Raw genomic sequence first — 107,611 nt, 5'->3', positions numbered from 1 at the left:
CTTGAGCTCTTGGTGGATCTAACTGTCCGACACAAACGCTGGCTTGAGAATACTATCTGGAAATTCCCTCTATTACCTATCACTCTATCGTAACTGCTGTTACCATTCTTTAAGCATTCTAAATGTATGATCCAAGACTTTTGTGCTTTGAATATTTCCATGCACTTTGATAATTTCCAGTAAAGGATCAAAGCGAGTCGCTTCTTCTAGTTGTTGTTCTTCTCCCAATAAAGCTCTACATGACAGTTCCTAGTTCCCAATCATGTTTTGAAGTGCAAAATCCCAGTTTGAGGTTCTTAAACACAGACCGAAGCTAGCCTTCATTCTCATACTTCTATTCTTTCCCCGTTCCTTAATCCTTCTGGATTCTAATCCACGAGCTCCTTTTGGTGGTCCAGCACAGAAGAAGTTCAGGTCTTCCCATCGCAGATCAAAGATCTTTGTTTTCTAATAATGGTTCTGTCGCTATCCATACATAAAGAAATAATGATTTAGTTTTTATTTTACCAAACAAATTAGTGATAGTAAAGAGATTAAAACAACATTATAGTTAAAAAGGAAACGTGGTTGAATTTATTGCCTCATAAAAATAATATTATCTGGTGGAACTTCATGACATACAAAGCTGCTTATGTGCTCAGTTACATTAAAGAACATTGCCATCAGCCATGGAGACTGGTAGTTTTAATGCCATCCCAGAAGAACAGAGACTGGGTTTGACATGCGAACTTGATAAAATTGAGAAGACTTGATGGTCAAGTAAATCCATGTAAATGCTGGCAGACATCAACTAAGAGCAAGAGGAATGCAAAAGTAAATTGAAATATGATGCCGAGACCAAAGAGCACAATTCTATTAAATTCTATTCTTATTGAGCGCAACAACACTTAGGCTAAAACTTACAGGGCCTTAATTCTTTACTTCTACTTCTTCTTTAAGATACAACAATAAACTCCATTGGATTAAACAGAATGTGTGTTTTTATATTTATATACATATTATTGCTTATAATAAATGTACATGAATGAATGTAGGTTGTTGATAATCAGCTCTCTGACATTATCTTATACAATGTTAGTAGATTCTGACTTTGTTGGCGGTCATAGCCAACATATTGCTGCTTTAAATGTTATGTCACGATGTATATTGTTTAATATTAAAGAAATATTGGGCCTGACCTTTTACTTTTATGGTGTAGTTATTGAGGTCAGTTAAGTTTTACTGACTATTCCTTTATATGTCTTATTAGCAACAGATTTCTGATTAATCAAGAAAATAATTGATTCATGAACCTAATAATAATAATATATTTTTTTTAATTGCTAGCCCTATTATTAATTTGTTTTCTATGTTGCCTGTTGTGTTATCTTGGATTATTTCAGGACACATCAGTATTTCAGTGTAATCAAACTCATCATCTACACCTGTGCAGTTCCCGGTTGCTGTAGCCACCATAATGTTTTTACATGTTTGGATCATGCTGTAGACAACAACAACAACAACAACAACAAATGGGCCAATGAATAAAACAGAACAACAAGTGATATGTATTTACATCTGCTATATGAACAGGTTATTTGTCTTCAACACTTATATAAGGTTTTACAAACTGTTAACATAAATAGGCAGAATGTAAACAGTTGATGAAAAGTTGTTTGGTGAACAGTTCAGTAAATCATACAACATATGAACAGTCCAGTATATGTTTATGAATAAACTAATGAACATTTCATATTTTAGCGTATCTGAAATTTGTTACAATTAATTTATCAAAAATCAAAAGCTTAAATTATAATTTTAAACAGGCATACTGCACCGACAGCTCGGGGGCATCGGCGGCGCTTTGATGCCGCAAGGACCCCTCTTCCAGATGACGTATTTCCCTCAGCGACAGGAACACATTCAAAACATCGACGTGTTAAACGGTTTATTTTTATCATATTCCATTGTGAAAGCTAAATAAAATGGCGTTGGAGACTGTCCCTAAAGACCTGCGCCACCTGCGAGCCTGTCTCCTCTGCTCGCTGGTGAAGGTAAATTGTGGGGACGAAAATGTGGGGAAAGAAACGATGGAGCTAGCTGCTATGCTAACGCTTAGCCCGCTTTGGACGCATTGTTTTATGCATAGTATATACATCTATTGTGTCTTACGCATCAAGTGAAGATTTAATAAGTTTGATTTGGGTTTGACTGAAAGACTCGTTGAATCAGCAGATGTTTAGACTTGTGCTTTTCGTGTAATGTCGTTTGTTACTCACCCATCTCTCCTCATGTGCTCTTCAGACCATTGACCAGTTTGAATATGACGGCTGCGACAACTGCGAGTCCTACCTTCAGATGAAAGGGAACCGGGAGATGGTTTATGAATGCACAAGTTCCTCGTTTGATGGGTAAACACACCGTGCACATGTGATTATCACAGACATTTTGACACTTGAAATAGCTTTTCTATAATGCCAACTGCTACTGTCTTTGTGTTCACAGCGTCATAGCAATGATGAGTCCAGAGGACAGCTGGGTGGCCAAATGGCAGAGGATAGGTAAGGATGTATGTCTGTATTTGACCACTTGGGAAGCAGAGAAACAGGATTCTTTAGGTTTAAAATTACAGAAAAAGGCTATCACTATTTTTATCGCTATTTTGTGGGGGGCTGAGCTGCCTTGGCGGAGGTCTGCGCTCTCAGAGTGCTTCTAGTTTGAGATATAATTATTGTGAATGTTCCATCTTACAGGCAACTTCAAGCCCGGCGTATATGCAGTGTCTGTGACCGGCAGATTACCTCCAGGTAAAGTAGCTAAGATTTAGCTGCCATCATTTGTACATTTAGAAAGTAACTGTTTTGTTCTAATAGACTTTTATGCTTTTCCTTTTTTGCAGGTGTGGTCAGAGAGCTAAAAAGCAGAGGAGTGATTTACAAATCCAGAGACACAGCAGTGAAGACATAAACCCGAATGCTTTCAGTTTACGTTGTGTGATTGGCTACAGTGGAGCAGTGTGTGAGCTACAGCTCAAGTGTGTCCAATTCTTGTTTTTGTTGTTTTTAGAAATATTAGCAGGGGAGTAAAGGGTATGTTTATTATTTTGTTGAATAATGGAGGGAAAATAAAGGTCTGTTTTTTATAAGAAATACAAGTCATTGTCACTGTTTAAAAAAAAAAAAAAAAAAATTGTTTCTGTTTTTTGTGAATGGAAGATTTGTTAAGTACACAACAACTCATGAACGTTAAAATACATTTGGAATGGCATCATATTATACAAACTCATAAAAAGTATGGACAAAATATAGACATTAAAAGAAAGGCAGTGGGAAAAAATGGATACATACACCAAATTATAAAATTGTTTGAGGGAGATATAACATAATATTATGCTATAGATATAGCATCATAAAACATGTGCGGTAAATTACAACTTTAAATATTTTTTCCAAGTATCTGAGAGGTTACACACTGTATTCATTCAAATATATCAACAGATTTTTGAATTACAACTTAGAAATACAAGACCATATCTTTTATATGCATTAATTTGCTTTTAGTAGTCTTGGTGACCTGCTTTATGTTATAGTTTAGCCATTCACACGCTGAAGAATGGGGCAAAGTGTCTTGCTCAAGGGCACAAATAGACTAGCAGGGCCAGGAATTGAAGCCACAACCTTCCAGTTGAAAAACAAATCACCCCACCACTGGGTTACCGTGGCTCAATCCTAATCCCTCACATTTTTAATACTTTTACTTCTAAAACTTAAGTACATTTTATATCAGAAAATGACTTTTTGATACTTTTAATTAAGTAATATTATAAACAGTGACTTTAACTTTTAAGTTTTTTTTGGTAAGATACTAGTACTTCTACTCAAATATCCCTTTAAGGTACTGAAAATGACTGTAAAACCATTCATACCCAGTAGTGGGAGCTATATACCAAATTATATGGAGTATGAGGAGCATGTACAGGAGATATTGTCTCCAGTTAAATGTTAAAGCTCTTCAGTTTCAGTAATTACTGTAGCGTGTGAGCTTATATGTTACTTTTATTCTGCTATCTATCAAATGCCACTGTGGTTAATTTACGTATATATGAATAGGAAAAATAAATATTTGTATTCCCAAAGGTTCCACTTCTTTGTCTCATTCCATTGACGCATCACGCAATAGTCGAGTCATGTATACACCCAGGATTCTTCAGGTCACTGTACGTGAGGACAGTATGCGAACTTTGCTTTTGTCTTTGTTCATGTTTTGAGTTACTATTTCACTTCACAGACACCTGGTGCTGATATTTTGTTACAAAGGCGTGGTGGAGAGTGAAACCACTCTTTGATTTAGAAAAAAAAAAAAGCTGAGGTTATGGTTTAGTGAAGTGAAGCAGACGTTTTTGTATCAGGATCCTCTATCATAGTACCAGCTCACAGCAAAGCAGAATTGTTCCGCAGAATTTGACTCAAGACAAATGTGTATATAATTCAAACTATACATGCTTAAAATCAATACTTTATCAATTACCTTAAAATCTATGAGAAGGAGCTCAATGATGAACATTTGTTCTTACTTTACAATTTCCCTATTCATTTATAATTTCCTTCTCTTTATTTAAATGTATTTTGAAGACAGACTTCAGATACACAATATCTGGAACTTTTATACCATATAAAGCACCATATATGTAGGCTCTTTTCTGAAGTTTAATTCTATAGTCTATATTTGTTTTGTAGTCGTCAACACAAGTGAACAGACCAGTTTATAAAAAAATCACTTGTTTTTGCACATAAGTGCAATATATTTGGATGTCTTAAAAGTTAATACTACCTTTTAAAAATAAAATGACACCTACATGTTTTGGCCTCAAACCTCCTTAAGGAGTCAACAGAATCAACACATTGGTTGCAAGCAACAATGAGGTGGGTATGTATTTTAAAAGGTGGAACATGAACCATGGCGTTACATTTCAAACATTTAAAAGAGGGTGCCCTGGAGTTAAAATGTCGTAATCAGTGATTATGTAAAGGTAAAGCTTAATTTCATGAGGTATATGGGGGGGTGTGTGCATATTTTCAGGTTTTTTTTATGTTAAAATATTAATAATAAATATATATATACACACACACATATATATATACACACACTTATACATATACACACATATATATATATATATATACATACATATGCATACATATATATATACATACATACACACATATTATATAAAATACAATTTGTATGTATATATATACACATAAAATACAATTTAGGGGAGTGTATATTTTTACTTAAACTGAAAATTTTTACTTTTTTTAGACTTTAGTTCTGCATTTAAAAATGACGAAAAACTACAACTAAAAACCTCAGCTAATACTCATTATACAACAGAATGGCTTCTGCCAGTGTTAACACGATCACATTTGTTTATGTCCCCAATGCAGCCGTGAATTTCCAGAAACTAAATCATTTGTATAAAAAAATGAGGTAAAACATATATGACCTAGTAGCATTCACATATTTAAAACACTGCATATCATTATATATAGCCATATAACAATAATAAGACAAAATTAAATACAGAAATAATGAATATACAACCGAATAGAAAGAATACTACAGCAGGAATACAGATCGAAGCTGAACCTATGTATGTGATAATAATATTTACTGTCATTCATTGCATTTCACGATGAGATATTATGTTTTGATATGAAAATATAGCCCAGACTTTCCTCAAAATTGAAATAAATAATAGTCATGAAAATAACGTCTTTTTCTTGTGCTGCCATAATGAGGTCGAAGACGAGATACTGTTTTTTTTTTTTTTAAATAACAGTGAGCTTCCGAGACCTTCTACTACAGTGTCAGTGGCTTTGTTTCTAATTGTCTTGTCTTCGTTTCACTTGACCGACACTGAACTCCATCTCCATTGTTACGACGGGTTTTTGATCTCTTGTGGGAATCTTACAAACGTCTTTGTGGCGACTCAGAGTGTTTTTTGTCCTGAAAGGACAAGATGGCCGCGATGGAAATGAATCTGTTTTCAGTGACGTTTTTTAGGCCGACATTGTGTCTGCCCCTTTTTTTTTGGACAAACCTTCTGAAAGTTAATGTGGCAGAGGAAATAGAATTTTTCTATTACTATGTTAAACCATATATACAGAGGCAATAAGAATGTGCTATAGGTATTGTTTAATTTCATTTGCACCAACTATTTAAACACACCTGAGCAAAATGTACTCAAATTTCTTTTAAAATATCAAGACAAACGTTCTATTTTGTGATTTCTGCTCATTTGTCGCTACTGACTATTTAAAATGAACAGTAATTTTTACTCAACAACACAGAAGAAGATGAAAAGTTGCATTTTGCAAAGCCTGAATATGTGACCTATAAACACACACACACCTCCAGGATGTCCATATAAGGAGTTGTGTACGGTGGAGTGAGCGCTAAGGGTTAAGCTACAAAAAAAGAGGCTATTTACGTCACTGTCGTGGACTAAACAGTCAAAAGACAAAGACACATGGGATGACAGGATGATATTGAAATTAAAGGTGTATTATGTAATAAATCTAAAGCAACTGATCATAAAATCCTCCTAATATGTCACAGAGACTCAGGAATAATGTTCACATAACAAACTGAACTCATTAACAACAACAGTACAGCCAAAATATTCACATTAAAAAAATATTTTGCAGACTGCAAATCATGTTCATGTTTTGAAATCATGTTTTGGCATGTGGCGCCACCTACCGCCGTCTACCAATCATTGCAGTTAGTAGAGTCTCAGCTGCCGAGCAACCACGGGTTGCCAGTTACAGTACGTCTGAGCTACAATGGCGGAGAAAACGAAACCTAAAAGACCTTGGTATTTTGAATTTGAATGTAGTAACCGTTTTTTGGCCACATTCCTACATATGGCATCTTTAAACAACAAAAATTATATATATTTATTGTCCAGAAAGTGTCAAAATTACGAATGAAAAATGTGTAGAAAATCTGAGCCCCAATAAAAGGTCAACTGAATAAAACTCTGAGACTGAGGAGGATGCAGGCGCCCCCTTGTGGCACTTCAAATTAAACGTTTCTTCTTCATCACAGGTATCAAGATGATGGAAATCCGGTTATTGTGAGGGCTTTTTTTATGGTGATGTGTGATGGAATATGTATAGTATAGTATTATATAGTAGTTCATGCAGTTTGAGCTTATACAGCAGGGGTGTCAAACTGGCGGCCCGCGGGCCAAATACAGCCCACCGCTTGGAATAATTTTATAATGAAAACATGGCCCACAACCTCCACTTCTTCAGCGAGGTGATAGAATATAATAGTAAAAATGTTTGATCGTGTTTTTATAATGGTAACAACAAGGCATGTTACACCTGTAATTATCGCAATATATAAATAGATTACATTTGAAACATATATTTAGGCCGTTTAAATACAGTTATCCACATCATTATCGACTTCATTTCTGATTTATTGCGAAGTACACACCATTCCATATACAAACAAGCCCTTTTACTTTGAAATTCTGTCAAATATCACCATGAATATCTTATCTTATTGCCCGATTAGACCTGTTAAGGTACTACTCAACCATTTGGTCGACCACACTTTAAGTCACTATATCTGCATCAAAAAAAATGCATCAAGCTGAACTCACTAACACTTAATGTGACTTGTGAATGTTGTACTTTATGAATTATGCAAACCAGGTTTATTATGAATAGACGTCTCAACTGTTTGGTAGAGGCCTGTATCTGAAATACTGTAGGGTCTAATTTAAAAAAAAAAAAAAAAATATTGATTGCCATTATGGTTATAAGGAAATAATATAAATAAATAAAATAATAAAAAATGCAAATAAATAATTTTTCCATAAGTGTTAGGGTTAGCGTAATTAGTAGTTAAGTAGTTAAGCGTACCTTAAAGGGTTGACCTAATTTTGGCGACATTCTGAATGATTAAAATCTAACAGGCCAATTAGCCACAGTTTAAGCTGACATCTGTCAGGTTCCTGCAACAGGACACAAGATTAAAATCTCTCTTTGATAAGTACTCTTTAGTTTACATGACAGTTAGAATGGCTCTTATTTATGTAGCTCAAAAACTAACATATATTTTATAACGAATATAATATCTTTATATTTAATATCAGAGACTCAAGAGAATCAAATCAGAAATAAACCACAAGTGACTCCACGAGGCCTCTTCGGCTCGAGGGCGCCGCCCTCTTCTTTACACCCTTTTTAATTTTTTTTTTTCCACTTCACAAGCGACACGAAACGCCGCCGCACCAAAGCGCACTTTCTATCGCTCCTCCTCGTCTTTCGCTGCCGATTTCTCGTTCCACAAAACGCTCGCAAACTAAAAACGAAACCGAGAGCTGCTGCTGCTGCGAGACCTGTGCGACCACAGGCGTTGGCAGGAAGGCTGTCAGCTCCGCCCATGTGCTCTCTCTCACACACACTACACAGCGAGCAACATTTTCACACACACAGAGTTGTCTGTCTCACAATGATTTTTGCCCTTATTTGGGTATGTCAGTGCTTTCAGCTAAAAGGAGGGGGAAAGTATTAGATGAGAAACTGAGGTGTTGAAGTGTAACTAACTGCTGCGTGACCTCTGACCTCTGACACAGATAAAGTCAAGAAGAAGGAAGTGAGGAGGATGTATTTTACATGAGACGTGGACATACGTGTGGACACACACACAAAGTGCTGATGTGTGTGTGAGAGAGTGTTTCATAAGGCTGCTGAAACTTCCTCTCTGCACGTTGTGAAGAGCAGTGACAGATCTGAGAGCAGCTTGTCATACTTAAGTATTTCAATTCCTTTAAAAAAAAGAAAGAAGAGGAGGGCATCTCCTACTGTGTTTGTATCTATGTGATCCTTTTTGACCTCATTTCTGAAGAACTGGTTATGCTAATTAATGTTAAAATAAGATGAATTGTGTGGTTAAGCTACAGTTAGAGTCAGACATTAACTAGTTATGGTTCAGGTTAAGGATACGGTGTTCTTTAAACTGTCCAAATGAATGGAAGTCAATGTAGTGTCTTCTCTGTGTGTGTGTGTGTGTGTTTGTGCACAAACCTGTCTTTGCGAGTTATTTTTCAGGGTTAAGACCTGGTTTAGGGTTAGAGGTGGGTTTAGGTCAGGGTTAGGCTCTTGTAATAGTTGGGAGTTGTAATGGGTTAGGGTAAAGATAAGGTTTAGAATGCATAATGTGATGATAATATGATGCGTCCTCACTAAGATATTAAAACAAGCGCCTGTGTGTTTGTACCTAATTTCTGAAGATGTGGTTATGTTAATTATGTTAAAATATGTTTAACATAACTGGTTATGGTTAAGGTTAGGAACTGTCCACATGAATGGGAGTCAATGTAGTGTCTTCACAAGAGCTGCAGAATAGTGTGTATACTTGTATTTGTATGTTTGTGAGGTCCAAAGAAATGGACAAACCTATCTTTGTGGGGACATTTTTTTTCTGGGCCCAACACTTTTAAAGGGATTTTATTAGGGTTAAGACCTGGTTTAGGGTTAGAATTGGGTTTAGGCTCAACTAGACATTGCACAAAGGAATTAAAAGTGCAGTTTTTTTACGTATCGCACGTGTCCTGAACTATAAAATCATAAACCGGACATGGACTAGATCAAAAGATTGAGTCCAGCAGCATTTAAACAGGTGAAAGAAACGGTTTCTGAGGTTAGGGTTAGAATTGGGTTTAGGTTATGATTAGGTTAAGGGTTAGACATTTAGTTGTGATGGTTAAGGGTTAGGGTAAGGGGCTAGGGAATGCATTATGTCAATGAATGTCCTCACTATGAATGCTACGCAAATGCGTGTATGTGTGTGTGTGTACTGCTCTGCACACGTTCTCAGATCCTTTTACTTATGTAACAGCACACTGTAAAAACAATACTGCATTACAAGTAAAAGCAAAGCAGAGTCACAAGGTTAGATTTTTTTTTTTAATAGTGATGCATCACTAAACACTGTCGCTGCATTTTAGGGTTGAGAATTATTGATTCAGTTAAATGTTTAACATGTTTTTTTGTATTTAAGAGGCTAAAGTAACACAAAAAGAGTAACTTTAGCATTGTTTAAAGTGCTTCTTAATGGAACTGACTTTAAACTAACTAACTTTTTGGATCAACTCAGTCGTCTGTGGAGCCTCCAGGTCTGTGAGGTGTCTGTGTGGAGGTTGTGAAGGGAGGGAGGGGGAAATGGCTGCCTGCCTAGATAAGGTCTATCACCAGAGGCAGAGTGGGCCCAGGACGGCCCCAGCTTTAGTTCGGATCCTCACTTCCTCAATGGCACATGCACAGATGACTGAGCATGGCTTCTTAACCCTTTAAGGTACTACTCAACCATTTGGTCGACCACACTTTAAGTCACTATATCTCATTGAAAAATGGATCAAGCTGAACTCACTAACACAATGCGACTTGTGAATGTTGAACTTTATGAATTACACAAACCAGGTTTATTATGAACAGACGTCTCAACCGTTTGGTAGAGGCCTATATCTGAAATAATGTAGGGTCTAATAAAAAAATAAAAAATAAAATAAAATATATATACATATATTGATGCATACCTTAAAAGGTTAAGCTAGAAAGATAGAATATGGTGCTGCAGTCTTCATTCTAATGTAAACGTGTTTATTTGCAGAGGTGCAAAATAATGAATTACATGTACTTGTGTTACTGTAATTTTTAAAGTCATTTGTAAAATGTGTTTGTTTTGAGGACAGGTGATGAACGATGAGGACAGGAGCAGTTGTTAACTAAGTAACTTTTACTCTGAGTACATTTTAAGCAATCTACTTTTTTAAATTTAACTTGAGTACATATTTAGAACAGTACTTTTACTTGCTTGTTCTTGTAAAAAAAATGTATTTCTACTTGAGTAGTATATTTCAGTTCTATTTCAACCTTTGCTTATTTGTCACTCCCACTTAAAGATACAGTAAGTAACACTGCATTGAAACGTCTAAAAATGAAGGGACACTTTGTTGCATATTTTGTCGAGTCGTGAACTTACTGTACATTAGCCAAAATGTTTCCAAAACTCTTTATATATGTACACATTTTATATCTCTATTCATGTTGACATAATAATACATTAATTTTAATCAACTTTTAAAGATGTCACCCACTTTACCTGCATGTCCAATGTCATCAATTCGATCCCCAGTTCCTCTAGTGAACATACAGTACATAGAGTACATTTCTTTGGGCAGGACACTCATCCAGACCCTGGGGGAGCATAAGCATCCTATGTGCTGTGGTGACCTATAACCAGAAGATGAAACTTCATACAGTTGTCTTACACATACACTCTATAGGTTTATTACTCTTAGTGGTATTGATGGCACAGTGATTTTTCATCCTTTTCTTCCTGACAGGAGCTGACATCATGGGAATGAAGCTACTGTATATTCCACCTATACGTGTTATATTGGTGTGTGTGTGTGTGTGTGTACCATGGTGCTTACTGCTCCTTAGTGGGAAAGTTAACTCAGCTCTGACGTACAAAAATTGTACTTCACAGGAGTATTTTTCTACTTTACTTATTTTAAACATCCAGCCACTCTTCTTTGTAGCCTGCTACACGTGTGTGGCAGCTACATTTACTTCTGAGAGTAACATTAAACCACAGCAAATGTATGAAATGTGCTCTGTCGTTTTATTTCGAGTAGATTATTCATCGATTACTAAATTAATTGGCTAGTTTGATAAGATTATCCTTTGGGTTAGGGTACGTTTTTTTCCAACAAACTTTCTGATTTTTCAGCTTCATAAATGTGAATATTTTCTGGCTTCTTTGCTCCATTTGACAAAGAAATCATTACAACTGAAAAACATTTACTTGACCAGGACTCCCTGGAAGAAGAGATATTGTATCTCGGTGGGACCTTTATGGCTAAATAAAGAGAAAATAAAATAATAATTCATTAAATGTTAGTGCTATATTTTCAATAAAGCAATAAAAAAACATTTAAACTTTAACATTTCATGGAGCAACTGATTATGTCATCACTAGAAATGGGTATCAATGGATTTAAAGAGCGTTGGGGAAACATTTTGGCTCATGTTTTCACTGATGCGTTTTCAATGCAGAAATGTTACGTATTGCATCTTTAACTGTGGCAGAGTTGAGCACAGGAGTCCAACCTGGAACTTGACTCAGGCTTAGCCTTAATGAATTAGAATGTGAACCCTTAGGACTCAAGTCTAATTCTCAATATGCATTAAAGCACACTTTAAGAATAAAACCTGATCAAATATTTAAATATTAGGTCGTTTATGATACCAACTACATTGCATCTTGTAGGTTTATCATGTGTGTAGGTAAAGAGCTACAGTTGAACACAAAATTCAAGAGGAAATGAAAGCCTTTCACAGCCAGCAGAAAGGTGATGGTTGTCATAGTGACAACAATGTTACCTCTACTGTAGAGCGGATGAGTGAATGTACACATTAAAGGATTACTTCATTTACAATAATTCTTAAATTAACGGTAAATTAATTAATACTTCTTTTAATCTAAGAGTGAGAGAGAGGGGGATTCAGTGTCTCGTTCTGTTTCACTTACAGCGAAACTGCGTTAGGAGGAGTTTCTTTAGAGGAATCGCTGCACTTTCAGTGCTCGTGTCAGAAAAACCGTGAACCTCTCCTCTCCACTGACGCATTTCTTACGACTGCTTTCAGTTCAGACAAGTTTCAGTCTGAGCAAACGGCTCCATCTGCGCTTTCAACTAACATTAGAGCGTTCGCTGCCGTTTCTGGTAAAAGAAAAAGAGAGTTTTAGGACGATCAGAGAAGCCACGTCTGCACAGGAAATGCTGCTCCGACATACTGTAGTTACAACAATAACAAATAATGTGATAATAAAGATGTCACGCTTCATACATGAAATTACCAATGTATATGATGCAAACAGTTGACATTTCCTGATATTAAAGCTTTCTGGACTCATGACTTCACTTCATATTTCACTGTGTTGTGGAGAAAACTGCATGACGCTACACGCGCATGAATGATACCACGACGTGCACAGCATCAACGTGGTGAAACACTTCAAATGAAGACTTTCCTCTTAAGGCTCAACATTAAGTGTAGATTTTCAAATTTTTAAATGTCGTGCTTTGTGTGACTGTCATACCTCTTTTGGAGGAAGATCTCCTCGGTTCGATTTGAAAAAGCGCCTGCAGAGAACGGCGGGGGGTTGCGAGGGGGGGGTGGTTTGGTAGAGACGGAAGACACGAATGAGAGCGCCTGTGTGACTGTTAGACCTCTTCCTGTGGTTGCGTCACGTGGTTGTGAAGGGTTCAAAAGGAGACGGCTTCTTCTTCTCCTCCTTCATCCGCTCCCCGGACGCAGAGAAGTCACCTGTGAGGCTGCCGGGGACAATCTTCACTTAAAACAAGAGGGAAAAACAGGTTGAGGTAATGTATGACTGAGGCCTAGTCGATATTAGTTATTTTTTGATTTATAGTAAAAGTTGTTTTTTTTGTGCATCGGATAATGAAAGACTTTATCTTGATTAACTGCCGGTTTTAGCTTCTGTGAATGATCGAATTGCTTTTATTTCTGTATCTTGGTAAGTTCTATTCAGATTCCCGGTATGAATTTGAATGAAAAATGTTGTACTTGCTGTAATAGTATTAGTTTTAAATGTATCTATGTATTTTTTTGTGCATTTTTTCCAAATTAATTCTTAAATGTAGATGGTTACTTTTTACTGGTTTCGCTGTTCAGACAGAAAGGCTTACTCACGGCTGCCAAAATGGCCGCCGCGAGACAGCTCTTCCCCTTCTGATGGGTTTTTAGCTCCGACATCCGCCTCAGAAACTGCACCGAGGCCCCAGCTCGAGACGGGCGTCTGAGTCTCGCACGATATTCCGTTAACGACAAACGCTCGCTTAGAAACCGAAATCAGGAAGTGGGCATTTTTTGGAGCGTTGACTAAAAGCGAAGGCTGTTGTGAGCGTTGGGGCCTCACACGCAGGTTTCAGTTTGGTGTGGTTTTGAGTCTGGGTGTGTGAGGGTGGGGGGCGGGGGGGTTGGTGTTCATGTGTGCAGCTGCAGATGCAAATGCAGGTGCAGAAGACGACAAAGTGGGGGAGGAGAGACGGAAGACGGAAGATGAAGAGCGGTGGATGTACAGTGCAGTCATCCATAAAGTAGAAAGCACTACTAAACTCCCTGCCACAGTGTAGTGTTTCCTACTTTATGGATGAGTGTACTGTTGGCTTCAGGGAGAGGAGGAGGAGAGCTTCGTCATGGCGCCCCATGCAGGAAATCAGAAAAGAGGAAGCTGCTTTGTCTCACAAGCCCCACACATTACCCAGAGTGTTGCCCCAGTCATTTCACATGGGCGGTGTGTGGCGCAGAGCAACGCCTTCCACCATTTTATACTTTGTCTGTACATTTTTAAAAAAGAAAGAAAGAATCTATGTAAATTATGATGTGTGACATACAATAAAAAAGAAAAGAAAAAGTACCTTGTTTAAGCTTTTTTTTTTTTCTGTGAAAATAAACATATTTTTATTCCTGTAAAAAAATCCATATGGAAAGAAACCATCACAATTTCAAGTTATCAAGTCCTCCGTGTGTGTGTGTGTGTGTGCATCTTCACTTTTGTTCCTCCATCAACAACACTGCCTACACATGCAAAAAAAAAAACTATATTAACAAAAATATGTACAGATGAGCTTTTAAAAACAGTAATTGTATAAAAAAAAAGGTTCACCTTCCACTGGTTTCAACAATGAATGCAGGTCAGGAAAAAAAAAAAGAATATTTGCGCTGTTATGAAACTCGTCCCATCATTGTTATTATACCATATTATATACAGAAAGCTCCTAAAACTCAAATATTGTAGACAAATATGACGACAACATAAATAAGGCCAAACATGGGTATAACATTGTTCTGCATGCAGCCAATAAACAACCTGTAAACAACATATTAAGACTAAACAAGGTCTTCTCGTAAGGCTAAATATGATCAGCTGAGCTAAAACTCTACGCACGGGGGATCAAGGTCCTGTTCAGTCCACAGTGGAGCCGCCTACTCACTACACAGCAGGGAGAGGAATACTTGTGCATTTAAAGGCCGTCAAAGACGAGATCGGTACAAAGAGTGTATCGCTGTACATTTCGGCAAACTTTGACGCAACTTCTCCCTCTTTGAAACAACAAAAAATTAACAATGAAACGGCTTTGAAGTCTCTTTTGTCAATTCAGCATCATCATCGCTGCCTCTGTGTAAGCCTATCAAACATTCCTGACATTAAATTACACAACATGAATGAAATCAGGTCTCAGAAACAACCAAGCCCCCCCCCCACACTTGACGAGGCTACGCTAACAGGCAAAGCACCTCAGAGTTTGGCATATTCTGCAGTTTTCTGACAGCCAAAGTCGACACGCGGCTCGGGGTGAATGAGAAACTGCAAGTAAAAAACCTGAGAAGTTACCAAACAGCCCTGTGTCACTCGCACAAACACACACACACACACACCACGGACCCAGTCAGACTGAGAGAACAATCACTACATGTGTTGTAACTGAACTCATCTACTACATCATCATTACACACACACACACCATGGTTCTATTGTTGCGCTAGTATTGCAACAAACAATATTCTATACTTGCTTCAGTTGTATTATTTCACTTTAAGGTGATATATGCGAGATATGTAAGAGATTGAGGAAACATGTTAAACTGAAACACTAGTTTCCCCTAATAATGAGCATATTCTCCAAACAAATTTTCATTTTTTTGTGGGCCGCAAAAACTGGGTTTATGTTTCGGTCTACGGCCAGAGTGAGCACAGAGCGATACTTAACATAAAAAGCCTTGGTACTCCTCTTAAAAATGTCTTGACCAGAGGAGAATAAAGACAATGCTCTGCAGTGGAGAAATGTAACAGACCATGACAGTTTTCTCCCTCAAACACTTTGTCGGCAGATATTTAAAGGGCGGTTTCACCCATTTTTTCACCCACTTGGTCAAATGGTCAAACACAATAAAGAGCAGTGTAGGGATTTTATTTTCTTTGAAGGAAGTGACTTTGACGTTGACTTTTTTGTCAATTTACCAATTGGGAATGAGACATTTATCTCAGATCCACTGTCTGATGATCAAATAACACATTTATCTCTGGAAATTTGTAACAAAAAACAACTATTTTTTTGGGTGAAGTGGTCCTTTCATGCAGTTTACCGTTTTGTGGTCCTTACCAATACTTTGACCACGCATCGAATCAGCGAATCAAAATATAATTTTTTTTTTTATCATTTGTCTTCATGAAAAGAAATGCTGTAACATTTTATGCTGTCTCCTTCATCTGAAAGCTCTGTCTACCAATACTATCAGACCTGACCAAGGGAGCGTTTGAGTGTGTACAGCAGCAGTGCAGGGAAGAAGCATTTAACTGCCGTTTTTGAACAGTTAAATTTACTTCTGAAACGATCTGTGGACACGTTTTTGTGTTTTCAGTATTCACACTGAACTAATGCAATGTTGTCCGTCTGCCTTCACAGGAAACAAATCACTTCCTGTGTGCAGCACGGGAATGTCAGAATGTCACAGACAATTATTGTGAATATTTAGAATTTACGCAATGTTGGCCATTTCTCACTGTGACATTTTTATGTTGAACAACCTGCTGAAAATATTTTGTGATTACTTGAGAAAATAAGTAATAGCTATTATATACTGTATAATAACAATAATAATAGTAATGAGAAGAAAAACTTTCAGCTTAACTATCACCTGATACTACATCATTTAAGATCGCTCTCCATCTCACACACACACCCACGTTTGCAACATTGAGGCCAGTCATGACAGTCAACATCAGAGTTTCCGTGGTAACAATCTGAGAAAGGCATCTGTTTTCAGTCACACCAGTGGACTGGGCCGCTTCGCCCACAACCACACTCACCCAAAAGCACTCACACGTATAACACTGTACACCAGAGAAGGTGCAAACCTGGACCTTCTTCACATAAAACAGCTTCTTAATTCCGCTTCCTCAAACAGTCAAGCCCACTTCATAAATAAGATCTAAACCTACACATATCAAAGTGGATCGTCGCCGTCTCCGACAGCTTCACGACACCGACCTCCCGCCCTGATGTCACTTCATGCAACATGGTGATAACTAGGGCAAGAGTCCGATATGAATAAATAACATATCCATATAAAGTACTGTATAAATAACCTTTAAAGACAGGAAACACACAAGGGACTAGCAGACATAGTGAAAATACATCCATTCAGGATGTTAGTGCATTGTTTTTTTTTTTTTCAGTCACAGAGAATATATAAGACTGCAGCCTCTATTTGTTTGCTTCAAATAAATAAAGTGGCACCAGTACATGAGCATTAAAGCTAATATACATCATTAGCTTGTTTGTGAGTCTGGAGCTGCTGTTCAGCATCATTTTCTACGCAAAAAATCTTTCATCTCTCGTCATGCATTGAAGGTACAGTGTGTAAAATGTAGGTAAGATTAGGATTATTTCTAGACTAGATTGAGCATTTTATATGTATATCACCAGCCAGTTTGGAACACTCCATGTTTACTCTTTACCAACAGAAGGCTACGTAAGTTTGGGTGAGAAGAGTGAAGGATATTCTGCTGTCAACATGAAACTTCACCAGTAAATGTTGCTACATTTTACACAATTTACCTTTACAGAGACTATGGGAAGCTGTTAGCATCAGTGTTTGTCAAAATGGGAGTCTAATACGCCTGTATTTTTACTTTTGTACAAAGGCTTCAGGAGGCAATTAATAGTAAAGGAGGGGGAAGCATCTGCCGTTTGTTGAGAAGTAAAACGATACTTGCTTTTACCTCAAAGTCTCCAATGACTCCATAGAAAAGTCACGAGATTTGTCCCTAATCGCTAACTTGGCAACACTGCCTCCAAGTTGCCATTTGTGTGAATCGAATTCACTTAAAAATTAGAACTTCCCCAACTTTCTCGCTTGCCTACATAACACTGATAATCATTTTCTTTCTGGGAAAATCAAAAGTATGTATTATTCATGTTTGTTTCATACTACTTTGCCTCAAAAAGCTCTCTCTTTCTCTACTCTTACACAGGCTCACATTAGCTTGGAAATGTCCAATACTGTTATCATGGTAGTAGCTAGCATCACAACACAGACTCCAACTTATTTCCTGTGGAAATCAGACTTTAGTGTTTAATTTTAAGTGTGACTTAAGTTAACTAATCTAGAAACATCATGGTGGTTTTTCTGTCACCATTTTAGCCGAAGCCCCAGGAGAAACGCTCCTGACTATGACAACGAAGTGTGAGCACACGCTCTCAAGCAACAGGATGCAGCCTGCAGTTCACTTTACAGCCAGCAGGGTTCTCTAAATGTTACGCACAGAACCTTTAAAGCCTCTGACGAGTGAAAAATCTGCAAATGCTTTAGATAATTAGGAAGTATCTGGAGAATACATTTTGTGAGTCGTGCGCCTCTACATGCTCGTGTTGCTGTAAGCTGTACGTTGATATTCAAAACTATATTTTAAATAGCTGGTCTTGCGGTGCTCTAAGGCAAATGTATAGTTAGAGCATCAGTTATTAGTTCTGATATCAACTAACTGCGGCAACTACTGACTGAGACAAACAGTGAAGATAGAAAAAAAAGTGCATTCAATGTGGTGCGAGTACTGAGTCAGACGTCATGACTCTCACTCTTTCTTACTGGATCCCAGCTTTTTGAACAGCTTCTTGCCTTTGGAGAAAAAGCCTTTCTTCTTCTTGCCTTGTGGGGAGCAGTCTGTGGTTGTCGGGCTCTCGGGTGGAGGAGAGCAGCAGGCCACCACTGCAGCTGCAGTCGCAGTCACAGTTGGACCTGCAGCAGCGTCTGGTTCTGAAGTGGAGCTTGCAGAAGGTGCCGGGTTAGGTGTTAGGTCTGTGTGCACTACTGGGTCCGGGGGAGGAAGTTCTGTATGAGCGTGCAAACATTCCTCCGTTGCTGAATGTCCAGGATGTTGTGGCTCTGTAGAAGACGTCACTGAACCCTTCAGGAGGAAAATAAAAGGTTTCAGAATTAACCTGCAGAACATACTGTATCCTTGATTTTTTTTTTAACTATCTAAAGAGGAGTTATATTTACAAGTACACAAAAAGGATTTACTAAAACATGACACACAAACCACAGGGAATTTTTTTTAAATCTGTGTATCAATAAACTATACAGAGGAGCAGTGCAGGAGCTATAGCTACAGGAAGGAGACATGAACAAGGTAAGACCAGGGAGAGACACGAGTGTTGATCAGTGAGCGGCTACAGTTCTCTCTGCAAACACTTACAATCACGTCTCAAAGTGCACACTTCGTTTGTGCTTCTGTACAAGGCCATGCAGGAAACAGTGGGGCAGAAGAAACAGTTAAAGAGGCAGCACAGGAAACAACAGTGTGCGAACACTGCACATATTTACAAATGATGCAAAATAAAGTTAAGGAAAAAAAAACACTTTCAGATGTTAAACATTTGTAAATGTGACACATAATATATGCATGTAAACTGCAGGACGTCATCCATAGTCCCATTATACCGGAGTATGTGCTAACAGACCTACCTGTGAGTCTTTCCTGGGTGCTGGTACTGGTGCAGACTGCGCACAGACTGGCTGTGGTGGAGATTCCTCTGGTAAAGCCTGCAGGAAGTTCGACGGAACCAAACCTCTCTGTCCGTTCAAGTCTCCCTGGAAGACAAACCAAGATGTGGACATATTTGATTGGTGTTCCTGTGACATTATTGATGCCTCTCTTAATTTATTTAATTATAGATGAATCCAGCGAAGTGACCGAAATAAGAAAAGCACCATTACATCAGTGGGCTGTGGCAGTTTAGCTTTAATGCTGCCATTTCAGCAGTGGTGATACAAACTACTGACAGTTTGTTATATTGTCTATTGTTATTATGCGTCTGTCCTGTAATATCAGTTAACAGTCTTGATAGATTATGTTTGCAAGTTACAGCCAAGTCAGTGTTTTAGATGGTACTTTACTGATAGAAAGCGGCAGAGTTGAAGTTTTTTTTTTGCTACTGTCGAGATTTTATTTGGGTCACTGCAACCTGCAATCGCAAAACTGGCGACTGTGCAAAATAGTGGAACAAATATATCAGTCGCCAGATTTACACTTGTGCTATTTATACTGTGACCTGTCATGAAAAAGGTACATTACTTATTTTCACATATGCAGCTACATATCAACAGGCTATTACTACTTTATTTCTATAGCCCTTTACAGCCCTCTCCAATTCGCAAAATTCCGAGGCACATTAAGACTTACGTAGAAGAAGCCATCTTCATCCATGTCACCAAACACATGGATGATGTCACCTGCACTGAAGGTCAGCTCAGCCTGAACACAATCACAAAAAACAAAAAATTTACACTACGGCACACGCAGTATGTTCTCTACTGTAAATCATAATGGCTGTGTTAGTCTGACCTCGATGTCAGTGTTGGGGGAGCTCTCTCGTGGGTCATAATCAAAGATGGCGACCATCCTGCGAGCTCCCGGGGCTGCTTTCCCTTGGACTGCTTTCACTGGGTCTGCTTTTCCCGAGGAAGCTTTCACCGGAGCTGCTTTCCCCACAGCTGCCACAGCAGCAGACTTGCTCGGATCTGTGAAGTTGAACAGACAAGGACAAACATTTCAGTGTGAACTTCTGATAATTAGAGGAGCGAGATGTGTCCGCAGTCCTGGTCAGTTCAGCGTGCCTGCATGCCTGACTCACTCAGCGTCATGCTAAGCTGAGGAGAAGTCACATCACTTCATTTAAATGCAGAAATAAATTCACATAGGTGTTTTAGGTTGTAGAAGCTGGAGTTGCTTCACATCAATCAAACATTGGTCATGGAATGAAGAGTGCAACTATTACAGTTTCAACAGTTTTCAAAAAACAAAAAAGACATGAAATTATTGATGAGAGATGAAAAGAGGAGTACAGAGAACTGCTTGACATTTATAAGTGGGGTAAACAAAGAGCTCAAAGTGATAGTTCAGTTTTTTCAAGTGTGAATTCATGAGTTACTGACACACAGTCAGCACCGACTTTGCCATTCATGCTCCCTGCACAGAAGGCTCACATAATTCTCAAATCTCAAATCTATGAAACAGAGACCAAAAGTCTGAGACATTTTGAAAACACACACAGTGCTTTAACTTCCTGTTAGACAGCCTTTTCTGACGGGAAACTGAAGCTTGTGTCACTTTGGGAACTGCTCATTCACCACATCAAGGTCCATAGAGAAACTGAGCATGATCTTACATCATGGCAACATGCCTCCACCAGTAAGCTATTTTTGTGAATTTACCTTAAAAACACAAATATACAAAAAGAGGCAGGAGTAGACCAGCAGTTCCTGTGTCCTAAAGCTAAAAATGCTAATTTTCTCCATGGACTTTAGTGCAGAGGGAGCAGCTCACAAACATCAATTAATATTTATTTGTTTTATAAGTGCACAAAAAGCCATAAAAAAAATATGATTTCTGACTTTATGAGGTGCGAAAATGTGTTTCTAACCACCTTGTCAAATATGAGTCATTAACCAGTATCGTAGCCCTAAACTTAAACAGTTCCGCAGGAATGAGGTTCTGCCTCATTAGGAGCAGGTTTTGGTCTCCACGAGGACTATTGGTCCTGACAAAGTCCATGTTTCTATCTGAAAGAGGTAAGAAATACACACACAAGCTTGAAAAGGGACCAAAGCAGGTCACTGTTTGTCACAGATTGTTCAGAATATTCTAATCGTTGCAGTTCAATGACATAATGTACACGGATGAAGAGCTGGTTTAGCGACAGTCCTCCCATCTCCCGATCAGTCTATTACTGTTCTTTCTGTTTATCTTCTGTTGTCCATTATCTGTATATTTGCATCCAGGGAAGGACAAGGACACATCAGATAGCTCGCAAGCCAAAGGTAGTAGTGTAAGAACATGTGCAGTGAACAAAGAGTGAATGGTAAACTACTCATTATCAAGCCATATTTTCATACATGGCAAAAACAAAACATGGCATGGCAAAACAGAGTGGAGAGTCTGTGTCTCAGTACCTCACAACAATACATGAACTATCAGTTCAAGGTTACAAAACATTAGCAGTGAATTCATGATAAATCCCCTTATTTTAACATTTTTTTGTCGAAATGAAAGTGCATTTTTAGCACTTTTGCTTTATTGAGGTGGGTTAATTAGTAAAAACCCCAAAACAGTCAAACAGTTCCTCATGAGGGTGTATGAAGGTGAGTCCTTATGTTATCCACTGCTACAACACAGTTCTCTTTTTTATAACAGTCAAAAAAAAACCCAGTAAAAATGGTCAAAACCATGGGAGTTAAATCATCAAGTAGACACATGCTGGCCTCCAAAGGAAGCTGGTTCGGTCATTCATGCAGAGGCAAACGGAGAGGCAGAGGGTCAAAAAGCTAACTACGAACCTTGAACGGAGGAGTCTACGCTCTCCTCCCAGAGTGCTGCAGACTCCACTGGAAGAGACCAAGCCGAGGGAGAGGAGCACGAGCACACATTGCAGGATGACAGGAGGGAAAAATCAGACTTTATAAACCAGAATCTTGAAGTTAATCTCAGACTCAGGGCATCAAACTTGGAGCACACAAAGTCACAGATGGAGATCGGAGGAGATGGATGCTTCAACAAGGGATGTTTAGGTTCATGTGATCACGTAAAGCATTTAAGACAGAGGAGCAGAACAATGACATTGTGTTCAATGAGTGTATCATTGAACAAGTGACAAAATGTCACAGTCTGCTGCTGTGTCTGCAGTGTATTACATGAACAGCCAATGGAAGCTGACCACAGTAACTCAGTGCTCATGCATGTGCATTTCAATTGTTGTGAAGCAGTTGTAAAGATTTCAAAATCAAATGTTTAAAACGTAAACAAAAAGCTGAGGTTATCCTGATTAACACTAAGACATTAAAAGGAAAGTGTAACACAAAGCTTTAACCGAGATGAAACGACTATAGAGGAGGATTATTCATAATGGTAAAATTTGACCATAACAGATTTTGTCACTGCAGCAGTCCCCCCCCTACTGAGTGTCAATCAACTGAAAGAGCAACAGCTAAAGTAAAAGAGAGAGGAAAAACTATCAAACCAGAAAACCAGGTGTGAGAAGAAAGGACGGAGGTGGGAAGCTGCAATCAGCAGCAAGACACACCTTTCTTGGATCGCCTTGGTTTCGGTGGTGGAACAGGGCGACGTGGTAGCTGTGCGTGTGAGCGAGTGCCTTTATGAACTTTTAGAAAGGAAAACCAATCAAAATCGGAAACCAAAAAGAAACACAGAGGTGGATTGTTGGAGAGAAGCAGACCACATACAATTGACAATGAAAAGCCAGGTGGAGAGCAATTTAAAAAAAATGACAACCAGCAAGCAGCAGACACAGCAATGAGAACCAGTGGAAGTGAAAAGGCTACAACCATCTTGCAAATATCGCTCTGGATAAAGAGCAGGAAACAGAAGCCAGGTGTCTGCTTGATTTTACTGAGTGGTTCACTTCCACTTTGAATTCACCGTATTCTTTAGACACCTGCGTGATAACACAGTCAGTCGGTTACTTTTTTTTTTTTTCTTAATAGCACCACCGTGAACAAGAATCCGTAAAAGTAGAAAAACTGGTGGTTTGAGTCGTAAAAGACTTTGTCTTTGATAATTGTTCAAAAGCTAGATAATGAGAAAAGTTATGACTCTACAATAATCTGAATTATAGCACAGAATGGATTGTGCCACACTGGTGCTATTTTCACTTACCACTTCAACAAGAACAGTACATAATGTTATGAGTAAAACATTCAGACTGGACATAGAGCATGGTAACAAACATCCATATTTATATATAACAAGCATCATAATTTTTCCTATACAACTCACGAGTAGCTGCTGAGTCTTTGACTGCCAGTGTCACATACCTATCTTGTCAATGGAGGCCGCTGTGGATAAGAAACCCTGCTGCAGCAGCTGCTGCCGGGTCTCCTCGTCTTCCACTTGGATCTCAGACACCATGTTACACGGCACAAAGCCCAAATGACCACCTGACTCCCCTTGGTAAAAGCCGTCTGCGTCTTTATCTCCATGAACCTGAGAGGGAAGGAGTGGAAAACTGCATCAGTCAAACTAGAATAAGGTCACAAAAAGGCACAAGTATGTTTTTATTTTAAAAAGCATACATTGATTGGGTTTATTGTTCCGACTGTCTTTTTGACCCATGTATATTTGCATGCCAATGCTGTAATAACAACTTTTTAATGTGCAGCTACTTAGTAGAACAGGAGCAGCCCATGGATGAGCGGAAGGGAATTGGACTTGTTGCATTGGAGGGTTGTTGGGCAGATGTAACCCTGAGCAAGGTACCCGATCCCCGTAACTCATTGTCAACCGAGACCTGCGTTTTCAGGTGGACCAGAGTTAGCTGATTGGTCCACACCAGAGTTCGGATGAGCTTTCACACTTGCCCAAACGAAGTGGACTATCCAAGGAAACAAATTTCCATGTCAAGGACACCAAACAGCTCTGGTGTGGAAAGCGCCCTGAGGTTTCATATGGAAATGAAGTCAGAAGCATTTTTGAAAAACTTCTGTTTTCAGGGCCTGGAAATGCTGGATTAGTGTGGATGGCAGTTGTATGCATATGTCACATGTTGACAATTCATGTCACTGCGTGCTACTACTCTCTCAAAGCACTGGCCAAATAGTTGCTAACTAGCTAGTTAGCTAGTCAGCTTTCATAAATCGTCAGTTATTTTCTGACATTAGTGTTCAAAGCTCAACGGTCGTTTGGAAGTATATCAAACCAACATATTCCAACACATTTCGACATTGTAACATGCTTATTTGCGAAAATATACTTACAACTAAATTGTTCCACTGCAGATGTGGCCGCCATCTTTGTTCAAAAAAATCAGCCGACTCGCTCAATTCGCAAAGTATCATAGGTAATTTCATCATCCACTTCTTTTTAAGCCCGCATCAGAGCTCACTACATTTTGAGGGTTGATAATAAGGGCAAAATTGCACTCCCCTTGCTCCCCCCTACACATAAACGCGCAAAATGTAGGGTTAGGGCAAAAATTGAGGGTTAGGGGAGGTATTGGGACGGGCCCAAAGTCTCCTTGTCACAGCTAGATTTCCCCAAAGTTCGTAACACAGCTTAGAGAAGGTGCAGAAGTTCAATTCCCCCTTCTGATCACTTGACTTATCTATTGTGAAATGACTGCCTACCCCAGCTTTAACATTAGCTCTTTTCTGCGAAAGAAAAAGGGACTTTGGACAGAGAGGGACGTACTTTGATGATCTGTCCTTCGCTGAAGGGCAGCTCCTCCTCAGCAGCATCAGGATTAGGTGACATGGTGGCAGGATCATACGAGAAGAGGGCCACAAAGATGCGTATGTCACCATCTCCTTTGACCTTCGGTGAATCAATCCCACCTATGCACACACACACACACACACACACAAACAGGTTTAAGATAATTAAGAAATGCCTGCAGCGTTCAGGACACCCAGATCTGAGGGATCACATGTCTTTCCAAGTAATTAGAGAAGTGACAGAGAGTAAAGTCACTCCATTTAAACCTGTAGCTGTGGGTAGATTTGTTTTATAGTTATGAGTCATGTTACAGACGTGACAAAACATGAAATAAAAACAGAATAAAAAGACATAAAAATAATGATATAAAAGAGCTCCAGGCTCCAGAAGTCAAAACTTGACAAACAAACAAACTGAGCATTGATTATGATAAACATACTAAATCTGTTACTTTATAAATCTATTTTGGTTAAACAATAAAAGTGATGGTGAAAAAAATGATGCACTTCACTGTAGGAAATGAAGACTGATTTATCAGAAAAGTATACTAGCAAAACTAACTAATTGAGTCTTTTACAACAGCTTGTGGTCATGAAATTCATCTTCTTTACAGTATAGTTGTTTGTACGCTGCCATGTGCTCTGCAAACGTTTGGATTTGAATTCTCTATCACAAATGTTTGTGCCTTGCAAATAGTTCTGCAAAAAAGCAAGAGGCAGCTTGCTCCAACCTCACCGCCCACCAACAGTTGTTGATGACGCGATGAAGAGCATTCACCCGGGCACAAGCGTGTCCTCAAAACAGGTAATCAAGCTAAACCACTGATCCTAAGCTGCGCGAGCTGTTTGACAAACGTGCACTCGTTCATGATCCGCAGCTACCCGGCAATAAAGGAAGCGCTGCTTGACCCACTCTCTGATCTAAATCTGTAAATGTTCGCGCACATCACACGTACAAGTGACATAGAAACAAGAAAAGCCAATATTATAAAATGTCTGTTTGTATATTCCATGTCACATTGACATATTAAAATGACACATATTATCGTCAACATCAGATCAGACATGAGTGATTAAAGGCGTTCTAAACTGTTTCCACAGGGGGACAAATTTGAAGAGCTGTGGTGAGACTTAAGCTGCGCTGAAGAGACATGTTCTATTATCTCATTATGGAGAATCAGCCCATCTGTGTCAACAGTCACAGGCAGACAACGCGCACACTTTCACATCCTCAATGATCTTCTAGTAGATAGGGCAGAACTTGTGCCTGCTCCCTTCCTCTATCTGTGTGCACGTGTACACTTACATACTTGTCTGTGCAGTCAACTGTGGACAAACACACAGCAGAGAGGTTTATTATGAGGAGTGTGCACACTGTGTAATCCAGAGAAATGGCAAAAAAGAGAAACACACAGGGGCTTGTATGTTCACACCACAGTCTAATTCTTTGCTTGCTAATCATGGTTACTATTTTAATGTCTGTCACTTCCTCCTGCCATGACAAGCCACTTTGGGTTAAGCCTGTTCTCAGCTTAGCAGGCTCTCTCCCACTTCTCCACTGGAGCTCACAGCACCTCCTCCTCTCTGACACCCCCTCCCCCCTTCCTTCACAACACAAGGTGCTAATCTGACAACCATCATGCAAGAGAGTCATCGGGGGAAAGCCTTAAAACAGAAAACAAGAGAGCACAGGTGTGTCGGCATCGGCTCACCACATTTCCACTGCATATTTGACATAAGAGAAGAGAGGGGGCAACAAAAGCACAGACAGAAGAACACAGGAAGACAAAAGGGAAAAGAGTCTGACCTTTAAGATGCCTGGCCTGCAAGCTCATTGGTTTAGGAGTGTGCTCAGCCTGGCCCCCCCACGATGGACCTGCCTCAGCTGGAGGAATCTGACTGGGCGCCTGCTAAACATGCAGGAAAAAATAAATGAAACAATAAGAAAATAATAACAGCAACTGTAGCACAAATTTTCATTATCCATGCTTCATTAAATGACAGTCAATTGATGTATTACTTATTAACTCAGTCTGTCATTTGTCTATTTGTTTAACTGATTGTGATGAAACTATACAGGGAAAGTTTTTTTGGGAAACATTTTAGAATGATTCAATTTTGGTAGTGATCTGGATAGGGAAACTGGGGAAACACTCGGAGTGCTTTCTCTAATTTCAAAAGAGAGTGAAACAGCAAATGCACAGGAAAAAACCCCAGGGCTTCCAACATCACATTGTTTCAACATAAAACTTGTTCCTTTTTTGTATTGTAGAAGGGTTAGCAGACGCTAACACACATCAAAACTCATCCACTATAAGCTAACACAAGACAAGGAAACACTGACCAGTTTAGGAACAGAACAGAACAGAGCAGAGATGTAGGAACATGTGACAGGAACTGGAATTAGTGCAGTTGGACAGAGGGAGGACAGATTGAGATACACATCAACTATAGCTGAATTATGATTAGTATTATAAACTATGTTTGGAATGTGCTACCATACTGTTACTGAATAAAAATACTGTGTATGTGACCTCCGTCTGTCCCGTGTGATGATGATGAAGATGGAAAAGTAAGCTGTTGTCTACTGAGCAGAGAAGGGAAGTGGTTTCCACTACTGGGGGTTAGATCCACACTGCTATGGGGGAGTGGGACGAGCTGAGACAACACACCCTTTGTGGCTGGCCGGCAGGGATGTTTGCCAGAGGATCAGCCTTCCGCGCTCGGCGTGGATGAGGCCTGCAGTGCTCCACCTGAGCCCCCTCCACCCACCACTCGGAGCTCATCTGCTCCATCACCACCTCCCCAGGACTGTACTCTGTGGACTCGTCGTTATCATCTGTCCCGTACTCTACGTCAATCTCTCCCGCACGGCCAACCGGTGACCTCAGAGTCCGTACTGTTTTGCTGACTGGGTTGGGTGTTGGCAGGGTGGGGGCGTGGCTGAGGTTGGCCGATGCGGCAACAGCCCTCTGACTCCTCAGAATGGCCTCCCTCCTAAGGCGGTCCCCTAGCCCTTTGAGCAGCCCTCGCTCTCTGCTGTTGGGGGTCGGCTGTGGTGGACAGCGGGCTGTCACCCGCTTGCTGGTGGGACCTTCATAAAAACTTTCCTCCTCTTCAGAATAAGTGATGGTGTCCACTGTGTCCGCATAGTGCACCCTGTGCTGCGTCTTAGGCTTTACCTGTGTGGGTTTGTGTCTAAGTAAAGGCTCTTTGGTTAGAGATCTGAGATCCCTATTATAGTGGTGATGGTGAGGGGGAATGTGTGGGTGTGGGTTTGAGTGATGTTGTCGAGGCGGGGCAGGGTGGAGGTGGCCGGACTTGGCCCGAGAACGAGTGCGGTGCCTTAAAGGCTCTTCTTGACCACTGTCCTCCTCTTCTGTCAACTCAGGAATACTGAACAGCTGCTTACTGTGGTAAACCTGAGGAGGCAACTTAAGGATCTTCTCAAGAACCTCCTCATCGCTGTCAGGAGGCTCCAATTTGTACGACTACAAGGGTCACAGCATGCAAGTAGGTTCGGTGACAGTGTGATGAAATATCATATTGTTCAGTAAAAATAGTGCGGGTAAAAGAGATGACAACCCAGCCATGCAAAGGAAAGAGAAAAGAAAGAAGAAGAAAAAAGAGAAATAATCATAATCAAACACTACCAAGAGAACACAAAATGAGAACTTAAAAAACAAAGATGAAGTGAAAGAAGCTGAAAGAGTACAACATACAAATACATTTATTACCTTGTTCGCTCTAACTGCATATCCTTTGGCCTGTGCTTCTCCAAGGTGGTCAGAGTAGAGGTCCTCCTCCTCCTCCTCCAGGATGTCAGACAGGTCTGACCGACTGTTGTCTGCGAGGTAGTCACTGGTAGGTTCCACAAGCCCTCTGCCGTAATTCTGAAAGAACACATTGAAAAGAACCGCTTAACAGTATATACTGTACATAAATGTCTGCTTGATTATAAGTTCTTCCATAGTGGAGCTCCATCTCCTCTGTCTGGTTGCATTAACTTTAAATCTGCCTTGCTTTCCTTTAGAGCAACAATTACAACAACGGAATTTAGTCAGACAATCCATAGGACAGTCTGCTCACTCTCTCATTCTCATCTTCTACCGCTTTATCCACATTGGGGTAGCAGGGGGTGTTTCTACATTTAAATTTATTAATATACACTATCTCTTTTCAAATAAGTACATTAAAACAGACATTGCCCCCTTCAGATTTTAAAGGTCCAGTGTGTAAAATGTAGGTGAAATAAGTTTCATTTGATGAAATATAAGATAAAACATTTCTATTTATTTTCTGATTTTATGAATCAATGAAGGATTCATCAAGCCATTATGGAACATGGTGTCTTTACACTAACACCCAACAGACACATCTTTTGATGCTAAGTGAAAGCTACGCAGGGTAATGTCCAAAGAATAGGTCTGGGTTTGCTGATATCATGACAACAAACAAGGGTTAGACTGTCTTAGCAATGGGAGGTATGCAGGAGGCAGGACACTCGCTCGGTGTGGATTATCTATCGTTTCTCCAGCTGACATTATCTGTTGATTTGACAGGGGACCTGGCAGGGGAATCTCATTTCATGAAAATGTGCGTTCACAAACACAGTCCCTTTAGTCAACTTCTGGAGAATGTCCAGACTAGGGTGCATGTCTGAAAGCAGCTTAAGACACAGCTTTATCAGTGAAATCAGCTTTACCGATGGAAATGTGATGCAAATGTAGAAAGAAACAGAAACTGTCTATCTGATATACTGTATTGTATTTGTTATTATCCATATGTACATTATGAAATTTTTTAATGACTTGCATTGATGTTTACAGATTAAGTAGATCACACCTATGAAGACAATCTATCAATCTCCCCTCCCCTTCAGATCAGCTCTCAGCTGTGATCCGATTCAGTTGTACCAACACACTACTTTAATTTTAGTACTGACCTGCTGCCTCCTGTTGTATGCTGGCTCTTTCTCCTGTCTCAAAAAGTCATCAATGGACACCAGACGGGTATTCTCTTGCTCATCGTCTCCCTCAGACTCCAGCGGTGAGATGCTGGGGGGTCGGAGGAGGTTTTTATACTGAGGGTTTAGAAGGTCCGTGATCTGGACTTTGGGTGGGGATGGGATGGGCTCAGGAGTCTCGAGTTTGGCACAAGGGTCATCGATGAAGTCTCTGATGGACGGGAAAGGACGAATAGGTTCAGGGCTGTCGGCATCTCTGCGCTTCTCCAACACTGGTGACGCCGCTGCCGCGATGGGTACTTGTTCAGGTGCAGGTGATGCTAATGGACATGGTAGAGGTGCTGAGGTGATGGGGGAGGTCAAATTAACCTGAAGATGCGAAGGAGTCAAATAAATATTATTTATACAAGTAAATACCAGAACATTAAAAACACAACAAAAAACAGCAATAGACATAATCACATTTTTACTTAAAACTGCAGTGCACAATTTTTGTTGTAAATGTCATTATTCTGACTGGCGAACTGTCCAGATAAAGTGGTAGAAGATAAAGCGGTAGATGATGGATGGATGGATGGATGTCATTATTCTGTTTAGTTTTTATGAACAGAAACAATGACTCGATTATTTGCATTCATTGAGAACAAGCTCCGTCGAGCCATACTAGCAACCCTGACTGAGGGAGCATTTGTGTGTATACAGCAACAGCGCATTTGTTTATACTTGTATACTTTGTTTATACTAGGGACTAATTCAGTTTAAATGACAAAGAGAGGATTACCACTGGTGTGATGGTGTGGGCTACTGGTGACGCAGTCTCACACACAGCTAAGGCAGCAGCAGATGAAGGGTTGGCCCAGGCCTTCACATATGAGGCAGATGAGAGAGGGTCTTGAGCTTGAAGAGCATTAGGAGAGTTGGCAGCGGCCTCCATCAAGAGGCTAAAGTTGTGTGCGTCTGATGGCAAAGTGCTGAGCAGCATAGAGACTTTGGCAGCAGAGTTCATGTAGGATGGCGGTGAGGGCAGATTACTAGGGCCTATTGGGGCACAGGGTGATGGCAGTGGCACGGCTGGGGGGGTGATCGCTGGGCCTGCCATGATGGCAGACAGCTTAGAGGGCACATTGACTGGCAAAGAGTCACAGGACTCCCCGTGAGCAGACATGGTGCGGACAGTGAGCTCCAGAGCTGCCTGCAGGGACTGGATCTGAGAGGGTCCCAGCAGGGCACTGCCAGCTGTTGGGGAAGACACCTCCAGCACCTTGGGAAGAAAAATAACCAACATCTCTGAGAGATCTTTTAAGTTCAATAACCACTGTGGTTTAAATTTAAAAAGTGAGGGGGCATACAATCATACTGCTACTACTATATGTTTTAATGCAAAAATTAGATCTTAAAGACAGAACTTAGTGAAATAAAAGTACAACAATTAAATTTTTAATTAAATTAAACTTTGCGACTTGCATATTACAAATTTAAATCAATTCATTGTTCAGCCCTAAAATCCTTTCTACAAAATTTTACATTTTCAGATAAAAACAATTAGAAGAATCATCAGAAACATTGTTCGAATGTTTTTGTGTCTCACCATTCAAACTAAAATACATACAGGCACCACAGTGTTCTAACTAAAATGGAAACAGCAGCTTTTAATAACATCTCTGTTATTGGGGCTCTAAAATGCTTGAGTCATGTGGATGGTAATGATGTCACCTACCTTTTTCTTATCAGCATATATCGTGTATCCAGTGACACGGACTCCATTCGAGGTCCCGGCAGCATCTATGGTGACAGGCAGCCAGCTGATGAGGGCAATTCCCGGAGAGGGGCCGTGCTCCAGCTGCACATCCAGAGGAGCATCAGGTGGACCTGCAGGCATTAGAGACGTCACACCAGACCGATGAAGAGAGAAAATACTTAGTAACAAGATTTTACATAAATATAGCTTCAAATGAATTACTATTATTGAAAACAGTGCATGGGATAGCAATTGAATATCACAAGGAGCACATGATTTCACCAAGACAGTCGCTGTCTAACACTGCTGTCTAACACTCTACAGGGCCAGTAAGACATTTAGAAATCATATACCTGAGTTCCCAGAGTGTGGGCATGAAACTAGAGCACATTCGGATGATGATTAAGAGAAATTCACTTGACATCTCATATAAAATTCATCATAAATATGTTCTATACAGGCCTAAGGTTCCTTAAAATATAATGTGTGTTTGTATTGCCTAGGAGTGCAATTAGGGTATATGGCACCAAAGGCAACAAATGATGTTGAGTTGAGTTTTTTTTAAAACTAAATATGGATTTCTTCCTGTTAAAATTTGTTTTTAATTTCTTCAATAAATGCTCATTGTGTGATAGCAAAGTGTCTTAAGATTGAGTGTATGTTGTGTTTTGAGACGATCCAAAAATGATATGATTTGATGCAAGCCAACCAAGTTCTTATGCCCAGTGCATTGTGGGAAGGAGTACTTAATCAGTATGTGTGGCAGAAGATGCCATTGATTGTTTCATAAAAGAAAATATGCTTCAAAGCATATGTATCACATATAAGACATCTTAGTTGGCACTGAAAAATTCATCACATGGGGTAAATGTACTGAAGCACTGATAATGCTAATTCAATAAGTGCTACACTAAAGATCATTGTTATGTGAAGAACTAGACAGAGGCAGCAGAGGAATCGTCAAAAAGGAAGTGCTTTAGACTACGTGTAAGACGTGAACATTCATTGGTTGAGAAACTGCTTCATCCTGACCTGCCATCAGTGTGGTGAAGGTGATTGTAGTGCTTCTGTGTTCACGTCGCTCCACGGGTAATTCCCAAGGTGTGCGATGTGGTCGTGCCTCCACTTTGACTGTGTACTGCAAGCTGGGCAAGAGGTCATTGAGGCACAGTGAATAGCAGCCAGCCTTCACCAGCTCACACTCCTCCTCGTTCAAGGACACAATGTGTACATAGTTACTGTTGCTGGGCAGCCAGGTCAGGTTGGCAGAGGTGGCGGCGATTCTCTCGACGCGCAGCTGTGTGGGCGCCACACAAACATCCCGACCGACTAGCATGCTGCAGCGTAGCTGGTCTGACAGGCCCTTCTCGGTCAGGCTCTGCACTGACACACGGTAGGCCTTGAGGTTTATGTCAAGCCGCTCCAGCACTGCTTTGGTCTGGGCACCGAAGGGCACATTCAACCGCAGTTCCTGGTCCACGTACACATTATAGCTCCACACGTTGCCCCACCCAGCTGGCACCAGCGGAGGGTCCCAGCCAATGATGATGCTCTTGGCAAGCTGCTTGATGAGGGTTAGCTTACGTGGGTAAGGCACAACATCCACGCCCACCTCCTCCAAATCCAAGTCCAGGCCGTTGGTGAGGGGGGCTGGGACAGCCAAGGCCGATGCTGGATCTGAGGGGGCTGAGACAGGGGCTGAGGCAGCAGTGGCCTGTGTCCTTTCTGAGGCACCGATACTCATGTGGAGGTGATGCTGGTGGCTGGCACTGTGCAGGCTGCTGTCTAGCAGGGAGGTATGGGACATGTCCCCCATCTCTGGTGGGTGAGTGCTCATGACATCGTCATCCGATACACGTTCCACGAAGTTAGAGGGTACCAGCCCTCTCCGTCCGTCCATCAGCTCACCTGAGAGGAAAGACAATCAAGAAAACATGAATATTAAGTAGTAGAGGTAAAATACGGTATGTAATTGCAATGCTCCTGGTATTGAGCACATTGCAATTCTGATTTGATTTGCAATCTAATGTTTTAGTCAAGCTACTATACTCTAATACAAAGAAAAAAGCCTTCTGAATTTCACTTCTTTAAGATAAAACGATAGAAAATTTAGATTTTTGATTTGAAACCAAGCGATAGTTCAGCCCTGAAGTAGATACAACAAAAATACACTGAGCACTGACCTTCATAGAAGCCATCATCATCCATGTCTCCATACACATAGATGTATTCCCCAGCAGTAAGTGGCAGCTCCACTTCAGGGTTGTCATTGGGGCCGTCATACGGATTATAGCTGTTTCAAGTAAATGTTCCATGTTGCTTATTTCCATCATATTATAGGAAAATGTTGGTGTAATGTGTTGACTCCCTTACTGTATTGCTTACCTATATCTCGCAATGAAAACCTGAAGCTTTGCTGCTCCTCTGCTGGCTGCATACGGCGCCGGGGCCACGTCAATGTCTAGCTCCTCTACTTCACTGGCAGTGTCCACCTGACAACATGGAACACAGGATGAAGCACAGGGGAATGTGGTGTTAAAACTGCATGCACAAATGCAATGAAGACAATTAAATAAAAATGTTTTGCACAACACGTAAAGAAATGTGTGTTTGGTCCATTATTTATTTGTTGTAACTTATTGGCAATCTCATGCTGTTGGAAAGCCTGTTTATTTCTCCTTTTAAATGGTGGAGTTTGATTTCCATCCATACCAACTACAAAACAACATAATACAACAATAAAGTCTATATTTATAGCTCCCTGGGAAAAAAAAAACCCTTTTAAGGATAATCACTTACAACTACTTCTGTATAACCTCCATAATCCACAATGGCCAGAGGATTATTTCACACACACACACACACACACACAAAGAAATCAGCTTTACATGAGTGTGGTCAGACAAGTGATGAGACGGAAAAAACACCTCCCTGCCTGTCACTCAAGACCAGAGGCTGACAGTTTATAAACAATAACTCATGGCACCAAATTCAAATTTCTCTTATGTATGAGCAATATGGTCTCAAGAGTATTTAGCTTTCGCCTGTGCTCGCGTGAGAAGACAAAGAGGAGGGTTTTTAATCCATTAAATCCACACAATCTATGTGTTCATGTGGAGCTGTCTCAGTAATCTTGATAAGTTATCTGTCTGTCTATGTAGAGGGAAAAAGAAAACAGTAATGTTGAAAGCACAAAGGACCATTTTACACAAACCAACAGCCAAGGTTCGACACTAACCAAAACATGAAATGTAGCACAAACGGAAACCATTTGAGTTTAATGTAAGTCAACCTAGCCAGAAGTAACAGCACTAACAATATCTTTCAACCACAGTGAGTGTGGCAAAACATTACTGATGTTGTTCAATGAGGTATAATAAATATTACATACATGTATGCTACAACAAAGTAAAAAATAGTCTGAAAAAGGTTGAATTAGCAGGCCGCTGTGACTCCTATCTGCTCTCTCTGCTACACACTGTTAGAAGCTTGATAAGGCATGATACTGACTGCATCATGCCCAAATCACCTGTAAGAAAACACTACACAACAAACACTACTAACATTACCATTGTGAACCGTGCAGGTAGGCAGGTCAGTGAGTGACAGGTACGCCAGCAAATCAACCCGTTTGGCCCAAACTAAATGGCTGGTCATGTTACGGTATAAAAACATACAATTTGTAGAAATGGAAATAGTCTTTCAGTCGTAAAACTAGCTGTCCACTCACTGGTGTACTCATATGTGCCATGACTTATTGTCTATTACAAAACTGACATCATGTTCGACTGAAGAAGACCTGAAACTAGTGATTAATTGCCATGAACACTAAGGAAAAGATTAACTGACTTCGGGCTTCACTTTTCAAAAGAAGGCTATGTCCATTTCTTATTCAGTACATGGAGGGCTAGAGAACACAATAAATTCCAGAAAATATCTAGAACAAAAACAAAGACAAAACATCTGAATTATGACATGAGCAAAGATGATTTTCATAGAATTGTACCTCATGTGTTGGACTGGATTTGTGTGGACTCAGGTGCGTGTCAGACTTGGGGGTGAGGTGCGTGGTCTCCGACTTGCTGGAGGAAGAGGCCGACTTGCTGACGCTGATGGTGGGCAACTCGCGATGCCTGGTTACGGGCGAGCGCTCCAATCTGGACAGTCCCGCGGCATGGGGGGTGGCCCCCATCCGCATTGCAGCTGCCACATCTAATAGGAGAGAGGGAGTGAGAAGATAATACATAATCCACGACTCTAACAGACACCTCCAGCCCTCTCGCTGGTTAACCTGCTTCAATCCGTGAGCAGCTAGGTGGGTGAGGGTCATTGGTTGACATGCAGGAGGCTCAAGGTTGACTGATTAAACAGTTGAGGGAAAAATCCTGCCTCCATCTGTCTGAGGTCAGAGGGCACTCTAAGTTGTGGCAACGTGTGTCACACCAGCGGTGTTAAAGGGCTTAACTGGTTTCCACGGGCCACAGACATTCTCTCTCTGACCCTCATGTGATGGTGAGAATTACAGACAGGCTCTGCCCACATTTGTTGGACTTTGACAGTGTGGGTGAGATGACAGGTTAGAACATGCCGTGCTTTTATGGCGGTGAGTCCGACACATGTTATGAATAACGGTTAGACGGAGAGCGTACCGAGCGGATCATTACCCTCGGGGCAGGAGAGAGTGTCACCTCCCTCGAGACTCCAGAAGGCTATTTCACCCAGAGACACCATATCCCATGAGCCATCAGTGCAGTCTAAAACACATGAACAGCGTAGGAGAAAGAGGTTGGATACACACTGTACACACTCTTGTTATGTTCAAGGCAGCTTTGAGTGGAACTGCGTTCTTGTTTTTGCCTGGACGCATTTCCTCTTTCAGTGACCAGATTATCCTTGGAACTGAAAAGATCCGATTATCACAGACTATAGAGGTTGAATTACCCGTTTGACAATGATTGAACTATAAAGTCATCCTGAAACAAGATGGATTATGGCAAATATTGTTCTCAGAGTCATCTATCATCTATTCCTGCAATCAAGTTGGTTAATATTGTTTTATTTAATCATACAAGTACATGTCTGTGATGGTGAGGCTCACCTCGCTCTGTGGTCAGGCCCACCCCATTGGTCAGAACAGAGAGGCTGGGATTGTTGAGGAGGGTCGAGCTGGCCAGGTCCACCTTCGAAGCCTGTAGTCGAAACTTCTCCAGCTCTTGGGACAGCAAGCCAAACTGCTCGCTCTGGCTGCGACATTTATCCTCCAGTTCTCGTACCTTTGACTATGCACGAGGTGCAACAAACAACCAAACACAAAATAAACCCATTTAAAAAGGAAACATTCACTAGTTTTACACATGATGTCATAAATTCAGGATTACTACTATAATAATGTACAATAATGCATTTATACTATAATAAAATCCTATAATACTGTACATGAATCATCTAACCGTGTAAGCATAAGACAGATTGATCGTATCTATCAATTATAATGCATTATGAAAACATAAAACATATTTTATTAGAGTGTTTTTACGGAACATCATAATATAAAGTAAATGCATTTTTGCATACATATTGAATTAAATAATAAAGTAATAATAAATTAAGTATTCCATTCTGAGGTTAGAATTGGGAAAGACGCTAAGGTTACAGCTGCAAACACAAAAAACACACAATTACACACTCAACAGGAAGAAGACGGGAGGGAAGTAAAGGCAGGTAGTTTTCTGGTGTGACAGCACAGCGGTAAAAGCCAGAGGTGCAAAGAAAAACAGGTTACACAAAGTTATTTGTTGTGCCACTGTTTTACACTGCAACACAGTCAATTCACAGTGTTATTTGCCAGAAAAGCTACAGAGTTTGGCGTCGGTGGCCCCTTTCTATATGTGGCTGACTTCACATCCGGTTGTGGTCGGAGTTTCCTGGCAGGCTGATCTGACATAAGCCTCTGCATGAAACTGTCTGTGAACAACATTTCCTGTTAGCTCTCACCTACGCAAAACCAGAGCCTGCAGTCAACTGTTATCTGGCTACAACTGAGCTGAACTGTTCATATGCACAGAGGCACTCGGAGAAAGGACTCAGAAAAGTTATCTGACTTATTGATATGGCGGGTTTATGTAAGATCTAATTAACTCAGGTGAAATAAGATTAAATAACAACACAGCATGACTAGTATGGTGCGAGTGCTCAGTGCGAATGACACAATATACATGTAGTAACCGAAAAACAACTGTCTTAAATTAGCGTATGTGGCCACAGGAAGCATTTATGAAAGTCTGACTGATTGCTAAAATTACAATAAATAAATGGTGTAAAAATTTGTACATTTTAAAGATTTTAATACAATTACTGAAACTGGGGTTTTCTGTTTCTACATAATTAATTATCACACTGCTCGTGGCAGTAAGATAGTTAATTTGGTAGGTCAAGCAGGTTAAAGGTTAACATTACCTGCATGCAGTCCAGTGTACTCTGGTTAGCGAGACGGTAACAGAAAGGGGAAAACATAAAAACATGCTTGAATCTGGGATAGAAAGTATATTAATACAGTAGAAACACAGAAGTCTGAGTCCAGGTCAATGGGAGAGTCGCTGTTGGGAGCCAGTCTTTCGGCCGCCAACACGTGTCTTTTGCTCTTGCATGACCACATGCGTTCCTTATAATCATTCAAGGAATGTTTTTTAACAGATTGAGTGAAAGTTTTCTGGTGACTTGGCAACAAACGCTCAGACTCTTGAAGAGCAAAGAAAAGAGACTTTCTCCTGTGATGCTCTGGGGTTTCAACTGACAGGAGGAAGGAAAAGTGAGTGAAACAAATGCAAGAGAGGAAGGAAGCGAGCAGTTTTTCAAACATGAGCAACTATACTCTACCAGCTCCCTCCGCAACACAAGCTGAGTCAACTCCTAAAATAAAATACACACTACTTTTAGCAACAAAATGCACATACAACAGATAGACACACTCATCAACAGACTTCAAAATTCAGAGTTTTCTTTGTGGTCTTTCTCCCCCCCCCCCCCCCATCATTCAAAATCAGCTGCTCGTGAGAAAGACGGGCACTTCAACTGTCACAGATTCACTTTGCTGATTTCAAATTCGAAGTATGTTACGCTCACAAAAAGTCCCAGAAGAGCAGAGAAGCCATCTGTTCAAAAGTTATTTTTAGGCCCATCAGTGCAACAAAAGTAAAAGTGTTGCCTCTAACAGTTTCTCCACCAGGTGCACAGTACTGGATGTACTCCAGCTGCAATAAGATGCCTTTTGTCTCTTGTCTACTTTACACTTTACATTCAATTTTTTTACAGGCAGATGTGGTTGTGCAGTCTGAAATGATTTTGTGTGGTTTTATAAAACACTATATTGTTTTTTTTTTATTTGGGACATCATCCTACAGTACTAGAAGCATCTCAGGGCTTAATTATGTGGTAATAAAAGTATTGTACAGTATGAAAACATTCAAATGTATTTTCTTTTTGATGAGCAGTCACTGTGGTGTCATACAAACTCACCTCCAGCATCTGAACCACTCCTTCATGCTCCCTCTTGGCAAATAACTGAGCCTGATGATTAAAAAGACATTAAAGTCAGTGTAATGTTGGGTCATAAAAATCGAATGCAGAGCACAGCGACCTCTGTTGATCTCTCGTGAAATCTCTTTGTTTTCTTTATAGGAGCCCAGAGGTTGCCTCCTGCTGGATGAGCCCACCCATTTTCCCATAATTAGGCTAAGAGAAAATATGGGCTTCTAAGTGTTTCATTCAGAGTACACAGGAGGCTGCGGCTCTTACCCGCTGTAACCGTTTGATTTCATCCTGCTTGAACTTAAGGATAGCCAGTGCCTGCTCATGTTCCAGTTCCAGCTGCTGCCTTCGCTCGGCGACCTCTCGCATATGCTGTTCAGAAAAACACGACATAACAAAAATATTTCATTTAAATTACCGTATTTTTTTTAGTAGCCAATAAGAAGTGAAACTGAGTGTCCGTTACCTTAAGGACCTGATCTAGGTTCTCCAGTTTGGCACGGAGTCTCTGGTTCTCCTCGAGAACTGTATTGTGTTGAGCGGTCACTTCAGAGAGATCTTCCCTCAGCTCCTCATTCTCAGCCCGAGTCTGGAGAATCAACAGTGGGTTAGAGAATAGGACCAGTTTCAATTAAGTGTTTGTCATTGTTCCTATCAGTCTTTTACATCTGAATTATACTGAGTAGTTCATTTGATTTTAGGAAGATTTGTAGTGAAGGGCCACATGGCAGAGTAGTAGTTAGCACTGCTGCAACAAAAAGACAAGGGCCTTTCTTCATGGAGTTTCCGTGTGTGTGGGGTTTTCTTTTCTTTCAGTCCAATAACATGCAGAGGTCAATTGGACACCGTAGGTGTGAATGTGGGAGTATGGTTGTTTGTCTGGTGTTGGCCCTGCAATGGACTGATGACCTGTCCCAAAATGCCCTATGTCAGCTTGGGATTAGCACCAGCACCCCTGCGACCCTCATGTGGAGGATAAAATGGGAGACAATGGATGGAAGTTTTGTTGTGCTCAGACTACATCACTAAAGTCTTCTCAGCTTTCAGCTTTGTTGGTTAAAATGAGATGGAGCTTGACAGAGTTTGGGAGACACTGACCTGGTCGAGCAGCTGTGCCTTCCTCCTGAGGAGATCTGCCTCCTCCTTTAGTTGCTCATTTTTGCCTCGCTCATCCTCAAGCTGGCTCTCCTTTGACAAAACCACAAGTTCAGATTCAACTGGAAAAAACCTATATCCCCCAAAATCATCACTATTCAAACAGCTTGAGAAGAAAATGCTGGAGCGAGAAGACTACTTACCAAATCCAGACATATCCTCTGTCGCTTCTTTACTTCATGCTCAAGGTTTTCACATTCTTTTCTCTTCTTGCTCAGCTCACTTTCCTGAACAAACGACACACCCAGCTCTTAACATGGCTTAAACAGAACAGAACAGCAGGATACACTATACGTATGTAATGTAATGGCACATGGTTTGCTTTTACATACAGTAATGCTCGATACATTGGCTTTGACCTCCGACATGACAGCAATGAGGTATTAGAAAGCTTAGCATCCTTTAATTATTCTAAATGCAGCTTACATGTAGGACAAGCATAGGAGAAATCAGCTTATTTCAGCAAGGCCACTGGACCTGAGTCGAGTATTACCACTGTGACTGTGAGGGGGGGACGCCACTGAACAGACAGGCTAATTGCAGTAAAGACCACCATGAGCTGATTGGAAAATATCATGTACTGGACACAGAGTGATCACACAGCAAGACAAAAACAATTGTCTGATAGTGTCTCTGTCAAGAGCTTTAAATGAATAATGTTGCAGAACTGCCATGTCTGGTTGTGAACTATTTATTTATGGTGGATCCAATTTAGCTATTTTTGAACAGATTTTAGTTTTTTTATCATCTTTTTTCTCAATCTCTTAATTGTCTTTTCTCTGTCACCCATTTTTTTCCCTTTCACCCCAACCGATCGAGGCAGATGCATGCTCATTGTGTAATTCACACAATGAGCATGCATCTGCTTGGTTTCTGATGATGTCTATGCAAAGTACCTACATATAGCGTATGTTGTGATTCTGTGCTAAACAAATTGAATTGAGTGACTCAGAATTTGGGCTGGACGATTTAAATAAATGCAATTCTCAAATTGCACACACGACAATAAACAGTTCCATTTTTATCAATCTGTGGAAACATTTGGTAGAACGAGTTCGCCAGAATGTTGATATTTTTTTTCCCTTTTGTTGTATGTATTTGTCACAAATGGATGATGACAACTAATTGACGTATGCCATTGCTACAGCTCACCCCCTAAAGCACAAAAGTATAGGGAAACCAAACTAAACAGCAGTTCCCATGAACCCACACTCCCGACATAATCAATCTAGGTCTTTTGTTATTGTTTTGCGTCAAAGACCCTCTAGTAGAAGAAAATGCATACAAAGTGTGAACAATTTATATCTTGACTTAAAACTAATATCATAACCATACGTCAGAAAATGGCATTATGTTTCTCATTCTTGCTAGCTTACTGATAGCATGGTAGTCATTGGCTATGTAATTATTTATTGGAGATTTGGTGGTGGTAGACCAAAACACTTTCACTTGGCACAATGATGGAAATCCATCCATAGTTGCAGATCTCATAGATAGAAAGCCAGCCTTCATTCTGTGAGAAATAAGTGTACATTATTCAGAGTTCAGTGTTTACTCAGCTGCTTGGCTTTGTCCAACACTGTAACTCATTAAACGCATCTCAGAAATCCCATTGTCTGAGATCTCACTTTCCTAAATGTCTCAGTCATGCTTGAGGACAGATTGCTCGTTAATCTATGATGTAAGTTTCAGAACCTCTTAACAAACTAAAAATAAAAACAATCAGGCTACATAGCAGCTATTTTCAGCATTCTCTGTTAATGTTTAAGTCAATTAAGACAGCGCTAGTCCAGCTCAGTTGTGTTTTAGATACTGAAAACAAAAGGCTTATTTTCTGCAGCTCGACTTGGCAGAGAAATCTGATACAGATACTGATACATCAACTTGCAACACTCTTCACACTGCTGGAAAACAACACTACCAGCTTTTCTGAATGTAATTGACTTGTGAGATTAGTGAAGTCAGTGCAATGTTGGTACAATCATGAAATGATGAGTGATCCTCAAATTCTGGTGATTTAAGCTTTTTGTGTTTGTTTTGAATCACATACCTCCGATATTGATGACACAGACAATGACACTGATACTGACACCATTTCTTCATAAATCAGTTCTGCCTTTACTACGAGGTGTTTTCAGCTGTATAGGTATGAATTTCAGTTGTAATATCATAAAATCTATACAACAAGACTGAGAGGGGACTGTGGTCTGTCTAATGTCGGGATCAAACTACACGATATCGTGTCTTTCACGATAGTCACCATGTCACCAGACAGTGGCATGAATTTTTGTCGTGTCTTGTTTGGGGACTGACAACACTATGAGTATGACCCACCGAACAGTCATCATTCACGACACTGCGCAAGCTCATCATCAAAGCTAATACATCACTGGGGAGGTGGGGCATGGAGTTGTCACTAGGCAGAGTAATATAAAAAAAAAATGTAACTAGCTAGCTAACATCATTCATCGTTCCCAACGTTCATAATGGACCAAAATGCTTGAAAATTGTCCTGAATTTGTGTCCTCTGATCCCGACATAAGACACAAGGCTCACTTGTATAATTAGTGATTATAAAATTAATCTCCACATTATATAACAACTGTGACCCGGGTATTTCCTTCAGTAGCAGTCAGCTTAGTCACAGCCTGGAAATTCATGTATAGACATGACTCTTAGTAATATTTAATAAACCTGTGGCCTGTGATGGACTGGTGACCTGTTCAGGGTGTATCCCGCCTTTCATGAATGAATGAATTTTGAAGTATTAGCATAATAGAAGACGCTCTCACCAGAAACTCAAGGCGCTGCTCTTCGATGTGCTCCTCCTGATGGGAGGGGGTTGGGCTGAGGCCCGGCGGGGGCGTTACTCGCAGCCCCGACTCCTCCTCCTCACTGGGAGTCTTCTCACGTCTGGACGGAGCTTCATCTAATGCCACACATGGGGTCTCTCCTACAGCCTGACAGGGACAGGAATATTCATTCACTTTACAGAGCTTAACTTAACACAAAAAAAGAAAACAATATTCAATGTGATGTTATTATAAACAACTTGTGTTCGGATCCAAAATAAAACATGACCAGCTGGTGAGAGGGAAGCAAATGTGTGATTGTGATACTGAACTGCGACACTAAAGCCCAATTTATACTTCTGCGTAAAGTGCTCTGCGTAGCTACGCAGAGTCCTCTGCGTCGACGCAGAACCTGTCGAAGAGCCTCTGCGTCGTCTCCGGGTGCACGGAATATTTTTTAAGTGTCCGTCACTCCGTCAAGGGACTACGGAGACGGCAAGAGCTGCGATTGGTCCTCAGGACAGGCTGAGCTAAGCTGCTCTGTGCCGGCTCTCAGTGCGCTCCGGGCGTCCTGACAGAGGCGGAGCTGATCCCCGCCGATAACACCGCTGCCGAACTATAAATACGTCATATCTTAACACACACAGCACATGTTTAGACTCTAAATGGCCAATTTCTCGCCTCAAATTATCTTAAAACTGCGTTCCGTGACACAGAAAAGTGAGAAACGGCCACTTTTTCAACAACAACAGTCTTTCTCTCTCTTTCTTTCTCGGACGCCATTGCTCACTGTAGCCAGAAGCACAACAACCTTGCGCAGCGACCCCTACTGATCGGGCGGGAAATTGCAGCGAGTGTCCGTCACCACGACGCAGAAGTATAAATGCTCGAGGCGTCTCCGTGGTGACGCAGACGGATAACGCATACGCAGTCGGAGAAGTATAATGTGGCCTTAAACATTACGCCCCCCTGCTGTGAGTGAGGGATTAGCGGCAAGCCTCCTTCCCAGTGGTCCAAGTACAATCAGCGAATAATCCAGGGGGAATCCCTGCAGCCTGCAACACGACTGGAGCTCATTAGCAAGAAGTCTGTCATTAACATTTGTAATTAGGCTATGTATGAATGTCTTTTATGTGTTTTATTTTACTAGCAGCTATACATTAATCTTGATAGCATGCGTGGCTTGGAAAACTGGGATCTGGGTGGGGGACAGGCTGACACTGGTGAGGGGTTAAGAATCAGGAATCAGTAGCTAATTTTAGAGCAAACCTACTTAGGGCTCAGAGTAAAACTGTGCTAGTGCAGCCAAGGCCGTGACCCATTAACAGGATCAAAGGCACTCAGCCACGTGCACTCTACTTCCTTAAAATTGTTCATTTAGGCATATCTCTCGAGATTTCAGTTTTGTTCTGGCTTGTTAAATAATTGATATAACACGAAACAGCGCAAATTCATAGACTGTAGTGACAGGAGGTCATATAAATCAGACAAATCCCATAACCAAGGTTTCTCAATCCTGGTCCTGCATGTTTTAGATGTTTCCCTGCTCTGACACACCCGATTCAAAAGAATGAGTCAGTATCAGGATTGAGGAACCCTGGCAAAACCAATTTAGAGAATTTGTTTCAGATTACATCAGGAAAAAAAAACTGAAAGAAAAGGAAATTAAACAACACAAATTGTCTTTGAAAAAATAATAAAAATAATATTGTATATATAGGATAGTAAATTGTGGTTTTTTTTTGGCTTATATTTCTCAAATCATACGAGCTGGATGGTTCACAGAAGAGATACACATACTCATTCATCCATGAAGTTGCAGTGGAACAGTTAAACTGCCACATCTGTCATTTGTTTAGCATTTAGCAGTATGCCCAAGCAGAGGACAGAAAACCCTCAACATGAGGTTGATTACATAGAGTACTTGTGTCAAACTCATTTGGCCCATCATACAATAACAGTATTTGGTCTGTGATGTCTTTCCTGCTCCTCCACTGGGTCTGAGCTCAGCCTCGTTTGAGTTTCTCTCCCTCTCTTCGATTTCAATGGAAAAGCATGTTCTCCTGTGAGTACTCCAACTGATCTTGATATTTCGCCCTTCTGAGGCTATTCCATGGGTAAATCAATGAATTGTATTTATGAAAAAAAGTGTCCAATGTGTTCAGTAATATATCTTAACATGACACATCTTTGAGTTGTTGTGTTACTTAGGTATCAGCACATATTTAGAGGCGTGTCTGTAAAAGTTCCTAGTTTATCTTCTGGATAGTGTTAGTAACGGCCAGCAGGAGGCACCAACACTTCTATTGGCCCCTGCACAAAAAACAGTGCACAGGTTTGAGGGCCTTTAACAAGTGATGTAGTTTTGTCCATCTTTATTTGACTCGACATGGTTAACAGTGACGTTTTCTTGGAATTCTTAATTTGCTTGCAGCTAATGATCATACTAATCCACTGGTGTGTGTATGTGTGTGTTCAATGTAGCAGTGATTGAAACATTAGCCAGGAAAGCAAAGTTGAACAAACCACAACAATTTCATCCATTATTCCACTATAACTGCAAGTCTTTTCCTTTTCTTAATACTCTCTGATTCATTATAGCCTACATTTAAAAAAATCCCGACATCACACCAGTCAAAAAAGAGCAATAATTTGTGTTAGAGGAGCTATGATAAGTTCAAAGCAAATATAATCAGGGTTTAGGCGATGTGTGATATAATTCTGACATGCTTTTGACGAATGAGCACGGGGGGATATTACGTAATGCCTCGTTTATAAAATGCTATGAGGACTAAAGGGACCGTTGTAGAGAGAGCATTAGACCAAAGCTTAAGCTATTAACAATCATTCCAAAGGTTTTTGTGCCAACACACTAACCTGGAGTCTGTGTTTGAGACGATATTCTCAAATGGATGAAATGTAACCGAGTGGAATGTTAAAACCACATTTCTTATACTTTTAAAACAGAAAGAGTGAGGGTTTTCTCCTCTTTGATGCACAAAACATAGGCAACAATTTATTGCAATGGTTACTTGGCACATTATCTTATTGCTCTACATATTTTTGCTAAATGCTATTACAAAGAGTAAAATACAGGAGCTAAAAAGCTAATCTGACATTATTAACTTCAAATATAACTAATGTCAGGGTAGTTTCATTGCACATATTAACATTTCTATGGCTTTCATATGAACATTGAGTTGTCAAATGTTTCCCCACATTTGAATTTCATTTTCCATAATTTGGGAAAAGAAAACTCCCATATATTGTATGTGTGTTTCTATCCACTGTTAAGTGAATATTGGCAGTTAGTGTGTAAACGGTTGTTTTTTGTGTCTTTACGTTTAAGTTTGTATGTCCAAATCAAAATATGTATAAAAACAGGCTGATAGAAACCCACCAATGACTTATCTCTTCAGCAGGTTTGAGCAGATTAAAGTATAAATAAACAATTATCCTGCAAAAAGGAGAAAACAATATTCTTCAGAGCATGAGCCTCTGAGGGGAGGAGGAAACATCAATGACCTTTGACCACTTTCATCAAGGCAAGACAATAACATATTATAATAATGAATGAAGGATTAGACTAGGACATGAACTCGGACCACACAGACTCAGGAGTTACCAATTTTTGTTGGTTTAGTGTATAACTATAGTAATAACAATAATAAAAAAAACTATAAAATAACTATAATTTGAAAACATAAATCATAGTGGCATTCATGTGCAGGATAAAGTTGCTTTGATTGCTGTAATAAAGTCTCATTTTAATGACTTTGTAGGGAATTTGTAGCGTGTAGGGCTTACAAATCATTAGTATCATGAGGCTGATTTCCTAACGATAACATGACACTTATTACACAGTGAAAAAGATTTATCGTCAGTCATATTGGGTTCTCTAATGCTACGGTTAGCTTAGTTTAATATCTCGATAACAGCTTTAAAAGGCTAATAATTGAAGAGTAATAAAAAAACAAACACACACTAGCATATTTAGTACTATAAAAGTGTGTTTTTACACTAATATTTAATGACTGGTGCTATTTAAATACATTTACACTGCAAACAAATATATTGGGTCCTGCAGCCAATGGAGTGGTTTAAATGAGTGAGAATGAGTTGATAAGACTGGTTGTCGTAACTTTTAGATTTAGGACATTGATCTTATAACATTTTATATTATCATATAACATGTTAGAAATGCATACCTATATGCATACCTCTATTATGCAGTGATGCATTTAATGACCTGCAATTTTGTGAAATGTTTACTTCCTTTTTAGATTTTTTAGATTCCACATGTGATTGTTAGCCTCTGAGTCCCAGTACCACAAACTTTATCACTTGAGAGTGAGCTGCTGTGCTACTGGTTTAAAAATAACATTTACAATGCATCTATAAAAATGCTATATATGCTGCAAATACTGAGTAAACATGTGAATCCTGCAGGATGCAAAAAACTCATTATAAATAAATGGCTTCATGAAGACATCGGGAGTCTGAGGCCGCAGCAGGTGCTACTGCATGTGTTTTTGAAATCAGTTGACTCCCTGTCACTGCCTCACACACTAAGGTGCCACGGTGGACACTTCACTCCTATGTGGTCCATGTATAGTGAAGGATCAAGTACACCCTGGGCCCATGCGTACTAAAGCAGAGCCAGATCCCATTCAGCAGGCCCTGAATGCCATAAGCACATTGGTATAATCCCTGCAGACTACTGAAACGGGTAACTGGATCACTTCCTTTAAAAGCACCTTAATGGATTGGCCTGGCTGTTAATTTTCTTTTTAATACAGAGCATATCGATGTCCACTGATCAAACACACTGTTACCAAGTCAGTCTGGCCAAATTCTACATCTGGAGGCTCCAAAACATTTGAGTGTTACAAAACTAAAAGGGTGTCCTTGACCACAACGTCCCATGTCCCATCGTTCTAATGGAGGAGAAAAATTGGCAGCCTCATTATAAACACATTTGATTAAATTAATCCGACAAAAACACCCGCCTTTGCTGCAGGTCATATTGTTGCACCAACATGCCTGCAACATACTGATAATCTTTCATGATGAGCTGGTGGTTTAACAAGTATCACAAATGCATCGCTTGCAGCCTTGTGTCAATTCCCTCACACCCAGCTTTCATCGTGACACTGATTAGTTTTCAGTGTTAAGTCTCAACTTTGACTCCTGCACCACTTTAGCCTCAAATCCAAGCAAACGCACAGAAAGTTAGCCGAGGATAACTCGCACACTGAGCCGCAGAGACCGACACACACGGAGACAACGAGACTCGTAAAGACAACCTACCCCCTTTTGTGTGATCTGTGGCAACGTCAAGGCTTCCCTTTACCTGCTAGTTATCCAGAGCAGGGCGAGATAGAAAAAGACTTTAGTGCGGCTGGAGTCTTACCTACCGTCCAAAACCCTCTCACCGCTGCCGTAGCAACAGAGAGAGGATTACTGGACTGTACCATTCTGTTGTTAGAGGGGATTAGAGTTCACACAACATGGCCCATTTCTGGGTGTGCGCCACTGGAAGTGCATGTGTGTGTGTGTGTGTCCCACAAACGAGAGATTACCACAATCGGTATTCTCATTTGTGCTCCATGGGCAGATAGTTTTACTCTACTTCACAAGCAGTGGGAAATGTTCCCAAAAAAACAGCAAGTTATTGTGTAAACTGACAATAATTCACCACAAATTGAAGCAATGAAATGTACCTCTCTAAAAGACACTGGTGAAATTACACTTTTCAATTCACAGGAGATCGATATGCAGAGAGAGAGTGTGTGTGTGTGACTGTGGCAACTTTGATCAGGCCCAAGTTCAAGAATTGGAATCATATCATTATGGCTTGTGGCAGATTAGTTCCGAGTCCAACAGGAAGCCATTATATAACACTGTCTGCAATGCAGCATCAGTGCCAACATAAACATTACACTAGGTTCCAGGAAAAAGTATAATCCCAAACTAAACTGCAGTCCAAAACATCATCAGTGATCCAATGTATGAGTGCAATATGTGTGCACGATCTAGTGTGTGTAATGTAGTGTTTGTAAATGCCAGCCCATCAGTTGTTTTTAATGCCTTACATCGACTTAGGTCAACTTGTCAACACAGTGTGGGACTCAGACTGAGCTGTAAAAAAAATCATTTCTGATTTTGTTGCATTCACATTTTGGTTACAGCTACAATTTGGTACATTTAAATGTGAATATCCATTCATTTGTGCCGTTTCTAGTCGAATATTAATAAAACAACACAACATGGGGCTTGTCATTTATGGCTAAAATGGTACTGCCAGTTATTTTTACCAATAATGTTTATGTTGGATATGTTTGGATATGATTCCCTTATTTAAGTGCATAATGACCACCAGGGTTCAGTGTAAAGCTGTGCTGTGCAGCCTGTGCTTTGATATTAGGGGGTGACTGACTGTACCTTCTCCTCCACCTCCTCACTCGCAGTTTCCCCACACTTCTCTGAGCCGCTGGGCTCTGGCCTCTGGTTCTGGTGCTGCTGCGTGGACGATGTGACAGACAGTTGCCTCTGGAGCCGCAGCACCTCCTTCTGAGACTCCCGCAGAAGCTTCTCAAATTCCACTCCTGCAGATGGAGCGGGGGAGCCCTGTGCAGACATATGCACATGTAGTAAAGACACATATGATAGTGATGTCATCAATTATGTATTAATAGTTCTAATGTAATTTCAATTGTAGTTACAGAAATGAATAATAATCTCAATGCATCTGTAGGCATGTGAATTATAATCTATTTCTTTTGATTTTTCCTTTGTGTTTAGATGTGTTTACTGATCATCTAGTGTGAAGTACTTGACTCTTCCTCCTTATCACCGCCATCCCATCCATGCATATCTAAACCCTTCACTGTGTAAAACAACAGATGTTCATATTCAGGAGTACGAGCTGTCGAGTCACTGCACCAGTAATTAAGAACAGGCACTAAGAAAGGCAGCCTGTTCCTGCACAGTCATATGTGCATCAGCAGTGACGCAGCCTTTGTAATATGGGCTTAGTAGGGAGTTAGGATGAGTGCTACCAATGTTGTCCAGCAGAGAGCGAGCTTGTGGCGTTATGAGCCAGTGGTGGGGATGAATAATGAGAGGGGTGGTGATGTGGTGACTGTGAAAGAGTGAAGCATCAAGTTAAAAAATTGAGGATTGTCATTAATTTTAATGAATAACAGTGGTCTGCACTGATCCATTCCTCAGGCAAGAACGAGTTTAGGTTTAGCTTCTGGACCAGCATTAATGCTAAGGGAACAAGTTAGTGCTAGTGCTAGTTGCATGGCCAAGAATTTATGGGGTCCTTGGAATAAAACTTAGAATAGAAAGTGTTTATTTTCATTGTTCAGGAACAGTAAATGCTTCAGATACAACGAAATAGCAGAAGCCGCATCTAAGTTGTAGCTACTGGTGTGTGTCAACTGGTGCATGAGCAAACTTCAACTATAAAATAAAAGCAAATAATGTAAGCTAAACAGTATCTAGATGTCTAAATATATCTAAAGATATCTAGATTTCATTAAGATGTTGTTGTTTTTCTCCACACATCACTGGCTATGACACACTACTACAAGCAGCCACTTAGTTTGCTCATGCCCGGTTGTGATTACCTTCGTGGTGCCCAGTCGTGCCTCTAGCTCTCTACACTCCTGCTGTAGGGCAGCAATCTCTTTGTCCTTAGACAGAAGTGCATCAGTGTGCTGCGCAAGGTCGCGAGCTCGTTGGCGCGCAAACGCCCTCTTGTACTGTTCCACCGAGCCGGGTCTCATCAATGATGGGGAATTGACCTGCAGGAGAGAAAAGAGAGGATAGTGAACCACTTTGTACCACATTATTTGCTTATTATCAGCACATTTAAATCTCCAATAAACAAATGTTCATATATACTGTACATACACATAAATATTACAAGGTAAACAGAGGAAAAGAAAGTTAAAGACCTTCACAGTTTGTAAATGTCAAAAAAAGGCTTTATATTCAATATTTAATCCATTTCCTCCAACCTTTCTTCAAATATTGGCATTCATTTGCTTAATTAATACGACTGGACTCAAACATTTATCAACCCAGACTACTTTGAGTTGTCCTTGAGAGAGCAACAGGAGGTGAGCAGGGAACAGGTGCACACAGAATAAACAGGAGCCAAGACAGACAGACAGACAGTAGGTAGGTGGTCCTTCAACTGACAGCTATATAGTGGTACACTGTGATGATGAATATGTCTGTTTCCTCACTTTAGCTTTCATTACAACTCAAAAAAGTAGATTCCATTACTGTTAATCTGGGAAAAATGTAAAAATGTTTTTGTAGACAAAAAAAGGTGCAGACAAAAACACTGCATAACTATTTCTACCAGCTATACTGAAAATCAGTCATGGATCTGACGATACAGCATATGCTTTGCTAATATTACTGTGAGTGTTTTTTTTTTTTTTTACCATCAGCACCATCTGTATTAAACTGCCTGTTTTCTCAGATGTCCTCCATTTCTAACAAAATAAATGCATTCATAGAGAGGGACTTCAATATATTACTAAAAGTTATCACCATCTTATCTTTTATGTTAAAAACATAGGTTGATATTTAGGTCTCTGTCGAGGTTCAGCTCATATGAAGAGTTCTTGTAGCTATTCTCGTGATGCATTTAATTATTCAAAAGGGTGCTTGTAGTTGAAAACAGGGCTCCCATTCATCATATGCTCAACTATTCAATTGAACTAATTACTGGAGATTATTATGATGACTTTGATGGTGGTGCATTTGGGTCAGGGGTGCAGGCACACACATCAGTGGCCCACTGTGGAGATGTTATGTTTTTATTTGTGTGGCATACCACTTTGAGGTTGGCCTCCTGCAGTTTTCGAGCTCTTTCTTCCAGCCTCTTCGCAAGAACAGCCAGCTCTGTGTTCTTTCTCCTCAGCCGCCTGACCTTCTCCTCGGTCTCCGGGGCGCTGCTCTTCCGCTAAACACAGGGGAAGAAAAATTATCATCAGACAACGCCTGCAGCAAATACCAACACAACCACGCCAGACAAGAAGGTCACACCAATATTGTTATGAAAAACATGTTTTAGCGATTTAATAGTAATCTGAATCATGTTATTAGATTACTTGATGGAGATCCCCTCACACTGAGCAAGGAAAGCAAGTCCATGAGAAAAGAAAGAGGGAAAGAGAGACTAAACCCATTGCTTTTACCAAATTACTAAATTAAGACATCATTCTGAATAGTGTGCAAACAACTGTGGGATGAACAATTAAAGCCTCAAAAAGAAAGCGCGATCTGCGACTGCTGGAGCAGAACTAGTGTCATTTAAATGTAATTAGACTCTGTAATTAACTGGGTTAAGACAGAGCCTAAAAATAAAATTCTGATTGCACCAGATGGCAACTAGAACTGACACAGTGCAGATCGAGTCAGTAATTGATACAAATATACACTCACTTGTTATTAGGTACATGATACAAAGCAAAGTCCCTATTTTTCCCTGCAATAAACCCAACTTTAACATACATATACAACGGTTACAAAAGGTTAATGTTTTTCAGGAATTGTTGATTAAACCATTTAATCGTTCAGCAGGATGTGCAGTACTTGGTGGCGCTGTTGAGCAGCATCGCTTTATAAAGAAAAAGGAAAAACAAACAGTTGAGGCAAGTTGAGTAGTGCTAGAACTGTATAATGGAAAAGTCACACAATAGTCACCTATTTATATGCTGAATAAATAAATGGGCAAGTTACAGAATCTAACAGAAGAATTTGCACACAGATGCTTTAGTCACCCTGTGTGTGTGCACCTGGCCTACTTTGTCAGAAGTTAAGATGAAATGCTATATTTAGTCTTACCAGCAGGGCATTTTCCTCCTTCAGTGTGGCGCATGTCTTCTCCAGCTCATCAAGGGCTCGCAACAGTTCCGAGTTTTGGCGGACCAACAACCCACAGTCAGTGCCGTTCTGGAAAATGAGAACAAGAAAAACAGATGCACAGTTTTACTGTCTGCTATTTTTGAAATGATTATTCATTTTAAAGAATCATGTCCCAGTGTCAGTTACATGAAAGTTTCTTGCTCTGCTGTGTTTACGTTGCAGGGCCGACCCAAACCTTCATGAGGCTTCATTTTGGGGCCCTTTATCAATGCCAGCCTGGCATGTTCTTATCCTTATATTGACTTACATTTTAAATGGAAGCAATCTCAGAAAAATTATCTATATATAATATATTATTATGGTATACAAAATGGCACAATACTAAGAGGCGAATATGGTGTCAGCCTAATAAAAATGAACAAACTTAACTAGTTTTGATTTTTTTTGAAGTGCAACAATAATTAGACACCAACAAAAAAATAAACTTTAATAAATGATAAATTATCATTAAATATTTGTACGGCCAATACCAAATGAAAAGAAATACTGAAATAATAAAGAGATGGAACTTTAACAAGATAATAAAGTGGTTTAAGTACAAAATGTATAAAGAACTTTTGTCTGAAAACTACAGTATGTAAAATGTGCAAAAGACTCACTGACTCACATCACCGTGCACAAACAATAAAATAAAAATAATGAAATCCTCAAGGTGCTTAGTCCACTTAGGCCTTGGGCCAGCTCCGTTACATAGCAATAACTAATAGATGCTGACAGAGAAGCTTTTCATTAGAACAACTCAATCAGTGTAACCACTGGCTCTGAACACCTATTACACCATTCTGACTCAGCATGAGAACGCTGCTCTGCTCTCACATCTCATTATGAAGGGAGGAGCAAAGACGAACACAGCAGGAAAAATCTGAAATCTCATTGAATTAAAAAGTAAGATTTCACCCTCCGTAGCATTGGTTTTTGTCTCATTTCATGTAACAAGTGTAGGTGTGTTTTAAACTTGGGTTTTGTGGGCTGTGATGAAAGCTGCTGTATTTAACTTATGTCATTATGTCTTGTACTGAAAACAGCAAACGTGTTGAGGGTTTCATGTGCTAATAAGCTTGTTATGTGAGGGCAAGACAGCACACGGCAGTCGTCAACGTGGCAGATAGTCAATGTGGGAATCTAGACTGTCATGGGTGTTTATCGTCCATGTGGAGGAAATGTGGAAGTGGAGACGCCAGAGTGCATCAGTGCCTGTGTGTGTTAGAGCTGATCTAGAAGACCTGGCACGCATTGACAGAATGGTTGCAGTGAAAGCAGATGGACAGACATGACAAACAGATCTGCTGGAAGTGAGAGGATGGGGAAAAGAGGAAAGCAATTATTGCTGAGAAAGGGAATCCTGCTCGGAGACAGCTGTGGTCACTTTGAACGGTGACAAAGGCCCCGTTCAGACCTGGCATTAACATCTGTCTTCAGTGATGCCAGTGCATGTGGACAGCACTAAGTACAACTGTTCACATGGAGCATTACAATGCACCCCGAATGCATCTCCTATGACCACACGAGACCCTTAATTAGGGTCCACAAGGTGTGTAGGGAAGCTGAATGAAACTATTTAGGCTACTGGAACATGAAATAATATTTGAACTTGTAGAAAAAAGGAAGCACATGATAGAAGTGTTATTATTGTGGATGTGGCTACAAATACATCAGTGTATACTATACGCACTGAGAAATGAAAATAACTGAGGATATCAGGTAAGGTGGCGGACTCTAATGCATCCTGATGACAAACTGCGTTCATGACGCTCAGGAATGTGGACATGTGTGTCTTCAAAACTCCTAATGGGGATTTTAAGAGTGGAAGTTAGGCCATATACAGGAACTGTACTTGGTGCACACTCTGGACATGACTGGATCACTCGGGACAAATGTTAATACCAGGTCTGTACAAGGTCAAACAGAATGTTAATAATGCTGCAGACAAAGACAGCAAAGCCGAGATAGTGAGTCCCTCACTATGAAAAACACTCACTGTTGGCTCAGGTGTTCACATGTGAAACATCAGTGGACGTGTTCAGGAATAAGCCTCTGACACATTACTGCATTTGTAATAGCACTATGACATGGTGCACAAAGCATCTTGAAACTAAGTTGCCATGGTAACTGCAGATGATGGGCTAATCCAGTGTCTCCCCAGTGGGTCTTTAATGCTACTGTACCTGTTATTTGAGTCAACACTAATGACCAGCTGTTTAGTTGAAGCAGCAGCTGAGGCGTCTGTGTGATGGTGACATGGAACATCCTGTCCGAGTCGCTAGTTGGTGGGTTACAAACTAGTGCCAGAGCGGCCATATGGTCACAGAGGCACAATATTTTGTGTTAGATTATAAACATGTTCTGGTGAAGGAAAATATGAATTAAAAAAAAATAGTAGAGCCATGAAATTAGTTAGTGTTATATTATGTGTTAGTTAAGCTCAGGCTTTTTTTGAAATGTGATTGTATGAGGCACTGACCACATACTGGAGTCATTGCTGACCTCACCCAGCCCGACACTGCAATCATGCAATCGTGGCTGCCAGTTGCTTCAAAGTGAGAATGTACATCCCTATCTCAAGCCAGGTCCTGATATCAGCGAATTCATCGCTGACTATTGCACTACATGGCCCAGGCTTTGGTTAGTTTGTATTTTTTCTGCAACAGCCATTCAGTTTATTTATAGTGTAATTGTTTGATATTGGCTGTGGCATCTGGTTTCAGACTACATTCTAAAGCACAATGGATTCTAAGTAAAACAATATAGACATATAATCCAGTATCATTTTATTTCGTAGACATTAGACACACCCTTGAAAAGAGCATATTCAATTCCTGTTCATGTGAATCGATCATTCCACTACTGCTGCAACTACTACTACTGCTGTTTCAAGTACAAACAAACCTTGAAACAAGGGCTGTGTAGTTGGAACAAAATCCTGTTCACATTCACAGGTGGGACTGAACATAAAGGTGAGAAATGACCAACTGACTAAGTGAACAAATGCCCGACACACACAAAAACACACACTGACCCGATCTTCTCATGATGTATAGCACACAGAAAAACTGCAAACAAAAGCGAATCCTTGTCATAAAAAGAACAGTGAACAGCATAAAACCAGACTCTTTACTTTGTTGATGGTAAGAGGATTTTCCAGGGGCATAGAAAGTGCTTATTCAAGCGTCTTGGGTTGATTTATTTCTTGTACTGAGATGTTGGGAGGAATGAGAGAGGGCTCTCATTTCCCATTTTGCAATTATGACACCCAGATGCACAGTGCGCACAGGTGAAAATAGCAGCAGCCATGTTGTAGCAGCTCATAAAATAGAGCATTGTGTCTAAAAATGACATTGTAATGTTCCGCTCCAAAGAGGGACAATAACAAAGAAGTTATGGTGGCAAGCCAGAGAAAGAGATTACACTGTAAAAGAAGAGCTGCAACTCTTGAAACCCAAGAGTCCTTCAGATTTCGCTCCCATTTTCATTACATAGGCTTTGACTATGTCCATCCATTACATATAATCACATCATCTCTTAAAACATATATTATTTTGATAGTATTAGACATATAGTTTTTTCTGAACATAATAGAAAAGGGATTCATGTTTTTTATTTCATTTAAAATTGAAAGACTAAACACTGTAGGCTCAGCTCCCACTCACATGAACCTTTGTGTCTTTGAGAGATATATTTTCCATCAGTCAGAGGAGTCGGTACAGCGCTTCCTCTTACGACAACAGTCCAATCAATCACCTCAGAGGAAGGCCAGCCTTCTTCCTTTCTGATTCAAATGATTTTGGAGTCCATCCATGTCCTGTAATTGTTCCGTAGGAATCATAGAAGACACCAGAGCATGAGGTAATGCTGGCAACCGGCCTGCTGCCACAGAACAGAGCTGCAGGTGGTGAGGTCTACTCAAGGCTAGTTTATTAGCATTCAGCCATACCTCCCCTCTCACAGTGGTGTGGTTTTCACACTGGTCTGGCTCAGTGTAGCGAGGCAGATGTAACTCAGTAGTAAGAAGGCAGGGGTCTTCATTCAAACGTCTGTAAGATGAGCATGAGCCATGGGCAGGGGCAGATGGAACTGATGGAGCCATCTCCTGATGCCCTGTTTGAAAGTGTCTGTGATAATTGTGGTTACATGCAGATTATAAAACACACACAGACTGATTCACGTGACCATTTACCCCTGCTGTACTCTAACATGAGGTCCCTCATACGTTTTATGCGAGTTGAATTAAAGCAGAACTGTGTGGGATTTTTACCCTAATTTAACAGCTTTGGAGTCATTGTTATGGTAGAATGTCTTGTTGCCACGTGTTAGCAGAAAACCAGCCTTCCAAGATCAGGGCCTGGACCTGGAGTCCAGAATCAGGGGGACTTGCAAAGTCGTGAAATAAATAAATTGCTTTACAGCACTTTCCACACCCCCAGTTACTGGCTAACTGATCAAGGCAGTGAGGGCATGATTTTAGACGTTAGTCATGGCAGAGTTGGTGAAAAAGAAGCAGATAAAACCATTTACATAGGAAGTGAGGAAGAGGAAATGACTGTCTGACAGAGCGAGGGGCCACACATGAGTAAACATCTGACCGGCTTTTTCAAATGGAGAGAATTTAAAAACACAAAGGCATGCAAAAACGGATTCTGACCTGGCATTCTTTCGGTTTCACTTGTAAGTATCTCAGGGATACACTCTATTCTCTATGCATGTATGTGCATTCGCACTCTCTCGATGTTTGCGCTTGTTGTAAAGGCATTTACTCGCTAGCATGTTTTTACAACAGAGAGGATAAAACGGTAGACAATGGATGAATGTTTACGGTAGTGTCGTAAAAACATGTCCTCCAAAACTGCAGGGGGAGCTCCAAAGAGAAAAAGGTAACAATCTTAAATATTGTTACTACTATATTCCTATATAGCCTGTTTTAGTCTTATGGCTGATGAAGTGCTGTATGAATGTGTGTCAATGAATGCATGTGACCTAAAATTTGAAGCGCTATGATAAATATGTAGATTGTATAACAAGTTGAACTGGTAATGTTCACCAGTTCAATTTGTCAAAAGGGACCAAACTTAACAACTCCAAGTACATCAAGTGAAGGGCATGGTCTACCAACACATGGCTGTTTGACAACACAGCAGATGGATCCAGGACCAGCATGTTACTGACCTTGAAGTGCAGAGTCACTTTATTCTAGGTTATCATAAAACAGAATGTTCATTGACGAGCAAAACAACAAGAGCCAAGGGCTACGTTAAAAAGCAAAAAGAGCCTTGTTGACACATGATTTAATGCTTTGACTTTTATTTAGACAGGCAGGCAGATGCAAACAAGCCTCAGCTTTGTAAAGAGAACAGGCCAACATGACCGTTGATTATCTAGGCCAATTGCTATTTTATACGCCTCTTAGGGCCGACATCAGAATATTGTGTCCGACGTTCATCTAATTTGAGGGGAATCTTATTGGCAGACCAATAGAACTTCTGTGTTTTGTCTGATGGTTTTAAGTCAGTGAATTAAACTTTTATTGTTTGATTCTTTTATCAATCCATCCATATAATTTAGAGCTCATAAAACAGCATACATGTGATGTTAAAAGATTAGAAAAGCTGAGACAGACAGACAGGTGTCTGGTAAAATGTGTCAGTGATGGTGATCTTAAAGCGGACCTAGACCGTAAGTTCCAATTAACGCTGTTTTTTAGTGTGTATTTGCGTCATTACCTTGTTTACGAAGCCCTGAAGTTTCGAAACAAACAGTTCAGCCACTGCTGAGAACACGGTGTTTTATTGTAATCTTGGGCTCAGCGAGTTCTCCTGAACAGCAAATCCTCCTGCTCTGGGCACATCTGGTTGCGTACATTGAACCCCAGAAGAAGAATAACGTCCATTGTGGAGGTGTTTCACGAGCGACAATGTCTTCTGACTCTGGGTCAGACTCCGGGTCAAAGTCATAAAAGGGACTGCGGCGGGGAGTCGTGACAAAGCTATTTTTAAACATTGTTAAAACAATGTTTTGATAATGAGTAGCAGTGCATCCACCGTACCGAGGGGGGAGCTGCGCTTCTGGGAGCGGGTGTGCTGATTATGTCCCTTTGGGACAGTTGGGAAGGCTCTACACAGTCTGTCTTCTTGGGGCGAGATTTCTGTCTGAAACACCGCGGCTGACGAGAGCTTCAATAAGGACAGATTTCTATCAGCTCGTTTACAGCAACTAGGAGGTTTTTGACCATAAAAACAAGTTAATGTATGCAAGTAGACCTCCATAACTATGTGCAACAGGACCACTCTATGTGAGCTTTAAAGCATGCACTTGGAAAGCCGCAATACATCTTCTATTCCATCTATCGATTTCTCTGGAATTTCTACTGCATTCACAACTACAATTTTCAGAAAATGAAAGAACCAGACAAAACATAGGTCCAGGGAAACGTTTCACTACAAATTGATGCAGAGAAAGGATCATCCATATTATACATAATTTATAATATCACACAGCGAGATTATTCATATGTCTGGGATGAAAGGCAAGCGTTTCACAGAAACACTAATGTCGACAGTTTCAGCTGACAGTTAGAGATCCCTTACTCGAGTATGAGCTTCTAAGGAAACACGGAGACAAAGGCACACACAATCACACGGAGGCAAACTATCTACAGCTAAAGCTACATATCACTTCACTACAAAGTGGAACTGAAATGTATGAATCTGTTCAATATACATTTGATTCATTACAAAATGGTGTGAAATGCCAGTGTTTCCTAAACCACAAAATATAATATAATAGTGATGCCTCAAAACCAAAGATATTTGATTTATGGATATATATAAGCAAAGAAACAAGAAAATATTCACATTTGTGAAGCTGAAACCACAAAACCCTGTTTACTTTTATAATAAACCCACCCATATACATTTATTGACTATTAAAATGGCAATTAATTCAGTAACTGATTAATAATTGATTAATTGCTGTAGCCCTGAACCATTACCTATCCTGATTTAGTTGTTTACAAGTGAAACTCAATTCCGCAATTTGTAAAAAAAATAAAGAAATAAAGAATAGCACTGATACATGTGTGCCTGCATAGAGACAGCAAAGCTCAGCAGTATTAAAACATTTTTGCGTGAGGATAATTAGTGCTTTTATTGCAATCTCAATGCTTGAATATACAGCTCCCATTGCTCCAGTACTTGCTACCCAGAGAACTGAATGAAGGAGCCAGTCAGCTGAATCTGGAGATAAACTTAAATGAGTCCAGGCCACGTCAGCTCTCAGCAACAATAAAAGGAGGTGTCTCCTCCCATTGACCCAGTCCTAAAATACAGCATGGTCTGGGAAATGGCTCCTGGACACAGTTTTAATTACCACAATAGCAAGAAAAGCAACATTAGACAAACATTGGGGATGGCTGCCCTTTTTAATGAAGTGAATAGTGATGGACTTGACAATATCTGTGACAACATTGAGAGCCTGATCAATAACACTCTCCTGCATCAGTGGTTTTTTAATGACACTGTCTTCCACCATTCCAAAAAGACGTGACAGCTTTCAAAGGAGAATCTTGATCTTGTACATAAAGTAGACACACACTGCTCTTTTATTCAACAATGTATTATTCTAAGCATTGTATTGTTCTAATTACTGTGATCATGGTAGCAACATCCGCATTATTTATTGAACTAAAAAAAGAAGCGATAGAAAGATTCGGAAGGCTGATATTTGTAATCGTCTTACACAAAATAGAAAAACATCTGTCCAAAGCTGTGGCCAGAGTTATTTTATTAAGTGTATCGCTCTCCCTATACTCATATATAAGTAATGTCGAAGGTCTCAAGTGTCTTCTCCAATCCCCCATGCATTTATCAGGACTCATCTCCCTGGGGTACTTGACGGTGACAGATTAGAGGGTCTCCTCTCATGCAGCGGTAGAGAACAAAGAGCCACAACAAGACACCCTTTTACTCCCCCACATGCATCCAGCAATCTACCTGCACTTGCACAGTAGGTTTGTACACAGACGTGCATGCAGTTCTGCTCAAAACCTCTAAGTGATCTGAACAACGAAAGATGATGAGACGTAAATGAGGTAGTTCATACTGACAATCCATAGGGGGTCAAATAAACTTGGTAATTCTTAGGTTTTAATTAAGATCCAGTGTGTAAAAATTGGAGAAAACTAATGGTGAGACTGCAGATTGTGAAAAACTGACTCCACTGCCAAGCACATCCTGGATCTTTGATGGCTTTCACATGCAAGAGAGGATGTTGTTCGTCTTCATTTCTTTTGTAAGCTGCTGCTTCAAAACAAAAAACATACTGACTAGTTTGACTAGTCTGTTCTGGCTTGCTGTAGAAACATGGCGGTGCAAGATGGCGGCCTTCATAGAGCAAGGCCCATGGCTTAAATACATATAAGAGGCTTATTCTAATGCTACAAAAACTCTTTGAAATGGGGTTTTCTATGGCTGATGAAAATGGCTTTTGTGACACATTCATCAGGTTTCTGAGAACAAAAATAAATGTGTCAACAGGCATACATCGGTAATAATTGTCCCATTCAATAACACAGCCAATACCAGTTATTTAAATAACTAGGTCTGATTAATTGGTAATCCCATTTAGGATTAAGGTTTTAGGATAGTAAATGTTACACATACTATATCTCATGGACATTGCAGTTTTAGTGATTCAAAACAAATAAATTGCACATTTCTTGTCATAATTTATATATTGGGTCATGATAATTTGTCATCTTTGAAAAGAGGGTCCCCATATAAAAAGTTTGGGAAACATTGGTCTAAATAATCTGTTTTACAGTAGTGATTTTATGCTTACGCCAAGATAAAAGTAAAGTCACAGTCACTGTGTTTTACTGTCTAAAAGGAACAAACCATCCTTTAGGCTTTCAGGTCTTATATCTGTCACCGCTTGCCTCAGGCCTCTCTTTTACAAATCCAATATAAGCCTGTCCTACAAACACAGTAGTTAGTATCCATACTAGCACGGCTGCCTTATCACCTCACAGTCAATAAATAATAATGTCACAGTGAGCCTCTGAGGGCTAAATAAGGTGTCAGACATGCAGGGAACATCTGGCTTTTAAGAGTCACAAAATGAACAGAAGGAGGGGTCATCAAATTACTCCTTTTTGTGCAGAGTCAGCGGAAACGATTGTTTCTCCTCTCCCCCGACCCTCCCAAAGGCTAAACACTCAAAGAAGATAACCCTTAATCTTGTCAGAGAAAATTGCATGTGTATATAAACCCTGCAACTTTGCAACCCCCCGCCCTCATCATACATTGCAGCAGAAACAACTTAATTTTCCTGGACATTGTGCTTGCACGTCCCCTTGCACACGACTCTAATTTGCTGAAAGTTCCCGTTTATAGAATTTAGGTCAAATTATTTTCTTGTTTATATGGTGTGTAGTGGTGTAAATAGGTCGAGCAAAGTCAGCTGCAGACTTTTCACAGGAGGCAGATTTACTCCCAATAAGATAGTTTGCTCTCCAGAGGAAACATGCATGTCACTGGTGCAACACGCACCACAGTTTGAGAATCATAGATCTAGGATAATGTTGTGATTGTTGTTTGAGTATTTAAAAGACTTTGCAAAAAACAAAACATTGAAAATGTTTGCACTGAAACTGCACACATTAGCTGAATAAGTGCAAAAGAAGCCCTCCTTGCTGCAGCAGCGATAAAGAATCAGTGTCACTTGACCACTAGAAGGTCTATGTGATCACAATCAACAATCAAAGTGAACACATGATAAACATAGGCAATTCTATCGAGTCATTTTCATTCTGCAGATTGGCCTGGTCTGACCTCCCCAAGAAACTACGCACTCAAAAAGAGATGGAAGAGCTTCAAATCAATCACCATGGTCCCACCAAGACCTTGTCATCACTCTTGTTATTGCCAAAAAAAAAGCCTTCACCTCCTCCGTCATCACTGAAGCCATCATCTCATCTCCCCAGAGCTCATGTGATAAAAGGCTGAAACATTCCCCTGGATGTTTTCACCGTGGAGCTGAACATAGGGAATTCCCCTGAATCAAAATAATAAACCATTGTGCTTTCTCCGTGTTTTTGCATCCAGGGAAGACACATTTTTGGGACTGACATCGTCGCTAGCTTGTAAACCAGAAGCAGCATGGTAAGAGCAGGTGCAGTTACTAAACGGTGAGGAAAGCGCTTGAGGAGGCTCGTGTCTCCTGTGTGTCATCGAGCCATATTTTAGACACCCTGAAGAGAAGCCTGAAGAGTTTTCCGTCTTTACTCCATAGCACTTGAGTAATAAACGGCCAGGATGACCTTCGCTGACATTCAGTTGAACAGAATGAGTTTCCCTTTTTCACCTCCAGGCAGAAAGCATTCCATTTATTAAGGGAACATAAGTAATCATGGGTTTATCTCACCAGCAGCAGCAACACTAAATGATGCAGACACCTCACGGACAGTGGGCAGCTTAAGGAAAGATCTGCATAGGTCCACCAAGTAAATGTAAATATAGCCACAGAAATATCAGTGCTAGAAACAGCTGTCAGAATGTTCCCATTATTCTGTATGTCACAGATACAATATTTGGTGTGGGAATTATAGCACATAGGGTTCATGACCTCACACATCAAGTGAACGTGACAATGAACACAATGTCTGACCCCTGTCTGCACCTCACTGCAGCCAGACAGACAGTGATGTCGGGGGGGCCTGGATATGGTGAAAGACCAATACTCCAGAGATTGCCCTCGCACTGCCCTATTAATTATTCACAAATCATAACATGGCTGGCCAATAAGACACACATACACACACAAAACCTTGAGGCTAAAAAAGAGACGGAATCAGCAGGAATGCCTCGCATACATCCATAAATTTGTCCAAATAAATCTAATACGGTAACTTTGAAGTCGAAATGCATCAATTGTGAAAATAACAACAACAAAAAAAAACTTACTTGAGTTTCATAAAAAGCACTACTTCAAGTGTTATTGCTTTTTTTTTTTAATGGCAAAAACAACATACAATCGCAATATCCGTCTGAAAAAATCACAATCCGGTATTTCCCCCTTGAGAAATCTGGAAGTGTTGTTCGAGAGGTTCTCCGAGTCCTGAGAAATAATGCTTCAGATTTTTTTTTCTGCTGACCATCAGTCATGCTACAAAATCCACAGCAGAGGAAATGACATGCCATCAAGGTAACACAAGCTTAGAGAAGTAATAGAATCACAGCTGTGACCACTTTGACATATGAGGGCTGTTATTTGACAAGGCAGGGACTGCTGTTGCGACCTGGATCAGGCGAGATAAAATGATTTCTTTGTATGACCAGCAGAAGCCCATTTACACGAAAAAAGAAAGAGTAGCTTCAACGTGTTGTCACGGCTTAAATATATTTGCACAAACTTGCCATAGGCTCCATAGTAAAACAGCCTGATTATATATTCCATGGAAAATAATATTCTTAATGGCTGATTTGGCAGTGGCTGGAATTAAATTGTGTAAAGTAAATGTACCGTGATTATTGGCCACCGCAGGCACAGTAAAGAAATCTGTGGCACCATTTCTATAATATCAACATTATAAGAATTGTATTCATCCAAACTGAGAGTGAAACTAATCCTGATTGGCATTTTTTTTTTTTAGCCAAGACTCAACTATTTGTTGTCAACGAAGAGCTCTGTTAACTCTTTGTTTCAGTATCACATCACCATTGGTCCAATAAAAGAAATGCTTATTCTTGCATTTCTTCTCCTGTTGTTTCTTGTTGGTACTTAGGGTTGCAAAATTGGAAGCTCCATGGGAATTTATGGGTAAATAACAGGAATAAACTGGAAATAGTCAAAATTGAAGGTTTGGGAATGATATTGTTGCATAATCTTGGCTAAAACGATCAGATTTGATGCAAATACAGTTGAATATTAATGCTAAAAAACTATTTGTTGCAGGGCTATTGAGGCCACACCCCTTACATGCATTGCGTATTACTCCATCACATGTTACAGTATGGATGTATTCCAGGAACTGGATGGAGTACTTCCCCTTCTGGTTTGCAGCTAATTTCTTTCCACTGGCCACTCATTGTACTGCAACAATAAATACTCACGTGACCCTAAAAGCAATTTTCGTATTCACAACAGTAAAAGAGACGCCTGTAAAACTGTTCACAGGACACTTTGAGACATGGACATAGGTATTTATAGATTTTTTTGTATTCTATATTTTAATTCACAGAGTTTATTTTTGTAAAATCTTCATTAAGGCCACAAAAAAAACGATATAGATTACTTACTGATACTAACCAAACAATTGCAGAGGAGAAAATCAACTTATAGTTTTATGTGCCTGCCTTAATTAATAATTTTTTTTGTTTTTTTACAGCAGCTGATTTTGGAGCTCGTGCTGTTCACACGCAACATCCATTAGACAAGCAGCCATATGGTATCCAGACAGGTGTTAAAGTGTGTGGATCACTGGGGACCACCCAGTCAACAGGCTCATAACCATTAGCAAGACTGATGGGGAGTCAGAGTGAAGAATTTGTCAACATCAAAGACTCAACTATTGACTCTTTTTAGCATTCAACTTTACTGATACAATGAGACTGAGGATAAGAGAAAATATTGTTGATAAAAATGTATTAATCTTTTGTCATTACAAACCTGCTCCATCTTAGTTACCAAATATTCCTACCAGTGAAACAAAATGTGTCAAGGCAGAAATTAGCCTTCTTGTGCCCCCGTGTATTTGGATCAGTAATTGAAGGTGCATCAATTATTATGCTGCATCTCTGCTGACACCGTTTGAATAAGGCCAAACCTGATCTGAGCCAGAACCTATATTCACAGAGCAATGCAGCAAATAATCATAATAAAAAAGGGTTTAAAATACCACAAGACAAACCTCTTTAACTGTTCTTTAAGGGACATTTATGGGTTTTTTTCTCTCACTGCGGTGAACTCAGTGGTGATCGGACAAATGCGTCAAAAACGTCATGACAGCTTCCACAATAAAATATGGAATGTTCCATATATACAACATATATAGAATAAGTTCCTCATGTGTGGACTACGCCACACTGGTTTATGGTGATCTGATGATTAACAACACCAGCACAGCACTGCTTTCATTCTATGCATTCTATATACAACTCAGCCTGTTCATGTGAGGATTAGGTGAATATGAACGCAATTTTCCAGATATAGTTTCACCCACTTTTCCTCTGCAGCTTTACAACACCTGCTCTGCCTCTATAGATAGAGATTCAATGCACGTCTCTGGCGAGGGTTCACTTCTTAAACGCACACACACACACATACATACACATGCAAGTATGCAATTGTAATTAGAAGGGCTGTGGTAACCCCCACAGCAAGTAATGTGTAATTAGAAACAACAATCAAAGATCGACAGCCCCCACTGGTCGAAAATATCCAAATAATAATTTTTAATGCCCTCATTTAATGCTCCCCCCTCAGCTGCTGTGGCCATAGATAACGTCTCAGGGTGTGCGTTTGGAGTTCATTAGGGGTTTTCACTACACTATGACTGTAGTGACTGGGCAATAAAGTGGCAGGGTTGTTGCACACAGATTACTGGCCTGCTTTGATGGTAAAATCCTGCATCATCTAAGGCCCTATCCACACAGAAATGGCACAAGTATCTTTTTCTTTGCCGTAGATTTATTTACTGCAGGCGGAGAGTCGGTCTGACTGTCAACACAGCGAGGGAGCGAGAGAAACAGTGTCACCACAGAAACGACTCAGAATCACAGACAAGTACGAGCAGTGTATGTGCAGTGCAGCTGACTGTGTGCGGAACAATCACTTATGTGTTCATTCAAGTAAAAATAGTCTCTGTGAAAATAGGTTTCATTTAGGTTGTACCGCCCCTATTTTACGATTCAACACCAAATTTTTCCTTCACCCCTGTGTCTGAAGTCTCTTTGGGACAGGAAGTGTTCTTGTGATATCCAGCGTCTTTTTCAGGCCGACTTTCCATTGACAGTCGTTGGCTACAACAACAACAACAACAACAACAACAACAACAACAACAAAAGACAGGGACAGTGAATGCCAGAGCAAGAGAGAGGAGGGACTAATTACATAATTGTTTTCCTAAATTAGCATATTTGCCGTCTATTTGAAAACGCAAGGGTGGCTTTTTGAGATTTTGCCACTCTGGGACCCTGTGGACGGACTCTAAGGATCCATTCAAATCCCAAAGCAAAGAAATTGGGACAGAGTTGGTGGTTACACATGCTATAGTGCCTTTTCTGTGGAAAGTGTGACCCATAGTGCTTGTAACTGTTGGTATTATTAACGAATTATGATCTAAACAGCTAATCCCAACTTCATCTGAGGCCTCATCCATACTACTACAATTACATTTGAAAACGGCAACAATCTGCTTCCAGATGCTCTCCATCAAAAGTAATCTGCCTTCAAACTAACAAACCTCACAAATGCATTTCACATGACTGTTCAGGTACACTGTGAACGCATGTACTGGCACACACAAGAATCTTAATATCTCCTCTGCAGCTGTGTTTGATTAGTTTCAGAAAGTACAAAAGTAAGAACGAGGATTTCTGTTATGAGAGCAACTATGAGGTGAAACTAAAACTGAAATGAATTGTCAACAGAGCTTATTTTCCACAGATAATAGTCAAGTTGTGTTTGATAAGAATCGGCCAGGAAACATATGTGGGTAACTACGTATTTGTTTTTTCCCTCAAACTTTGCAGTTTCTTTCTAATATTGGGGTAATGCGGACAACAGGCATATCTGGAATTTGTGGGGGTTGCGTAAATGTACCCTGCAAGTGAGTCTTCCCTTCTCCTGAAATGGAATGAGGATAAACCCAAAACTTTACTGCTGAGGGACACTTCACACAGCTTAGCTTAGATCAAATCATCTGCTTTTGTGTGAAGAAGCCATATCTGTTATATTTACAGCACCAACAACAAAGGCACTGCTGTGCTTACAAGACTTAAATCCACTACCAATCAATTATTTCAGATGTTTTAACATAAAATTACATGAGACTTATCCTGTTAGTTTGATGGGGGTAATTTAATCGATTTCCTTCCACTGATGTATCTTGCGACATATGCTGAATGAGTATGAACTTCTCATGGGGTTCTCTATTGATTTTCAACCATTAAATGGAAACTCCATGCCAACAGACATCAGGGTTTTACAGGTCACCGTCATAACTGCTATCCCTCTGATTTACAGCAGCGACGTTCCAGATAATGTGTGCAGAAAACATGCTTCGTACACAAAGCACTGTATGTAGCACCACGCATTGTGTAATCCAACCCAAGTGAAATAATCAAGAAAATCATAATACTGTATGTTGTAGTTTGTGCTGTAAATAGGACTCTCTGAATCATATGCTATGCAACTCTAATAGTACACAATGGGACTACAATACATGATCTTATGTCTCCCAATTTAAACATCGATATGTCAACCATTTCAAAATATTTCTGTGGGAAAACAAATGTTCCACACTCACCTTATGTATCCCTTCAACTTCAAAACCATTCAGGTTTGCATACAGCGAGTGGTGCCTCTTTCCTAGCAATGATTTTGTTGCGACAGCCTTGGTTGGCACTGCCTTGTCCGAGAGGCCGTGTTGCATAATTCCCTGCTCCTCTGAACTCCTACAATCCAGCTGCTGTTGTCCAGGAGTGTCCGCCTCCTCGCGGCTCTCCATCTCTGCACGTGCCGGTGCAGGCTCGGGCTGCTCAGGCCGAGTGCACAGGTCATACATCACTTTCTGTCAAAGTCAGACAGCGCCGGTGGGATCAATGTGACCAAATGAGGTGTCCAGCCGAGAACAGACCATCATGGGCTTTTCATTTGCTTGAGGAGAGTGACACGGATCCTCTTTGGCAGGTTGACTTGAAAATGATGAAAGATGTAATGTTCCTTCCTTTCTTTAACAGTTCGTACGCAGGAGCCGATTTTGTCACAGCTAAGTTGAAGCGTCTGAAAACAAGTAAAGGACTGTTTTTGCCATGGTCGTCATTAAGGAGCAAAAAGTTGGAGTATACGCAGAGGAAAATAGCACTGCAGAACGTCTGTATCTTGGTTATAATTTGTTTCTGTGAAAAGTAACAGAAATCCAGTTAAAAATGAAGCAGGGGTTGTTCACAGAGGCATTTCTTTTTTTAAATTGAGGACACTGAGCTCTACAGGGACCTTACATGTTTTCAGCCTTGGTGTTTCACTATAATTTTAAGAATGTCATCATCCTGATTGCATTCTTCGGCATATTGATGTTCATTCAGATCCGCGACGCTGACATCGTCTGCTTCAATATGCCTTAGAGCTCAGTCATAGGAGAGGGTTTTCACAGATGATTGTCCAAAAATTGGAAAACATGCACAGCTCAAATTCTACCTGACATCAATGCTGAAACAGCGCGTGGAGGCCAAACAAGAGGAGATGTGCCATGTAGAAAGAAATGACAGAAAAACGATTTCACTAACAGGTCTCTATTCCAGGTCCCAGGCTTGTGATGTGGGTGGCATGTTGACTCTCTGCGAGCCGCGAGTCCTCCACCCTCAGTGTTGCTGCGGTGTCAAAACGCATTTCATCCACATGCTAAAAGACTCGACAGAGCTGCTTAATCCCATCTCAGTTACAGTGCCGTAAAGGTGAAGAAAGAGGACGAAGGGAAAAATGTGTGTGTGTGTGTGCAAGACGGCGAGTGTCGCTGTGAGGAGGGGGTAGGGAGGGCTGCTTCACTCGTCCTATCACATAAAAGCAGGCTTTGAGACGGGGCCCAATCATTACAACGACGAGACCTCGTTTCCATGGAGATGACGCTGGAATGATGTTGGCTGCCTATTGATTGTTCAAGAGGCAGTACAGACTGCAACACAGGGAGGCTGCAGGAGGCAGGCAGAGGAACAAGTGTGTAAAAGCCACACTACTCATCATGTTTTACTGCGCTTGTCCACTTTAAAAACAAATTACGCCTTACAAGGCAATTAATGCTAGATTAATAGACATGAAACTACCGTGTAAAAAGAGGTCAAACCCCACAAAAAGAAACTGTCTCACACCTTCATACTAGTTTATTTAGACTTGCTGCCCATCTATCGTCTCAAACAAGTAATATTAGGATCTACAGCTAATTTTATTTTTTGAATAAGAATGAGGCTAATGAGTCCCATCAACAAGCAGCAGCCTGAATACAAGCCAAAAGCATTTGTCAACTTATTTAGGCAGGAATCTGGTAAACTCTCACTCAGCCATGACAAACTATACCTCATTTAAAAGTAATTATATTGGTGTTTAAATATTCTGTCACATTTGCTTCATTAATGGTAAATTATACGACAATAAGGCAGCGGATTAAAAATAATAAAATATACACTGATCTGTCGGCTTGTGACTAGAAACGCAGCTTGATCAGCCAAGGCAAATGACAAGGCTGATCAGACACAGATATGCCGATACATTTGCAATTGGATGCTGCAGGATATCTTTTTAGCACATGACAAGATAGACACAGAGGTTTTTCACTGAAAGTGAAGACATACTTGCACTTTGAAAAAACCTGGACAAGGCCAAGAAGGAATAATCAAAAAACATTTGAAACCACAAAGTTAAAGAGACTCTCAAAACTCAAAAAATTTAAAATTTCACAGCTTTCATTCAACAGCACCAAAAAGATCACAAGTTGCACAATACCAAGTAGTTAAATGTCATGCTTTGCTTGCTACAACCTGCTACAAGCTAATTCCAAAACAGCAATCAGTTTTACAACTCACTTATTTAAGCCTGGTGTTAATGTTGATCCTGACTGCTCAGTGGGTGGTCAAAGATCTCAGAGTATAGGGCTGTCACTGGCTGTTTTTCTAAAAATCACTCTCAAACAAAGTGTTTAGTGTTGCGCTATACATTCAATGATATTTGCATATTTCTCTCTGCCAAGTACCCACACACAGCTACATGAGGTCGACTGGAACCAACAGCTATAAGCCAACAGCTGAGAATGCAGAGTTGTTGGTTACTTTGCCCTCTATAGTAGAGCCAGAAATACCTCCACGTGCTGCTTTCATATGCTTTAGTGTTCACTGTGACCGCAAAAACACCATGACATCACTGCTGTCTTCTTTTGATTAGCAAAAGCGGCATGGATGCAGTACAAGCTGCACTTACACAGCCCTCTGCTGGACAACTTGGTAACTACTACACACAGTCTGAAGCGCTTGTAGGCAGTGTTCATATCATTGACAAAAACCGGTAAAAAAGAATCAACAAAAATTAGACATTAAGTAAATGAAAAGTCGATATGAAAAATACTATGATGGTATCGACTGAAACTGGACAAAAAAATTAGGGTGGGAAGAACTCAGGGTAACCTTACCCTAACCCTAGGGGGAAGGGGGAGGGCTAAGGGGTGGTATTGGGATTCAGCCCTAATCTCTTAGCGAGTTCTGAAGGTTAGGTTAATCTGTGCAAGGCTCACAGAAAACTGCTGCCCCCTGCTCCTGCACCCGGCTTGTGTGCGTTCATTGATGGTGTGTAAAAAGGACGGGTTAAATGCAGAGGTCAAATTCACTATCACTAATTGGTGTGTGTGTGTAAAAATAACTCATTCTAAATATAAAGGCATACTGTATAACATAGAAGAATCAAAATGTACACGGTTTCAAACTGCACTTTCAGTTTTAAAATAATTAATTGTTCAACTGTAATAAAATGTCTTATCAATTTATGTATGTTTATGCAATAACACAGCTATTTTGATTTAAAAAGAAAGGCTACAAGAGACGGATCAAAGCTCATACATATTCCCTGCCTTGTCATTTTGTGCCAACACAGCATTTCAGTCCGTCCCATTATTCATTCCATTGTGCTCACAAGACCATGGCTTCAGAAGCCTGAAGGAAACTCTGATGTGAGCTGCACTGATCAGTCTTTCTATACCGTTTCAATGCCCTGATTTAGAACAGAGCTGCTTACAGAAGAACAGTCACCACCAGAGAGTGCGTTCATCATATGACGCAGACACCACACATAGATAAAAATATAAAATCTGCAGGAGCATTAAAGCGTCTGCATGCAAGTCAAACAAAATATCCACTGCACAGAAGTGCCATCTAGCCTTTTATCCAAGCCCATCATCGCTTAGTGCAACTGACATCCTCACACAAGACAGCCTCTTGTTAGCTTGTCATGTGACCACAGAGCAGGTTGGTGGTCAAATACATCACACACATAACTCCACCTTAAATTAGGACAGAGTAAAACATGAACCTTTCTGATACGTCAGATATCAAAAAACATGCACAGAACCCTGTCCTTCATTTAAATGACTTGGTGATGTCATGGTAAACCAGTTTTTGAATAATGCAGAAAGAGTACCACATTTATTTATGGCACAGCCATGTTGAGAAATGCACAGGAATAAAGTTTATAATGTGATATTATAACATATAAATCATACTGAAGAGTGAAAAGTGTCATGTGCATATATGAAAATAGCTTACCTCCATGTTAGTGTCCATGCATTTGGAGGGCGTGGACTCTTCTGACCCAGAGGACTTGGTGCTGCAAGGGGGCTGGTCGTCCCAGCCTGCATGGGGAGTGTTGTGAGGGTGACAAATTTTCGGAGAGCTGCTGTGACAGGTGTCCACGGCTGCAGCAGTGGTGCTGGGGTGAGCGTCACTCACTTCCCAGCCTGACGGCACCGTGTTCTGAGCTTGTCTGGTGTTCTTCTGAGTGGGCTTTCTTGAGAGACTTTTGTAGCCAGTGTGTCCTGCTCTGTGCTTCTCCTCCAACTGTTTTCTGTGACTTTCTAGCAGGTGGCAGAGGAAGAGGGCTTTTTCTCGCTCAAAGTCCTGTCTGTTATGCAAGCTCGAGGCTTCCCGGTCACCGTTTATCTCGTCATACAGAGTCAGCAGCAACAGCTCCAGCTTTGTAGATAGGTCTCTGCTGCATGAACTGTAATGTCTAAAATCTTTGATCTTCGCATGTTTAGCCGCCAAACTCCCACATCTATTCGAGTGCCTGTCCTTTTGGTGCCCACGCTTCGCCGACAGCTCCCTCACGACCCTCTGCTGTTCCCTCTCTGCTTCTTCTCGCAGACACCTCAGCTCCACACAGAGGAGTCTGTGGGCCCGCTGTGTTTGGCTCTTTTCCGCTTCCAAGTCAGCACGAAGCCTCTCAAGCTCTCGCCCATGGCCCGTCTGGCTCTGGCAGGGTTTCTTGGACGAGAGTGTCAGAGGGTTATCCCTCTCTGTCCCCATGATGCCTCAGTCACAGCACAACATGCGAGGAAAGGCATGGCACACTCATGTTAAAAGAGAGCCATGCATGGAGGAGGTGCAGGTGGGTGATGAATGATGGGTGGTTATCACAGTCATGCAGCATGCACATTTCACACCAGGTCACAGGCAACTGGAAAGATGGAACAGTGGACGATTTAAGAGAAATGTTCAAGTGTTATTGTTTTGGATGAACAGGAAATGCAGTGTTGTAGCACAGCAAAAGTACTGGAAATAATTAAAATAGGAAAACATGGAAAATATTCACAAAAGCAAGCCTAACAAACAGAGTAAATATTTTAGACATATAACTTGAATTTGGAACAACACGTGATGAAAAATAGCCTTGTCATACTTTTACCAACTAAGGAATATTTCCAAAATCAGAACTGTACTCAACACCACAACAGAGAAAATCATACATGCCCTTATTTCCTCTAGCCTACATGACTTTAAACTAAAAACTAGTAGAATAGTGCAGCTCAGGAATATTAAAAATTCAGTAGCTAGACTACTGACTAAGACAAAACCACTTTCTCCACATAACATCACTTGTGGCTTCTATACATTGGCTTCCAGTGTTTTATTTTTATTTTTTACCGTTCCAGAGCTCGGGTTTAAGACTAAAGGAGATTCCACAGTTGTAATTGTTTTTCACACTTTCTCAGTCACTACTTTCTAACATACTGTATATACTGAGATACTCTCTCTATTTGATGTACAATGACTTCAATATTTAAATCTAAAGTAATTTTTTCCCCAAGTTCAGTTTTTAGACTACCTGTTGCACCTTCTTAACAAAGCAAACAGGCAAAACAATTAATACAACAGTTATCATTATCAGACTTATCAACTTGAGTTGTTTTGTTTTAGTTTGGAGATGTTCATTTAGTGCACATCTGTTCTAAGCTTTATAAACCAAAGTCATCAAACTGGTTCAAGTCAAGGAAAACCACACTGTGCTTCACTTTGAATAGGAAATTGCAAATGAATGCTCGGCTACTTATAGTTTTACATTTGTCACATCAATAATAGCTGGTGCTTGAGTGGTGGAAGTCTTGGGCAAGCCCTGATAATTATTATTGATATTAGAAATTATGTCATTATTACAGTATTAGTCATTATGCTGTAAACTAAAATGGGGACGTCACTGTGCAGTGAGGAGCATATCTAACCCATAGTGAGAATACAAACAGAATACAATTTGACTCTTTACACATTAACATGACTGTGTTAAAATACTTGAATTTAGTTCAACCATGAAAAAGACAGTGTCACCAAACATGCTAACACCGAGCTGAGGATACAACAGGTGAACTTCATATAGCTGCACCGTTAGCGTGTTATTGTAGCCTGGTCTCTCACCACATGGACGCTGGGATACGGCTCATGTTACAGACAGTCTTCAGTAAATGGCTAATTTACCAGTTAACATTAACGGACTGTTATATGGTCAATTATGTGACGCCACACTTAGCGGCGCAGTTGATAAAGCAAGTCCTGACTCTAGCTAATTACGTCTTGTTAGCCAGCGTTAGCTCCCCGTTAAGTTTATAGTAGCTGGAACTTGGACCAAACTCACCTCTCAGTGGGCTCGACTATTACATTTGACTTTTTCATCAATGGAGTCCTGCTTTTAAAACGTACCTTCTGGTCCACGTTAAACTTGGTGACTTAACACTGTGGGGACAGGGATAATGTTTGTTGTGAAAGGTCCACAGAAGCAAGCAGGCGGCGTGTTTATGTGTCAGTGTAGCGGCGTCTCAAACACGACAGGCTGCATCCGCCGTCAATCTGCTGACCAGTCCAGGAGCTGTGCTGCGTTCACTTGTCGTGCGTCCTCGAAGTTATGACTCGTGTGGGTCCCTATTATTCGTATTACTCTATTTATGATTGCCGCTACCATTTAACTATATAACTCGATCGTTTGTTGTTGCAGTCAGCCAACAAGTACATGTATTTGTATTAATTAATTTTAATACTGATTTCAATACTACCGACAGTCTTCTTAATACCACCGACAGTCCATGAACGCAACATAATACTTGAGTCCGACTGAGCTGAATCAACTTGTTTTGTGTGAGATGGGCGCCTACTAGTGGCTATAGACTGGAAGTGCTCTATTAGTCTCTTCTATGAAAGGTCAATTAATGAGTGTTGGCATTAGATAATATGTGGGTAATTTATGCATATTTTACACACATTCTCCTAACATAATGATAAGAAGAAGAAGAAGGTATCTAATTATATATATATGTATATATATATATATATATATATATATATACACATATATATATATATATATACATATATATATATATATATATACATATATATATATATATGTATACATATATATATATATATACATATATATATATATATATACATATATATATATATGTATATAAAAAAAACACTGGTGTGAGTAGAAAAGTTATTACTGCCTCAATTTATTAATTTAGCTGCTTTGGTTTTACAGGATATGTGCTTGTTTTGTTCATAGTTGATCATTGTCACACTGGCAGAGTACAGCCATTGTTCATTTGTATTCAAGTAAAGTATAGTTTATTGTTTCCCTGCACAATAACAATGACAACATGCAATAGTAACCTAAAAGAAAAATAAATGCACATTTTAAATGACTCCTTTGACCTTGAAGAACCTCTCCATGGGATATCATTGTTTGGCAACAAAAACAACATTGCAAAGTATAAATCCCCAGTGGTATGTACATACCATTTCACTGTGCCAAAAAATCATCAAAGAGGTAAAGCATACCATGTCCATCCACAGGGTGGCTTTTGGACGTTTACTCAACATTTTTGGAAAGAAGACTCTTTTTCCACCCCCTCTGAATTTTTCTCCTTTCATGAAAGCACGGAGGAAACATTTAGCCTAAACCTGACTCTTTATATTTGTTTTATTTTTCCTCCATTTGTAGTGCAACGTGCATCAGTTGAGTGAATCTTGAGTGATCAGTGTTCATTGTGAGGCTGGAAGAGAGATTCAGCATACTGCTATCTCTTATCAGGGTGTCCTTGGGCTGCTCCTTCTCTCATTTCCATCTCTATCTGTTTATGTGTGTCACACTGTTGGAAAGCAGCAGAACCAGACGATCAGGGGAAGAAAATGCAGCAATGTAAGAAAAAAATTAAATCCGAGCTCTTGCCGCTACATCTGCAGAGGTGGAAAGAGTACTGAGATATTCTACTCAAGTAAAAGTACCACTATTTTGATAACATTTTACTGAAGTACGAGTAAAAATACTGGTTTAAAATCTACTCGAGTTTAAGTTAAACAGAAGCTTGTTTACTCGGAGTAAAAGTTACTTAGTTACTTCTTCTTTTTTTTTACAAGGTTGGATTTCTTTTTGTCATGCAAAAAAAACAAGAATACACAAATCTAGCATTGATTGTTTTTAATTAAAGGCAGACCATTACAAATTAAAGTGTAAATAAAACATGTAAAGACACAATGTATCAGTCAAAATGGGTCAAAGGTCACAAATACTTTAACTCACTCACTCACCTTAATTAATGCCAATTCACCTGTCATCATTCATTCACATGTCCTCATCATTCATTCACCTGTCATCATTCATTCACCTGTCCTCATCGTTCATTCACATGTCCTTGTCATTTACCTGTCCTCCTTATTCACCTGTCATTATTCACTTACCTGTCCTCACCATTCATTCACATGTCCTCATCATTCACCTGTCCTCATTATTCATTCACATGTCCTCATCATTCATTTACATGTCCTTGTCATTCATTGACCTGTCCTCATCATTCACCTGTCATTCACTCACCTGTCCTCATCATTCATTCATGTCCTCATCATTCTCCTGTCCTCATCATTCACCTGTCATTCACTCACCTGCCCTCATCATTCTCCTGTCCTCATCATTCATTCACATGTCCTCGTAATTCATTCACATGTCCTCATCATTCATTCATCCATTCAATTATTCATTCACATGTCCTCGTCATTCACCTGTCCTCATCATTCATTCACATGTCCTCGTCATTCACCTGTCCTCATCATTCATTCATTCATTCATTCATTCATTCATTCATTCATTCACATGTCCTAGTCATTAATTCATTCACCTGTCCTCGTCATTCATTCATTCATTCACCTGTCCTCGTCATTCACCTGTCATCACTCATTCGTCAGTCCTCATCATTCATTCACCTGTCCTCATCATTCTCCTGTTATTATTCATTCACCTGTCCTCATCATTCTCCTGTTATTATTCATTCACCTATCCTCATCATTCGTTCACCTGTCCTCGTCATTTACCTGTCATCCGTTTTGTTTATTTAGTTTGTTTTTCTGAGGCGTGGCCTGTAACTATAGGAATCCAAGTGGAAGACTAGACTAGACAACGTCAATATGGACACGCCCAGATCGGCTCTGATCACTTGCACTATATCATGTGAGGAATTAGTAAGGATTTGCTTACAAATCAGATTTGGGACCTGATTTTTGGCGCATATGTTATTTCGTTTTTTTTTTTTCCCCTCTTCATGACAGTGTGAGCAACAACCAGTCACCTGGTATCCGACCTTTCTCAGACTTTGATATGGATCACATTTCAAAGTGACCTAAATCCAAATTTAAAAAGATCACACTCAAATTGACTGACTGAGTGCAGAGGCAATAGTGTTTGGAGAATTTATTATAATTTTTTTTTTTAACATATGAATTAAAAATCCATATATAGTGTAAAAGTTATTTGGTTTTATTTTGGAGTTGACACAAATAAAAAGTTGAGGATTATAAAACCCTCGATCGACTGTGTGGCATTTGCGCTATGAACGTTGAGTCAGTGTGGGAAAGTATCGCACGCACGCACGCACACACACACACACACACACACACGCACACACACACACGTGTCCTCACTGAGATACAAAAACAAGTTTGTGACCTCACTGAGATACAAATACAAGTACACACACACCTACGCCACAGCCTTGTCCTCCTCCAGGTGAGATTGTGCACTGTATGGATGAGCAGGACCGCACCTTCAGTGAGCACAACCTGACACTGGAGATGGAGGTGTAGCAGTGAGGGGGTTTAGCTTTCATTGTCTCTGCCTTTTGTTTTTCTTCTTCTGGCCCCTCCTGCTTCTTTTAACTATAGACAGGCACATGGCGTTTAAAATAATACCCTACATAGCTGTGCTATTTCATGTTTTTACGTAATTCCTGTCACCGAAACCAGGTACTTATAGTCCAGCAGGGCAAAGGAGATGAAAGAAGTACGAAGTGACAAAGTGCTGGACGGTAGAGATTCCCTGCCTCTGTGACTTGTGGAATTAAGCTGTGTGCTGTTAACGCTCTGAGGACATTTTACGCAAAACTTTACCAAAAACAAGACTGAAAAGAATCACTTTCACAACAGGTATGTATTTTAGTTTATATATATATATATATATACTTATATATGAGAGATGTGACTCATTTATTTGCTCTATTTATTTAAATGTTTTTGTTTTTTTACCTGAACGTGAGACAAATTGCTGGTTAGTAATTTTGAAGAAAGGTTTTCTTTGTTACAATATGAAAAGCTTAATAAAAGGTTGACCCACTGGTAAACATCTTAAATAACTTGTTACACATGACATATAGTAGCAAATGTATGTGCAATACTACCATTTTAATCAGTTAATCATTTCACAACACAAGTGTTTTTATGTTATATTTCTGCACATTAAAACATTGGCTATAAAGGATATCACAAATATACTGCCATTTTCTGGTTTCTCTCAGACATTATTTGTGTATTTTTGTGGAGCTGAGATCTTTCAGCTAATTCTCAGTGTGGCACAGTGAGGAGGGAGTGGAAGCAGAGCCCCAACACAAAAGGCAACATTATTCCCCAGCGGATCTGTGCTACATCCTTCTATGAATGGAGTATTGAAAAACATAACATTGGGGACTAGATTATTTTTCATCCCTCATAACTGAGCCATTTGTCCCAGAATTCTAAGGGGTTTGTTGGTGCAGCCCGCAAATGAGATGGCGGCGGTTCTTGAGTGTTGTGCTGGTGTCAGAATCCCCACCTCCCAGTTGGACGTACAATGACTTCCCTGTGGACTTGCCTCCTTGTGCTGAACCCGCCGAGACAATGCGCCAATGAATATGAACGTGACCTGGATGAAAGCACGGCCATCCAGAGTTGTTGTAGCTGTTGTTTCAGTGTTGTCATGGCAGAATCTACAACAGCGTAATCGTTGAATAAACACTATACAGTGGCCGAAGATTTTAACACCCCATCCACTGTCGACTTCTCCTGCCTCCTGTTCTCCGAGTAGACAAGAGGCGCCCCGGCAGTGTCATCAAGTGCCTAAGCGTTTTGGAGGATTCTAGTGACAGATTGCAGGAAGCAGCATTTATGCCTGACAATGGGGACCACAGAAAGCAGAAATGTCTTTTTGTGCCCCCCGGGCTCGGAATGTCCACTATCTCGAGGGCCCAATATCAAATTCTCCCCTCATCCTCAGCTAATACACATTCCTATGTAAGGTCAGGGGGAATTCTGCATGTGCCAAGAGACAAACAACCTGAGGCCGAACAACATGCTCAGTAACACGCAATTCTATTCATTTCTGGGGACAAATATAATAAGCGAAATGTGGAATTACCCCCCCATGGAAGTTTCAGAATCTTTTGGGAATGTATTCATCCCGGTTTCTTAGCTGTGGAGAATGGAGGGTATTCACCATCGGTCGTAGCACTATCTATCACTGATTATTGAGTGATTGACTGTGAATCCTAATATTCTCTGTGTGCGGGGGAAAATCCCCTTGAAATCCACAGAGCAGGTGTCTGCCTCTGTCGGTAACACAAGCCTCCCCCAGCTGTTGATGATGCTGGCCAGCTCGGACATTAACCATCCTCAGCTCGTACCCGTCAATGTAATAGACCCCACCCAGATCATCTTGTTGCTGCCTCCGTTTATCTGCTGCCTGGCTGGTGCATGGTGGCCATTTTGTGCAAACAAGCCCTGTTCCTGGTGTGTGTTTTTTTTATACTGGCAACAGCAGCATTTGTTGGTGCTATCTGATCATTTCTGGGAAACAAGGGCAAGTTAATCCGTCCCTGATTCTGGTTGCGTTTCACCAAAAGTAAAAAATGGTGCCTTTCTGCTCACTATTCAGCTGGTTTAAAGGAGGTACACTGAGATGGACAAACATGGAAATGGAGGGAATAGAAATACTCACATACTCACAAGTCACTTATGGTGCTTTAACACTACTTGGCTCGGCTCTACTGAGCTGAATCAAAACCCATATTCGGACAATATGGGTCCTAAGCGGGTTTGTCCGTGGTTTCCATGGTGGGCCCCACTTGTGTTTGCCCACATTGGCTTCCCATATGGAACCCATGTTACATCATTTGCCCACTTCAAGCCTATGCCCAATTAATACCCAGGTAGCTTGGAAAGGGAACTAAATGGGCATGGACTTTAAGTGGGGCCAACCCACGTGTGACCCATATTTTCAGTCCCGAATATTAACCCAATGGGGGCTTACATGAACATCCTGGCCGGGTATGATATGCATAGATCCAAGCATCCGTTTTCTACCGATCTATCCTCCACATGAGGGTTGCATGGGGGTGGTGTGCCAATCTCAGCTCACATAGGGCGATAGGCAGGGTACACCGTGGACAGATCACCAGTCCATCACAGGGCCACATAGAGACAAAAAAAACATCCACTCACATCCTCACACCTAGGGTCAATCTAGAGTGTCCAATTGACCTAAACCCCAAATCTGCATGTTTTTGGACTGTCATAGGAAACCGGAGAACCTGGAGAAGACCCACGCACACACGGGGAGAACATGCAAACTCCATGCAGAAAGGCCCTTGCTTCGTCTGGGTCTCGAACCCGAGTCTTCTTGCTACAAGGGCAAGAGTGTCATAAAACCAAATCCCTCCAAAAAGTGCTAATATAGCATGACATAACGTCCTTACAGCTCTCTCAGGTCCATCTAGAATGATGTACATGACACTATTTTGTTATTATAGACACATTTCCCAAAGCGTGACTGCAGGCTCCATCAGAGGAAACGGTACAATACTATATTTAGACGAGTCTGAAGCAGGACAAAAATAGCAATTGCTTTGTTGAACTGTAGCATTATCACGCTGTCATCTAGTCCACTTAGATGTGTGTTCACACAGTTGACTGACTGACTGTGTGTGTGTTACAGGTGTATGGTCAGTCAGGCAGCCATGAGGAGCCAGCGTGTGGTGGAGAGCGAGTGTCGGTGCTGGAACCCGGCCGTCTGGCTCCTAGTATCTCTGTTGGGAACCCTGATCTTGGTGGTCATCGGTGTGTTGCTACGATTCGGTGAGTGTGTGTCTTCCATATGGTTATATAAGGTATTGATCCATTTGTACTCACACTGACCTTGATGATTTCTTTAGACCCACCTAGAATCCACCTAGAATCCTGCTATATCACGTTAAAACAGGAACAATGTGAAATTCATTTATAGAAAGTTCTCAAGGTCAGTTTTCATACATTGGCTCACGACCAAAAAAAAGACTGGAAGCGATTCTCAAGCTTTACGAAGAGCTATTATTTACAGTTTGACATCAAACAAATACCTCAGTCATATTCCAGTATACTTGCAAAATTTATTTTGAGAAGCGGGATCTTTTAAAAGTCAGTTTCATGGGAAAGATTGTGGTTTTACTTGTCGACATATCATATGACCTCTTGTGTGTCAGTGCATGACCACACCTTTGACACATTAATAATACTCAAGAACTGGGTGTATCTAGGATGGAACTCCCTGTGGAATAGTGCTTTTCTGTCCACAGTCGCTGGCCTGAGCTTACCACTGATACTTGGCTAAAAGCCCTGCACTTACTTCAAACAGAGCATGGATCAATCCCAACCAATGGACGATCTCTTCAATTGTGCCGACATCAAATGATTGGCTCTAGCATGTGCCTCGCTAACATTTTCTGTATTCTAATTTCAGGAGACGTGAAAATAAACAAACGAGCATCATACAGTAAGTGATGCTTAATATTGACTCCTCTGTTGCTTTCTTAGAATAGGAACCGTGTCTTCCCACAACATAAACCAGATCACAATATGCGTGAGACACAGTAAACAGGTATAAGAACAAGCCCCGGAGCTAAAATAGGTAGTTTTTCTATGCGTGCAATGTACATGTTTTGCTGTCCCAAAAAAAAGGGAAAAGTCTGTGAAATGAGCTACGCTGGATGTAATGGCTAACAAAAAAAGACAAATACAAATACAAAAAAAAAAAAAGTCCCTCTGGTGTCTTTGTAAGTCGTTGATACCTGAGATATTAGTCTTCAGGCACCAGAACATTCTGTATACAGGCCCAGAAACTTCTCAGGACAATGTGGGTCAGGTTGAAACACGATATATATGACGCAGAGCCAATTTGGTCATTTTGTGCAAAAACTCAAATATATAAACAAATAATTTGAAAAGAGAACAGGAAAACCAATTTTTTTCCAGTTTTTTTTTTTTTTACTTTCACAGGCACTTGGGTCATAAACCAAAATCCTTTCACATACGTAGCCTTATAAAAAGCCTCCCACTTCACACAGTTTTACTCTTGGATATTTTACATCATTTTATCATATTTCTTTCAATCCCTCTGTCATTTACCTTTCATTTATTTATTTGCATGCCTCTCTTATCCACAGTTTTACTTTGGTTTATTTATAATAGTTTTTATGCTGCTTATTCACTTGTTATCAGGATTTATTTTAGTATACATTTACTGATAGCTGTAACTCTACCTCGTGTGCAAACTGGAGCGATTTCCTCCTTTTTCATGCATGATCAATTCCAGCCTTAACGTTTTTTGTTATTTATTTATTAATGAAAAGCTAAGCAAATAAAGATTAATCAATCAATCAATCAATTAATTAATTAATTAATAAGAATGCCATAAATAAATAAATCATTAATAAATAAATAAATACATTCATAAATAAATAAATACATTCATAAATACATTATTTAATAAATAAATAAATACATAAATAAATAAATACATTAATTAATTAATAAATAAATTAATAAGAATGCAATAAATGTTGACTTTCCAGCCTTTCCAGCCACTATTTTAGTTGTAGCTGATGCAGAGAAATTGTGGATTCAGTCTTCAGTGTCTAGTGTTAAAGGAAATGTAATATGATATATAATTTAGATATAGACTACAGTATCTATGGAACACCAAGCTCGTCCTTTTCCTCCTCCATTTCATCCCCCCCTTCTGTTTCAGACCCTGGGAGGCTAACCTCAGCTGGTACACATTACCCAGGTAAGAATACACTATACAGCCGTCGGCATAATGTCCTGACACCTATATGTTCACTTTAAACAACATCTGCATTCGGGTCACACGATGGTAACATATCAGTGGCAGGCTGCGTGTCAGTAAAGGAGAGCACAGAGGGCAGATCCATGCCTAGGGCTCTTAAAACAAGGCCACATTCCCACTTTCTCCAATTCCAAAACCCCCCACTCACTCACGGAAAACTGAAAGAGTGCACGGGTCCTACTTTGAAATCTGAAAATCCTCCGAGGTCCACACCCAAACCTGATATAACAACCCTGATCGACAAGACTATAGGTTCAATAATTTAATAATTAGTCCGCTTTAATTAATGTTTGAAGAGTTTAGCTTCACAACAAGCTGTGTAATTATCCGTCAAGACAAACAACAAATTACGGGTGCGAAATCTGAAAAAAAGGCCTGTATGCTGAGCGGCTGACGCTCGCACGTAAATGTCCCGATATTAAACCGAACATCAACATGAAGAAACCTTTAAAACCCTTTAACACCGAGCGTTTCGCAGACAACGTATGTACGTATTTTCGCATTACCTTATTTACGCGACAGTTTGTGCAGTCGGAAAAATGAAAATGTTCCATTTTTTGGCCTGTTTTTTTCTTCATGTTAAATTGTTAATACACTATTTTAACATGCAGTAAATTGTAAATAACTGTCAGATATTGAAAGTTATTCTGGAAAAATGGACAAAAGCACTTACTCACAGGACATTTTATGGCCTTTATATGGTTAAAATAAGCAAAAAAAAAGTCAAGACGGACATTTTGAGGTATTTACACATGTGCATTACAAATTACAGAATACAGTGGATCTACAAAGACACAAAACATTTAGTCACAGGTATCTGGAACTGAAAAGTTTAGTAAATCACATTATGATTAGATTCACAAATTCATCCTGCGGGCCAGATCGGACCCTCCGGTCGGGCCGGTTCTGGCCTGTGGGCCGTATGTTTGACACCCCTGTGTTAAAGGATTAACAGGCAGAAAGAACAACGCAGATCAGCCGAACATGTTGAACTTCAACACCACACTCAAAGTCAGTTGTGTGGAGTAAAATTAATCTGAAGGAGAGGAGCATATGTGTCTGATATTGTATATGCGTCCGATATTGATTGCTTCCCCACCCCTCCCCCCCACTCTCCAAAGTACGACTGGTGAACGGAAATCACAGGTGTGAGGGAAGATTGGAGGTGCTGTACGATGGCCAGTGGGGCACAGTGTGTGACGATGGTTGGGACATCGTGAACGCTCGCGTGGTATGTGACCAGCTGAAGTGTGGAATGACAGTGGGTGATGAGAGGAACAACAGATTCGGACCCGGCAAAGACCCCGTCTGGATGGATAACGTGCGATGCACGGGGTATGAATTGGCCCTCAGTCAATGCGGAAGTAACGGCTGGGGCGTCCACAACTGTTACCACTATGAGGATGTGGCTGTTATCTGCAAAAGTAAGGGCCTTTATATACAACTTCTTGTAAGCTAAAGTACACTCTTAGAAATAAAAGTTCTAAGTAGAACCATATAAGGTTCTTCGGCTTGTCCTCATAGGAGAACCCTTTTTGGCTCCAGGTAGAACCATTTTATAAATGTTCCACCAAGAACCCTTTTAAAACCCTTTATTCAGGAAAGGGGTTTTAAAGGGTTCTCTGGATGAAAATGGTTCTTACTGGAACCATTAGTGCAGTGGTTCTCAAAGTGCGGCCAGGGGGCCAATGGCGATGAATTACAGTTGATAGTTTTAATCCAGGAGATACTAAGCTTGTTAAATGTTTATTGGACATTACTGGATACAGACCAATAAGTGTAAACAAAAATACTGGGTATTTACTTGGTTTCTATATATGGTGAATTTTAGTGTATTATTGGGTTATAAGCTGGTATTAAGCAGGTAGCTACAGCCCCCAATTACTAGCTATTTACCCAGTAAATATATGGTAACAGAAATGTGTTACTTGGTATTAACCTGTAATTAGAAGGTAAGAACAATGGCCAAAATACTGGGTTATTACCTAGTAAATTATAAAGCGTTATCATATTAACGTTTATATTACTTAACGCTAAACTGTAGAACTGCAATCTGGTCATTAAAATTATTACATATGAGATTTCTTTCTGGTTTTTTTTCCCTTTGGCGGCCCTCAGTCCAATGTTGGGTTCCTAAATTGGCCCTCAGGTATCAAAGCTTGAGAACCCCTGCATTAGTGTTACCAAGAACTCTTGAAAAACCCTTTCTTTGGGAAAGGGTTTTTCAAAAGCAAATGGTTCCAGGTAGAACCTCAGCCCAAGTAGAAGAACCCTTATTTCTAAGAGTGTAGGTGAGGTTCTACTTTCCATTTCCATTTTATTTTATGTCATGTGTTGCTTCTATTATTTTTTTGCTGCCAGACCTAACGGAGGAGGCAAGAGGCATTGGCCAATACACTGCCCCGACTTCTCAGAACCCTTTAGGTGAGTGGCCCCTGCTTTTATCTAAACACACACACACATATATATATACATATACATATATATACATATATAGATATACATATATAGATATACATATATACATATATTTATGTATATGTATATATGTATATATACATATACATATATATACAGTACATATACATACATATATACATATACATACATATACATATATACATATACAATGAACAAAAGATCTGTCAGTTCAAATGTGTTCTTTTGTGACTTCAGTATTTGAAATACTTCATTCAGATTTACCTTAGAGACACAAACTGACCACACGAGGCAGCAGTGGACCAGCAGCGCCCATGTCCCTGCAAGCTAAAATCTATGATTTTTCCGATGGCTCATAAATCTTAGCAATGCAGTTGTGTTTTTGTTTTACATCATCAATTCAGGCAGTGGATGGCCAAGTGGAAAGGGAACTTGGCTCATGACCGGAAGGTTGCCAGTTTAAGTTCCCGCCAAGTCAAGGGCGGGGAAACCCCAGCATGAGCAAGTTACCCAATCCCCATTGCTCAATGTCAATTGACAATTATTTTCATTAACGATTACTCTTGATAACTTTTGATCGAGTACTACAGTTTTAATGATATATTTGTTACATGAAGCCGAGAAACCAGAACATATTTATGTAAGAAGCTGAAAAATCAGCTAACTTGTTTTAATAATTGGAAAAAAAACAAAACGCAAACCAATTACTCAGTGAATCATTCGCTATTTTGATAATCAATTAATTGATTAAAAAATTTTACATTTGAGACTAATGTAGATTCTAATAGAGTTCAAACAAATGTATGGAAACATCTGACTCTAAAGTGCTCCATCCTGCTCTCGGTGTAGGTGATGGCAGCATCAGACTGGTGAATGGAGGACATTCCTGCCAGGGCCGAGTAGAAATCTACTACAATGGAAATTGGGGAACAGTGTGTGACGATATTTGGAACCACAACAATGCCGTAGTGGTGTGCAGACAGCTGGGATGTGGCGATGCTATCGCTGCACACAACTCCTCCTACTTTGGACAAGGGACCGGCCAGATACTCCTGGACAATGTTGACTGCCAGGGATACGAGTATGAGATGGGCAGCTGCAACCACATAGGCTGGACTGTTAACAACTGTGGCCATCATGAGGACGCTGGAGTCTCCTGCCATGGTACGCTGATCTCATTGTCATTGGATGATGACGATTGCAAATCAAGATCGTTTTTTTTAATCACAAATATGCCATGCCATTAGTTCTGTCAGTTTGTTACTGCGCTGAAAACCACAAATGTGAATTTCATGGAGGTGGGAAGGGAAAATTCAAGGGATCACAAAAGACAGAGGGAGTCATTTTACGAGCAACAGTAAATATCTGTGTTAACTGTCATGACAATTCGTGATATAGTTGTTCAGGTAGGTTCTTACAAAGAGTGGGTGTCCCAACTGAAAAGGCCCGGTCACCCTTGGACCACAGCCGAAATTGTGGAATGACAAACAAGGCTTTTGTCCAAAGCGACTTACAAAATAAGTTTTGGAAAGAAATCCACTGGATAGGAACAGTGGTCTGACAGAGGGTGCAGAAGGAGATGCAGGGTAGGGGGTAAGGTAAGTGCTAGGAGAGAAGATGCTCTTGAAAGAGCTGGGTTTTCAAGAGCTTCTTGAAGACAGACAGGGACACCCTCTGTTCTGGTAGGACACACAAGAAGAGTCTGGATCGTCTTGTGCAGGGTGTTGGCACCGCCAGACAACAGAACTTTGATGAACGGAGTTTGATGAACGGAGTAGTCGAGGGGTAACTTTATGAGAGCATTTAAGTACACTCTTAGAAATAAAAGTGCTAAGTAGAACCATATAAGGTTCTTTGGCTTGTCCTCATAGGAGAACCCTTTTTGGCTCCCGGTAGAACCTTTTTATAAAATGAATGCACGTGACAATTACAATTACAAGATTTATCTCAGACATAAATGACAGCAGAAGTTTTGATGTAGATATAAAATGTGCTCATTTTCATTTCTGTCCACTTGAGGCTTCAGCACTCTGGAGGATCCTGTTTCCACTGAATACCAGACGGAAACATATACCACTGAAGGTAAACAACCACACAGCAAAGCAAACATCTAACTGCACGTGCAAATCATCATAAAACAAAATGACATGTTATATTAATAATTACAGTAATTATAAACAGATACTGTGATGCCCCGAGTCGCCAAGTAATGTTATCATTTGTTACATCTTTCCTCTAGCAACAGAAACTATTACCACTGTTACCACGTCACCAACCACAACGCCTTTAACCACAACCACCGAAGCAGGTACCAATAACTAACAACTATAAATGATTGTGTACATTTAATTAAAAGACACAATCAGAAATACTGCAGTGGTGATTTAATCAATGTATTCCAACAGGTCCAGCACCTGTTCGTTTAGTTAACGGACAGAAACCCTGTCAGGGCCGTGTAGAGATCCAATACAACAATGAGTGGGGGACAGTGTGCGACGACAACTGGAATATGAACAACGCTGAGGTCGTGTGTCGACAGCTCGGCTGTGGAAACGCTGTCGACGCCAAACTCATGGCATACTTTAGCCAAGGTTTTGGAGAGATCTTAATGGACAATGTGGACTGTGACGGCACTGAGGGGGCGTTAATGGATTGCAACTTCCCGGGGTGGCGACTACACAACTGTGGACATAATGAGGATGCTGGAGTTATCTGTGACGGTAAGACTTGAATACAACATCAGGCTCTGATCTAAAAAAGTTACCTTTGCAGTTGTCCGTCATTAGTTCAACTCAGATTTCCTATTCATCCAGTCATCTATGCTGAGCTGTCCATTTGCAAAGCATGACTAAAGGCCCTGGTATACTTCATTTACACACCCAAAGGACAAATTTAATTTATTTGAGGCTAATTACAGACATCCATTCACTTCGATAGCACAGAATGTGCAGGCTTTTTAATCTGCACCTCAAGGTGGAGATGTACCACGACAGGAGGTCTGTTTTAGCCAAGGACGATGCAGCGGAGGAGAATAATTACTATTTCAGTAACAAAAAAGCCAATGCAGAAATCAAAATGGAGATTGGAGGTCTACCACCACATTGGTGTGTCTGCTCACCTCCCTAGTCTCCCGCTGGTCATTTAAAGGTGCATTATGTAATAAATCTAAAGCAACTGGCCATAAAATCCTCCTAATATGTCACAGAGACTCAGGAATAATGTTCATATAACAAACTGAACTCACCAAAAACAACAGTACAGACAAAATATTTGCATTGAACAAAAATCTTTTGCAGACTGCAAATCATTTTTATGTTTTGAAATCATGTTTTGGCATGTGGTGCCACCTACCGCCGTCTACCAATCATTGCAGTCAGTAGAGTCTCAGCTGCCGAGAAACCACGGGTTGCCATTTACGTCAGAAAACGAAACCTAAAAGACCTTGGTATTTTGAATTTGAATGTAGTACCCGTTTTTTGGCCACATTCTTACATATGGCGTCTTTAATTATTAAAATAGTCCATCGTCTGAACCGCTGAGTTGAGGTGACGGAATCTGGCTTACAGACGCCACCGCATTGAGACGCTAAGTCATAGCATCACATGCCTTCAGCAGGTAGTTTGAATGGGCAACTGGCATGTTAAGTGTGTGGGGCAAGTAGTAGCCATTAGCATTGCATTACAAAATCATGGGCCTTTGCAAAGTGCACTCCCTCCTTAAGGGAACCAAGTAAAAGCCTTCCTATATTGATCAGCAGGATAATTCTAAATGAGCCTCACTAATGCTTCTGTGATGTTTCCTGGTATTTCCTGAGTATGCCCAGGGCACTAAAGGTTTTCTCCCTTCTCTCCTTAGGGAATGAAACCATAACTGAAACTTCCACAGCACCTACCACGGTTACCGTAGAAGAGAGCTACATCCAAGCTGAGTCGCAATCAGCTGGTGAAGGTATGACCAAATATGTTGTTGCACCATTAAACACAAAATCGACCAATTTGATATAAAATCACACTGAATTTATATGACTTTTCTTTCTTTTCTCAAGGAATGCTGACACTGGTGGGTGGCCAGCACCGATGTGAGGGTCGGGTGGAGATTTACTTGAATTTTACATGGGGAACGGTGTGCGATGACGCGTGGGACCTGCCTGACGCTGAGGTGGTGTGTCACCAGATGGGCTGTGGAGAAGCCTTAGAGGTCTGGAAAGAGGCTTTCTTTGGTGAAGGGACAGGAGAAATCCTGCTGGACAATCTGAAGTGCATAGGCACAGAGGAGTCTCTGCTGCAGTGCTCTCATATCGGAAGGGATGTGCACAACTGTGACCACAGTGAAGATGCCGGAGTCACCTGCTCACTGTCATGATTTCAGTTTAACCACCAGGAGGTTGTTGTACCAACCTATAGGACTTGTGTGCATAATGTAAATAACAGCTTTCAAACTGGTGTAGGAACACTCCTCCTCCACCACCACCACCATGATTACATATTATGACTATCTATGCCTATTAAGCACTTTATAAATAAATAAATATATGACATAAAATACAATGTACACTGTATTTGATTACCTGAGAAAAGCAAACCTTTAAAAGCCTGAATGTCTTTCTTCTCCCATTATTTTTACATTTTCTACTTCAGACCCTAAATATAACAATAGGGAAGAATGCAATAGGTCCAGTACTCCTACATGTCATTGGGTGGCAGTAGGGAGCATAGTAGCGCATAAGGCTCACCTTATTAAGACAAGAGAATTAGTGTAGCATGACAAATGTGATAAAAGTGATAAGAACATGGAGGTGGCCGAGAAGCACTGCTTGGGTCCTGTCAAAATTCTAACCCAGATGAGACGACTAGCACGAGTGGTGGTCAAAAGAAAGCAAAAGCTGCGGTAATACTGTACTGTATTGGGTACTTTGTTTGTTGGGGTGCCCCAGCTCTTGACCTGGTGGGGAACTTGAGCTGGCAACCCTCCGGTTACAAGCCAAGATCCCTTTACACTTGGCCATGGACTGCTCCAACATTATTACCAGTAATGATATTCGCCAATAATAATAAAAAATCCTCTGGCTACAGAAGCAGCGTAAAAGAGGTAGATTTAAGTTATTTGATTTAAGTTGTACCAAATCACAATTTCTTTATTGTCATTGCACAAGTACAACAACATTGAGGTGGAGCTCTCAGTAATGGTACTATTTAAAGGCACCACATGTAAGAATGTGGCCAAAAACGGTTACTACACTCAAATTCAAAATACCAAGGTCTTTTAGGTTTCGTTTTCTCTGCCATTGTAGCTCAGACGTAACTGGCAACCCGTGGTTGCTCGGCAGCTGAGACTCTACTGACTGCAATGATTGGTTGACAGTGGTAGGTGGCGCCACATGCCAAAACATGATTTCAAAACATAAACATGAGTTGCGATCCGCAAAAGATTTTTTTTAATGCAAATATTTTGGCTGTACTGTTGTTGTTGGTGAGTTCAGTTTGTTTTTTCTTACATTATTCCTGAGTCTCTGTGACTTAATAGGAGGATTTTATGGCCAGTTGCTTTTGGTTTATTACATAATGCACCTTTAAATAAAATTGGATATATATAACTTACTTTATCCTGCCGCTTATGCCTGGGAGGGCATGTTTTAAAAAATACAGTGGTGGCACAGTGGCTAGCATTGTTGCCTCACAGCAAGAATATCAACCAGTTCGAATCCCAGTTCAACTGAGGGCATTTCTGTTAGGACTTTGCTTTCAAAACTATGTCAGCTGGGATTGGCTCCTGCGCCCCACAGCCCTCATGTGGAGGACATAGTGGTAGGTAATGAGTGCAAACAATTAAGCATACTGGTGTCAACAGTAGTGGAAACACTTGAAATTGTCACAAATTGCTACAGATACACGAATAAAACCATTTTCAGGAATCAAGGATAAAACATGGGCATCACTGCTGTCCCAGCTTTATACTCGGGAACCTTTCGGTGAATCCTAGGAAAAATCTGGAGGGTACAAACTTGTGATTTCACAGTCTGCTTTTGTTATTTATCGATTCATTTTCTCATATGTTTTTATTGTAAACTAAATATAGATCCAAATAAATATTATTATTATTATTATTGTGGAATTCTGTGGAATATTGCCAAGCATTTTTATTTAGTTATTGAGATTATATGATGGAATGTATATATATATATGCGATTTTAAGGTCGTTGCTCACCGCTACTAAAGGTTTGTATTTTTCTCTTGACCCTTTCAGACCAGAGCAGACCCCCATCCCTAGGTCATTGGAGTTTGAATGTGCTCCTGATAAACTCAAATCCTTTTAATGGAGATTTGTGCTGTTTTTTTTTATTTTTAAGGGGTCATTGACACAGAGATATTGTGTTTTATTTTTTCCCCGATTGAATAAACAGTATTGGTCTCATCTTACTCACCCCATCTCATACAGACGACAGCAAGGTGACAGGTGAGAGGTCGGTGTTGATGAGCCGTCTGTCTGTTAAACCAGGTCTGTCACAGTGTTCTCAGTGTCCACTAAAGAAACCATGAAGAGGATGTAGCCTACGAGACGTTTCTCTGGCTCTGGATACAAGAAAAAAAATTAAAAAAAGTCAATTTTAAGCCTGACACTTCACATACACATTTCCCACATATTACACATTCCTTCACTTCTTTCTTCGCCTCCTAAAATGAGAATAATAACACGTTAAGTATTCATTCATGGCGCTCATTTCTCCCACTAAAAGGTACTGCTAACAGTCACCTTTGGAACACTTGGCTTCATTGTTTAAGCAGAGACAAACTTCAATCATAGTGCTTCTGCATCTCCATGTCACTGATGGCACCTAGTGGTTATAAAACAGAATAGGAAATAATGAAATCATGTATACAGTAAAGAAAACTGTCCAATTCCAATAATAAACTGAAAAAACCCAATTTAAATTTTAAAAAAATGCACAATTTACTGCAGATCATCATCAGAGTGATACTGAAAGTTTGCCATCTTCATTTACTCTTCACCAGTAACACATGCACTAATATTTACACATCTTAGCAAATCCCACTTGTGTTCCATTTACTATGACAACCAATTATTTTATTCAAATAGACCTTGTGGTTGCAGACATATACTCATTTCATAATGAGTGTGCAGTTTTTAGAGTAGAGACCTAGGCCTTAATATATAATATAGTGATGTGACATAACTTCAGTTGTGGATAACATAGCCTAAGGGGCCCTATAAAGACATCATAAAATAACCAATGTTATTTGGCTGAGGGGTCACTTTTAGTAGTGGGGCCCCTGGGCCTTGAGGCTGAGTGGCACTTTTGAACTGCAATTAATTTTTTTTCCTGTGGGGGCAGCATTGCACCTCTCGGTACTGCAGGAAATGATTAGAAGAATAACTGTGGCACATTAAAGCAACCCATGCGCACACACACACGCACGCGCGTGTGCGCACACACACACACACGAGTTTATACGATTAAGATAAATAAGCAATGAGGTGACAAAAATAGAGAATGTCGTCAGCAGACAAAATTCTATTATATTGTCTGCAGTTTTCATTCATTCTATCTAACAATGTTAGGGGCATGGCCGACGGGCCGTTGTATGTTTATTCTAAGTTTCCCCTTGTTAACTTTTGTGTTGTTACTGACTCCAATGCGCAAACTTAACTCGAATATCCTGTTTATGTTACGTGCTGTTATTGTGATGTGTGAGCGTCCTCAGGAGTAGAATGAGGCCAAGCAGTGTTGCCAGATTGGGCAGTTTTCAGGCGGGACAAAAATACATTGGGCGGGTGAGTAAAATGTGGGCTACTTTTGGTGGGTTTTTGTAGTCCTCTTACAGGTCATTTGTGATGTAAACAATGACATTTATTCAGCCTACACGGCTTAAAAGTGCACCTTTTTACGTAAAGCTGGCATTATTGTGAATCTTGCACTTGTGTGGCCTATGGTTGACTTACTTACTGCGCTCTTGTTGGTTGCAATTTGCAAAAAACTTTATCTATCATGTATGTGTGGTTATTTGATGCAGATATGGTCTGGATGTGTTTTTCTATTGCATGTGTTATGATTTTAATGGTTTACACGGGATTGGGCGGGTTCTAAGATGTGATTGGGCTGGAAAATGTCAATCTGATCTGGCAACACTGACGTTTATTAGAAATGTGAAGATGTAATGCTGCAGGTCTGAAATAAGGCTGTTTCCATAATTGTGAAAAAGTAACCAGGAAAGGCATAGGTGAACAAAGACGCTTTTCCATGATACAGTTCTGGCACTACTCGGCTTGACTCTACTTGGTTTGGTATCAGGCACATCGTTTTCCATTACTCATAGCACAAGCTGAGCGAAACTGCAGCTCAGTCAATGAAATTCACCGAATCGCTCAGTACTTCCTGCATGACCGGAGAACAGACTCCTTCTGTCTGACACAGTCATTTTAGTATCGGCTTAGCTCGCTTTGAACCTCGCCAGAGCAGCAGTACCAAAAAAGCCCCAGGTACCAGGTACTATCTCGCATATCACAGACCCTGAAATACTCGCGTTTCAGGGTCCTGTTGTATTCCACTTCACTATCGGGTGGCGGTGCAAATCTGGATGCAGGGAATAGGATGCATTGCTACCAAAGAAGAGAACAATGCTCCAGCTCCGTCGGACACATCTGGTTTGAGCGCCTCACAGCTGAAAGGCCCGTCAGAGTTAAGAGTTATAGTTTGTAATTATTAAACCTGTATCCCCTATAAATGGGTGCAAATCTAATCTCTTTTCTCTGTCCAACTTCTCTTAAATCTGACATTTTCTTTGGGGATCAAGCCACCTCACCGTCTTTTAAACACAGTGTGCAGCTGAGGCACAGCTGCCAGCGAGGTGATAGAATATAATATGTTTGCTAGAAATGTTTTTTATAATAGTAATAATAGGACATTTGGTGATAATTATCCCATTATTAAATGCATCATATACAACATTCTAATACATATATAAATACGCTTGTTAGGGCCCGAGCCGCGAATGGCACTGACTGAAATGGCTCCTGGCACAAATTTTAATTACAATTGTCCACACTTTTATTTATGTAATTTAAAATAAATGTCTCCGTTTTTGATATTAATACATTAATTTTGCATCATAAATAGTAGGGATGTGAATCTTTGGGTGGCTCATGATTCGATTCAACCCGTTCAATTCATACGATTCTCGATTCAAAAATTGATACAATGCATAGTGTGTTAAGGCAAATTATGGCATCAGAACAATACTGTACAAAAAAATAACTTGCATGAATAAAAGCTTAGACTAGCTGCCTCTTTCTCCAAGAAGTTACAAAAATTAACTGTACACAAATAACAAACTGGTGTTTTTCAAAATAAAAAATGAAAAAACGCTTTTTTGAAGTTTATGAATCGATTTAGAATCGTGGATGATTAGAATCACGATTCCTATGTGAATCGATTTTATCCCCCACCCCTTATAAATAGTATTATTAAGTGTACGCGTGATATCATGATGCAATATTGTGAACAGTAGTTTTTTTTCCCCACTTTTTGTTCTCTAGGTCGCCCCCTCTTGACCACAATAGATGCGCAGGTCATTTGAGTTTGAGACCCCTGACCTATACCAACGATTCGTTTTTCTATCCATCTATAGGCTATTTTTGCAGAAATATAAGTAACAGTACGAATAATATTCAGGTACAATTGCTACAGTTGGCACTTAGTGCAAAATATTCTGGTACATACATAGGCTGTCTACAATTACAGCTGTACTAGTATTTGCCAAAAAGGGACGCAAAGTGTTTTTAATAATACATTCATTATTTATGGGTTAATGGGATGCGGGCCGGTCCAAATTGCTTGAAGGGCCCGTTCTGGCCCCTGGGCCTTGAAGCTCACATAGAGTGGTCCTGTTGCACATATATGTCAGTTTTGGAGGTCTACTTAGATACATTAACTTGTTTTTATGGTCAAAACCCTCCTAGTTGCTGTAAATGAGCCGAGAGAAATCCTCTTTTCTGACGCTGTTTCCCAGCTGCGATATTTCAACGATTTATGCAACAGGATGTGCCCGGAGCAGGACGATCTGCTGTTCAGGAGAACCGGTGTTTATGTAACCGGACCGGGTTTTTTCAGAGATCTCGCTGAGCCCGAGATTACAATAAAACACAGCGTTCTCAGCAGTGGCTGAACTGTTTGTTTAGAACCTTCAGGGCTTCTTAAACAAGGTAAGGACGCAGATACACACTAAAAAACAGCGTTAATTGGAATTTCCGGTCTAGGTCCGCTTTAAGTTGAATAGCCTTGTTGTAAGGTGACCTTGAGTGTCATGAAAGGCACCTCCAAATATAATGCATTATTATTATTAATAATAAAATGTGACTAAGATAACCATCAGCCACATAAAAGAGGAACACCATTGTCTTTGATGTCTAAGGTGTGGAGCCTCCTCTCTCTCCAGACTGTGGGGCCACTGGGCTGCACTGTCACCGCTCACTCTCTCTCTCTCTCTCTCCCACTCTCTCGCTGCATGGATCGTTACATCACTCGCTGAGGCCACGCCCACGTGGGCGGTGACACAACAGAGGGAAAGTGGTCGGAGGGGGAGGGGCGTTCCGTCGGCAGGAACATAGACAGCAGGCAGCAGCTGCAGCGAGAGGATCCGCTATCTCCACTCTGCCTTCAAACATTCATATTAGCACGTCCAGCTCCCAATAAACACACACACACACACACGCAGGACAGCAACGCACAAACATACACTAAGACTAAGACTAAAATGGTGGACCGCGAGCAACTGGTGCAGAAAGCCCGGCTGGCCGAGCAGGCAGAGCGGTACGAGGACATGGCAAATGCCATGAAATCGGTGAGTAGGCTCCGTCTGTCCGTCTGTCACCAGCTTTGTCTCATGTCGAACATCAAACATATGCGTGTCCGTGTTTAAAATGTGTCAATGCTAGTTAGGCTAGCATCAGGACAGTGATTTTGCAGATTATTCGGGTGTTGTTTTAACGAAAGCGGGGATGGAGAGACGCCAAATCGGTGTATTAAAGTAGTGATTAAAGACGACACTGGTGTGGAAGACACGGCGGTGGGTGTGATAAATTGGCACTGAGGTCTGATTTAGGCAGCATATTTCTTTGAACTAGGCCTAGCAAAGCCTGCGTTCAGAATTCAGCAGGCGTTTCCGAGCGAACTAAATGTGTCATTACTGGGATATAATAAGGTTCGGTTGACGTGAGACGTTCACGGTGTTTTATTTATTTATTTATTTATTTATTTATTTTTGCTGGCGGTGTGTCGCGGTGGATCGTGGTTGTCTGACATGCGGATTGCTTGATGTTGGGGCGGTGCCTTTGGCCCGAGCTCCTCCACAAACGGGCACAAGCTGCGGAGACGAGACGAGTGGACGTAATTACGCACATAAACACACACACACACACACACACACACACACACACACACACACACACACACACACACACACACACAAAGACGCTGATTTATAATGGTGTATGTGTTGAGTAAATTGTGTGTTTTTAATTGAGCGGTTTTTTTTTAAACGTGTAACGCTGGAAAAAGATGCGCAGAGGACGAGCTATAGGTGGTGCCATGGTGATGATAAAGATGTGGCAGGCTCATGATGGGATGGGATGGTCGTGTTCCGGTTTTCACGATGCTGAGCAACGCACTGTGTGATCGGTGGTTACCAGAGCCAGATACTGATGTGATGCGACCACATTTTATGGATAAGGTTGCATCCAAATTGATGCAAGCGAATGCAGGGTCCTGACAAGGATAGCTGCGCAAACCTGCGTCTGGGTGTGTGAATGTGTGTGTGTTGCCACCTCTCTCAGCTTGCTGCTTGTCCTTCTGTCTTTGCCTAACGCTGCTGGCGCATTGCAAGGTTGATCACAATCTATTTGCGCAAAGGGCAAAAAGAGCGCAAACTGAAGCGTTCACCTATCATACGTGGGTGTTGGTGGTTGCCGCACAAGCAGAAAGCTTTGTAGCTGTCATATTGCAGCAAACGCCGGCTTCTTTTTCTGAAATTATTATTTTTCCTTTTTTTTTCTTTTTTGATCCGGGAGTTGTAGCATGACGGACTTGCCTGTGTGTCAATCAATGCCATGCAGCAACCGCATCCCTGCGTCCTCGACCTCCTCCCGCAGGTTTCCCCCCACACAGAGGCGTGCCGCAGCATCTGCCAAGATGCAGCACAGGGCCCACCCGTAGTGCACCATTTTCACAGACTGCCTTTCATCACAGCTTCACAACGCCTGCATCTTTGCTGTATCGTCATTCTGTGGACAATACCATCACACCAGAATGGTCACTTTGGCAGGGGAGGTGTAGGGAAGGTGAGGCGTGTCAGGAGGCCCTGAAACAGTGGCCATAATATCATTGTGGAGGCTCAGTTGTGGCTCACTGCTGGTGATTTATACGTGTCAATCTGGATTGGTAGTTCGATTAATGAACACAGATTTCCCTTCTGTATTTTTAAGGAGTAATGCCTGCCTCGGTGCACGACCCTGCAGCATAGAGCAGTTTCATTTAATGAAATATGGAACAAGTGAAAGATTGCATCGATTTCACCTACAGAAACCACCAAGTAAGCTGTCAGTGTCTTTAAAAGGCCTTACTGTATGCAACTGCTCTTTAGGACCAGGGTGTAGCAATAACCCTGGAGGGGCCTTAGCTCCACCCCTTCCAATTTATGCCTAGTCAGAGAGAAGGAGAGAGAGACAGCGTGCTGCCCCTCACCCGGCCTGTCTCTCTGCAGCACTGGGCAACGGGTGTGTCTGCTGCCTCGCCCATCGTTTGAGGGGAATCCCTTGCCACTGCAGGCGCGGTAACCGTGCCAACGGAACCAAATACCCAGGATCAGGGAACGCAGCGCTGCACCCATCCTCAGGAGGACTGTAACGCTTCAGAGAACAGGAACCAGGCACGACCACAATGAATGATGATGTTAGTGGGCTGCAGTTAGCACTGTATTTTTACCTCTGCCCTTTTGTACAAGTACAGTGAAGTAGATGTCCAAATGGCATTCAAAGCTTAAATAACTGAATTTAAATGCTTTGAGAGGAACTTGGGGACAAAGACACGAGGATCCTTTCACTACTTGTAACTAAACTGGGAATTTTTTTTTATTTTATCCAATAATATAGTCTTGTTCCTGCACTACTGTTCAGTTATGTAATACGAACACTGAGTGAGCAGTAACGCAGAGCCAGTTGTGTTACCGTCGTGCCTATGCTATCAGTATGATCGTTTCTTGGTGCACACAGTAAATCATTTATACGTTCTGCAGATATGATATACTGGATGTGCTGTACCTATATTGAACCACTTAAGAATTGTTTTAAAGAGCCTTACTAAGCGTGTGATCCACAGTGAATGCTGTATATCCACATAAAAAGATCTCAGTGCTACGATCTGCGCATTTAATGAAACTATTACATCATATACCAGCCACATGGGCACTTGACAGTAATAGTTCACCAGTATCTCCTAAAATAACACAAGCGTTTGTACATGCTGTAGCACAGTCACTTCTAACATCTTACCTTCTTTCAGAGAGTTTTTTTTTTTTTTTAAATGTCTGCCTCGGAGACAAACCTTTTACATGTTTTCCATTCACAGATGAAAACATTTAATTATACTCATGAATATTGTTAAAATGTATGTTTTTGAGCCATCTGCATTTTCTTTTTCAGGTAACATTGAAATTATGTGAATGAATTACTTATAATGATAATATGACTAATTATTTTTTTGCAAGGCTTCACATTTTTAACAAAATTATTTTTCTCCATAATGATCCTGACAACTAAAGATGACCCATGCATTTCTGCTTTTCAACAGTTTGCACCAATGGCTGCTAAATTACAGATTTTCTCAGATTACAGAAAGCATCCGTCTCCCATCACCAAAGTACAATGATTCAAGTTTGGTCCAAGGTGGGAGGGAAGTAAAAAGACATTTTGAAAGATGCTTGCTGGGTTAACTGAGGTTGGTTAACTCAGATCCAAGCATATGCCGTATATAATGGTATAATAATAATGTGTAAATCCTGCTGCAATGTCACAGAAGCAACTGCAACCTAAACTGATTAATGCCACATACATGACAAGCTTGCCACCTCTGACATCCGGCCCGTGTGATGACAGCGGTGAGCTTTGACACATCCAGCTGCAGAGCTTCTGTGTCTTAGGAAGTGCATGGCACTGAAACCGAAAGCATTATTTAACCATGTTAAATTATTAAAGCACTTTAGCACACGCACACACACACACTGTGCTCCAGCAGCTCAATAGTATACACATTTTAAATGCACTCACTTTGCAGCAGACACGGCGTGCATTGGGCAAACTTGCATTCTCTGCACAGCTTGCGTTATCTGCATCAGGCTCAGGTCAGGCTGGGACACATCGGAGTCCCTTCTGGGCTCTGTTGGTACTTGTCGTGTTTGGGCAGGAAAATGTAGCCCTAAGTACCCGTAGAAAAGAGAAGGTGATCACAATATATATATATAATACTGTATGTGGTAACTGAGGTGTATATGGGTGTTATAATTGTTCTTTTGTTTACAGAAAGTCACAGCTTGTACAGGAACAACACCGCCTTTCATCAAATTGTGTCCATTATCAATAGATAAACTTTTGACTAAACTGGCCAGCGTGAACCCGTCACATTAATACTCTCCGTGTGGACGTTTGTATAGTACCTTTTCAGGTTTAAAAGCTCTGCTGTGTTTTGTGTCTTGGTTGACAGTCAGCCGATTAATAGTCTTTAACAATTATTTTTATTAATCACCGATTTTGATCAAAACAAGACATTTGAGATCATATAATCACTTGATTTATCAATTATGAAAATAATTGTTAATCTAATTATCCAATCAATTCGAAATAAGCCGTTATTAAACCCGATCCTAAACAGATTTGTTCAAGCGTTTACCCATGCATGTACAGTGGAGGATGTAGTAAATGCTCTATTCTGTGCCAGTAGTGAGTGATCCTGCAGGTCCCACAGGACCCAGAACAAGTGTGGGTGGGAAAAGAGTGATCATCATTTCTCACTGCAACACTGCAGAAATGTGATATAGGATAATATGCCAGGCTGTTTCTGTTTGTTGTAATTGTCATAGCTATTATTATGCCGTAATAAACTTAGTTGTCCTTTATGTCGATTTGAAATGAGCAGAAAAACGCCATCAGTGCCAGGTAATGGAGGATTCAATCACGATTTATAGCGCCATTATCTCATTCTTAGTGTATTCAATCATCCATTAATAAAACACAAATATATTTACTGCCATGAGCTTTTATTAATAAGTATTGTTTTGTGTGCAGGTATGAACCCCATTTTAACAGGAATGGGTGCGTGAGGGCGCATTTTATGGGATGAAGCTTTAAAATTACATTTTTATACTCGCACAATGTGCCCATTATATAATATGACACCTTTACTGAGATTTATTTTAGAAACAATCAGTGGACCAAACTAGGGAATGGGGTTATAGCCCCAGAAAAACTGTCTTCCTGTTCTAGTTCATCATCATCTTATCGTTTTTTCCTTGTCCTGGAGTAATAGGGCGCATTACAAAACATTTGTTTCTTTATTTCTCCGTCCATTTGAGTCCACCTAATGTCATCTCAGGACACTTCAGGGTTTCCCTGAGATTTATCCTGACTCAGTGGTGAGTCACAAAGGCACTATAAGAGTTACCCACCATTTCCACCTACACACAATGTAAGAGCCTTATACTTGCAGCAATATGTGCAGAACCAGCCTTTAACTGTACCTTATTATCTTGAGGTTTTGTTGAGTTGCACATTGCTTATTTTAGAGTGCAGGCCAGGGGCACTGATGCAAATTGCATCTAACAATTACTGTCTTCAGTGATTAATCTGTTGACTAATCGATTATTTGTACTTTTCTAAACTTAATTTAGGTTTTAGTTTGTCCATTATCAAAATAGTTAATGATTAATGTAGTATTTGTGTTTTCTGTTAATTAATTAGTTGTTTCAGCTCTAGCGTAAATGCCATTATCTTATTATTGACTGTTATTTCTGATAAATAGACACTCGCCTGGTTGTCGCTGCTCTACCCTCTTAACAATGGGTTTAAAAACAATTTGCTTTAAAAGTTTTGCTGAATGCTTCATCTTTCTAGTTACCATTGTGCAAAAATGTTATGGTGCATTAGATGTCTACATCAGGGAAAGTGCAGCCATAGTGCTCAAGTAGTAAGTACTCAAAAGACGGAGAAGGACAGAGCCTTTTGTGTGACTTTTGTGTTAATGTCATCAATGTGTGCCTTGAAGGGGAGCTTACGATGACGGATCGTGGGGGCATTATAGAGTCAATAGTCCAATCAGTCAGGAAAACGAATAAGAGGCTTTAAGATGGTGCAGAATTGCCTCCGTCTATATAATGTTACCGGTCCAGGGCACCATGATGATCAATGGTCACCATGTTTGTTGATGCCTGCAACTTGATACTCGGCACTGCCCTCTAGAGGGACCGTTGCATACATGTCCAAGTATGTAGGGTAGTGACGGAGATGACATTTGGGATGGACTGATGGAAAATAGAGTATAAATGGGCCTTAGAACGCGTCACTGTGTGCAGTGCAGAGATGTTCGTACAAACACATAACTAAAAGTGTTCTACTGGGAAACGGAGAGGGTCATGCGGAGCTGATAGGCTTCATCAGGATTGTGCGTACTCCTTTGGCGATATGTCGATCCGGTGCATTTTGCTTCACAATTCAAGGAGTGAAGTATCGCTTAACACTATGTTTATTGTTCACAGAAGAATGGCCCGTAGTTGCTGCTTGATAGCTGCTTTGTTGAGAATTGCATGCACCTGAATGAGTTTACAGGATTATTATCTAGAGTTGTATGAAAAGAGCAGTTTCCTGAAAACAGGTGTGACGCTAGGCTGCGGCCCTGAGACGCTCAGAAGTTACTGGCGTATCTTAGCACGTTGTTAGCAGCAATGCTCTTAATGATCAGTATGGGCTGGGATGATACTAATTGTTTTCATTTTTATCCAGCTATTATTCATTAGGTTCAACCTTACGTTTATCTTATATTTGGATTTCCACTGTAATTATGGAAAAACTACCTTAGGCCCCACTATCTATAGTGAATATCACATACATACACTGCCTTGTGCATCCATCCTTTTCTTAGTACTCTCATTATTCTCACTCATTATTGCTAAACCAGTCAGCCCCATTCACACCATCAGTGACATCAGTTAATCCAAGGTGCCTTTGTGCTCTGCTGCCAGAAAGAGAGTCAGCATGATGGTTAAGAGAAGATGAAAACATGGGGAGCTTTTGGGGGTGTGGCAAATCTCCATTATGTGAATGCTAACCTATTAAATGTAAATGGCTGGATGTATGCATAAGTGGTGGGTATTTAGTTCTAATGCAGTCTCTGCTTAGGCCAAACGGAGCCTCCCATTCCCTGTAGTCATGCAGCTCTCACTGTCTCTCCTCCGGATATCAATGGTCATGCACAGAGTAGAAGTTATCGATTGTCCTGACCGGCCTTTGTTTCTAACGCTCAGTTGTATGGAAGTTTGACTGCCTTGTGTTAACTTGGGATGAGTCACGAGAGAGCAGGCGCAATTGATAAGCTTTATGAGGAGACAGAGCTCTATTGTCATCCCTGCACCACAGCTTCTGTCAGAGGCTTTCTGCTCACCCTGCAGCCCTCTCAAACAATGGGATGTTTTTTTTTTACGGACCTCTCTGTTGCTCTGGTTACTCCAGTGTCGACATGCACTCCAGGTTGCATTTGCTGTAGCTCAGATCCTTGTGCAGGCTAATTGTAAGTTAATGAACTAAAGAGCAGTGCAGAGGTTTAGCCTCAGGAATGACAAATGGGGGGTGCAGGGGCACTTTCTGCTGTCTGCTGCGTTTCTAAGTGGGGGCATTACGTAATTGGGTGACATTTCCTTGTTTGCTAGTACAGAGGTTAGCTATGACTACACTTTATAACATTCAGTGCAGAGCCACGCCTTGGTGAACAAGCACAAACCTCCTCCACCCTGCTGAAGGCTGTCTACAACAGGAGTCACTAACCTTTGAGACTGAGAGCTACCTGAAGGATATAACCACGTTACATTTGATTTATGAATATTATGCACTCATTTGTGTCCACATTATTGACTGTTCCTACTTATAATATCAGAAATTTACATTTATCATTTGTAATAAAATTGTTATTTGAAAAATCACACAGTCAAATCTTGAAACATTAGTCTCGTCTGTCAGATCTAGGGCTGCAACTAATGATCATCTTCATAATCTATTTGTCAATTATTTTGAAATTATACCTTGAAATGATGTTCTCAAATGTCTTGTTTTTGTTGACAAACTAAAATTATTCAGTTTAATGATTTCTTTGTTATACGGAGCAAAGAAGCCAGAAAATATTCACATTTAAGAAGCTGGAAATCAGTAATCTTGTTTTAATTGTTAAACGTTGAAACTGACCCTTATCAGCAACTTTATATTGTAGCATCATAGCCACTCACTGTGGCTCAGTTTTTTTGGTCATTTTTATTTTCTCCAAGTCAAAGGTTTGGGAAAATAAAATTGCTACACAACAAATTATTTAAAGTGTTGCCTTCTGTGGTGAACATAACATTCCACTGTAATTTTCATTGCAAAATGCACTATTGCAAGGCCTGTGGCTGTGCACCTTCATATTGCAGAGTCCTGCCCTTTAGTTAATTACAGAGGCATATTTAAAAAGTATATACAACAGATCAGCGACACCGTCAGGCACCACACGTGCATTCAGTGTGGTCAAAAGGTTGCTTGTGCAGTAGCCTGACCAGTGTAGCAGCTTTCTCCATGTCATCAGCCATGTCGGCGTCCTTAGTCTTAGCAACGTGTCCACTGTCTCCAGCAGAAAATGATACGGATCTCGCAAACAAAGCAGATTTTGCAGTCACCATGGAAACAGGCGATCGCTTCCCTATTTTACAGTGCAAATAATTCTTCAGATGAATAGCTCCACTGCTTTAAAATCTACATTATGATTATCACTGAGCACATAGAAGTGAAGATGGGTGGAGAGGTGTGTAAGGCGACATGCGATAAGGACATAATTAGTCATACATTTGTGTCAATAGAGACTGTAGTAACAAAGGTAACTTGGATTACACTGGAGTGACTTTGAAGCACAGCTGACGAGCTTACAGTGACTGTGATGCACGGACAGGTCCTAGGATTTAACTCTCCATCCTGCTAGTGTCCTTTACGTCATCGCTATCAGAACTGCACCACCACAATGTTTGTTTTGGGATTAAATGATTCCAGAACTTGACGCTAAATTCCCTTTTAAACTAGAGATTACCGTAAGAAAGCTAGCACTTTAGCAAATAAGAAATTAATTTTTTTAGCCTGGTCTGTGAAGTGTCTGCTGGTGTCCACCACTTTGTAGACTCTTGACTGAAACATCAACAGCTATTGGATGAACTGCCATGACTTTTGGGAAAGTATTCAGAGTTTCTAGATGGATTCAATGTTTGAAGTATTTCCTGAGCTACTTGCCCCAGTTCATTGAATGATGTCACGTAGCACTAAAATAAACTGAACTTTCCCAGGGTGAAAGTAAGGTTTGTCACAAATAACTGTAAAAAAAAAAAAAAAAAACCACTTAATTTTCCCCCAGTTCAAGAATAAAACACATAAATAATACATTCTTGAGGGACAGTAATCATAGGTTTTAAATCCAACATTTGAAACTAATTCAGTAGCTGAACAAACCCGACAAATTCAAAATTTGAGTTCAGAATACTTGAAATTCTCTACCCTCCACTTCATCCCAAACCACCTCCAGTCGGCGTAGCAACCGACTTTGTTGTTGTAAAGACGGGATGAGTCATCAAGTTATGTAGGAAGTGAAGCAAAACTTTTACCTTCACTAAAGCGATAAAGCTGTGAGTTTTAAAAAATCCCTGAAAATGATGCACTTTCTGTTACCTACATTTTTATTTACCCTGCATTTAATGCACCAATTTAAATATAATACATTTTGTATTTTGAAATAACTTGATTGTAGAAATTATATACAGTACGTATCAAACAAGTCATCTTATATTGACTAATATATATTGTTGTGAAAGCATTGAGAGGAGCGGTTTCCTGTGACTGGGGCCCCCTGCTCATGGAACTAAAAATCTGTCCTGAAAAAGAAAGCAACAACAGGCTTTACCACTGAGAAAAGGTCTGTAAAGATGCCTCTGCTGCACAGTCCCCGAGGGGCATAAAGGATTAAATCCTCCGGTCGGACACGGGCCTGAAAACGCAAAACAAAAGCAGGCTTACAGAGCCTTTTCAACAGCCTATCAGGAGTGACCTCAGAGGATGATGTCAGTGTGTTGGGGCGTGTCTTATCCTCCTGTTGTCTTGGGTTAGTTAGTTAGTTAGTTAGTTGGTAGACTTTGTTTGTGGTCATCTGTGCTAGAGTTTTAGATTTGGATTATCTTGAAAAGAGAAAATTCAGAATTAAGATTTTTTGTTGTACCTGTGGGAGACTGTGTGGCCTTGGAGGAGGTTTGTGCTCTTCGAGTGCTAGTTTTGTTCTGCAGCATTTGATTATTGTGCCTTGACGTAAATAGACAATACACCGTTTTTCTATGGAAAGTTACGTTAATACATAAACAGCATAGTTGATGTAACGAAAACAGTTGCTAATGCCTTCCTATTTGTATTTTTTTTTTTTAGGTCACAGGCCTGAACGAACCACTATCCAATGAGGAGAGGAACCTGCTCTCCGTGGCCTACAAGAACGTGGTCGGGGCGAGGCGCTCGTCCTGGCGTGTCATCTCCAGCATTGAGCAGAAGACGACATCCGATGGCAATGAGAAGAAGATCGAGATGGTGCGGGGCTATCGGGAAAAGATTGAGAAGGAGCTGGAGGGCGTGTGCCAGGATGTGCTCAA

The 107,611-nt window shown here is 40.5% G+C and overlaps 4 protein-coding genes across 4 annotated transcripts in view; 3 read left to right on the top strand and 1 right to left on the bottom strand.

Annotated features, from left to right (window-relative positions):
* The first annotated feature begins 1,897 nt into the window (after positions 1–1,897).
* supt4h1 (SPT4 homolog, DSIF elongation factor subunit) lies at positions 1,898–3,108 on the top strand. Its single transcript, XM_083902782.1, has 5 exons — positions 1,898–2,033; positions 2,284–2,390; positions 2,485–2,540; positions 2,733–2,786; positions 2,879–3,108. The coding sequence occupies exons 1-5, from the start codon at positions 1,965–1,967 to the stop codon at positions 2,944–2,946; spliced, it is 354 nt and encodes a 117-aa protein (XP_083758908.1). The 5' UTR covers positions 1,898–1,964; the 3' UTR covers positions 2,947–3,108.
* An 11,549-nt stretch (positions 3,109–14,657) lies between these two features.
* tspoap1 (TSPO associated protein 1) lies at positions 14,658–73,783 on the bottom strand (the record flags this gene model as incomplete). The annotated part of the gene is made up of 33 exons (XM_083910569.1): positions 14,658–19,061; positions 19,622–19,747; positions 20,340–20,411; positions 20,502–20,650; positions 22,493–22,540; positions 23,236–23,304; positions 23,987–24,155; positions 25,359–25,501; positions 27,189–27,288; positions 28,054–28,872; positions 29,119–29,274; positions 30,327–30,716; positions 31,129–31,608; positions 32,065–32,216; positions 33,118–33,993; positions 34,269–34,378; positions 34,471–34,577; positions 36,092–36,297; positions 36,735–36,839; positions 37,184–37,364; positions 38,962–38,994; positions 39,601–39,651; positions 39,880–39,984; positions 40,079–40,201; positions 40,711–40,800; positions 40,911–40,994; positions 43,560–43,727; positions 50,004–50,189; positions 51,197–51,373; positions 52,420–52,548; positions 53,433–53,540; positions 69,031–69,294; positions 73,025–73,783. 33 exons carry the CDS (start codon positions 73,781–73,783, stop codon positions 18,729–18,731), a joined length of 7,068 nt encoding a protein of 2,355 aa, XP_083766695.1. The 3' UTR covers positions 14,658–18,728.
* Positions 73,784–81,341: 7,558 nt separating this feature from the next.
* On the top strand, positions 81,342–91,004 carry LOC310944758 (scavenger receptor cysteine-rich domain-containing group B protein; the record flags this gene model as incomplete). The annotated part of the gene is made up of 9 exons (XM_083910568.1): positions 81,342–81,370; positions 82,038–82,177; positions 85,325–85,627; positions 87,492–87,806; positions 88,662–88,724; positions 88,882–88,950; positions 89,048–89,362; positions 90,498–90,590; positions 90,688–91,004. 9 exons carry the CDS (start codon positions 81,342–81,344, stop codon positions 91,002–91,004), a joined length of 1,644 nt encoding a protein of 547 aa, XP_083766694.1.
* Positions 91,005–97,245: 6,241 nt separating this feature from the next.
* ywhag1 (3-monooxygenase/tryptophan 5-monooxygenase activation protein, gamma polypeptide 1) overlaps positions 97,246–107,611 on the top strand; it is a gene marked incomplete at its 3' end in the record, with an annotated part of 14,775 nt that continues 4,409 nt past the window's right edge. The window contains exons 1-2 of the mRNA XM_083910567.1: positions 97,246–97,498; positions 107,394–107,605. Coding sequence (XP_083766693.1) covers positions 97,412–97,498; positions 107,394–107,605 — 299 coding nt within the window. The 5' untranslated portion in view covers positions 97,246–97,411. The remainder of the gene's footprint in view (positions 97,499–107,393; positions 107,606–107,611) is intronic.

Source organism: Microchirus variegatus (genome assembly GCF_963457635.1).
Source record: "Microchirus variegatus genome assembly, chromosome: 2".
NCBI classification, from domain to species: Eukaryota; Metazoa; Chordata; class Actinopteri; order Pleuronectiformes; family Soleidae; genus Microchirus; species Microchirus variegatus.
Note: the sequence above shows the minus strand (reverse complement) of the source record. Positions and strands in the feature narration are given on the sequence as shown.

Bases quoted from the DNA above. Each gene is read 5' to 3' on its own strand.
- supt4h1 (XM_083902782.1), top strand. From the start codon at position 1,965: ATGGCGTTGGAGACTGTCCCTAAAGACCTGCGCCACCTGCGAGCCTGT. The intron at 2,391-2,484 runs GTAAACACACCG...TTGTGTTCACAG, and splicing joins ACAAGTTCCTCGTTTGATGG to CGTCATAGCAATGATGAGTC. The intron at 2,541-2,732 runs GTAAGGATGTAT...TCCATCTTACAG, and splicing joins GGCCAAATGGCAGAGGATAG to GCAACTTCAAGCCCGGCGTA.